At 39.5% G+C, this 144,179-nt stretch overlaps 7 protein-coding genes across 10 annotated transcripts; 2 read left to right on the forward strand and 5 right to left on the reverse strand.

The window, feature by feature from the left end:
• Nucleotides 1-14,986: 14,986 nt before the first annotated feature.
• On the reverse strand, nucleotides 14,987-42,612 carry LOC146308127 (uncharacterized). 2 transcript variants are annotated; one of them, XM_084746050.1, is made up of 13 exons: nucleotides 42,270-42,612; nucleotides 33,443-35,402; nucleotides 31,437-31,826; nucleotides 30,952-30,991; nucleotides 30,552-30,697; nucleotides 23,268-23,300; nucleotides 22,901-22,987; nucleotides 22,484-22,684; nucleotides 20,059-20,238; nucleotides 19,287-19,499; nucleotides 17,513-17,632; nucleotides 17,014-17,154; nucleotides 14,987-15,510 (listed from the first exon to the last, which is right to left on the reverse strand). In XM_084746050.1, the coding sequence occupies exons 2-13, from the start codon at nucleotides 35,324-35,326 to the stop codon at nucleotides 15,439-15,441; spliced, it is 3,507 nt and encodes a 1,168-aa protein (XP_084602176.1). In that variant the 5' UTR covers nucleotides 35,327-35,402; nucleotides 42,270-42,612; the 3' UTR covers nucleotides 14,987-15,438. The 2 variants fall into 2 exon arrangements, with proteins under 2 accessions (XP_084602176.1, XP_084602177.1); XM_084746051.1 differs by lacking the exon at nucleotides 42,270-42,612 and adding an exon at nucleotides 42,112-42,243.
• Nucleotides 42,613-50,925: 8,313 nt separating this feature from the next.
• LOC146308128 (MAM domain-containing protein 2-like) lies at nucleotides 50,926-69,589 on the forward strand. Its single transcript, XM_084746357.1, has 15 exons — nucleotides 50,926-50,971; nucleotides 51,099-51,209; nucleotides 54,756-55,045; nucleotides 58,017-58,101; nucleotides 58,303-58,437; nucleotides 59,947-60,224; nucleotides 61,148-61,241; nucleotides 61,527-61,673; nucleotides 63,472-63,591; nucleotides 63,706-63,851; nucleotides 65,739-65,835; nucleotides 66,866-67,024; nucleotides 67,159-67,412; nucleotides 68,954-69,038; nucleotides 69,150-69,589. The coding sequence occupies exons 1-15, from the start codon at nucleotides 50,941-50,943 to the stop codon at nucleotides 69,194-69,196; spliced, it is 2,079 nt and encodes a 692-aa protein (XP_084602483.1). The 5' UTR covers nucleotides 50,926-50,940; the 3' UTR covers nucleotides 69,197-69,589.
• Nucleotides 69,590-72,230: 2,641 nt separating this feature from the next.
• slc30a5 (solute carrier family 30 member 5) lies at nucleotides 72,231-82,663 on the reverse strand. The gene is made up of 16 exons (XM_084746134.1): nucleotides 82,111-82,663; nucleotides 80,751-80,873; nucleotides 80,545-80,611; nucleotides 80,139-80,224; nucleotides 79,895-79,982; nucleotides 79,246-79,333; nucleotides 79,051-79,127; nucleotides 78,757-78,927; nucleotides 78,215-78,503; nucleotides 77,645-77,853; nucleotides 77,246-77,403; nucleotides 77,009-77,138; nucleotides 75,445-75,700; nucleotides 75,126-75,352; nucleotides 72,631-72,759; nucleotides 72,231-72,513 (listed from the first exon to the last, which is right to left on the reverse strand). Exons 1-16 carry the CDS (start codon nucleotides 82,179-82,181, stop codon nucleotides 72,343-72,345), a joined length of 2,340 nt encoding a protein of 779 aa, XP_084602260.1. The 5' UTR covers nucleotides 82,182-82,663; the 3' UTR covers nucleotides 72,231-72,342.
• A 1,441-nt stretch (nucleotides 82,664-84,104) lies between these two features.
• Nucleotides 84,105-94,882, reverse strand: LOC146308130 (annexin A1-like). 2 transcript variants are annotated; one of them, XM_084745617.1, is made up of 12 exons: nucleotides 94,772-94,882; nucleotides 94,575-94,685; nucleotides 93,372-93,477; nucleotides 93,168-93,262; nucleotides 91,109-91,222; nucleotides 90,768-90,858; nucleotides 90,328-90,464; nucleotides 88,771-88,864; nucleotides 88,099-88,194; nucleotides 86,217-86,275; nucleotides 84,811-84,933; nucleotides 84,105-84,719 (listed from the first exon to the last, which is right to left on the reverse strand). In XM_084745617.1, exons 2-12 carry the CDS (start codon nucleotides 94,641-94,643, stop codon nucleotides 84,663-84,665), a joined length of 1,041 nt encoding a protein of 346 aa, XP_084601743.1. In that variant the 5' UTR covers nucleotides 94,644-94,685; nucleotides 94,772-94,882; the 3' UTR covers nucleotides 84,105-84,662. The 2 variants fall into 2 exon arrangements, with proteins under 2 accessions (XP_084601743.1, XP_084601744.1); XM_084745618.1 differs by having other exon boundaries at nucleotides 94,575-94,682; nucleotides 94,772-94,799.
• Nucleotides 94,883-95,172: 290 nt separating this feature from the next.
• On the reverse strand, nucleotides 95,173-111,598 carry tmc2a (transmembrane channel-like 2a). Of its 2 annotated transcripts, XM_084745616.1 has the most exons (20): nucleotides 111,074-111,598; nucleotides 109,486-109,524; nucleotides 108,928-109,378; nucleotides 107,094-107,252; nucleotides 106,668-106,758; nucleotides 106,262-106,343; nucleotides 106,076-106,182; nucleotides 105,652-105,750; nucleotides 104,197-104,339; nucleotides 103,881-104,028; nucleotides 103,529-103,717; nucleotides 102,560-102,739; nucleotides 101,954-102,112; nucleotides 101,664-101,792; nucleotides 101,325-101,392; nucleotides 100,077-100,316; nucleotides 99,854-99,979; nucleotides 99,534-99,612; nucleotides 97,861-97,978; nucleotides 95,173-97,600 (listed from the first exon to the last, which is right to left on the reverse strand). In XM_084745616.1, the coding sequence occupies exons 1-20, from the start codon at nucleotides 111,375-111,377 to the stop codon at nucleotides 97,386-97,388; spliced, it is 3,126 nt and encodes a 1,041-aa protein (XP_084601742.1). In that variant the 5' UTR covers nucleotides 111,378-111,598; the 3' UTR covers nucleotides 95,173-97,385. The 2 variants fall into 2 exon arrangements, with proteins under 2 accessions (XP_084601742.1, XP_084601741.1); XM_084745615.1 differs by lacking the exons at nucleotides 95,173-97,600; nucleotides 97,861-97,978; nucleotides 99,534-99,612; nucleotides 101,325-101,392.
• Nucleotides 111,599-120,101: 8,503 nt separating this feature from the next.
• LOC146308132 (AN1-type zinc finger protein 5-like) lies at nucleotides 120,102-129,353 on the reverse strand. Its single transcript, XM_084745708.1, has 6 exons — nucleotides 129,123-129,353; nucleotides 125,203-125,387; nucleotides 124,941-125,091; nucleotides 123,770-123,873; nucleotides 122,766-122,894; nucleotides 120,102-121,651 (listed from the first exon to the last, which is right to left on the reverse strand). The coding sequence occupies exons 2-6, from the start codon at nucleotides 125,357-125,359 to the stop codon at nucleotides 121,503-121,505; spliced, it is 690 nt and encodes a 229-aa protein (XP_084601834.1). The 5' UTR covers nucleotides 125,360-125,387; nucleotides 129,123-129,353; the 3' UTR covers nucleotides 120,102-121,502.
• A 1,508-nt stretch (nucleotides 129,354-130,861) lies between these two features.
• Nucleotides 130,862-135,667, forward strand: ccnb1 (cyclin B1). The gene is made up of 9 exons (XM_084745660.1): nucleotides 130,862-131,017; nucleotides 131,281-131,409; nucleotides 132,392-132,505; nucleotides 132,604-132,792; nucleotides 132,877-133,035; nucleotides 133,164-133,400; nucleotides 133,490-133,630; nucleotides 134,113-134,223; nucleotides 134,401-135,667. Exons 1-9 carry the CDS (start codon nucleotides 130,997-130,999, stop codon nucleotides 134,503-134,505), a joined length of 1,206 nt encoding a protein of 401 aa, XP_084601786.1. The 5' UTR covers nucleotides 130,862-130,996; the 3' UTR covers nucleotides 134,506-135,667.
• The last annotated feature ends 8,512 nt before the right edge of the window (nucleotides 135,668-144,179 follow it).

A 144,179-nucleotide genomic window follows, 5' to 3' on the forward strand; every position in this document is an offset into this window, starting at 1 on the left:
AAACATAGGAAATATGGAATTATATGGAATTGTATAGAAAGCAAAAAATGTGAAAAGAAAGCACAATATTTTATATTTTAAAATTGTAAAAAGCAAAAAACACAGTCTTATGAATTTGCAATCAAATATGTAATTATGAAATCTTTGATTGCAAATACACAAGACTGTGTCCGAGAGTTGTTTTACTTCTTATCAACCTACAACTGTGCGAAAGTTTCTTTGCTCTATGGCATTTTAGATTTTTCAAAGGAGCCTCCTTTCACTGTGTGTGCTTTGCACACTGTTGGTATAATTTGAACCATTTATTTTAAACATCACGAAAAAACACGGAATGAGGAGTGTGTCCAAACTTTTGACTGGTGCTGTAGACAAATGGAAACGTTGCCATACAAATTAAGCAAGTGCATAAGATGAGGAAGAAAGTAGAAAAGAGGTGAAAAATCTTTATCCAGGTGGCTCAAAGAGTCTTTGAGTCGTAAGTAAATTCCTTCAAAACATGGACAAGTGTTGTTAGACGTTCCTTTTCCAAAGGTCAGCATGTGTATATATATGTTTAAGAAAAGCAGACACTTGTCTCTGTTACTGGAATGTAAAGGCACAAACTGAAGCCAACTGACTCTGCGCTGCAACCAAACTATAGATATGATACTGTAGACTGTTCAGTATCAAGTCTGTTCGGTTTTTACGTCCTATTAGAAAGCAGTTTTGTACTTTTGTGCGCCACCAGTGTCCTATCCATCCACACTCTTAACTAGCTTATTTCTAGTATTTTCATACGAGAAAAGTGTAAAAATCAGTGTCAGCAGCTGCTCCGATGTCAATTAGGTGTTTGTCTTCCTTTTCTTATCACCCTCCAGCCAAGTCATCTCTGACTTATCATACAACTCTACGTTCCCGATTGAACAATTGTATATAAACTACACTGTGGAATATGTGTGCATTCTGGGAAGCAGCATATTTACAAGTGCCTTTTAGCTCTGATGTTAGTTCGGAGAAAGGACAGACAGGACGAGGTTGTTAAACTGACCAAACATCCTGACACCGAGTGGTGAAACCTTTAACACCCACTGTCTTACTGAAATTGACTGAGGGTTAAAAAAGACAAAGGATTTTCCAAAACACTTCTGTCAGCACTAACAACATGCAAGTTGTAGATTTAATCAACAGGACAAAAACATATCCTCACCAAAGAAAAGTCATGATTATGAAATATGATGATAATATCTGTAGCTCAGACATGTGAGTCAAAACATTACAACGTATCATCGTAAAAATAATGCATCCTTGAATGAATGCTATGAATTAAGGAGGTTGTGCAGGTGCCTGTGAAGCATTCCTGTATTTACGTCAGCTGGAACAGTCTCAGCAGATAAATGATGTCACAGATTTCACTGTTAAAAATATCATGAACTGGATACCCTGGTGATAGTGTGAACAATAATATGGTTTAAGTTGGATTTAATGGGAGCAGCACAGTATAAAACTAAACTTTGACAGTTTGTATGTTTGTCTTTATCAGCTGTTTGCAACCAGAGACAATCACATTGTTACTACATATACTGTATGTTTTTATATGAACTCTGTCCAGTCTTCTTCGTACACGGGAGCGTCTGGAATGTGGTGATGACAATCATGTTGGTTGATCAGTTTCTTTTAAATGTCTGTTAGTTTGTGATTTCTTTTTTTTTTAGTTTGTGATCTCCTTAGTGTTACAGAAAAAGACTCAAATTCAATAAATAAATCTCTTTTTTTACATCTTCCTTTACATTGTCTTATTGTAAGTTTCATGTTTCACTTTATGGAGTCTACTCTACTCTATGGAGGAATTAAAGGCTGTGCTGTGAAACTAACTTGTCATCAGAGCACATCTACACATCACAACCACTCAGTGGTTTTGAGGCCAAACTGAAGCTCTCTTGGAGAGAACTGCACAAGACTGACCCTGTTTCATGGCACCTGTCTTGACACTTACAATGATGGAAATTATAAGAGCAAAAAATCTTTCCTGGTCAAACCTGTGGATGTCTGCAGTCCTGCATCTCCTTTGGAGAAAGGTCTGACTGGACACGTTGTCATTCTGCTGCGTCCAAATAAATGCTGCAGCTTGTTTGTATTCCTGTAAATTGGTCACAATCATCTTTGACATCACAAAGCCAAGAATGTAGCAACGGTTCCTCTGCAAGATGGCATCAGGCGGAACTGGATTTGACAATCACTTCACATGAAATGTTTACACAGAGAAGATCGGAAATCATAAAAATAATAAAAAGACTATGGGCCCTATCTTATGCTGATCAAAAGCACAAGTGGCAAGCAATGGATTTAATTTATTCAAGGCGTGTCCAAATCCACCTTTGCTGTCCTGGGGCGGGAGTGATATTTTGCCCTGCCCCACCCTTTGCGCCACCAGCGCAAAGCAGGATACACCTATCAGATGTGCCCAGGTGCCTTCATTAATTCACAGGTGAGTTTAGGCCAAACTTGCAATAAAGAAAGTCAGCTCACATCACCTTTGAGAGGCAGGTGCGCCAGCAGCGCAAGCAGAGGCAGCATGACGGTGGATTTACCAGGAGGAAACAAAGAGAAAAGATTTTTAAAGTGAGGAGACAGATCTCCTGTTTCGAGGAGTGATAACGCGATATATGGAGACAGCAGGACGTCTCCAAAACAGCTATATGTGTAAATCATTTATTTTACATTAACGCCTACAAAAAACAATACAATAAATGAACCGCAAATGTCATGCAGATATGTAACTGCTTATATTTTAACCTGAAGCACGTTGAAAGTATGTTATATTTTATAATTAATTATTATCATCATGATCATTATTAACTCTGCTGGCTGAGGAGCAGGGGAGAGAGATGGTGCAGTAGAGAGGGGAGGCGAACAGATCCAGTCCAGCTGCAAAGCTTCCTGCTTCCGCTGGCCCACCTGAGCCAGGTGGAGGAGCAGATATGTGGCTGTTCGTGCTCCTCCTTCTTCTCCTCTCCCACCTAATCATCATCTCCTCCTCCCCTCCTCGCTCCTCTGACCTGCTACGAAATAATCAGAGAGAGTTTCTAAATTTTGATGTGTGCAAAATTTCGCACAGATATATCCAACCAGCTGTGATAGAAGCACACATAACTTTTTCTCTCAGGTTGGGCCGGACTCGTGCGGTCAAATATAATGTCTGTATATTTTATATGTTATAGATCATAATTCTTTAAACATTGTTTTTCTGGATCATAACAAACACGCAGACATAAACACTACAGCTGCTCCACCTGTCATACTGACTCATCTGATAAAGACTATCAGACAGCTGTGATCCCATTTGCAGGTCTGCTGAGATTTATTGGGCTTTATAATAATAATAATAGTACTCTTGTACTTATTAGTGAGATTAACTTCAAAGACACACGCGCATGCACGTCTTTTAAACATAAATGAAAGGTGTTTGATGATTGTGGGGTGTGCGCACACACACATACCTGCATGCAATTAACTACAATATTTACACTTTATTGCTGGTGGATATGTTTAAAGGACACCTCACTAATCAACACTCCTGTGTAGAATAAAGACTCATGTAAATTAAGGTGTTTGGTGATTGTGGAGCCATTGCGGCGCCTGCGCAAGTGATTTTGCTATCTTACGCCAGCGCAAGTGCCATTTTTGCCATGTGGGTAAGATAGCAAACACACTTGCGCTGGGGCTGTGCCGCTGTGGGTGGGAGGTCTAAGCATGAAGGCAAAACGAAGGCGTGGCCAGGCGCGTTTGCTATCTTGTGCTAAGCACATTGGAGTAAAACGCGCTTGCGCTTTAGACCAGCCAAAACCTGGTCGAAGCGCAAAGTCTGTGGTCTTTCAGCACCTGGCGGGCTCAGCCGAAACACACACACGTCTTCACAATCACAAAACACAGTCATTTATGGTCATTCTCTTCCTCCCACGGGAGTGTGGATTAGTTAAGTGTTATTCAAACATATTTTTTTATCAGCAATAAAATGTTAATATTGAAATTAAAAGCATTCACGTGTCTCGCACTTGGCTGAGGTGCACACGTCTCCACAATCACACTACACTTTTCATAAATGCCGTGCGTGTATGTGTCTTTAAAGATAAACTCACTAATGAGGAAAAGAATTATAATTATAAAGCCTAATAAATCTAAACAGACCTGCAAAGTGCACACATGACAGCTGGAGCAGCTGTAGTGTTTGTGTCTGCCTGTTTGTTATGATCCAGAAAAACAATGATTGAACAGTTATGATTAATTACATACAAAATATACAAGACACTATATTTGACCACAGGACTCCAGCCCACAGGAGAAAAAAGTTATGTGTGCTTCTAACAGAGCTGGTTGGATAGATCTGTGTGTAATTTTGCACACTGCAAACTTCAGAACAGAACAACTTGTTTCGCAGCGGGACGGAGGAGGGAGGATGGGAGGAGGAGATGAGGATTAGGTGGGAGAGGAGAAGAAGGGGGGAGCACAGACCTCCGCTTAACTGCTCCTCCACCTGGCTCAGGTGGGTCAGCGGAACCGGGAAGCTTCACGGCTGCACTGGATCTGTTCGCTTACCCTCTCTACTGCACCATCTCTCTCCCCGCTCCTCAGCCAATAAAATTAATAATAATGATTATGCTAGTAATTAATGATAAAATACAACACAATTTCAAGGTGCTTCGGTGTAAAACATAACCAGTTACATATCTGCATGACATTTGCAGTTCATATTTATTGTATTAGTTTTTGCAGGCGTTACTGTAAACTGTTTCAGCATGAAGCTGTTTTGGAGACGTCCTGCTGTCTCCATATATTGCGTGCTCTTGCACATTCTCTTCTCGAACCAGGAGATCTGTCTCCTTACTTTGTCAATCTTTTCTTTTTGTTCCTCCTGGTAAATCTGCCGTCATGCTGCCTCCGCTTGCGCTGCTGGGCACCTGCCTCTTAAAAGGTGATGAGAGCTGACTTTCTGATTGGTTTATTGCATGTTCGGCCTAAACTCGCCTGTGAATTAATGAGGGCACTTGGGCACATCTGATAGGTGTATCCTGCTTTGCGCTGGTGGCGCAAAGGGTGGGGCAGGGCAAAATATCACTCCCGCCCCTGGCACAAGACAGCAAAAGTGGATTTGGACACACCTTGAATAAATAAAATCCATTGCGCCTCGCGCTTTCCACTTACGCTTTCAATCAGCGTAAGACAGGGCCGTAAGGCACAAGCGCGTTTTACTCCAATGCGCTGAGCACAAGATAGCAAACGCGCACGGCCAAGCCTTCGTTTTGCCTTCATGCTTAGACCTCCTGCCCACAACAGCACAGACCCAGCACAAGTGCGTTTGCTATCTTACCCAAATGGCACTTGCGCTGGCGTAAGATAGCAAAATAACTTGCGCTGGCAGCGCAATGGCTTTAGGCCGGGCATAAAATAGGACCCTATGTGTCAAGACACCACCTTACAGTAACCGGAAGAAACTAAAGCTCTCTTGGAGAGAACTTCACAAGACTGACCCAGTTTCAAGGCAGCTGTCTGGACACTTACAATGAAAAAAATTGCAAAAAAAAAAAAAAGAAAAGAAAAATGAAACATCTCGTCTCGCCTGGTCACACCTGCATTCCTGCAAGTTGAGATGTTGGACATGTCATAAATCATGAAATTATAAATTATTTTGAATAAAACAATGATGAAATAAAATATCTCATCTCACCTGGTCACACCTGCAGATCTCCTGAGTCCTGTGCTATATCGAAAAAAATGCTGCGGGTCTGTTTCATAAATTGGTCACAATCATCTTGGACATCGCAAAGCCAAGAATGTGGCAACGGTTCCTCTGCAAAATAGCATCGGGAGGAACTGGTTTTGATGAAAAATTTGCACGTACGTAAATAAATCCTAGCATGAAAATGGCAAAATTCCTGCAAGTTGAGATGTTGACATGTCATAAATCATGAAATCATAAATTATTTTGAATAAAACAATGATGAAATAAAATATCTCATCTCACCTGGTCACACCTGCAGATGCTGCAGGTCTATTTCGTAAATTGGTCACGATCATCTTGGACATCGCAAAACCAAGAATGTAGCAACGGTTCCTCTGCAAAATAGCATCGGGAGGAACTGGTTTTGATGAAAAAATGTACATGTACGAAGAAAAATCCTGGCATGAAAATGGCAAAATTCCTGCAAATTGAAATGTTGACATGTCATAAATCATGAAATTATAAATTATTTTGAATAAAACAATGATGAAATAAAATATCTCATCTCACCTGGTCACACCTGCAGATCTCCTGAGTCCTGTGCTACATCGAAAAAAATGCTGCAGGTCTGTTTCATAAATTAGTCACGATCATCTTGGACATCGCAAAGCCAAGAATGTGGCAACGGTTCCTCTGCAAAATAGCATCGGGAGGAACTGGTTTTCATGAAAAATTTGCACGTACGTAAATAAATCCTAGCATGAAAATGGCAAAATTCCTGCAAGTTGAGATGTTGACATGTCATAAATCATGAAATCATAAATTATTTTGAATAAAACAATGATGAAATAAAATATCTCATCTCACCTGGTCACACCTGCAGATGCTGCAGGTCTATTTCGTAAATTGGTCACGATCATCTTGGACATCGCAAAGCCAAGAATGTAGCAACGGTTCCTCTGCAAAATAGCATCGGGAGGAACTGGTTTTGATGAAAAAATGTACATGTACGAAGAAAAATCCTGGCATGAAAATGGCAAAATTCCTGCAAATTGAAATGTTGACATGTCATAAATCATGAAATTATAAATTATTTTGAATAAAACAATGATGAAATAAAATATCTCATCTCACCTGGTCACACCTGCAGATCTCCTGAGTCCTGTGCTACATCGAAAAAAATGCTGCAGGTCTGTTTCATAAATTGGTCACAATCATCTTGGACATCGCAAAGCCAAGAATGTGGCAACGGTTCCTCTGCAAAATAGCATCGGGAGGAACTGGTTTTGATGAAAAATTTGCACGTACGTAAATAAATCCTAGCATGAAAATGGCAAAATTCCTGCAAGTTGAGATGTTGACATGTCATAAATCATGAAATCATAAATTATTTTGAATAAAACAGTGATGAAATAAAATATCTCATCTCACCTGGTCACACCTGCAGATGCTGCAGGTCTATTTCGTAAATTGGTCACGATCATCTTGGACATCGCAAAGCCAAGAATGTAGCAACGGTTCCTCTGCAAAATAGCATCGGAAGGAACTGGTTTTCATGAAAAATTTGCACGTACGTAAATAAATCCTAGCATGAAAATGGCAAAATTCCTGCAAGTTGAGATGTTGACATGTCATAAATCATGAAATCATAAATTATTTTGAATAAAACAGTGATGAAATAAAATATCTCATCTCACCTGGTCACACCTGCAGATGCTGCAGGTCTATTTCGTAAATTGGTCACGATCATCTTGGACATCGCAAAGCCAAGAATGTAGCAACGGTTCCTCTGCAAAATAGCATCGGGAGGAACTGGTTTTGATGAAAAAATGTACATGTACGAAGAAAAATCCTGGCATGAAAATGGCAAAATTCCTGCAAATTGAAATGTTGACATGTCATAAATCATGAAATTATAAATTATTTTGAATAAAACAATGATGAAATAAAATATCTCATCTCACCTGGTCACACCTGCAGATCTCCTGAGTCCTGTGCTACATCGAAAAAAATGCTGCAGGTCTGTTTCATAAATTGGTCACAATCATCTTGGACATCGCAAAGCCAAGAATGTGGCAACGGTTCCTCTGCAAAATAGCATCGGGAGGAACTGGTTTTGATGAAAAATTTGCACGTACGTAAATAAATCCTAGCATGAAAATGGCAAAATTCCTGCAAGTTGAGATGTTGACATGTCATAAATCATGAAATCATAAATTATTTTGAATAAAACAGTGATGAAATAAAATATCTCATCTCACCTGGTCACACCTGCAGATGCTGCAGGTCTATTTCGTAAATTGGTCACGATCATCTTGGACATCGCAAAGCCAAGAATGTAGCAACGGTTCCTCTGCAAAATAGCATCGGAAGGAACTGGTTTTGACGAAAAATTTGCACGTACAGAAATAAATCCTGGCATGAAAATGGCAAAATTCCTGCAAGTTGAGATGTTGACATGTCATAAATCATGAAACCATAAATTATTTTGAATAAAACAATGATGAAATAAAATATCTCATCTCACCTGGTCACACCTGCAGATGCTGCAGGTCTATTTCATAAATTGGTCACGATCATCTTGGACATCGCAAAGCCAAGAATGTAGCAACGGTTCCTCTGCAAAATAGCATCGGGAGGAACTGGTTTTGATGAAAAAATGTATATGTACGAAGAAAAATCCTGGCATGAAAATGGCAAAATTCCTGCAAATTGAAATGTTGACATGTCATAAATCATGAAATTATAAATTATTTTGAATAAAACAATGATGAAATAAAATATCTCATCTCACCTGGTCACACCTGCAGATCTCCTGAGTCCTGTGCTACATCGAAAAAAATGCTGCAGGTCTGTTTCATAAATTGGTCACGATCATCTTGGACATCGCAAAGCCAAGAATGTGGCAACGGTTCCTCTGCAAAATAGCATCGGGAGGAACTGGTTTTGATGAAAATTTGCATGTACAGAAATAAATCCTGGCATGAAAATGGCAAAATTGACATTTTTTTCGATGTAGCAGAAAAGATGAGATGAGAAATAAAATATCTCATCTCACCTGGTCTCACCTGCAGATTTCCTGAGTCCTGTGTCCGCCTTGGAGAAAGGCATGACTGCATACATAACAATTCTGCTACATCGAAAAAAACACTGATCACAATCATCTTGGACATTGCAAAGCCAAGAACATAGCAATGGTTCTAACTATTTTCAGAAGCTAAATCACTCAACAAAAAGTTAATCATGACAGTCATCAAACAACAATCAAAAGGCTGAAAGAGGCATCTTCTTACCCTCCACAGGAAGGATGGAACGTTACTCACGCGCCTGTACTCACGCTGCAGCTATCCCAAAGTTTAGAAAAATCCTCAGCAGCAAGAAAAAGTATTTCCAATCCATCCAGGTCCACTGTCTGACTACCAAGTGTTTAAATCACAACCTTCCCCGTGTGTGTTCTAAGTTCTACAGCGATGCATCACAGTCAATAGAACACACACATCAAAAGATCAAAGGCACACGGAATCCTGGACACACGCACGCACACACACACACACACACACACACACACACACACACACACACACACACACACACACACACATCAAAAGATCAAAAGCACATGGAATCCTGCACACACATGCACGCACACAGACACGCACACACACACAGACACGCACACACACAGACACACGCACACAGACACATGCACACACGCGCACACACACAGACACACACAATCAAATTGTACACAAATATAATATTGCACATATGCTACAATATAAACAATTTAAAATATAATATATTTTGGCCTATAGATTAAATTGGATTGTAAGAGGTGATACCAAAAGCATTTCCATAATGATGTGCAAGACTACAATTATTTAACTCTAATGATGCAGATACATCAAATGTCACCTTTAAGTACAGTGATTCGAATCAAAATAAAATATGTACAACTGAAATATTATTATTTGAATTTTTCCTTTTATCTTTTGGTAAAATCATGATTTTATCCATTGCAACACATGCTAATATATAGGAAGGAAGCTTGCACAAAAAACAAAAGGCCCTGTTTAGAGCCAGTGTGTGTCTGTTCGGGCTACAGTACAAACATGGCGGCCTCAGTGCAAAAGGATCTGCACCTTCTGATATAAACGGCTCAGTGCAAGTTAACTAAAACACAGCATTTCTTATTTTCAGGTCATTAAACATGAATGGAAACAGACTATTAAATTCCATTTCTGCCATATGCTGTCATTAATCTTACACACTGGACCTTTAACCTCTCACTTTCTATGAAACCAGTCTAACAAGCAAACTGCATGGAAGAAGTTTAGAAATATACACAGTATATTAATAATTAATATATACAATTGATTAAAATATTTAATCAAAATTATTTGGTATTTTATGGACCAAACAACTATCATTTCATTCAGCATTCTGATGTCAGTGTAATATCTTGTTGAAATGGCTGTATAAATATCAAATAAAAGTATCTCATATTGTCTGCATGCATTATTCAGTCTAATTTTCTAAGCCTGGGGCTGAAACGGTCCTGGACCTTGCCCATTAGCTTGTTGAGGCATGCATTGCTACATCCTGCAAAACTACACCCATCTGGGTGAAATACCAAGTTTTTAGGAAGTCCCTAGCATTCAAGGAGACTAGGTTTTTCACTGAGAGAAAATGGCTTTCTTTTTCTCATCATGATTTCAGTGTGAAGCAGCAGAATTGCTATATTTTTAAATTTCTTTTTCCACGTGTTGTCATGTATGAAAAGACCCCAGAGAGGTTGATCACTATAACTATGATCACAATAAGTGGTCACCACCGTATTATAAATAGAACAGTCTAGACCTGCTCTTTACAAAAATACCCTGAGAGAACTTCTGTTATGATTTGGTGCTATACAAATAAAATTGACTAGACTTCACTTGACTTCCACTAATGAGCAGTAAGTCCTCCAATCACCAATGGCTTCATGAGTTAAAGGTGCAGTACACAGCTGGCCAGACTAAACGTAAAAGACTATAACAGGATAACAGACATTCAAATTCAACTCTTGATGATATTGGCAAAGATAAATTATGAAGACATTTTGGGCATGGAGTAAATTTTAGATGAGGCTTACAGCATTCAATAAATAAATACTTAAAGCCTTACCAACAAGAATTTAAGACTAATTAATACTTTTAAGGCCTTAATTTTAAGGCATTTTAAGATTTTCTCAGGACCTGTAGCCACCCTGCTGAGGCTGAAAGTCCCTCAGCTCAGCTCTTACTGTACTTTCTCAGCCTGGGCTTCCAGTGACTTCAAGTTGTTGGTGACATTTTTCAACTCTTCCTCAAGGTCACCTGATTTACTGAGCAACGTAAGAAAGAAGACAAGCAAGAGAGGAAAAGGCAGTGATTTGAAAGGCAGGACAGCAGAAGAGATCAAACCTCAACACTGTTTGGAAAACTCCAACATGGTCTCACTCAGAGACAGAAGAGGAACATCAACCTGTTTGACACAGATCAAGTTCAGTAAAATGCCCGGCTGTTTTTAAAGGGGTTAAAGCAGTCATTAAACTAATCCAAATGGATGGCTGATTACAGCCAAAATTTAAATTCAAGTATAGGTCTGTTGTTACTCTTTATTTTTCTCATTGTCAACAAATCCCAGGAAAAGACCCAAATCAACAATATATCAATTTGTCTCTCAACACTTTGCGAGTTTCCTGCTCTGTCTGTGGCTCTGAGCCCCAAGCCCATTGGTTCCTCCTGATGACATAAATCTTAAAAAAAAAAAAAAAACACACAAAATGTTTTTTTGTTTTTTTTTTCATTTTTAAAAAAGCTAAGTAAGTTGACTTCTGTAGTTTTTAGCAAACATTACTCAAATAAGAGCATTTCTTGGGATCTATTTTCAGTGGCAAATGATTCCACATTTGGTGCTGTACTGAGTATTTGGAGCAGCCGGATGGTGTATGTGGGATTGAGTCACAATAAATTACAGTGTGTTGTACTTACTGATTTTGATGTACAGTCAACATTCTCCTAAAAAGACACACAATGACACAACTGAACATCAATCACATCAATGTCTGCTAGAGGTCATGTAACCTCAACATCCTCAATTTGATTCTGACTGGATTGTAGATTGAGTGATTGTTGATGATTGTAGTTTGATGCACATTTTTGTACATAATTCTTATAATTTCACATTCATTATTTCTATTCATTTTATATTTTCCATATATGGCAGTTTTGTATTTATATACCTGGCCTGGCCAAAAAAAGTCACCTGAATTTAACACAGCAAGTAGTTAAGATTCTTCCACTGGATAATTACTGCAGTGACTAATATGTTTCAGCTGGTAACAAGTTCTTTAACCCTGCATGTGAGTGAGTAACTTCTCATTTCTTAAACAACCATGTCAGAAGACATATCAAGCAAAGAAAACAACTAAGGAAACTGATGAAACTACTAAAACTGGGTTAAAAACTGTCCAACACATTATTAAAACCTGGAAGGATAGTGGTGAACCATCATCTTCAAGGAAGAAATGTGGTCGAAAAAAAAAAAAAAAACTTGAATGATCGTGACTGGAGATCTCATTTGGTGAAATCAAAACATAAAAAAATCAACAGCAGAACTCACGACTATGTTTAATAGTGAAAGTAAGAACATTTCCACACACACAATGTGAGGAGAACTCAGGAGATTGGGACTAAACAGTTGAGGAACCTTAAGAAAACCACTGGGTTTCTGGGGTTGCTTCAGTTGCTCAGGTTGAGGTTCAGCAACATTATGTGCACAAAAAATGAGATCAGCTCACTACCTGAATATACTGAACGAGCAGATTTTTCCATCAATGGATTTTTTCTTCCCTGATGGACATATTCAAAGATGACAATGTCAGGATTCATCAGGCTCAAATAGTGAAAGAGTGGTTTAGGGAGCATGAGACATCATCTTCACACATGGATTGTCCACCACAGAGTCCAGACCTTAACCTCACTGAGAATCTCTGGGATGTGTTGGAGAAGACTTTATGGTCCGACTCTCCCATCATCAATACAAGATCTTGGCAAAAATTATTGCAACGCTGGACAGAAATAAATGTTGTGACGTTGCATAAGCTTATCAAAATGAGTCAGACTTTTCTTTTTTTTTTTTTGGCCAGTCTGTGTGGACAGCAACCAGAAGCTACAATCTGTTACCATTTTACAAATTACATGTGAACACAAAATTGATGTAGTATAGTATATGTAGTATATGACTGAATAAGAAGTTATCAACTATACATTTACTTTTGTCTGCCATGTTTCTGTGTATATGACATCAACAGACAAGAATTCAGCAACTTGTGTAACAATATTTTCTCTGGCTTTCCAAGTTGTTGTTCCAACTTGAGGACAAATGTTCTGATTTGGGAAGTCATTTTTCTGATTATTCCAACACCAGATGAACATAGCATTACTCTGACTTCATCTACAGAATGCTCAGGATGGGGGTAAAAAAAAAAAAACTCTAGATTCAAGCATTCACATTTTCTTTGCCACCACAGATGCTTCTACAAAAGCTGACTGCTTAGATGCCACTAAACACCACACACTGGTCCTTTAAATAAAGAGCATGATAAAATTCATCATTCACAAATTATTTAGAATAATGTTTGTAAATGTGCCTCTGAGTGGCAAGTCAAATTGGCGACAACCTAAACAATGTTTTCCCATGAGGTTATCATCTGTCACTTTATATTTCATGTCCATCTCATCATTTCACCATAGCTGTCTTTTGAAAACTGTGCGTACACCTGATCTGAGGTCTGTGTGAGGTGTGCACAGTCTCACCGCACATTCTTCTTTTATCAATAGCAGTTCATGTGTGGGAAGAGGCGTGAGTATAGTATTTGTGCATACACAATATTTATACATCTGTCCCGGGTCTCTGTGTGATTAGTGCACTTGTTAAAGTAAATCAACCACATAAATAATTGATTAATCGCTTAGGTCATTTATAAAACAAAAGTGTGAGTGATTGATGTGTCTTCATGCACGTACCTTTAGTTCATCCTTTGTAGTTTGGTTCTTCTGTCCTTGTGCAGTATTAGACATCTAGCCTGTTTTGTGTCACTTATTTGCTTGTGTTCTCATTTTGCAGTGAGAACAATCACATCCCACAGTTCAAACCTACACACCTGTGTCTACTTAATACTTGATTGGTTGACTCCTGTGACCCATCACCAGCTTGTTACTGCCCCCTTGTGGCATACTGATACCCCAAAAAATATACACAGATCTTTAATTAAAGAAACCAGAACCTTGTGCTCATTAGTCATGCTGGTAGTGCCTACATGTACCAGGATGCATTGCATGCAAGCATTTGATCCCTACGCCCATCTAACTACATCTCACCATTCTAACCTTTAACTATCACTTTCTGTTGGTCAAAACTAAACATTAGGTGACAAAGATACTCCTCTAGTACAGCTCCTGGCTACTTAGAGGCAGAGACTAAAAATCCAAGCTGAAATATCTTTGATCTTTAATTATCTTTATTATTATTGATCTGTCTTTTATTACTTACTTGTTATTCCATTTCTTACTTACTGTTTTATATATACTGTTTTTTATATTGGAGTATTCCAGCCAAAGTTTTCTCATGATTGTACTTGGCAACACACATCTTGGATCTTGAAAACAGCCAGTAGGTCTGACTGAAAGCCAGCACTGGTGCAGAAAGAACAACAGATTTTGTAGCAGAAGAATTTCTCAGTCAATGCTGCACACTGACTGGAGATTTATGTGTAAACATGACAGCTGTTTCTGATCGGGTAATATCAGGCACTCATGTGGATGGACAGCACAGTATGATAAAAAAAAAAATCATATTGTGATTATCTTGACTGACTTGACTACAATTAGTGTAAATGATCATTTATTTCAGCATCTATTTTTTTACTGAAAAAACTATTAAAGGCATGATGATGTTGCATTTGTTGGGATCTGTACCAAATAAATAAATTTTAAGGTTCTGCAGCACTACAGTGCTTCATTATGCTATTTTCTCACACATTTTTCCTTTTTCAAAAACCCTAGTAGACAGTGAAATTCATAGAAAACATTCTGAAAAAAATTTAAATAGCTAATGTCTGGGTTTGAAATATTTCTTGTGTACCTCAGAGCAGTCATTTCTTGTCACTCTTCAACTGGAGCTTCATTCATTTTTTGAATTAACAACTGACTGCATTCAGTTCAGATCCTGCTGCAAAAAACAAACAAACCAGAATTGACTGTCCACTGTCTTTTCTTTAGAGTTTATTCAGCAGAATTGTACATGCATTCCCCTTTAACTTGACCGCTTCAGTTTAAAAGTTCCTCATTATCTGACTCGCCCTGACAACTTATAGGTCCAACATGATTCGAGTACATTCAGATATTACAGCTATTTAACCAAAGGTAATATTTACTCTGTTTGCCACCTAAATATGCACAATAAAATCCACGATTTCTCTTTGGTCAAACATAACACGTCACATTATGAACACTCGGCCTGGTGAGATAATCTGTCTCTGCTGTCATACTGGAGATGTACATGTTTACATGACAGAGTTCTGTACAGATTAAGGCAAGTCAAGTGATATCAAACATACAGAGAGGAGGAAGGTGTTGAAAACAACTCAAAAGACGGAGGGACGGGAGTAAAGGTAGACTGAGTGATGTGGTGAACAGAGAAGTGAGAGAAGTGCGTGTTCAGATGTAGACAGGTTGCTCCTGTGCTGTCAGCAGACGGTACATGGCTGCAGGCATCGTCTTCATGTGGATCTGGAGCAGAAAGAAACCAGGTGATGAGAATTAAAACGCAGAACAAACAACATGCTGATGATTGAGTTATTTTTAGAGTCTTTCCAGTAATGTAGATTAAAATGTAACATTTGTCCTGAGCATCGCACTAAAGGAAAGGCCATGGGGTCCTAAATATGAGAGGGCTCCTCCTCTGAGCTGTCCCTTAGATATTAAAACATGTTTTGTGTAACAGGAAGGGTGGTTCTACAGAGGAGATCAGCAGATCTGTGAAATAATCAAGATTCCTCCTCTGAGCGATGTGAATATCTAAGATGAATTAATGAATGAAAATATGGCTGTGAATTTTGAGGGTGAGGTCCTAAAACAACCTCAAACTGACTCTGAATCATAATAATCACCTTAAAATCACCGTAAGTACTGTGACTTTTCATAAAATACTGTATTTAAATAATGTCAGAGTTTCAAATAACACTAACAAATAGCACATAAAGACTAGTCACTATTAAGGACCTGGTAAAAACATAAAGAAGGGGTGTATACACTGAGTGTAGAGGTGGAAAAAACTGTACTCTAAAAACCTTTTTACAGAAATACTGTTTTCATGTCCAGTTGCTTCAACTTTGCTATTCTTTTGATCTCTACCAAGTTATCATTGACACTACACACTTCATACAATTTAAAAGCTTGGGAATTACGAGCTCTTTTAATGTGAAACATCTGCACAGGAAGTGCTGAGTTTCACTGATACAGCAGAACATTCAGACATACTTTCACAGAGACAAACTTTATGTAGGAAATTCGGTTCAATTCTTTATCTTGAGTTTCAGCGCCACCTAGGGGTAGAAATCATGATGTGTTATTAAAAAGAAGGGAGGTATATCCATGTCAGAGACCGTTTCCTAGGAGACTGAATGATGAACTTTTTCTTAACATTATGTTATAACTTTTTTCTGATTTGAATATTTTTGTAAATGTCAGTTATATGGGATGTTGTATTTAAGTATTAATTTCATATTTTTGTTCTCTGTAATATTCTAAAAAGTTTGAATGTTTTAAATATATGGAAGTGCTGCATAAATTTACTAATGAAGTGGTAATTATGCTTTTTATTTATATGATTATTCTTCCCAGATCTGTGACTATTTAATGACATTTGGAGGTAAATATACTGAATGTATGACGTTTAAAGTATGGATAATTAACATCTGATAACACAGTAAGATGAATTTAGGGGGTTTTCAGATGGCATTGATATTATTTTGTAGCTCTCTAATCTTTTTAATGCTATTGTCTGACTGAAGACACATTCTGACTAGTTCAAGATGATCATCAGTCAGACCTCTGCAGTCCTCTGATTGGCTGATTGAGACACTTCTATATGCTGCCAGTATACCTGATAAAGGTCCCACAGACCAAAACTCTAATAAAATAAAATATTTCATCAGTAAGCAGGACAGTGTGTGTGAGTTTTTCCTCGTTATTATCTTGTTTTCAAACAGAGATATTCAGAGTTCCTCCTACCTCTCCCATGGCGTTAGACAGAATCTGAACAATCTTCTCGTGAGGCGTTGCCACCACACTCTGGCTATTTATCTCGATGATGCGGTGGCCGACGCGGACGCCTCCTCTCTCAGCGATGCCTCCCCTCATCAGGCTGCAGATCTGCACGCACACGGTTAAAAACAGTTAGTTGAATACAGTACAAAGACAAGATATTTAGTTTTCAAACTGATAAACTTTACATGATGCTCCCTTTTTTGTTTACATTTTACACAGCATCACAACTTTGGTGGACTAAGGGTTATTATTTAAGCTACCAGTAACAATAACTCTTGAGACCAACGTACTCTGAGACCATGTACAAACTGTAAATGTGTCCTTGGACATCATCCTAAAAAATCCCTGCTCTATGTCAGTTGCTAAGAAACTGACACTGGCAGTGTTAACAAAATAAAAGCTCTCTCTTAATGATTCTCAGTCCAAACAGGACCACAATCCAGTGATCGGTCCTCATACTCACGATGCCGTTCTGGACGCTGAAGCCCAGCTGGTATCTGAGGTCCGGCCTGCGGATGAGCACCATGGTGACGGGAGGACACCTGACGATGTTCATCTTGATCCTGGACTGAGACTTGAGACCCTGAGAGAGGACAAGAGTGTGGTTAGCTACAGGAGACATACAGCACAAACACAAATGTCATCTATACAACACAGAAGATGTGCGATAAAAAAAATAAATAAATCAAAAGCTACTTTTTAAAGTTGTTTTTATATCATGAGTGCATCTGAGACGGTACATTTATCCATCCTCATTAGGGATCAGTGATACGGTACAACACTCTTTGTCACAATGATACCAATACCAGTGAGAGCTGCAATGATTCATCCGTTTGTCAATCAACAGAAAATCAGTTGCAATTTTGATAATCAATTGATCGTTTAAGTAATTTTTTGAGCAAAAGTGTCAAATATTTGCTGGTTCCAGTTTCTTAAATATAAGAATCTGCTGCTTTTGTTTGTCATTTATAAAAGTAAATGAAGAGTCTTTGGGTTTCAGACTGCTGGTTGGACAAAATACTCCTGAATTTTGTGATGAGCATTTTTCAGAAGTTTTTTGACATTTAATAGACTAATTGATTAATTAGTTCTTAGTTGTTAAATCGTGAAATAATGGACAGATTAATAGACAAATGAACGTTAACTGCAGTCTTTACTGATAATTTTTTAAATGGTTATGTATTTTGTCAAAATAATGACCAATTCTTAGGAAAAATGAGGTTGGAAAATCACATGACACATACGTGCAATTATGTAAGTAAATATGAGTACAATTAACTACAAATGTTTGTGCTAATGAGTGTAAAAAATATTCTACTTAACAGAAATACTGTGCTAAAAATTATACAATTGATAACAAAAGTAATTAATTAACTTCCTGATTTTGTTTAACCTCTTTTAAACTTTCGGTGTGTGTTGGTTTTACATATTTGGACACTCATGTTGTTACTGTGTGACACTTTCTTGTCACAAAAAGTGTGTCTTGCTGTATTTTTAACTGCAAGTGAGAAGAAGCACAACCTTAGATTTTCTTTTCCGCCACTTTCACAAGTTTGATGCAAAAATATTTGACTGTCTGCAGCTGCACTTTCCGTTCTAGAGCTGTAAGAATTAATCAATTTGTTGTCACGTATTAAATTAACTTCACTAACTAATCACTAACTATTTTGATAATGGATTGATTTTATGACTTTATGACAATAAACTGAATTTATTTAAATTGTGGAAAACACAAGATGTTTGAGGACGTATTCTTGGGCACCTGACATTTTATACACCAAACAACTAATTGATTAATTGAGAAATAATTAACAGATTAATCGATAATGAAAATAACGGTTTGTTGCAGCCTTTTTTGGTTCTCATGTCTCAGATTTCCACAGTCGTGTGACACGGGCCACCTAAATTAAAAGTTAGAAATGTTTATTGGCACAAACATAAAACAAAAGTACTGAAAAAGTGACACAGCCACCCACATTTTGTATTTATGTAATTATATTTTTATAGTTTTTTTAAGGAATAAAAATCGAATATGTAGCTTGAAAGAATCGATCCAGCCACCTCTAATCTTTAGAGGTTTTTTTTACTATATATTATACAGCTCATCTTCAAGTATAAAAAAATATATATAAATAAGACAAGTGAAAAGGGAGAGTAGCACTCTACTAAGATATAAGTCAGAAAATATTTATCACATAAAATGAGTAAGTAAAACAGAACTGAACTGAACTTCATACCTTGATGATGCTCTGGCAGGTGCTGAGCGGTAAACCCACCAGACTCGTCCCGTTTATGGTCATGATCTGGTCTCCAATGTTGAGTCGACCGGATTTCTCGGCCGGCCCGGCGTGCATCATGCTGGCGATGATGACGGTGGGGAGGATGGAGCCCCAGCCCGACTCCACGATCACCACACCCAGGATCTCTCCTTTCTGCTTCTCGATGTAAACCTGCAGGGAGACACAGATGGACAGGGTGAACTTTTAGTGTCGTCATCATGAAGTCATCATTTTTAACCATTTTTGAAAGCACCCCGGTCTCCTAGTGACCCACTTTCCACCCACGTTGAGATTCTCGCTGCCAACTGCACTGAGTCTGAAAGATGTGAGACGACAGCAGGCGTTCAGAGGAGGGACGAGGCTCTGAGGTCAGACCAGGTTGAGCGTCTCAAATTCACCTTCAGACTGAAGTTAGTAACTTTTGTTTTTTTAAACCACATGACATTTGTCAGTCCCTGTCACACAGCTGTGACTCCAAAACCAGCTGCTCATTTGAATCACTGGGGGGCAAATGGCACAGCCTCAATTATGTTCAAACATCAGTGATAACATGACTGGACCTGAACTGAAGGGCTGTGTTCTTCTTCAAAAGTTGCAAAAATCACAAACATCAAGGTCAATCTATATGTTAAGTGGAATATTCTATTAAATACAAACAGAAGTCTTTTATTTGTAAGTGAAAATGTCTCCAGACTCCTGTGCGTGTGCTGCCACCTGCTGGTTCACTCACGTCTCTGCAGTTCTCTGACTTGGAGAAGTGGATGAGGTCGTCGTTGTACATGTCCTGAGTGTTGAGCAGATCGCTGTACTCGCGCTGGCTCAGGTCCTCGGGGTCGATGCCGTTGGCCCTGAGAAACTCCTGGTAGGCGACGCTGAAGGACTGACCGATGGACTGAGCGATCAGCTGGGCCTGAGAGACAGAGACGGAGAGAGGAGGAGAGAGGAGGATGAGGACGAGGGCTCGGGAATGACGATAACGATTATGTGGGAGTTTTGTCTGCACAGACCTCATGTTTAAAAGGCTTGTTCACATCCCACTGAAAGACACACACACACGCACTGTACACTACAATATTTGTGAGGTCCCTTTCTGATATGATGTGTTGTTTACTCGTACTCCTACCTACAAAGCACCTTTCCTGATCAAAATCAGAATATATTTCTTTGTGGCAGATATTGGGGTATAAAAGATGAAAAAAAAAACAGCTCCAAAGCTGACATATTTATATTTACATTACATTAAGACATGTTGAAATCGATTTCTGACATTGTGACTATCTTACTTACTTTCCACTAACTCTAAGAAATATCCAGGTGATTCTCGACAGTCTAGATGAATAGTTCATTAGATACAACCTTTAAACAATGAGTTACTGGAAGGTGTGATTTCCTGATTTTGTTGAAGGCTCGCTGGGGTCTGTTTCAGAAACCAGGTTTAGCAAATTCTGAGCTTCATCTTGGACTCTGAGTTGACTAAGCCTGAGATGAGAAACTTGAGTTTTTGGTTTCAACCAGTTCATCAGAATTAGTGCAATTAAGTCTGTGTTTGTTCAGCACACGCATGGGGAATGAAAAAGGCCATTATCAATGGAGCTCTGATACTATGATTCACTATGGCAACAGGTAAATAAAGAGAAGAGCCTCCATTTTAATCCAGTGGAGTAAGAAATATGGAATGTGCCAGCGGACCGTGGCATTTATCTTAAAAAACAGGAGTGGACAAAGAAGTCAGTAAGTTAACACTATTCAGTGTAGTCCACTTGTTCATCATTTATCAAATTTGAATTTCCTTAACGGATGATAAAGTTGGAATCTGATCGTATGTTACATGACTTTTAAATGTATTCATCAGCTGTAATCTGACGAGGACAAAATGAAGGTGGCAGCAACCAAAGATTAAAATATGGATCAGATTCACAGCTACTGGAAGACGATCAGAGACAACATGAAAACTTTTTTCCAGAATCACCATAGACTTTGGTTTTCAGGTCTTGTACTTGTGTGAGGTACCACCACAAATTCTTGGCTTTCTGAAAAGTACACGTTTAAAATATTGCTGGTCGCCAGCAAAAAAGCCATTACGATAAAGTGGTTATGTCAGGATCCACTAACTTTAGAAGACTACTTTAATATGATGTATGTTGGAAAGGATGGTTTGAGTTTATCACCCCATGTAGAACAGAATTCACCTGATGGTGCATCAGCTGGAGTGTAACATCCTAGATTCTCTGCTGCACAGCTTTTTTTTTTGTCTTTTCTTTCTTTTTGTCTTTTTTGTTTGCTCTGTTTGCTTCTAAAAATGAGTCTGTAATGAAAAATATTTTGTACCTACTGACCTTCTACTTGAATAAAAAGAATTTCAAAAAAAGGAACTATGGACCAAACAGACAAGACAGTTTACTGATGGACCTCTGACTGTAAAGTCCAACCATGTAATAATGATTCTGCAGAATCAGTTCTGACTAAAACATTTTCTTGACATTTATTTTAGGCCTACATTTAAAAAATCAAAATCTAAATTTCAATGTGAAATGCTGTCAAACAAATTAAGAAAAATGCAGCCAATATTCTAAAACTCACTTTTAAACTATATCTGGTCCAGTTTTATGATCCTAAAGTGGTTTCATCTGCACCACAAACTTCCTCACTCGTAAGTATTTACATCATCTCCATCATGATATGCCAACTATGACAGGAATGTTCCATCAGTGCGATCAATCACTCTATGACAAGTAATTGTTCATTGATCAGTGCCTAATACAGATTAGCTTTATTTAAATATTGATGACTACAATAACATATGGCAAAAGCTTCAGTGCAGCCACCACAATAACTCACTCAGAGTTTCTCACCTCAGGCTTAACAAAGTCAGAGTTCACTAAACCTGCTTCCAGAAAAAGGTCTTAGGTTCCCCTTGTTCCAGTGTTTGTGCAAAACTAGTTCAAACCTGACCTGGATTAAATCCTTCTCATCTAACTCCCAGCAAGACAACAAACTTGATGCATTTCCCAGAAATATCAGTGTTGCTTTACATAAAGTCATATAATGTTAAGTCATTAAGTCACAAATTCTGATTTCCCGAATCAAACAGTATGGTTTATATGCTAATAGACCACGATAATACAACAATAACAGATTAATAATCAATAACTTACATCCTCGGACTCAAAGACGTGGCAGATCATCCTGTACAGCCGTCTGTCATCATGGGACATGGTGGTCTGCTCGGCTGTGTGGTCCAGGTTTTCCTGCGCACTCCGGGACCGCACCATCTTCCCCCGCGCCATCAGCACCACCATATTACCGATGTCAGCTATGTAGGAGATTGTCCTCAGCGGCAGGTCCATTAAAGACTCCTGGTGATCCAAACATGACATGAGGACCTTTTAATGTGCTACTGGGATGTTATACCTGCTTAACAGAGACATTTTACTGAGGTTTGGAGGGAAAATTTGTTGCCTGAGGATGTTTTTAAAGCTCTGAATGTCATCTCTCTTTCTACGATGACATAATCCCTGCAGTATTTACAATATTTTTTGATAACTTATGGATGAATATCATCATTTTTCTACCTGAGTGTCTGCATTGAGGACTTTGATCCTCTGGGTGGACATGAACAGGTCAACTTCAGCGGTGGATGGAGCCTCCCCGTCGGGGCTCTGCACAGCCAGAGAGAAACGACAAGAAAAGAAATGAACAGAAGAAGCAACAGGTTAATGAGCGGCAGCAAAGGACAGCAGAGTATCACAACTGTCAAGTCAAATCTAATGGCTACAAATAACACTGAGCACCAGGATGTAAGGGACAGTGTCTCAGATCTGCATGCGATGGACAAAAGAAAACAATCAAACTGGAGGTAACATTAGCATTTGAGGTCAAATTTCTGTACACATAAGTCATTTTATACATGAAACATACACAATCACAAAACAAACGTACCTTTTTCCTGTTCTTCGCCTGCTTCTGAGCAGCCTGCAGGGATCAGAAAACAGAGGAGAGACTCAGAAAGACACAAATCAAGACAACAGTGCTAGAAAAAAGCTTTTTCGGAGACAAAAACCCAATCGCTTCATTCACTGTAGACTGTCGTCCAAATGCCAAATTAAGGGACAAAAGGACCTTAGAAGTGTCTGTTGTGCATGTGTGTGTGTGTGTGTGTGTGTGTGTGTGTGTGTGTGTGTGGGAGGACAGTGATGTTAACTGTCTATCACATCTGACAACAGCAGTCTGCCAGAGGCCTCTGCAGTGAACATTTTCAAAAGTTTCCTCTTCATCAGTGTGACACAATCGACCCTGGAGAAAGACGAGCGGCCTCATGTGTTTGTGGCAGACGCCTCATCACAGCTCGGGGTTTGTGTTGCCAAATGCTGGCTTGTGCTACCGTCGGTCTGTGCCACTGTTCTATCTGTGTCGTCTGGAGGTTTAAAATTCAAACCTGTCTGCTCGGTAGAGACGTGATTAAAGTGGATTTAATCTGTGAAAACAAACGGATCAGAGCTTTTACCTGGATTTTATTTCAACAAAGGAGGCCCTGATTTGTTGCTCACTTTGTTGAAGCTGTATTTAGGGTTGAATGATTAGGCTTGTTCTACTGAAATCACATTTTGAAAGATGTCATTTTCAAGTTGCAATAGCCATACTTTCTGTTATTTTTTTATTTTGGTTGTTGGCCGCTGACAGGGATAGATGCTAATATTTTTAAGCGCTGGCTCCATGTGTCCCCGAGCTGAAGCTAAAATATTTTGAAAAATATATCTAATTGAGATTATTTTGACTGATGCTGCACTTGCGAATTGACTTGCAATATTTAGACATAATGATCATTTTTACATCATTATTCGTATTTTGATTAAAAACATGTTAAATTACTATTTTTTGCAGGAATCTACCAAATGAAGATGTATTTTTAAGTCTATAAAATCTGATGTGTAGGACAGGACATCGCTGCCTCACGTCATTCATTCATTTAAAAGTTTTTGGACACATTTTGCTTTTAACATATATTGCACCTCCTGCGACATGAACATTGTAGAAAGTCATATGGCCACAATACATTTTTGGTGGCCCAAATGTAAAAACAATACAGAAACTGCAATTTAACAAAACTTAACACAGCCTTCCTTAACTGTGACACTTCTGTTGTCCACTTTTCCCATGAATTATGCTGTGTCGTTGTTTCCCGGGGAAAAACAAGGTGGACTTCTTTGGTAGTTGAGGAAACAGCACATACAGCACTACAATACACCCTTAGATGTGTCATTTTCTGCCAGTGAAACTCCTGCTTCCATTCACAATACACAGTTTTCGCAGCCCTTTAGTTTCTTCATAGTCTGACTTTTGTGATGGTTGTCTGGTTCTTCTATAAGGATCATGTTAGCAGTTTGAAAAGACTAAATATTTGACTTAAATCAGAAGAGGCTGACAGACAGCAAAGTACAGGGGTGAAAATATTCTAAATATAGTTTAGTTTTTTTTAGGTGGCTAAAATAAGTTTGCTGCTGACCTTGCTTTGCTTCCTTCACCAGTACTCCTACTGCTTCTCCAAACTGGGGGCAACCGCCATCCACTATAGGTAATAGAGTGACTACGGATAAGGCCCGTGAGGGAAATTGTGATTTGTGATAGTGGGCTATATACTAATAAAATTTGAATTGACCTGACTTGGATAAGCACCTCATACAACTCCACATTTAATGACAGACAGAAGGCCTGAGGGAACAGTAGCTGGAATCTCCCAGTTAAACTGGAATTTAAATGTGTTTGCAGATTATCTTGTTTACTACTATGCGATTATTTTCCCATCAAATTGAGGCCTATATTCATGGTCTACAATTTAATCATACCAATTGCAATTGGACATTTTCCACAAGTCGTTCAACCCATCCAAGCCATCCAAGAGAAACAAACATCCAGTAAGGATGTGTTTAAATGAGGTTGTGGGTGCCAGCGTCACCCTTATGGCGAAAGCTTTAAAATTTCTTGAAAAATCAAAAGTCTCACATTTTTTTTATATCAGAAAACAGTTTTCATGTGTGGCATTATACCCCTAGAAACGTGAATTGGGGGTTATGAAACTGGCAGTGTCGCAAAGATTAATGCAGTACAACGATGACATTAAAGCTTTCAGATGACGGCTCTGTGTCAAAACACTTTCAAGTTCAGACTCAGTGCTGTTGAGTTAACTTTCACATTTAGTGACAAAATAACCAAATGCAGTTTTATGAGTCATCATAGTTTTTGACATTTTGACAAGACATCGTGCTGCAGCTCCTGTGACTGATGCATAAGTAGTTCTGTTTATTTCCCTCATGCTCCATCTATAAATCATCTCACTTCTATAAGTGGTGATAATTGGACCGTCATTAAAGAGAACACGTTGCGCTAACTAGCATGCTATTGTGGATTTTAAAATGTTATTGTTGTTGTTGTTGAGAGCCTGACAGATGCTCTATGAGCCCGCAGCGAACACGTCAGTGTTTCTCATTTCAGCCACGCTGCTCGCCGCCTCCTCGGGCAACATGTCACATCATCATCATGAGCTGCAGTGTGACTCCTGACCTGTGGTGGACGTCACCGGGTATCACTCTGTAGAGAGCTGTCATGTCACTTCCAGTGCTTCGTTCCAGTTTATATGTGGCAGACACCTCTTATAATAATCAGCGTCCGTCTTTCTATGCTGTCCTGGAACGCCTCGTCTGTGAGGCTGCTGAAGTCAGTGAGTCACTTCATAAAAGATATTTTTATACACAGACTTTTGTTTTTATATATTTCATTCTTTGTGTACTTTCCATTATACTGCTCTTTTCTGTCTGCATTTTATCAGTTTGTGAGCTTGGAATTATCAGCTTCCAACTGGACTATTTGGACATCCAAGATGGCAAAACTCTTACTTTTTCACTTTTGTACTTTTTATATACTTAATGGCCATTTACTATAACACAAAATATTTTTATAATATTCATTCTATACTGACAATTTCTTTATATAGACATTCTATGTATGTAAAGGTGCATCTATCAGTTTTTAATCCTTTAGAGGACCGGTGTGTAGGATTTAGTGGCATCTAGCAGTGAGCTTTCAGATTCCAAACATCTACTCTCACCCTCCCCTTCCATGCATGTATGAGATCTTATAGAGGCCACAAAACTCGCAAATAACAAAAATGGCCCTCTCTAGAGCCACTGTTTGGTTTGTCCATTCTGGACTACTGGAGAAACGTGGTGCAACATGATAGGACTCACACCCACTATAGATTTAAAGGGTAATGAAAACAAAATGATTGTTATTTCCAGGTGATTATGCAACCTGAATGAATAACACTCATTTGTTTGTGGTCTCATTTATGAATCTGAAAAATATTTTTGTTTATAAAGTCTTTATAATGATGTTGTTGTTATCATTACTATACAATGTTATTTAAGATCATATTGTATTGTCAAAAAAAAAAAAAAAAAACACACCACAAGAGCAAAGAAAAATTATAATGTAAAATGTAAATTCCCTACATGTTCTTTACGTATTGAAAATATTGGCCTGAGAATTAGATAAATTGTTATTCTCTTAAAATACAACAAAGTATGCACCTGAATCCAATCTATGAGATAGGTATTGACCCCATACTGACCTTATTAAACAGATAGGTATCAGTCAGATGTGTCTGATCCACATTAAACAGTTTTGTGTTCAGGTTGGTTCATTTGCTGAGGTGAGCAAACATTAATGCATAAATCCACTGCAGAGACTAAATCATCATTTCCTGAGTCAGATTATGATGATCAGTTTAAGTGTATGCTATATTTAGCATATTTTTCTGCCGAGAAACTGCTGTTATATAATCCAAATATTTCTCTCTGCCAGACTTTTACCAAACAGGGAAGTTGCTTGTCTACCACTGCCTCGATCTGTTAGTTTGTTTGTGTTATTGTGTGACTTACTGAAGTTAAATTCAACTTCATCGCAGTTAAACAATAACACTAACAAACTAACAGATCGAGGCAGCAGTAGACCAACAACTTTTGTGTTCTGCAAGGTAAAAATTACTATTTTTGCCAGAGGAGTCTGCAGCTATAAAAGCCAAAGATCGCTTTCTCCACCAGTTTCTTGACATCAATAAAAATATATAGCATACTCTTAAACTGAGATTGACTGTCCACATCAGTGCATTTCTTATGGTGCTTTCATGCTACCTAATTGGTACAGTTAAAATCCATTGCTGATTTAGTCTGGCTTGTTTGAGCTGGAGGTGTGCACCGAGTCTCCCTGAAAAGATGGAACTCTGTCCCTTCCAAACAGGCTGTGGTGCAGTTCGTTTGTGGTGTGAAAGCACATCAAACAGGATTTTAAGAGAGCAGATGTGAGTTTAGCATTATTTAAAAAGCTAAACTACAAATAAATCCATCTGCTGATTGTGAAATCTGTTCAGGAGGCAATCGTTAAATTGCAAGATGTAGCTTATATTTATGAAAATCATTTAGTATCAGGTATGCTCTTCAGCACAGGTATTTTCCCTGATTAACAGCTCAAAAGCTGTTAAAACTGCTGCACTTGTGTCCTACTGTGTGTGCTTTGTCTGATTAAAAAGTGCATGAGAGCGACACAACAGTAATAACACAGACGTAAAAAAAAACAAGACACAAGATGCCTCCATTTTGTTTCGTCTCCATCTATTAGTCATTCATAACATGCAGTGATTTGCTAAATAATTCTTAGAATTTCTTTGTGAGCTCTTAAATATTCACATCAGATGCATTAAAGTGCTGCAGACACTTCTGTTAGTCACTGGCATTTGATTTTCCCACGTGGGTCCTGATTTTCCCTTGGTCCGGACTAAATGAACTGAACTACAAGTATACAAAGTATACAAAGTATTCTTAGTTTCCTGCATTGGTGCTCCTGCTTCTATATGGACAAATACCTCATACAACCCCACTTCAAAAAATCCAAACTATCCCTTTTAAGACTAATATTACTCAGTCACACACACAGAAGCTTACAGATTTTAAATTTGGGAAAAAAAGAGCACTGGTATCAGATCAGTGCTTTGTGTGAGACACTACCTTTAGTCGGATCAGTGCCTCCCTACATGTGGGATTCCAGCTCACTTAGCCTGTCAGACAGTGAGCCTCCACTCTGTCTTTTCCATTCTAAAACAGTAAAATGACTTACAGTATGTAAACCCCTCATCATCATTCAGCCGCTAACCTTCCCCCTCCCTGTAGGTTTCTCAGACCTTCACGGAGGCGGTGTCCTGGAACTGTCAGTCCGCCGTCCAGAAAACAGAGTCGGGCTCAGCTCCCGTCCTCTTCACGCCTCAGACTTTCTTCGCTCATCTCTCTCAAATGGCAACGTCTAACTGCACATCTCTCACGCTCGCACAGTTCCATGTTTGAATGCCAGGGTGTCACTGTGAGCCATCTTTCCCACTGCACCACCTGTCCTCAACTGACCCCAACTACATTCACACAGGGAGGGTAAACCTGGATATTTCTTCTGATGTGAACAACTCACATGGAATCATTTGTGATACAAGCCACATTTTTATGTACTGCTACACTTTAACCGCTGTAATCGCTTTTTCCTTTGCGTGTTTGACTTCATGCACCGCGACTGGAGCAGAAAGCGGCGTCTTACAGTCTCTGGGGCCTCACAGCCTTGATCGAGAGTTTATATAACATGCAGTGGAGCTGCAGAGAAAAGCCTGTGTGACTGTGGATCAGGAGCAGTGATCTGTGGATGATGCATTGTGCACAAACCCGGGGACTGTTCGCCCGCTGGCTGTGTTGCCTGCTGAGGGTTTCTGACTTTAAAAGACCCAAATATGAAGTGAACCTCAGTTACATCACTGACGATGTGTCCAAGTGTGTTAGAAAATCTATTTCCAAACCGAGGAGCTGTGGACTTGATCTCTGAGCCGCATTATAACTATTATAAGCACTATTATCAAAAATTACTAAAAACAGGTTATTTTCTAATGAGTTAAGGTCTTAAAAATACACATGCTGTGGAAATTAGAGGCTGTGTTCAAAATCACTCTCTATTAACTATTTATTCACCCTCTTCCATTTTATTTGAGTGTCTGAATTCTGACAGTAAATTCCAGACTATAGTTCTCTCAAATATTCCCACAATGGAACTAAATAATTAATGTCTATGGCATGTATTCTGCTCTCTGCTAACAACCCCACAATGCAATGTTCTGCATTTTATGGAGGCAAAATATTACAATCAGGCGACAGTACACCTGACAGTGATGATGCAGAATGAGAATGACCTGTGTTGGGGTTAAGTATATAACACCTTACTAATCTCAGTAAAGCGGCTGCCCCCTAACAGTTGACTGAACAGTTATTCAGTGAGAGTCTTAGTCAACCACATTGTCATTTATCTGTTAGTTGCAGGAAAAAAAAGCTAAAAGTCCAGTATTGAATTGCTGCTCACTGTGCTGTAGCTGCTACAAGCTAGTAAGCTTTGTTAGTGGACTGGGACACAGCCTCCATGACAGACTGAGGCCAGTTTGATTGTGAGGAATACAGTATCAAGGTGATTTATAGCAGCTCCGAACAGGACTCTAACTACTGGGATGATGAAGACTCAGGCAGGGACAGTTGAGGAGTGAGTTTGTGGCCAATTCATTTCTAAGTACACATTATGCATTGTGTTGTTAAGACTACAAGTATTTGTTCTTGTGAAGTCAGATGTTTTTAATTCTTTGATTTGAACAAGACGTGTGCGATGTTATACTGTGTTGAAATGACCTAACTAAATGTTTCTTTGCTGGCTCTTCCAACACAATCAGAATCATTATGGCGGCATAAACCATCAGGTTCTGAACAGACACATTACAAACACGAATTTAGTACCATTCGCCATTTTGGAACTTAAAACTTAAAAAATAGACCTGAAGCACAAATAAACTCTTCAGGTAAAGGTTGCAACCATGAGACGCAAGCTTGCATGGAGCTGGTGTAAACACTGGTTGGACGAGATTGACTCGAACACCTTTTTACCAGACATGTTGCAATATAGGAGTTTTTATGGGGATACCACTATTAAACATTACCTTCTTTCATTTGATAATATCTAGTCATACTTTTGCAGTCATTTTGAAACTAACTTGCCCAACACTGATGATGACTGATGAATGAGTGAGTGATTTGGGATACAGCCACATATTGTTCTGTTCTTCCATAGAATTAAATCAAATAAGCTGTAGTTTGCTCTCACCCGGACTCTGCTCATGGCCTCCTGTGCCTGCTGCATACGGGCGCTCTTTGTGGGCGTCCTCTCTGACAGCAGGTGGGTGCAGCCCAGGTAGGTCGCTGCAAAGATGATGCCGTCGATAAGGTCTTCAGGGTCACATGGTCCTGGGACTGTATGAAACAAACACGCTAGTTAGGCACAGGTACATACACACATATACATGCTGGCACACAAAGGTGCTGCAAACAGTAAAAAGTGAAGATGAAGGTGAAGATCAGCATCTAGAATATCAGTTAATTTTTGAAACATGAAATGGACATATAATAAACTCAACAAACTGTAAAATGTTTTATGCTTGGGTATTCATCTTTATGTTGACAGATGATGGAGCTAAGAATATTTTTTTATATGCGAGTCCACTCACCGTCCACAAATGTTGGAAACTGAGGAAGAGATCTGCGAATCTGAGAAAGCACACAAAGAAGAAAAAAAAATCTACATCACCATCCTTATTATGATTTCTGTTCACATCCTGCAGGTCTCTTCGATCTCATTTAAATTCTGCAAGACTTTTACTGCTGTCAGCCATTTAGCTGCTGGCAGATAAACACCTTGCAAAAGATGCCTGCCTGCCTGTGCATGATTTATCATCCATGTTGCCATGGATTCAGTGAGTTACACAGTGGGCTGCAACTCAAGCCCAGATTTTTTTTTCTTTCTAGCTTGTATTTATTTACACTTTGGCAAACAGGCAGCATTAAAAGTATGGTAAATTTGCTATTAGAGGTTGTTGTTTGCAATGTACCCATGGATGTGCAGACAACTGTAATTGGATTACTATGATCCTAAAGAGTTTAAAAACGTGATAAATCTCAGGCAAGTTCTGGCTGTTTATTCATGAACTCTCACCTCCTGGACAGATGGCTGCTGTGGAGGCGACACCGGCTGAACTTGGGGTCGAGGCTGCTGAGCTGGAGGCTGCTGATGCTGTTGTTGATGTTGAACCTGTTGTTGATGCTGTTGTGGACGTTGGTGGTGCTGATTAGGCGGCATGTGTGCGTATGGTTGTGGCGGTTGCTTCGCGTATGTCTGCTGCGGCCTCGGAGTGTCCCTCTGCTGTGCATGATGGCCCTGTTGGTGGTGGTGGTGGTTGTGCTGGGGCGGCTGTTGGTGATAATGTTGAGGATGAAGCGCTCTGGCTGACTCAACTCTCAGCGGACTCACCGGCTCCCGAGCTGGAACTGAGGCGTAGCGGGAAGGAGACTCAGACACAGACTGTGAGGGGGAGTGAGGAGAAGACTGAGAGGACGAAACACAGAGAAAAGAGGAAAAAAAAGTATTAAAAAACTGCAGTGCATCTGCAGTAAATCAGCTGACACCTTATTCCCACAATACATGATTCAGGAATCTGGCATCAGTCCAAGTAACACAAAATGAAATGAGAGCCAGGGATGTAAATCTTTAGTTTGCTGGCTTCCTGAAAGCAATGAAATCTAATTTAATTATTGCAACACTGCAGACCCAACTCCTTGGGCAATGTCACATCACATCACCAGTACAGCATTAAAGGTACAGTTCAAAATTTAGGGAAAGACAGATACATCAAAAAGAAACTTTAAAATGTATCCCTAAAATTGTCACTTTTACACTTCTGCCATATTAAAACAAGATAAATACAGCTGTATGGCTGTTTGTATGTGTATTTTTTCCACTTGAGACAGAGGCAGGCTCCTGACTCCAGTCTTCATGCTAAGCTAGGCTAATCACGTCCTGACTCCTGCATTTTGCTTAACGCCAACTTATATTTATTGTCTGATCGCAGTCTTGAATTCTTGCCTCATGGACTGTCCAGCTGAAAAGTATAAGATAACTACAGCATTTTACATTTAACTACAGTATTTTTTGTTTGATTATTTAAACAATTTCCCAGTACTGGCTTTAAAGTGTTAAGTGTTATATCCTTATTTCCTTAACAGCACAATATTCTGTAGTTTCACAGTCTTAAATTACTTCAAAGAACTACAAAGTTGATCTGCAAAATTAGTGCCTTTTATTTCGCCAATTTACTGGTCTCCCTCTCAAGAGCTGCTGCTCAGGATTAGACACACACTGCACACACAGTGGCACAGCACTAGGGTTGTCCCCAACTACTTGAATCAGATTTGGCCATCCTATATGAATATTCGACAAGTTGTCCTTTTTTTACAGAACAGTGCATCACACTGAATTCCTGTACAAGCCTACATTAATATGTTTTACCACATAGACTCAGTATTCAGTGCCCTTTATTGTGATCTGTGATGTGCAAATATCAAATTTTCACACATTCAGAGAAATAAGAAAAAGTGAGTGTCCTGTAATTCACTTATAAACTCAACGGCTCCGCAGAGCTTCTCTCCTGACGCTGCAGCCGCTGTCCCGCTTCACGTATGCTGGGTGTTCCATTACACCATGAATTAAGGATTTTCCAGCATGTTGGGACAGTGGAAAGATGAACAAAAACATGTATGCTAAGATTTATTTAGGTTCTGTAAAGACTGAATGAAGCTGACGATGACGCAAAAGGAGTCTGGGCAGTTTGGCAAGAGCAATTAAACAGCGGTTTCTGGTCAAACAAAACGTATTATACTCATTAAAAATAAGGTTGTGGCTGACATTTATTCTTCAAAAAAAAACTGCAACTGATTGTATCTTCTAAAGAACTTGCCTCACTGCTCTGTTTCTAAATTTTGTGTTTACTGCTTAATGTAGAAAAGAGCAACATCAGGTACAGACTAATCAAAACCTTTGAGCTTGATATGTTTTTCATGTAATACATAAGAATCATTAGCAGGAGCGAATGACAGTACTGTGAGATATATTTCTCAGTAAAAAAAAAAACCATAAGCATTAATGTTGAGTGAAGTCATACTTACATTTCCAGCTGTAGTCTGCAGCGGGTATCCGTCCTCTGTGGGACTCACCTCCTGCCTCATCACCCAGATCGGCTCCATGGGTTTGTCAGGTGTGTAGGGGGAGCGCACCGTCTTAGTCTTCACCTCCTCAATTGCCTCCTTAATGTCTTTAATCGCCAGGCTGATGGCGTCTCCTGAGCCTCTTGTACCTTCCTCCCCATGGTCCTGGGCCTCGCCTGAGCTGCTCTGCCCCGACGAGGGGCTCTTGGCCTGGGTTTCTGCCTGTCTGGGTGCTTGCCTGCGGCTTTTGGGAACGCCGCTGTCCCCCTCACTGTCAGACTGTCCGTCGTAGTGGTGCAGCCGGCAGCCGATGGAGCGGTCCAGAGGGGAGTGATGTGAGCTGCGCTCTCTGCCCTGATTTGGGGCATAATGGGAGCCCTTGTTGGGGGACGATGGAGCCCCTTTTTGTACATTCTCCTGTCTATGGCTAGTAAAGGGCTCTTGGTGGGACTCCTGCTGGGCCTCGTGAGGCTCAGTCCTCCAACCAGGCTGCCTGCGTGGTTCTCTGTGCAGCTCGGGGTAGGAAGTCTTAAGCGGCTCAGGAAAAGAGTTCGGATGGGATTTAGGCTCCGAGTACGACTCGTAAACAGGCTTGGGGTATGATTTTTGGTGGGACTCTGAATAAAAGTCTGCATAGGTTTTTGGGTAAGACTCAGAGCAGGACAGCGAGCAGGATTCGGAGCAATCCTCATCTTCTTCTTCTTCCTCCTCTTCTTCTTCATCTTCTTCTTCCTCCTCAGGCAACAGGTCGTTGTCCGGCACAGGACTCAAACTGGTCTCCTCACTGAAGTGGTCCAGCTGGGGAAAAGGTGGCACGTCAGGGGATGAAGGAGGAGTAGGTGACTGGAGTGGCGGCGGGCTGTGAAGAGGTCCATCCATGCTGAGTGAGGCGGCGCTCTCCGTGTCTGAGCAGAGATCAGTGATTTCGCTTCCCTGAGCTGCGACGTCCTCCGCTACGTCCTCCATCGCTTCTTCCTGATCCTCCTCCACCCTCTCCGCACAGTCCTCCGCTTCGTCTTCGACTGCCTGCACCTCGTCATGGCTGCAGCTGGAGCGACCTGTGGTTGAGTGGTGGTCTATGTCATCCTCTGCCTGTTCTTGCTCTTCATCCTTCTCCTTAACTTCCTCTGGTTCCTCTTCACCCTCCACTTCTTTACACTCCTGCAGGTCCTCCTCCACCTCAGCAGGAGGAGTTTGTCGGTGGTGAAGTTGCATGTTAGGAGCAGGTGAGAGGTGGGTGGGGGTGACGACAGCAACAGGAGTCTGGTGAGGAGATCCCCTGTCATGTGATTGGTCTGTTACAGGATCACCTGATGGGTGTTGCTGCACCTGCATCTGCACCTCAGCTGGACCCTCCGCACCAGGTGAAGAGTCCTGCTTCTCTCCGATTGGCTGCCTTTGTCTGTGACCTCTGAGCCTGGGGTTAGGGTCGCCATGACGGCGGTAACGGGTGACAGCTGGACGGTGTTGCTGGACGGGACGAGGCTCAGCGTCTCGACTGTCTCCACCGTCCAATGCGGAGGGAGCTGCCACTGGGACCTGATCAGGACTCTGAGCCTGGCTCTGGCCCTGCCCTGACGGAGGCCGCCGGCGATGCCGAGGGGGTCCACGACCAGTGGGCGGGTGGTGATGGTGGTGGTGGTGGTGGGGAGGGTGATGATGATGATGGTGATGATGGTGATGGGAATTCGGTTCACCATCCTGGTTGAGCATCTGACATGGCCTCCAGGACCGACGTACAGGAGGGTCCCCAGGTGTGGTCCCGTTGGGCTGCCTGCTCCGAGGAGGTCCCTTGTGCTCCTCGCCTGCCTCCCCGGATGCCTCTCCTTGATACTTGTGGCTCATGGCTGGGGCGTGATCCGACTCCAATTTTCAGAACATGCTCATCTGGTCTCCAAGAAAACCCGACTCATAGTAAAGCCTGGGAGAGACAGGATATAAACACAAGATTATGGACAAAGCTGTAAGTTTACATGTAAAACGTAAAGATTCTCAGTTATCCAGGTCATGACATTCGTTAAGAGAACATGTTTCACTTCTCATTCAAGAGCTTCTTCAGTTCTAACTGACTAGTGGGGTCTTTAACACCTCTAAAAGTGAATACCCCTGATTTTTAAAAGAAAAACAGCCTATATAATCATACTATATTACTATCTTTTTAAGTAATATTATCGTCCATTGCAATTTTTCACTGTGGACAATGACCTTATGCCAATTTGGCAGACATCACCCAATCCTATTGTCCATCACTGTGTCTCTATGATTAACTGCCAACCTGTCTAGGGTGGCTCCAGCCACTCAGGCGACCCTCAAGGACATATAGCTAATGGATGAATGGATAGATCAGGGAGGAATTGGGATGCAGCCAGGAGGAGTCTATGACAGCAGGCTGCCACTGAAAATAGAACTAAACACTTCAACTCAAACCACCTGCAGGCTACCCATCAGTCCATTTAAAACCAGCCTCCCACTAGACTGAGACTACACAGACACACGAACAGGAAATATTACAGCGATGTTGAGTATCAGACTGGGGACTCCCTGTCTCTATATTGCTAATAGCAAAAACTAAATCCTCTGGGATTCATCTGGGTGTGCGGTGCACTTTAATCTGCACCACATTCATCCATCCTACCAGCAGCTGGCAGATGGCACAGGAAGGGAAGAGAGAAAAGGAGGAGGTGGAGGAGGCAGGGCAGGAGGACAAGGAGGGACATCTCTGGTATCAGATAAGACCTGACACAAAGAGATGAATGGGGCAGCAATCTGAATAATAAATGCCCTCTGTGAGAGAGAAGCCCTGTTTTGATATTTATTTAATATGACGAGGCTATCAGGGTATCCATCAGTTATTTCTTATCACAGGCTTCACTGTGTCTGAGGTCAATGAGCTGGGAAAGGACACCAAAGCATAATCCTACTAAATGTTTCAGGAACAATAAACTGGCTCCAGAAAAAGTCGACGAGGGAGATGAATATACAGTCTGATTTAAAGAAAGAAGAAGGTTAAAGCTTATTTATGAAGGCCTACATGAAAGCTTAAAAGCATTTCTCATTATTGCTGTTCCATATGTTTCATAAGTTATTTATCCGACCATAAAGGGATAGTTCTGATTCCTTGATGTGGGGTTGTATGAGGTACTTATCCATTGCCAGTGTATTAGCTACAGTAGATGGTGTTTGGCCCGCCACCAGTTTGGAGAAGCAGAGTGGAGTACCAGCATGGAAGCTGAGTAATTTTACTGTTTTCAATACTTAACCTTGGCATCAGCAAGTCTTTTCTGATAGGAAACTGCTGTTATCTAAGCTAAATATTGTTCTCTCTCAAACCAACCAGACTCATTTGGCAGAAACTTTAGTGTTTAACAGGGTCAGGTTTGATTCACCGAAGCTAACTAACCAATCAAGGCAGCAGTAGACCAGCAGCTCCTGTGTTCTGTGAGGAAAAAATTCTGTTTTTGTCAAAGGAGGCACGTTGCTTTGGAGACGGCAATATTTAGAGCATACAATGGTGGTTTCCTATCAGAAAAGGACGTCAAAATATAGTGTACATTTGTCATGTGAAATGACTCTCCACCCTCTGAGTTTTGTGCGGTACATTTGCATGACTATTTTATAACTTTTTGAACTATTTTTATAACTTTGAGTCATTTTTAAAGAAAAAATGTCAAAATTTTCTGATGCTTCTCAAATGTGAATTTCCAAGTTTCTCTATACCCCTAAGACACTTTTTGAGTTGCAGTCAAAACAAGATATTTGAAGAAATAATCTTGGGCTGTGGGAAACAGTGATCAACATATTTACAATTTTAGAACATTTTATAGACCAAACTACAAATAAATTAATTGAGAAAATAATCAATAATGAAAATGATCGTTATCCCTAGGATATGATGTAAGGGCTCTGCATAATATTGTTTCAGAAGTGGAGTGTCTGATCTTCACCAGCCACGTTAATAATATAGTTTCAAGGTGTTTTCCCAGTCTCTGCATGTGCTACAAGCATAAATTCACATTTGCAGCTAACCCTGCGTCATCATCACTCATTTTAAACGTCAATATGTCCGTTCTCAGACATTAACTGCTGTTCAACATATTATGAACTGTGATCAAATTTCATGTCAAAAAAAAAAAAAATTATAATCCAAAATCACAGAGATACCAGTTTGCACAGGACATGACCTCTGTGTTTGTTGCAATACGGTAGATAATTTGCAGTGGAATTTTGACTTTACAAATTAAACACATGGTAGATTTACACAGGATTAAGACCAAGAGGACCTCTGCAATTATTACAATTTGCTAGAGGTCTAAAGGTAATAATGGTCCCATGTGAATAGACCTATAAAATGATATTGATTTTTTTGGTGGGGTGGCTAAAATCTGTTTTGCTGCTGACCCTTTCCACAGCAGTACATTGGTCAGCTTCCATCCTGATACACGTCTGCTTTCTGCTTCTCCAAACTGGGGGTGTGCTGACTGCCATCTATACTGTAGGTAAAACACTAACTATGGGCTTGTCTCTCTCAGAGGGCATTTATTATTCAGATAGATGCTCTATTCATCTCTCTCTGTCAATGCCTCATACAACCCCTCTTCATAATGCTAATTATTTCTTTCCTTTCAGAAATTCCCTCATTTCTAAAGCTCACATAAGAATTTAAGAATGTATTTGTTTAGGGATATTACTTAAAAGATGTGGCACCTTAATTTGTGCTACTTGTTTTTTGTTGGATTTGTGTGTGTGCATGTGTGTTCTTTAAAGTAAGGAAATCTTGAGAGAACTACTAAGAAAGTTTGATTCCTGGTATAAGTATGCTGGCTCATTTTGAATCTTAATGGTTTCTTTTATCTTTATAGGTTCATTTACAATCTGTTTGATCCATTGCATTCATGTGAGTGGATTTCTTGTATCTAGGGCTTGTATCATATTCAATTAATCTGTCAATTTCTTTCTCAATTAATCGATTAGTTGTTTGGTCCAGAAAATAGAAAGAAACGTTGATTAGCGTTTCCAAAAGCCCAAGAGGATGTCCTCAAATATCTTGTTTTGCCCACAACTGAAAGATACAGTTTACTATCACAAAGATGTAATGAAACCAGCAAATATTCACATTGAAGAAGCTGAAAACAGAGAATTTTGACAGGCTGGCGAGGAACTGTTGCAGCTCTTCTTACTGATAAGCTCACTCCCAACTAACTAACTCCTCTTCAATCGACACATTTCATGTTGGATTAAGAGCCAGCAGAAGGTTTACTGACATGATTGTCATCTTGTATCTGCAGATATATAAATTCTAGTCTTAAAAATTGAACACGTCAACACACAGAAGACACAGAGGGCAAAGGTTAATGTTGATCCTGTAATCTGAGCAGAAACCACAACTGCCAGGGAGGGAACATGAAGGGACGCAGCAGGAGTGAGGGCGGACTCCCAGGGTGGCTAATGTCCCTCTCCGCCTGGCGTTTAGGACTGGATGGCAAGGGTTGGGTGACTCGGAGGGGAGGAGGCTGGGGTGGGGGGTGTTGGGGAGGAAAGGTTGCCCGAGTCACAGATGGCCCTGGCAGCCCGGCGGTGAAACGTACAGGCTCGCGGAGCTGTGAGCCGAGCACTGCACTTCCATCTGTCAGGCTGCAGTGAAAGCTGCGGGGTGGGGGATTTACTAGCCCATTAACTCGCTGATCTTATACTGACAGAGGAGCACACACTGACAACAACAACACGTGCGCTATACGTACTTGCAAGGACTTTCACTGATTACATCTATTCACTAATCTTTAACGTCCTCCACTATGCACCCAAAACCAGAGCTTAATGACAATGAAAGCAAATGTTACAATACTTTTGACTGAGTGAGGGAAGGAAGTAATGATTATTTTCATCATCAATGCAGCTGTCAAGAATTCTATTGATTAAGAGATGAATCATCTTTCAAATGTCCGGAAATTGTGAAATATGACGATCCAAATTTTTCAGGTCTCTGAGCAAAGTCAATAACCTGATGATATTTTGGGGTTGACTACAATATTGGTGATTCTTGAAGGTATTTACACAAATTACACACATGAAGAGTCATTCACTCTTCATTTCACTCACCCTCAACAATCAAATACACTCAGATTCATATTCATTAATCTGACCATTTTCTATTTAGTTTCAAACTGCAACTTTGTCCTAACTTAAAGCTAGACCTTCAATAAAAAGGTGAGACATTTTTAAAGAAAAAAATATTCAAATCTTAATATTACAGGTTTCTTTGATCCCCTATGGCAGTAAACAGAATATTAGGGCTGTAACTAATGATTATTTTCATCATTGATTAATTGACTAATTTCTTGATTTGTTGTTTGGTCTATAAAACACCAACTATTCACACGCAAGGAGTTGGAATCAGATAATTGCATTATTTCTTTTTAAAAAATTACTCAAACTGATAAATTGATAATCAAAATAGTTGACGATTAATTTAACAATCAAAGTTCGATTAATCGTTGCACCTCTACTTAATATATTTGGGTTGTGGACATCTGAGGGTGTCACCTTGGGTTCAGGAAAACAGTGGTTGTCATTTTTCCCAATTTTATGGACAAAACAACTAATAGATTAAACAAAAAAAAAGGTCAACAGATTAATTGATCATGACAATAATAGTTAAGTTGCAGCTCTACTGTAAGCAGCACCTGCAGTCCCAGTAAACGCAACAGCCAAATATCACACTGAATCTATTAAAAACAGATTTAATTTGACAAATACCCAGGAGCAGTTAAAATCGTCCTGGTGAATAATTTAGGTTAAAATGGATTTTGAAAGAGGGGTTTAAAAAAGATCATCACCATGATTGTTTCATCTTAAACAATAATTTCATGCTCAAAAATGTTTAAATGTTGAGGTCAACAGACTGAGACACTGGGTGGGGCAGTGATTAAGAAAAGGTATTATCAAAGGTACACCCATTAAATCAACAACCAAATGCTTTATCTAGCTGCAGATAGTGTGTCTGCCTGTATCTAGGATGGCACGTAACAATTCTCCAAATCCATGATTTGGTTACATTTTTCAACTTAAACTTCTTTTTTTTTTCTTTGCTCTCACAGCTATGCCATTGTTGAACTATCTGGTCTATCCAGATTAGTAAAAATCACTAGATCATTGATTAACTGTCATTTGCATTTTCAAATTCTTTCAAATCCAGTGTGATAGAATTGTTGACTCTACATGTGATATCAATTATTTAAACTGAAAGCTCTTTTCAATCATTTTTGATTTTATAATAATTTGTGACACCCTTATAATCTTGCCTCGTCCCACACTATTACAATTTTATTGACGCATTTAATCCCGAGTTTAAATTTTGCTCTTAACCCTGGCAGTGATACTGCACTTTATTTAAAAGACCAGTGTGTAGGATTAAGTGGCATCTACTGGTGAGCCTGCAGATCGCAAACACCTCTCTTCACTCCCCTCTTCCAGGTGTGCGGCCGCAAAATGCAAAAGGTCTCATCTAGAACAGTGTTTGGTTTGTCCATTCTGGGACATGGAGGTTCAGTATAGTGAACTCTGTAGATATAAACTGCTCACTTTAATGTTAGGAAACATGATTGATACTTCCAGGTGATTATAACTAAAGAAAACATAGTTCTGAGTATTATATTCCATTCCTGCCATATTCTGTCAATAGATCTCCCAAGATCCTACACACTGAACCTTTAATTTAGCCTTTACTTTGTCCTAAAAATCCTAAACAAGCACCGACACAATAAGTTGACTGGTCAATGAATCGATAAATAATTAAGCATAAAATTAGGCTAGACAATAAGTAGGTGATATCCCCTATCGGTTTAAGCATTTCAAGCAATAATGGCAAACATTACCTAGTCCTAGTTTCTAGATCATGAGGGTTTGCTGCTTTTCTTTGAATTATGTAACAAGGATTGAAGTAAACTGATCTGTGGGTTTAAGACTGTTGGTCAAACAAAACAAGCAATTTGAAGACATGACTGTGTGGGCTCTGGGAAACTGTGATTGGCTTTTTTTTTTTTTTTTTCATTTTTTGTAATTTAAAATAAATGATCAATCACGAAAATTACTAAAATCATTGGTTGCAACTGTCCTCACTTTGAAGGATTCTGCTCCTCCTTCTGTTCATGAGAGCATGATTCATCCTCTCTATCCCTCACACTCAAAACACACACACAACAGTGACACACACACACTCCCTCAGCGTGCATATCGTCCATGATGCGATGCATCAATGATCAATAGTCATATTACTTACATCGTGTTTACATGTAGATCACGCCACTGCTCCAGAGGGAGAAGATTAATCCAAGTGCCAAACTGGCAAGTGCTTTTATTTTGAAGGCTTACTTGCTTCTTAAATCCCCTCCCATGGCCTTGAACGATTTTATTATGTTAAAACACCAAAAGCCTCTTTAATTTGGGTGATCTTTATCAATTAGTGATCCATCCTACATTCTGCCTCTTTGAAATGTTCTTACAGGATACAGTTCATAAATGATCATGATGTTATTCTGGATATGATGCTCGTAATATACACAGTCTGTAACTGTACCGTAATGTCTAAAAATGTCTGATATCCATTAAAAAAAAGAAGTGCAGCAAACTGTCACCTGTCTAAAAACCTCCCTCTTCCTGTCCTGATGGTCCAGATTAAATCTCCGCAGGTGTCGTATCCGCCATCAGTGAAAACCACTTGAACACAGTCTTATTCCGCCTTCCTGCCCCGCACTAAACCCCCGGCTTCACGACGTGACTTGCACCCATTTACCTGGCTGTCAGAGGAGGAGAGGCCCGGGTCCGGCTGCTGCAGTACTCATCGCCGCTGCTCCCCGTGCCTGCTCGCCTGGCTCGGCTCTGCTCGGCTCGGCTTGGTCTGGTTCGGCTCGGCTGGTCCCTCCAGACAACTTGCTGGGATTAAAGCGGAGAGCTCAGCCCCTCCTCCTGCACCGTGACATCAGAGCGGATTAGCGATGCACAAAGCGCCTTTACAAACACTGCTGATGCTGCTGCTGCACACACAAACAGTCCCGTAGGGCCATGAGTGAGTGTTGTAGCTCGTCCCACCGCCTAACGTTGCTCCATCACCAGCAGCCCCGCAAAGTGCTGCTGTGTGAGTCTCTGCCCGCCTACCGCAACACTGACTGCTTTATTCCCACGGTCTGTCGGTGGTGTCGCTGTTATCTGCCCGAGGATCTGTCTGGTCTGATAAAGGTGCTACACAACACCTGTAAGAGCTGGACAAGTAGAAAAACTGGCCCTAGTTTAAACCCAATCATCGTTTTCACATGTCTGTTAGCTAAGAAAGAATTCACCTACTCACGGCAGCCATATTGGTATGAAACAACACAGGTGTTACCAATGATAATAATTAAGGTCCCTGTCCATTTAGTGCAGCAGTCTCTCCAGTGAGGCAGCATACACTATAGCAGCACCCTGACTGTTTGACCTGAACGAAACGGAACCTTAATTAATATTAGTGACGCTTGTGTTTAACATTATTTAACGTTACAATGGCTGCTGTGAAAAAGGTGCCTTTTTATCTGTCTGTTAGCCCATTAGCTAGTTCTGTTAACGGGTGGCCTGACTGAGCAGCTTTAATAGGGACATTGTATTCCCTTCTGCTTAATCCCCCCACAAGGTTCTCCTTAATTCTCTGCTTTCACATTGTAGTGTGACTTTCGAGCTGCACGTGTCAATGCTACGTTACCTGTACCTACAAACTTTCAACTTTATGTTATTTTTTACAATAAGTTCTAGCTTGGAACATATTGTTAATGGTATTTACTGTTTGTTCTGTATCTTGTCTTTCGGAGCATTTTGGTAATCACCTCAGTGTCTAACCGTTAGCAACGTTAGCTAGCTAGCTTCAATTCATGGAGGAAATATTCTTTGTACCCCATTTCTCCCAGCTGTCTGTCTGTCTGTTGGTGATTGTTGAAACATTGGAAAGACAAGCCAGGACATTTTTGGTGAGGGTTTGTTTGTTTGTTTGTTTGTTTGTTTGTTTTTTGAGATGACAATGCTAGTGAGCTTGCTAAAATTGCTAAACTGATTGACACTGAGGTAATTCTTAAAATGCTCAAAAACACTACAAAACTACTGGTAAATAATGTATAATGTACCAAGCTAATTATGAGAAGTCATGAAACTAAGGTAAAAATGAAAAATGTCAGAGATGAAGTTTGTAAATGAGGGTAACATAACTATATTGTTGACAGGAAATAAACAGACATGAAGCTCTTAAAATGGACACTTCACACTACACTGTGCACATAGAGACCAGATCCATGATTTATTGCATCCAGTAGTGACCTTGCAGATTGCAAACACCTTGTCCCACTCTTCCCTTCTGTGTAGGAACTTCTCGAGCCAGCATTTGGTTTGACCATTCTGGACTACTGGAGAAACATATGAGTGCAATATGGTGGACACTGTGGAGGAGGACCCGCATCCTCTGAAGATATAAAGAGCTCATTTTGAGGTAACAAAAATGCAATTCTTATTTTCATGTGATTATACACAAATGAAAACATACTTAAGAATATTATGTTCCACTGGGAACACCTGTGTTTGAAAAAAACATGAATAGTTTCAGGAATTATTTAGATAGAATGAGGTTACTATGCCCTTCTTTATTTTTAAATAATTTCTTTTCGTTGACATTTTATGTCATTTAATGTGGAGAACACTGGGTATGCCAATATGTTCACAGTTACGCTTGATGAAAGGACTGGGCCTATATTGTGAGCTCATACAGAAAAAATGCACTTTTGGACATTACCCCTGGTGCTGTTAATTACATCATTACTGTTGTTTTTCTTTTAGTGCAATGCATGATGGGATATAGTGCTTGAATAGTGACCACTGTACACTGCTTTTCATGGTATGTTGTGGGAGTTCACTATATAGGGTATAATAATTCTCACTATACATTCAGACAGCACTCCAAAATGGTAAACTTATCATGTAGTGGACTGAGTAGTGAGTAGTGACACTAGAATGTTGTTAATGTTATTAGTAACACATGATCTTTTCCATATATTACACATCAAAATGTAAAAAAGAAAAAACAGGCCTATGGATGTCTTGGTTCTGTCACCTTGTTTTGTAGGCTACACAAACACATGTGATACACATGTTCCTCTCCAGACGTGAAATTAAAGTGAATATAGATAAATGAGCGTGACAACCTTTGGCTGAACAAAAGAGTCGCAGCTTAGAAAAAGCTGGATATAGGAATCTGAGAAAATCTATAGCCTTCCATTTCCGTGAGCTGTCCAGATGTTTGCGATCTTGAATACTTCACGCTTCATGTTTGGGGTTACTTTAAAGACAGACAGACACACCCTGCCAAATATGCCAAACGTCAGTAATACCACATTCACACGTATGTTCTCCTTTCATTTCATGAGTGATCAATGTTTCTTTTCGTCACCCTTATGTGGTCATAGTTTCACCTTAAATTTCACACTGGAACACACCTCAATTCATAACAGAAAACATCGTGAGAAAAAGTTCATGTAGGAAACAGGAAAGTTCACATATTACAGCATGTGTATCATACTTATTTATGAACCTAATGGCAATTTTAGTTTGGTTCTGGGAAAATCATAGATGATCAGGGATTCAGATCATTTCTGATTTTGATGAGGTGCTCTTGAACTTATTAATGTCTTATCATAATCACAACATATGCTAATGAGGTAATTAATTATGGAAATTAATGCAGCAGTTACTGAATACTGATCCATTCACATGTCTGTCTTCATCTAACACACATCTTAATTTGTATTTTAAAGCAAACAGCTTCAATAAAATCAGATATTTCAAATTAAAATGCAAATGAATGCAGATTGCCCCTTTTTTTTTGTTTTGCCCTCTGCTCTTTTGTGTAAAAAATCACACAGCCTTTTAATTCCAGGCCTGTTGTTCTGTTTGTTAGGCTGACATGTATGATAGGAGATATAGTAACAGACCATGAGTGATATAGAGTGTCCAGGGTGGAGTGTGAAGCAGGGAGGTGGCGGTGTTCCCGTGGCTCCTGGCACAATATTCCGGTCACGTTTCGGTGTCACTTAAGGCCTGGTAGAGCAGCTCAACAGGGCACGCGTGTGTCTACACATTATTGAGCCCCCTGTAACATTTTCTCACCTAAGTCACATGCGCACTTCCGCCGGAGCAGCCGTTACCGTGACAACAATATATGACGAAGGATTGTGATGGTGGTGATGTGGAGTAGTAACCATGGCATCCAATCTGTTATTGCTATCTTTGCAGCCACACAGCTCTGATCCCACACAGGCAGCCCGCACGATTAAATCCAGCCTGTGAACCTCTGGGTGAATGTGGAGGTGTGTGTGACACATTTTTAAAGTCCCGAGCCAATCAAAAAGCTACAAAATGCAGAAATAGGTCATCATCAGTGTGCGTGTGAGGTAACATTATCACTCTGCTGCTGGCGTTAACTCATGTCACACAGCCTATATTCCGTGCTTCTGGTCCGATTCACTGCTGTTCTATTTCCAGAGAAGACATCAATACTTTGTGGCCCAGTCTGCATACATGGATGAAGGTATACTGTACGTGTTCTGTCCTTAGTTATACAGCACGCACTGAGCACAGACCGAACCCATTACTGGAATTAACGCACATTAATGTTTTATCACGGCCCATTACAGCTATCTCTTACCACACAGAAAAGCCATGGCTTCAAGTCAAACCTGCCTAGGGCCTGTGTTTGCAGACGCTTTTTAACAGGATGGTGTTAATACCTAAGTAAAACTTTATTGTTGTTATTTACCTTCATTTATCGAGGAAAGTTTCACTGAGGGTAGGGCTTTATTTTTTCCAGTAACACCCTGTCCACACTCACTCAGTTACATGCATTCACACTGCCCAGTACAGCCATTATTCTTATCTCATGGTCACTGAGTGTGTCACTTGTGGTCTCAGTTAGGGGTTAAAAGGCTTTGCTCATGGACACCTCAGTGGTGGTAATGAAAGAGGGGCAAGTGCTTCTCTTTAACTTTACCCCCTGATTTCTCCTGCTGGTCAAGAATATTAAACTGTCTGGTCACAAGCCTCCTTCTCTAACCTTTAGGACACTACCGACTTACCGACTAGTTTCTCAATCAGCTCGTATAATCATCAATTAATTATGAGCTAATCATCCATGTGAATTTGTAAAGGTTAATCGGCATTTATTGATAAATTCTTTTGTAAATCAATATTAAAATATTAGAGCTAATCGAAAACAAACCAAAAAAAAGTGTAGACATTCATGATCCCCTCAGGATGAATGACACTGATTTTGGCAATACTCTGACTTTTACTCTAACGTCTCAATGAGGTTAACGTTTTTGGCTTTTAATGAAACGTCTTGATAACTATCTGGTGGATTATTGTGAAATTTGGTACAGATGTTCATACCCTGACATTCCATCTTGTGCCACTTTCAGGTACCTACAATTAATTAAATTAATGCCACTTCTGTAAACCTAATCTGTATCTTGTGTTTTGTGCTAATTAGCTACTTTTAGCACACACTAAAGGAAGATGGTGAACATGGTAAACATTGTACTTAACATCAGCATGTTAACATTGTCATTGCTAGCATGTTAGCATGCTGACATTAGCACTTAGCTCAGAGCACAGCTCAACCTAAGTACAATAAGAAAATAAACAAACAATGGCGTCCGGAGAAGTGTTTATGATCCCGGCTGTCTTGTTCGCTTCTAACATCATTCCTCTTTGCTTCGCTGTTTTTACAGTCGTGCAGTGGAGAGCAATCTGTGCTCCTATTGGTCAACATCATGAAACAGATCATTAAGGAAGCTGTCATACATGAGAGGGCAAAAAAAAATCACAGGTTAAAACCATCAATTGGTGCATCTGATCTCTTGTCTCACAGTTTCATAGATATGTTACATATTTTTCATGTATATTCAAATAATGATCTATTATTTAATGTGGAGAACACTGGGTTGCCATAGCAAATTACTTATAAGTGATCATTAGCCTATGAACTGTTACTGATGCTTCCAGCAGATGGAGTAAAAGCACACTAGCTGAGACAGGTTTGTTCTGCAAAAACAGACTTCTATCCATGTTTCCCTTAACAGAGAAATCAAGCACATGTTTTCATTGCATATCTTACAATATGAGCTATTCTGTGTTGTTTGTTCAGAGTTGTTGGGGTGAGGCGGTGGTCTGGGACGATCCCAGTGGATGGGTGGATGACCACAGGGATATAACCTGCTGAACCCTCTGGCAGCAAATCACATACTGAAGAAAACACGTCATAACTGTATCATGATGCAAACACAATAACTTCTGCGTGCACCGCACATGACACATTCTGGCTCCCTTCAGTTATTTATTGAAGCTGTTGTCTACGCAAATGCAGACAACCAGGAAATCAAACAGATGAGGGATGTAAATAAAAAACAGTTGAAAACTAAAACTGTCTTGGAACAGAATAAAATGCAGAAATCCCTGGGCACAATTGGACGCTGGCAAAAAGATTATTTCCACTCTACTCACTGTTCACTGTTCATTTTATAGTGTTTCACTTGAAAATGATCCTTTTCTCTCAAAAATCAGCTGGGAATGATTCAGATCATCAGTATTTCCTGAAGAAAGGACACTTACGACTACACTCAGGCTTTCTGGAGATTATCAGGGGAGAATCAACCTCCCCACCTCATGAAACCTCATTAAAACACTGACATCCAAAGACAGAGGTTCAACCATGTACTGTACAACACAACAGCAGAGAGGGAGGAAAAAGTCAGAGGGAGAGAAAGACGGTCTGACAGATGGATCACAAATGTGGATGAGAGTTCTGCCTCATAAAAAATCACAGCAAAAGCCAGTCTCTCCTATACAGCACACATGCCACATTCTTTCCTTCTCTACCTCTTCAGTCCGGCCCCTTTAGCAATGACGCTGGAGCGAAGGTGTCCAGAACTCATCAAAAAGTCACATTTATAGCACTAGAGATGGACGTAATGAGGGAGTCAGTCCTGTCCCTAAATTTGAGTCACATTATTAAAAACTCATTAGTCTTTCAGGATCTTGTCTTTGTCGTGCCACATGGTTCCTTCAAATTTAAACGAAACAAGTGGAAACTGCTTGGAAATGTCTGCAGACTTTCGCTAGGTGCACATGTAGGATAAAAGCAGCATTGCCAAATGTGCTTATTCACAAATACAGAAATCCTGCAAGCTGTTCAAGCCTGAAGCCAGGGCAAATATTTTAGATGGCTGCAAAATGTTTTTACTCTCTGCAGGTTTGTAAAACACAGTTTAGATTATCTGTGTATTCGGGCCTCTCCTTAAACACTGACTCACCACCATATATCACTTCCAGATAGGATCGTCCATGTTTTCAATAAGTTCTAGTACCACATACACAAAATATTTCGATAACATACACTACACACATATGTGCTACCACACCAACGCCATATTTATTAACACGTTGCTATAGCAGTCTCCACTCTGTGGGAAAGGCTTTCCACAATATTTTGGAACCTAGCTGCAGGGATTTGTTCCCAGTTGGTGCTCCAGTTCCTTCTAAACGTGCTGGATGGGGTTGAGATCAGGGCTTTGTGCAGGCTGGCTGGGAGAACCACCAACTGACGGAGGTGGTTTTGTGCACGGGGGCATTGTCACACTGAAAGAGGAAAGGGCTGAAAGCAAACTATTGTCTAAAATGTTACTGTGCACTGTAGCAGTAAGATTTCTAAAATAAGGAAAAAGTACAGATATTTTGTCCAGATATTTTTTGCTATCCTGTTCCAGAGCACTTCAATGGTTAAGTTTAGGCACCTAAAACCTCTTGGTTACGGTTAAGAAAATATTGCGGTCCTTGTTAAAAGAAGCCATTAAGTGTTGGTAGGAGACCAGTTTGTGTAAGTATATCACATTTAGGGCTGGGTATCAGTACTTGATACTTCTAAGGCAGGGGTCAACATCTCTGCACCCAAAAGCTTGATTTTCTGTCTGGAGTCTCCTCCTAGAGTTTTCTTTTTTTGGATGAGGCTTATAGCTAACCAAGGGAGACTCAAGACTAACCACCAGCAGAATTTAGAGGAAAAGGTGCAAAGCCACTGAAGTAAGCTATGATGCATATTTTAGTTGCATTTTAGTTGCAATATCTGATTGCGATTATATTTGACTGATATAGCAAATTGTGATGTGATTTGCGATATTCGAGGGATCATGTGTAGAATTTAATGGCGATAAAGTGTTCTAGCTTCTGGGTTTACTTCCTGGTTATACAGCCCACTGAATATGCGGCCCCACTTTACACTGTGATGAAAGATTTTTAAATAGGTTTTTTCGGTGAAGTTTCTCACTCCATGGATTAAAAATTCTTATTAGAAATAGTCATAACTGACCTTGTTTGCAGTTCGAGGTGTCCCGTCAACAGTTTTATAGATGTTTCTTTAATAATTGTGGCCTATGGGGGAAAATGCTTTTTGGGCCAGTGGGACAGTTTTTTTTTGCCATACAGCGATTGGCCACTGGAAAATATTGGCATCCTAGTGCCTAGTTTTATTATAAGTCTATGATTTGGTCCCACAAGCAGGATAAAACTGGGTGGGGAGTCGAATGAACAGCATTGACCATAGTTAAAATTAAAATTTATTACTCTTCTAAAACATTTTATACTGACAGTAGCAGAGTTTCTATTACCTTGTTTTATATGCACTTCAAAATATCACATTACAAGGCAAAATTTGAAAAAAAAAATACTCAATTTTGCAAAGAAATTTTTGCGCTTGCTTGAGGTGTTTTTTGTTTTGTTTTTTTGTCTTCTTTTTTTTCTTTTGGGAATTTAATTGGAGATGGAAACACCTTTGACCAAACAAGTCCTGTGCTGTGAACACTGAGGCTGTCTGACTGAATAGCTGTTTAAAGTGCTGGAGCAAATGATCGTGCTGTTGTTTTACTCTGGAGGACACCTTCTTCACCCCTTAAATACTCTCCTTTCTTTCCATAACCACTGTCAAGTTTAACTTTATTCTCTACTTCTCACTTCTTTTCCCCCCACAGCCATCCTTTCTCTCCCTCTTTCCCCAATCCTCTCTTTCCCCCTCTTTGCCTTGATCCCTCTCTGGCTTCCCACCAGCTCATCATTCACCTTGTTTCTCCTCCTCTTCCCTCTCTCCCTCTCAAAACTCTCTCCTCCTACTCCTTGCCCTGTTCTCCAGACACACACACTTCCTGACGGAGAGTCTGCAGTGTGCTGCCAGTCTGTGAGCTGGAGAGACACTCAGACGACACACACAAGAGAAATCTTCAAACACAAACTTTGCTTTTTGCAACTTTTTGTATTTTTTTTTTTTTTACAACTGTGGATGTGAACATAAGACCTACTTTTGCTCTTCTTATTTCACCTGAGGGTTGACTTTACTTCACCAAAAAGCTGCGATGCTTCCACTCTACCTCTTGACTTTTGCTGGTGAGTATGTTCTTAACGGTCCTGCCAGTGTTGCTGCATGAGGGCATGTTTCTGTTGATGCCAGTTGCTATGATTCATACTTACCATTCCCCCTCTCGTCTCCCTTTTTCTCTCCATGTGCTCAAAGCCACCATCCAAGCCCACAACCAGCTGCTGCCAGGCTCCTGCAGCTTTGAGTCCAACACCTGCGGATACACGTCAGACGCAGACTTTACGAGCTGGACTCTGCACAAAGATGGTACTGGGACAGAGCATCTTCAGTCCTCTAATTTTTTTAAAACACTTTCAGTTTGGAGGCTTGTACTTAGTTTAGACTTTGTTGTGGCTCCTTTAGTAGTAGTTGCAGGTTTAGCTGGGATGTTTTGGTGCTGCCGCTGAAGCACTCTGGTGAAAAGAAATCCATCTGGTCTGCATTGATTCCAGCATCTACAAACATCTGGAGCGAGTGAAAGAACAGATTTAGGCATTCTCGCTGGGTTGGTACTGCAGCTGATAAAGATGAGTGCTGTATTCACCCTTTTCTAAGTTCTTTCAGCCTCTATTTCTGTAACATGATCAAAGCCAGCACATGAATGCAAATCAAGTCATTTGTAGCTACATGATTTAATAACTGTGATTACCTCGTGACACAACTCTTGCCAACAGCTGTATCTGTACAGAGATTTCATAATGAAAATGCATTTTTGGAGATCAAACTCCATGCACAAAATCTTGAGGGTCTGGCCGGAGACAGATGTCTCATGTTGCACTAGCAGCAGGATCCTGTCACGTTAATTGTGACATGAAGTCAGGCCTGCTTTCAAGAGGTGGAGGTCATGTTTATATTACAAAACACTCTCCCAGAGCTGTGACTTGATTTGAGCCACACAGAAACTATCCTTAAATTTAATGATTTTTTAAATAACACACCTAAATCTGGCGGGTCTGATTTGAATGAATGATGCACCATAATTAGTCCAAGTACTGGTCAGATTCCAGATGCCAGCACTGGCCCAATGCTAGACCGAGGGCTACTAAATGGACTTGTTTTTCTGCATAGATTGGCTCACATCCATATATCCAAATCCTAGGAGGCAGCCATCTTTGGGCAAGAGCACCTTTGGCTCTCTAGTGTGCTGATTTATCAATAAACTTAAACATCTCTAAACTAACACCAAAATCATAACTAGCTTTAACCTTCAACCTACTGGTGTAGTGGTAACTGTAAAGCTGTGTTAGTGCTGGAGAAATGTGCTCCACACATGATCATTCTGCCATAGAGAAAAAACGGTCTGGCTTGTTTGTGTTTCTTCAAAACAAGTCACCATCGTCATGCAGCAATGTTGCCCCTGCAAAATGATGTCAGGGTGAGCTTGTTTGGGTGGAACATTTGCTTGTGAGGAGGTGAGCCTTGGTATTAAAATGGCTAAATTTCCACAAAAGAAAACAGCTGCTAGCCTAGCAGGCTGTTTATGTTCTTATGTCCGGTTAGGGTTTGGTAACCTGACATGCCATCTGGGAAGCTGTCCTTAAAAGCTGTTTTGAAAATGGCATGCATTTTCAGAAAACACTTGGTAGGTGATTGGATGAAGCATCTGTCTATCACGCCTCATATGGGCTAACTTCAGCCAATCAGATCAGATCTTTGCTCTTCTTTCAATTAGTAAATACTTTCCAGCTTCAGATAACACAGTATCTACACTAACCTCTTCAGGAGCTGCCATTGTTTGCTTGAGATGAGTCGGTTCCATGGATGCTTCTTGTTGTCGTCACACCTAACACCACGCCCGTAGCTGACAGTAGTCACCTCCTAGGATGCTGATTGGCTGCACCACATATGGTGCAGACACAAATGCATAATTTGAAGCCTGGCAAGATGGATTCCTGTGTAATTGAGTGTTTTCGCTAATCCAGCCACTTCACAAGTTAAAGGGTTAGGGTAACTTGCCATTTTCAGCATGTAGCTTGCTAACTCAGAGGCTGTTTCCCATAGCGACTGGGATTTTTAAAGTGGTAACACACAGATAATGGAAGGGCAGGGAATGCCATCACTGAAAAAAAGGGTCGTGCACTGGAACTATTTCCTGTCAAACAACAGCTACAGTGACTCTCTAGAGATGTGCCATCAAAGTGAGGTTGAGGAGAGAAATTACAGGAATGCCACATTGAAGTGGCGGGCATAACTCTTCCTAAAAGCACAAAGTGATTGCTTACGTAAAGATTAAACAAACAAGATACAATCCATTAATTCTTGAGACTTGGAAGTGTTGATGTCTTTGGGTAGAGCCAGGCTAGCTGATTCCAGTCTCTACATTAAACTAGGCTAACAACATCCTGATGTTAGCTCTGTAATCCACAAACACCATTATACCAAGTGGCAAAGTGGTTACTAAAAGAAAAAGACCTATTTTAATTTATTGCCTGTTATTTCGATGAATATCTCTGTCATCTGCATCCATTTGATTAGTGAGTCAGACTTCCTCCAAGCATGCCAGTGCCCAGTAGCTGCTGTATCTGCAGCCAGGAAAAAGTCCTTATTGAGACTTTATTTCCCACCATGGTTCTTGCTCGTACTTCTCTGGAAATTGCTCTGCTGTTGCAGCCTGTCAGTCTTCCCTCTGGGATACATCAACCCCTTTCTCTTTTTCTGTTTCCATTCCTTGTTGCTTTTGCCGACAGCTTGCTAAAAAGGTCAGTGTAGTTGGCGCGTTAATGGCGTGCTCAGTTCTTGCTCATTTGCTCTCATCTGTCAGCCCTCCTCTCTTCCATTTCTGTGGTCTGTGGTCTGCACCAATCAGGATGTAAGAGAGGTGAAGTCATGTTAAATGTATAAAGCACTTTTTATGTACTTTCTTTTTTCTGAATCCAAAGAAGGAACTGACACTCATTAAATTAAGACAGCACGTCGGTTTGAGCGTGTGCCAAGGTTGTGATTAATTGATTAAGTATGAATTCAATGTGTAAAACATTTGCAAACAATTGCAGTTTATAGGGGAAAAAAGGAAGAAAAACATCTTGAATTGAAGGTGAAATGAGCTCATCCCAAGTGTGTGTGTGTGTGTGTGTGTGTGTGCGTGTGTGTGTGTGTGTGTTTGGATACATGTGTTTGTCAAGATATAGGTGCCCCGGGGCAGCAGGGCAATCCACACGGACAAATAATAAATGACAGACCAGTGAGGGGAGCTCAGAGGCCCCTGGAGCAGAAAAGAAGCTAAAAGTCACTGTTATGGTGGCAGCTGAGGTGGATTTCTTGTTGGACCAAGTCAGAGGGTCTTGATTTTCCAGTTATTAGCATGTTTCTTCCCTACTGTTCTACCCAGTAGGGTAAAGACGGATATTTCACAACAGAGCCTCATACCTTACCTCATCCAGAGTCCAGGGTAACAGAAGATCACTGCACAGATGTGAACCTTGCCTGTAAAGAATTAATGATCAACAGTCAAATCATTTGGTGTTTTTAGCAACACAGCTGGTGGGGCTCTTAGCAAATTTGTTTTTCAGTCCATGGTTTTCATACTGGGGCCCAGGGACCAACAGGGATCCCTGAGTGGGTTATAGGGGGATGGAATATTTTAACTTTTATCACTTTTTCAGCAACAATGGAAGAAATATGGTTGGCTGTTTTGATTGACAATTAACATCAGGTTTTGGACAGTGCCAACAAAATATTAGCCTACAATTCATCACATGACAATTCAGAAAGAACAAAATATTGTCCTTCAAATCACACAGGTTTTTTTTTTTTTTTGACGGCAATAATATTTACAATTTTTTCCCCTAAATCCCATGTACCTTTTTCTTTCAGGACGCTTTGTCGCAGTGGATGCAGTCACGACCGATGACCAGGATGGCGAGATAAGTGGAGATGCAGAGCCACAGAGCGAGATCACAGGGGTCCTGCTGAGCCCGGCTCTGGAGCAGGGCGAGTGGAGCTGTCTGAGGCTGGTCTACCAGATCATCGGGTCGGGAAGCCTGGAGGTCCTGCAGCGCACGGAGGGAAAGAGCTTCGACAGGCCGCTGTGGAGCAGCCAGACGCCCTCTGACAGCTGGGTCATCTCAAGCATGGACTTGGAGAACAACACTGAGCCCTACAGGGTAAAACTCTCTCAGTCTTGATATATCATAGGCAAATAAGGATGTAAACTCACTAAATTGTTGGAATCATTCAAAACACACCTAACAAACACAATGTAAAACAAATAAGCAGTTATGCACCACTATAACTTCAGTTTTGTACATGAATGAGGATTTTGACCACTATGTTGAAAATAAATGTTATTAAATGTTATTATAATAAAGTTAAAATGTTCTGAAATTACAGTAAGAAATTCAAGAAAAATCATAATTTTATGAGTAACAAAATTGTAAAGGAAGATGATCAACATCCAGGTGTTCTTAACTAACAATGCTGACCATGAGGTGTAAATAGGCATTGTGGCTATTTACACCCACATGGCAGAAGCAAACCATGATCCTTTTCTTAATCTGATAAAGAAGCTTTGTTTTCTAAACCTAACCAATCATGACTGAAAACTGACAATACAATTAAAAGAAAATAAAAACTGAAAATAAGTAAGTCTAAACATTAAAAGTGAACCATGACTTCTAGTTCATACCAAACTCAAATCTCAGAATTTCTAGAATAAAGACTTAAGCTAATATCATTTTCAAAAAATATATGCAAAATAATAAGAATACAGCCATAATTTCACAAGAAATGCTTCTAAATTTCAGTGATCTCCAAAGTAGAGACAATAATTTCTTTACCAGAAAACGTCTCCCAGAGGGAAACAAGTTCCAAAGAAAGTTCAACTGAAAAACAAATTCTCCTGTTGGCACATAAGCAACATAACTGTGGTGTTCTCTGCAGAAGAAAATAAAAAGTCGTCTTTTTTTTTTTTTAACTAATCTGCAATTTTGTCCAATCTCTGCAGCTTTTCCACAAATTTGACCAATTCCACCAATCATAGCCGTCCCCCATGCAAATGTCATACAGGTACATCTCAATGAACAAACTTCAACATTTTATAGGCCTATTTACTATTTTTTTGTTCTTTTATTTCACTACAAATACTGAAAATAACTCAAGGCTTGTCATTGTTATGGTCTATTATCAGTTCTCTATTTATTTAATGTTGAGCTCCAAAAAGATCTGGCTTCTTTGTGGAGCGTGCCCGCTTTATTTAGTAAAGCATATTTTGTATTTTTTGTAATCCTGAGGCTTTTTGGTAAAGTTACTTAGAACACTTGGAACAGAATGAAGTTTTATTCTTGCCCCGGTAAGTTGCCTTTGATCATTTGTGAATCATACAAAAAAATCAAAACCTTTTTTGCTATATTCTCTTGCTCCGTTGATTTCATTGCAAAAAATGCCTTAAAACTTTGCATCATGCATCGCAATTTTTTAGAAAAGCTGACGTGAAATCAGGGATTTTAGGCTGCAGCAATCCCCGCTAAAAAACTTGCCAAATCATAGAGGGGCTGACTAATTTACTGTTTATTCACTACTTTTTGAAAGTAATCAAAGATTACAAGTTCCGTGTCGCAGCAGTGAGTTCTTATAAGTGCTGATTTTCCCTCCCTCTTCAGTTAAAAACACAGGGGAGGTGCAGAAAACATTTCTCATCCTGCTGTTGAGAGGAAGAGACATATGTAGGTTGACATAACACATGCAGGCCCAAATTGAGGCCAGTACGAATTGTGTGGAGAGAAACAGAGCTGTATACACCCACACACATTATATAAACACTGTGCGAAAAGTACGGGACGTGTTTATGTTATATGTAGAGGCAGAGCTGACTCTGACAGGGTTATGACCTACGTGATTGTAAGTCGGGTCTGTGCCATGATGGGCCCCTCAGCACATAAACATCTGTCAATGCAGACCAAGGAGGAAAAATTAATATGTCAGAGGATTAAACACAACACCGACAGATAAAATGTTCTGCTATTTACTGTCAGCGAACACAAATCTGCCAATATATTCTCATGGCCATATCTTCCTACAAAAGTGACGATTCGATTTTCCAAAATTCTGACAGTTATGAAAACAGCCCGTTCTCACTCCCAACCTGTCAAATATAGCAGCTTGGTTGGGGCCCCTGTGCCTCAAACTACGACACTTTGGGTACCCCTCTAGCATCACTTCTGGAGGCGCCCCATTAGTCTTATATCTTACTGGGCCGTCAGTGTCAGGTAGCGTAGTGTAAAGAGTGAGAAAGTCCACGTATGGAGGAGGTGGCGTGGATGGATGGGTCAAACAAACACAGGACTTTTATCCAAGAAGCCGGGGTTTATGTTTCATGTGAAGGGCAAAGGTCAACGTTGACTCTTTTGTAAGATATTGCATAAGTTATTTAACTTACATGTGTTACATACATGAACTTAAATAAGCAACAGACGTATTCCTTAACCTACCCAAGCCTTTCTTTTTAAAATCTACCTGGACATTTTCTCAGGAGCTGGTGGAGACCAAACTAGATCTAACAGGAATGAATATTAGACGTACGTTCATCAGGTGGACACAAGCGTGTCTTGTGACATTGAAGCTATTTGCCAACACTGTCTTGTGTTTCTTTCCGTAATCTAAATTTTAGAGGAATTATAAATGTATGTGGGGAAAAGACAGTGGCACCAAAAATTACAGTATTTTAGAGCTCGCCTGAAATTTCTTGCTTTCTGGGGAGCTCGTGTCTTTCCTCCCTGAAACTTTCCCATATTTCCAACCCTGGTTTGCACAGTTTTTAACACAAAACATGCTCTTTTTAAGACCAAAATCATGACATTTATTCATCTAAATAAGCACAATTTACCCCCGCTGCCCACACACACTCGCATGTCCAAGCAGTGACCTCATGTTTTAACATTTTTCCTCTCTGTGTGTCTTTTCTTTCTCTGTAAGTAATTTTAAAGCAAACCTGCTGCTCACCAGAGTTTTGGGAGTAAATTAGATTCCCATGCAATCATGCGTGCACTCTCTCTGACCCTCCGTGCATTCACTCACCTGCTATGATGTCATGCCTGTGTCACTCCATATGTGTGTTTCTGAACATGTGTTGCTGATTAGGTTGTCATCGAAGGTAAACCTGGACAGAGCGCTGGGAGCAGCGTGGCCATCTTTGAGATCCACATAAACCCCGGATACTGCCTGGGTCAGTTATTTCACACATACATCACTCACACTTCTTTCTTCAAACACAAAGAAGAAAAATAAGTCACATACGCACATTTGGACTCACACACGGACACACATGAACACAGTTAACGCTTTATCAAGTTAAAAGCCTTTTGCGCCCACACCCATAATCTGTTCTGGTCTGTTGGCTGATGGTTTTTAATTTTTCTGTGTCCAGAGTGTGATTTCGAGGACTCTCATCTGTGTGGATACAGTAACCAGTGGAACGCCAACGTGAACTGGTATGTGGGGGGAGGAGTCCAGCTCCTTCACAACAACATACCGAATGACCACACGTACAACAACAAGACAGGTGAGTGTTATTCATACAAAGGTTTGTTTATCCTGCAGATTTTCATTTTGGACAATAAGAGCAAGTTAATTTTTTTTTATCATTCTGTAGCTTCCCAGTGGTGTTACTGTGTATTCAAATCTATACAATCAAATTTTGGTCGAAGGTTGTATGTTTTAGCATCAAACTGCATTTTTTCTTAAGCCTGTTTAAAATTGTTTTTGAACGTGCTGATCATGTTTCTACTGATAAACCCCCTAGGTTTAGGGAGGGGATGTCACCACTTTTTTTCTAACAGCTAAGTGAGAGTTTCTGTTTGGAAAAGCTGGAAAAGAACAAAAATAGAGTCACCCTTTAAGAAAAACTCTTTATTTCTTCATTTTTCTACAACCAGGGATTCATTTTGCATAGTTCTAGCCATAATTTCTATTAGTTATGTTAACATTTACTCTACAACTTAAAAGATAAGCCTGGTGTAACTATATTTTTTGTATTTTTTGTATAAATACCATGATATATACCACAATACATTAGTTTATCTCTCAATGCTTCTCTACCTTCTGACTAAGCCAAATCCTACTTACTACAGATGTATATCTGTGAAAAACACATCACAAATATATGGTATCATTTGTAAAATATAGGCTCCTTAATTTCCTAAAACAGCTGTGGGTTTTAGCAAACATCACTCCTATTTGCTGGGGACTATTTTCAGTGGTGGATTAATACACATTTGATACTCTAATGTGGTGGTTTTCAAACTCTTTATTCCATAGGGACACCAAAGAGCAAGCTAGAATCTCAAGGCACACCTGTATTCATATCTGTGCAAAATAGCCTCAATAACCAACCTAACCAACAAAGGAAATGAGTACCAGCCAATCAGATGCAGAGTTCCTAGAGTGCAGGTGGGAAACAAATAAGTTGTCAATCAATCAGGGACTTTGATGTGTCACACTCTAATAATTCCCACAACTCTGAGAATGGCCAAAACTTGTGCTTACTTTGATGGAAACTTTTATAAGGTTTCTTCTGTAGGGTATAGGTTTTCTGTGTGTACAATGCACTGGTACAGTAAATTAAAAATTAATTCGCAACATTCGTATGTTGTAATAATAATGTATGATTGTCACAAAATCCCAGTGCACACCTGGGTTTGCCTCACGACACACCAGTGTGTTTGGGAAACCCTGCTCTGAGTATTTACAGCAGCAGGATGGTGTATGTATGATTTTAGTTTTTTAGACTGAGATTACCAAGCCACCAAACTGTAGTAGTTGTTAGGATGTCAGACCTCATTTAATAGAGACATCTCAACATTGAAAATTCTAAGCTTCCCCTGAGAGAACAATTTCTAGCTTCCCCTGTTTCAGCTTAAACAGCATTTCACTGAATATAATAAACATGCAATTAGGACCTGCTTCAGACTGAATGTAGTTATTTAAATGTTGTTGAAACACTGCTTATAACCTTTAACCAAATTGCATCAGGGTCATTGAGGCTGCATGTCACAACCCGACTCCTTCTCAGGTCACTTGATGTACGTGGACTCCGTCTACGCCAAGACTTTTAAAGAAGTGGCCAAGTTGGTGTCTCCCATGACGACGGTGCCAATGTCTGGCTGCCTGACTTTTCAGTACCAGCGAAGCGAGGAGAGAGGGAATCTGTTCTCTGTGTACACCAGGGACCAACTGGGTCAGTACCAGGAGCTGTGGAGGGCGGGGCCGGAGAACCAGAGTGACTGGAGCAGGACGCTTGGGGAGTGGATGCCTGTGCAGGTGGACCTGAAGGCACCGTACTCTGTACAGGTCAGTATGGACCAGCGTTCGTGTCAGCTTTTATGTGCAGAGCATTTTAAAGCTGTATGCAATGACAGATGTTACAGCAAGACAAAGCAACATCTGTGTGCTTAGCTAAAAGCAGTTCCACCCTGTTCTGTTCTGACTCGACGTTCTACCACTTGACTTCTTCCTAAAGATATAAGGGCCCTTCTGGGTTTATATTCTCCCAGGAGATCAGAAATGTATTTTGGCCCAAGATTGCTGAGTGATTTATGAACTAGTAGCTCCACTTTATTAAGTAAGTGGAAGCCAGGGTAAAGATGTAAGAACAGTAGTAATGTGTTCAGTTCTCTTGGTTCTTAAAGCTTGCAGCAGCGTTTTGAATGAGCAGAAGTCATCTAACAGTCTTTTTGGAAAGACAAGGGAATAAATAAAAATACAAGAATAAAAAATTATTATTATTATTGTTGATGAAATAACCGATAAACAAAACACATCAGACATCAAATAAATGTATGTAGTAAAATGTATTTACCCAAGAAATATAAATAATAAAGTCAAAACTAGAAAGAAGGTTTCACAAAAGTGGAAATTCCACTGTGAGACTTGTTTTTGACCTTGTGGGCAGTAAGGTAGATCTGCTGGATGACCTGTGAAGGGGTTTTAGTGGGCAGGTTTGTGAGACTTGAAAGGTTCTTTGTTTTCTTCCATCTCTCTGAAAGATGCTCTTTGCTCTTCATCTTGTTTTAAAAATGTGCAGGAGCTTTTTCGGCCTCTGAATCTACCAAGTTCGGCTTGTGCAAAACGATAGAAGAACTGTCAGTGCTTGTGCCTCAAAATTTTACCGACGTTGTGCATACATTTTTATGTCTCTGTGATGGTACACATCTGTGTGCGCACAATAGAATGCATAAGACGGGCTGTCTCGTTTTGTCTGTCTGCCTCTCCAGGTGGTCTTTGAAGTGGCCTTTAACAGTCCAAGAGGCGGACGCGTTGCAGTTGATGACATTTCCTTTTCTCCAGAATTCTGCAGCACAGACACTGGTGAGCTGCCGCCACAGTCACTTGCTGTTAAAACTTAACAGGCTCATGTACTGTCCTCCTTACAACAGACATATTTACTGCATGATATAATGTTTTCTGGGTGACCATCCTCAACATCCAAAAGGACTGATGGATTTAGAAGCCCATAAAAGCTGCAATAACCCTGAGATCTTTGACAGATCAAAAAACTTGTCCTGAGGGTGGAACCAAAGTTTGCACCATGGTGTCAGCCCTAAAACCAGAGACACACAAGTGCCATGCTGATTCGGTATGTTTGTCCCACAGAGCCGCCATTTGACCCCTCCATTGCCAACTGTGACTTTGAGTCAGGTTATTGCCGCTATACCCAGGACCAGCTCACGGGGTCATCGTGGAGGAGAGTATCTGTGAAGCCCAACATATTTAGGAACGGAGATCACACCACAGGGGCAGGTGAGCAACTGGAAATGGATTTCAGTTCATTTTAAACCTGCATTAAATGGGAACTTCATGAGTTTTACACATCAAAGTCTGTTTACAGGTCTTGTGGAGTTGGACTGCATAATGTGAGAAAAGTTGTTTAGAGGCTTTTGTGGCTCTGGAGGGAACTGTAAAGATTAGATAAGATATCCCCTTATTAGAGGTCTGATAAACTGACTCCAGTGATGTCGCTTGAGAACGCATCGGTTGGAGTGGAGAACTACAAGTTTGGAAAGGAAACAAAATCTGGATGTGTGGAGTTAGAGATAAGTGATCTTACCAGACCTCTGAAGCACAGTTCTCAACTCTACTTAACACTCAAAGCTACATTAGCTGTTACTAGCATAACTGACCAAAATCTGTAAGTAAGTGAATCAAGTTGAGTTGCACTGTAGGTAGTGCAGATATCAGGAAGAATTATGTGTGGAATAAAAAAGATATCGTTGTGTCTACTGTCTCTGTTGTAGTCCATCATGAGACAGATAATTTCACAGGAGTACAACGCTAAATTGGTAGACTACTTTTTCAGTCAATCTTTGTTGTCAGTGTATTACCAAATCCGCTTTTTCACCTTTTTACCTTGATGTCAGACAGCTTTTACTGGCAGTTAGCCGCTATTATATAAGCCAAATATCGCTGTCCCTCACTCAACTAAACGTCTTTGGTAAAAACAGCAATTTTACCTCACAGAATATGATAGTTGCTGGTCTTCTGCTGCCTTGATTTGTTAGGCTGTTTGTGTTATAGAGTGACTTTAGTGAATCCAAACTGACATTTTAAACCACAGAAACTACAAAATAATACAAACAAACTAACATAATAAAGCAGCGGTAGACCAGCTACTCCAAATTCTGAGAGGTAAAATTACTGATTTTTCCAGTGGAGTCTGGTTGGTTTGCATTATTTGGCTTATTTCACAGCAGTTTCCTGTTGGAAAAGTCTGATGACAAAGTAAAGCAGTAAAAATATTCAAAATATAGTGTACAACTAAACTGATATTTTTTACGTAGATAAAACACACGTTGCTGCTGACCCTGTCCACTGCAGTGCATTGCTTATCTTCCTACACCTGTATTCCTGCTGCTTCTCCAAACTGAGGGCACCACATCTACTACGGGTAATACAGTGACTTTGGATACGTGCCCCACCTCACCTCAAAAAATCTGAGCTATTTCTTTAACACTGAATCAAATGATAGAGGGGACGGTTATAGAGCCATGATCATGGTAAATTATTTGATGATTCTGCAGTTCATAAAGCTTTTTTGCCTCTTTTATCTTTTTTTTTTTTGGTTGTATGGCACTTTATACTCAGCAAATATGTTCTAAAAACACACTAAACATCACCTGCCTAGCATCAAACATCAGATGGACAAAGATAGGGTAGCTAGCTGGTGAACATATTAAAGCATTTTGCAGTTAAAGAGGACAATATTTACCCAAGGAGGTCGTGGATATCAAACAGAGCTGAAAATTGGACTTAAATCTATCAGGTGGTTACACAACTCCAACTGGATGATAATGTTGCTCCGTGTCTGCTGGATATGTACATTTTTTGCTAACATGTTAGCCATTACAGCTGTAAGCCAGCGATTTGGCTGTGGCCGTCTATCTGTTGGCTAGCTTTTTCTGAGTCCTCATGGAAAAAACCTGTTGAAAACTTTTGACATATGATCCATGCCAGGTGTGAGTAGTGATGGGAACATCCATGGCATGTAGATTCAGAGGAAAAGAGAATTCGCAAGAAAATAAAGGCTGTCTTCTCCTTCCAGGGTCTTTCCTGTTGGCTCACTCCCGGCTGGGCCCTCGCTCAGGCTACGTTACCCACCTGGTCAGTCCAACTCTAGCCGGGAACATGAAGTACTGCCTGAGATTCTACTTCTCTCTGAGGGGTGAGCATCACCCAGAGGCTCTCCGTCTGTGTCTTGGTGTTTGTGCCTAAGTGCGAATTGTGCTGTGATTTATTTTACTGACTCACCAACCAGAAATAACTCTGGCAACTGCAGGTTTCAACCAGACGGACCGAGCTCTCACTGTGTATCTGCAGCAGCAGCAGAGCGGCAGCCAGGAGAAGATCTGGACTCAGGGAGAGAAATCCAGAGGAATCTGGATCGCGACAGACGTCACCTTCCAGACAACACAGCCTGCCAAGGTCAGAGGAGAGGAAGCATCAGTCTGAAACATCACATCAGTGTGAATAATAGTGGAGAAGCAGAAGACATGTGAAAGTTATCAGTATCAGAAATACTGTACTGATCCCTGGGGGGAAGTTGGGATAAATATACAAAAAGGAAAGAAGGAAGATGGAAGAATAGAGGAAGGGGGCCAAAGAATTATTGAATTATGGAGGGAAGGAAGGAAGGAGTAAAGGAATAAATAAACACACAAATTAATAAAAGAAATAAATGAAGAGAGGAACAAAGGGAGAAAACATATAAATAGTCACATGAATGCATATGTTTATTAATAAAAAGAAAGGAAGAGTAGGAGAAATAAAGAACTACCTGAAGAAAAGACAGACGGAAGAAAAGGACAAACAAAAACATGATAAAGCAGCTCTGTGAGGCTGTACTTATATTTAGCTAAATGCTAACATTGTATATATTAGCATGTTTGCAGTTTAGCACGCGCTAGTATGCTAACATTATCTAATTAGCACTAAAAACTAGCATTAAAACCTGAATAGCTATGCTAACATAAGTTAGTTAAATAGATATTTGGTAACACTTTATTTGAAGGGATGTGCATTAGAGGCTGGCCTTTTTTCAGGAAGTTCACGGGACACAGGAATTCCCATGGGATGGGAGTCGGTTTCACTATTAGTCATGGTACTAGCGCTTTAATCATGTCTGAAAACTTGAGCCTGTCGAGGCCCGATCCTAACAAAACTTGCCTGATCCTCATTAGCATATTTCAGCCTGAACCCAAATGCAGCCCAACATTTTTCTTAATGAGCAATGAGTAGGAGTTTTTAGTGACCGGGACAATACATGCAGGGAATTTGAATTTGCAACGACTAAACTGGGGAGAATCGGGCACAGATCTCAAGCTCTACCTTTGATGGGACAGAAAAAAGTCAATGTGAGCAGGAATCACAATAACAATATCTGTTTTTTTAATATAAAACGTGTATTGACAACTGTGGATTGACAGGAACAGGAATTAACATTAGCTAAACAGACCAGTCAATGGCCACACAGACCAGCTGTCAACTTATTATATAGCAATTATAGCAACTATATCGGAATACATTTTTTTAAGTAACTCTCCCAATCCTGGCATTAAGTCATGGTTATGACTGTGTAATATCAGTCCTTTGTACAACACGTCAAATAAAATGTTACCAAATATTTCATTCAGCACCGAAGTGGTGAACCAACCGACCAGCACTGCAGCTACACCAGTGGCCTGGCTAATAAAAAGGAAGTGAGCTACTTCAGAAGAAACTTAAGCTAATTTAGGAACCATTTGGGGAACAAACAAGCAAATAAAAACTTAAACAAAGGCATGAATCAGTGGAAAAAAATGATGGAAGGAAGCAGAAAATGAAACAAATGCAGGATGGAAACTGATTAGCTGAACAGATGAAATAACTAATAAAGAGATTAATCAGTAGTAATTTGATAAAAAGCTTCACTTTCTGTTCTGATCTTCTTTTCTTCACTCATCAGCTGCTGTTAGAGGACACAGTGTCATCCTCGTGTTCTGTGTGATGAGAATTCATTTATGTGGATGCCAGGAGGTCCAGAAGCCTTCCCCACGCGAGGCCTTTGTTCCTCGCTTCACATATTGAACCTCTTTAATAAAAAAAACACTTAGCATCTGACTGATGATTTTGTTTGTTCCTCGCCAGGGATTTCCAAATCTCACACAAACAAAAGTAAAAACTGAGCAACAACCACAACAGAGTGTTTGTGGTTTTGGTTCTTTTCAGGGCTGATCTGTGAATGATTAATGTTCGTAAGAAAGAACCAAGTCCTCTGGGACGGTGAAGCGGACGACTATGCCTCTGCTCACACTTCTCGTCTTTGCTGCCCAGGTGGTTTTCGTCAGCACCTGCAAGAGCTTCTGGGACTGCGGCTCTGTGGCTTTGGACGACATCAGCATGAGCCTCGGAGACTGTGAGCTGACAGCAGGTAAAAACTTAAGTGTTGCCAACAACCGGGGCAATTGCTGCTCCAATAACCATCTTCTAAATTTGTTGTTTTTATAAAACAAACTGTTTGAAACAATTAATTTTAAAATGCATAAAATAATGATGATGGCCATGATTTGTAGAGAATAAGTAAATCCAATCTGGGAATCAAGGCTGGATTGTTAAATGGACACCTGGGTCCCATGACTGCCAAAACTTCGAAGTAAATCCTACTGCATGTGGCGGGGTCAACTGGGGCCCAAAAGTAAAGGGGACCATGGTATAAAGGAAGATCTACAACAAAGCATTCAAGGGCCAGTCCAAACCTCTTTGTGGTGAACAAATGAACTTATTCAAACTTGTGTGAAATCAGCCCAGCCTGATGTTTCCAGCCAGTCTGGGTATTCAAACAACCAACCAACCGTTTCCAGGTTACAGTGTTTATTTGTACGTTTATGAGCAAAGAGGATTCTGTCTTGGTCATGGAACAGCAGACCAGCTCATTACCCTGGCAGGGTAGCTGGGATGGTCATGGAAGTTTGACCATCCAGTTTATATGTGTTTTGTGGACTTGGAGAAGGCTTATGACCATGTCTCCTGGGTAATAATGTTGAGGGTACTATGGGAGTATGGGGTATTGGGGACGATGCTGCAAGCCATCTGGTTACTGTGTAACCAAAGTGAGAGCTGTGTCTGTATTCTCAGCGAAGTCAAACATGTTCTCAGTGGGTGCTGGCCTCCACCAGGTCTGTCCATTGTCTCTGATGGTTTTTGTGATATTCATAAGCAGGATCTCAAGGCACAAGGGGTGAAGAGACTATCCGGTTTGAGAGGCGGCCTTTGTTTTTTACAGATGATGGATTTTTTTGGCTTTTTGTGTGTGTCATATGGCCAGGGAACGCCTCTGGATCCCCCAGGAGCAGCTGAAAAGCACTGATGGGGCCACCGCAACCCGACCCCGGATAAGCTGATTAAAATGGATGGATGTCACAATAAAGTCTTACCTAATGTAATTGACTCTCCTGTTGCAGGTTCCATGTTGTCGCCTCTACCAGGACACTGTGACTTTGAGGCCGGTTTGTGCGGTTACACGCAGGACAAGAAGAGTGATGATGCTGACTGGGAGTGGAGGAGAGGACCCACCCCGACCTCGTACACCGGGCCAAGAGGAGACCACACCACGGGGCTCGGTGAGGATCTCCCATTTCACCTCTGCTCCACAAAAACCCTGCTTACATGTTTTAAAAACACACAGTACATAGGCAAGCTCATTAAGTCAGTTTCACAGCTGTGATGAGACAAACCTGGTGATTTTGATTGACAGGATACTACCTGTACATGGAGGCGTCGCCCCTGCGGCCTGGTCAGAGCGTCCGGCTGCTGTCCCGCCCTCTGAGGGGCTCCAGGGGGCCTCAGTGTCTGCGCTTCTACTACCACATGTACGGCTCAGGCACGGGCCAGCTCAGCATTCACCTCAACAAGGATGGAGAGGATGTGTTGCTGTGGCAACGGAGCGGCGAGCAGAGCATTGCCTGGCTGAGGGCCACAGTGGAGTACCAGTCTGACAGCCAGCACCAGGCAAGGGTGCAACAAAATGTCTTCTAATGTTTTAGATTTACAGCCTGTTCACAGAAAGACAATCATGACAGCTGGGTTTTTTAAACAATAACTTGTGTAGGGCTGCTAATTATTTTCAGTATAAATTACTCTATTATTGTGTTTGGTCTACAAAATGTCAGAAAATTGTGAAAAGTTTCTGTCAACAGTCCAAAAAAAAAAAAACCTCAAAGATATTCGATTCACATTTACATCAACCAAAGTAATAAAGCAGCAAAAATCTTCACATTTAAGAAGCTGGAAACAGAGAGTGTTCAATATTCTTGTCTGATTAATGACATTATTGATTGATTATCAAAATTTGTTTTATCTATCAAATATCTAATTCTATTCCATAATCTCAAAGAAAAATCCTAAAACCAAAATACGTAAAAATATGTACTTTAAGTACATTTACTCAAGTACCACACTTAAGTGCAGTTTTGAGGTACTTGTGCTACCTTATGCTGCCACTCCACTACATTTTGAAGGGAAATATTGTACTTTATAATCCACTACATTTATCTGAAGGATCAAGACATTAAATCATATGATAATATTATAAAATATAAAACATTTTAAAGATGTAAGCAGTAGTTGGGCCCACTTGTCACATTTTAGGTCTAAAGAGATTACAGAAAAATCAAAAATATAATATAATTTTATGTTGTTTTTTCCTCTTTCCTCTCGACTTAACTGGCTAACTGTATGAAAAGTAAGTAGCACCACTTCAAGTAGCTACAACAGTAAAATCACAGATATAAAATACTATATCTATGAGTAAAATGCTGCTTACACATGCATCAGTATTAACAATTTAATAATGTCACAAAGTAATCATCATAATAGTCACTGGGGCTTTTTTTCTGCAGAACAAGTTCTTTTGTTTCAGTACTTTAAAGGGAAAATTCTGCACTTGTCATGTGGATGTTCAGTCAGTGTCGATGATAAATGTTGTCACTTCAACCCATAACTTCTTTAGTGTGTGCTATATCTCTGACTTCACCTGCTTGCAGAGCCATTCCAGTAGTGCCTACATGTACCAGGATGCATTGCACACAAGCATCTAATAGCCACGCCCATGTTGCTGTGTATTACCACCCCAGCATGAAGCTGTTACCTTGTTGGCCAAAACATAACAGCCAGCATTGCCATCATTTCCCGAGACTAGAAACACAACCTGAAATAGTCTGTAGCTCTTAACACAAACGACATCACTGTGACATCACTGAATGTAGGAAGAAGATCAGATTTTGTAGCAGGAGAAGTCAGCTTTACTGACTGGACATCCACAAAAAAAGTGCTGAATTTTTCCTTTAAGCATTTTTTGCTGATAACACTTATATACTTTTATTTAAGTAGGAATTTAAAAGCAGGGCTTTAATGTGCGATGGCATATTTCTTAAATTGTTTTTATAGGTAGATTTACTTACATAAAGGATCTGAGTACTTCTTCCGCCGCTGCCTGTCACTCACAGTGAAAAGATGATCAAGAAGATGTTTTCTTTGTGTCACTGTTCCAGATTGTGTTTGAAGCAACCAGGGGTTCATCAGTAAGGAGTGACATCGCCATTGATGACATTATCTTGGAAGGTGGACCTTGTCCAGGTAAACAGTCTGTTCAGGATATAAATACGTTCAGCAAAAGATTAAATATCCAAGAGAAAAGAAAAAAAACTGCACAGGCAACATGGTGATTTCTCTGTGATTCCCCTGCAGAATCGGAGATCATGGCCACAGTCGGAACGTCCAATGAGATCGAGTAGAGGGCGAGCAGAGAGCAGCTGTGTAGGATGCATGAACCCTGTTATTATTTTTTTTGCACATTACTGACTCCTACATGTCACTCTGAACTTGTCGGGGTGTTGGTTAAAGAGGGAACAATTTCACATAGTTCTGTTTTCATGGAGCAACACATATCAGTTGTATCATAGTTGGCACCTCTCTCTGCACAGTAGCAACAGAGAGTGTTTAACTGTGTTCTTCTTCACATTTATATGCATTAGATTAATGCTCATTGCTCAAATAAAGCAGGAAGGTTATTCAACATTATTTTCTTTCTTCTTTTCTGAGCTGCATGCAGCACTTGATGTTACTGTCACTTAGTGGGAAAAAAGCTTAGCATGATCTGCCAATAAATGCCATTTAGAAAGGATAAACTGATGTAATCTTTTTTGGTATTATTACTGAAACTCAACACAAATATGAAAACATTCCAATAACATTCCAAATAACTATAATGATAATAATAATTATTAGAACAAATAAAGGAAAATAAGATGGTTGTAACTCACCACAGTAGGATCCAGTTATTGTCTCCAGGTATTTTTAGGCCTACTGAGTGGGAAGTGAGAACTACAATTCTCATGTGTTACAGTTGTGCCTGAGAAAGTAAAGATAAATTATTCTGAGTGCAGGCAGACACAGAATGGAAAAGATAAATGTCTGAAAGACTACTCAGTGAAGAAAACCTTGACCTGTGACAATGCTGCCTTTTGGTGGCCAATATTAATATTTCAAAGGTTTATTTTTCTTTAAAGTATTACAATATATATAGTTTTATAGACTGTACAGGACATTTGTAGCAGTAAGAGTAAAAGAAAGTGCACAGAATAGTCCTTTTACATCCCGACAGGAAGTGAAGGGGGGAAAGACAAGACAAATCAGATGCACCTGTGAGCTGGAACATAGAAAGAATACTTACAAAGGCAGCATGTGGACGACAGGCAGACAAAAGGTGGAGAAAACTGGAAGTTGAATCCAATTCCCAAACACCGGGTTGGGGCCCACAGGTGGGTCACAGTTGATTTTATTTGGATCCCAAAATAAATAAAAGACTGTGGAAGAAAATCTTAGATTCCTCTCTGCAGTATTCCTTTTGTTAAGCATTTAAAATGTGTATACTGTTTTACTGATATGCAGAAAAAACAAGAGCCTGTTAATTCTGCATAAATGCACTTATTTTATCTAATTTATGAAGGAGGCCTAAAAATGTCCTATGTTGTTTGCCTGATCAGAGGAAATAAAAACAATGAGATGACGTGTTAACTCAAACTAAAATAACGTATTTCTCATTTCCAAAGTTTTAACATGTGTATATACTTTCAATAAAGCATCAGTATACTATAGGGTGATGCAGAAATGGCAGTAAAAATCAGCAACATTAATTTATGCACAAATGATCTCTTCCCAGAACTTACTGATATTATTATTATATTATTATTGTTATCATTACTATTGTGACTTAGGTTGTGACAGGTTGTCCTTTTTAAAAAGTGGGACGGCAGGAAAACTGTTTGGGAAACACGGCTCTAGGGTATCCCTCCTGTTGACAAAACATGGTAAAGTACATCATGATTATAGACTGGAGTGTTTATTAAAAGACATTTAATTTTCTTATCAGGACTCTTAATTTGAGAATATTTTCTGTTGATTTTAATGTGCAGTTTGTGAGTGGGAGTCTTTTGTATTTGACTATTTGTTCTAAACAATTGATTAGATTATTTTGGTTTGAATAACAACTTAACTAGTGAAACAACTGATTTTTTCTTGCGAGGGTAACCAAATTGTTTATGTCAATAATTTTGAAGTAGCAGGTTAAAGTCTTGTGTATAAACCGACACTACATATTTTACAGATGTAAAATAAACTTATCAGTGCTCCCTGGTGGATAAACTATGTAATGGAGTCACTGTTTCTAAATTAGCTCAAACATATCTTTGGCATTTCTTGTTACTTTTTGAGCAACTTATACAAGGTTACAGTCTGGTGTGGAGGTTAACACAGAAAATTACACCAAGTCTGAGTTTAAAAAAGGACCATAATCCACCAGAATAAAACAAATGCGGGATTTCTGACAAAATAAATGATTTTAAGACACTGAATGAAAAGTATGATGAGAATCCAACTGTCTTCTGCCTCAACTCAACTTACAGAATAAACCAACTCTGCTTATAATAAAACTGTAGTTAAAAACAACACTGTTAATCATGACAGTTGTAGCAGCTAATAATGTAATAACTACTGTTAATGTAATAACTGCCAACAGCATAACAATTTTTCTGCTCTTAATATAATAAAAGATAATTATGTAATAACTGGCCACTTATGTAATACAATTTCTGAACCAATAACAATCACTTTTTGTGTATAATAAGTTCTTGCAATATTAGCAGGTTTTGAGCAGCTACTTGAAAGAGGTAACTGAAGTGTCATGAAAATGTGACACTTTATAGCTCATACACAAAACTAAAAGCATGAGTAATGTATCTTATGTTGTCGACTCCAATAATTACATTTTTAAATGATTTTTTTAGCCCAGGTAATAATAAAAACAGAAAATTATTAAGCATTTAATTACACATTCAGACCAGTTCTTTGAAATAATTTGAGTGAAAGTGAACTTTTATCTCTAAGTATGTTGCTCAAAGCAATTTTTTTTTTTTTATGTCAAGGATGCCTCTGAATAGATGCACATTAGACCATGGACCCCCAGTTTGAGAGATTTTCTTTGATTAAGTTTAGTTTTAGGTTTGAAAATAATCAAGTCCTCAGAGTTAATGATCCAACTTTGATTGTGAGAAATTACAGTCAATCAAAAAGCCACACCTAATTTCTTTCTTCATTGTTTCAACTTCCAAAAAAGTTCAAATATTCCATTACTGCTTTTGCTGGGGACTCCTGTTGGTTGCTGAAGCCCAGTACAGTCAGTTAATACTGAATGTTTAGAGCAGGAAAAATTTACTTACTTGTACTTACTCTGCACACAAACCCAGAAACAAAAGGCGGCTGACACTAAGATAAAACCAATATATTCAGATATTTATTTGAACCACATACATACATATACTGTACATTTCAATGAAAAAGAGACTCGAGTCTGTAAAGTTTCATTTGGTCCCACAGGTGGTCGCTACATGATGCACGTCCCGTCTTTCAGGTATTTCATGGTCTCCATCTGCTGCGTCATTGCCAGAACTTCCTGAAAGCCTGTGCTCAGTCCAGACATGTGCTGGAAGTACGCCTCCTTCTCCACCTGCACCGACAGATTATTCACCCCGGCATCTTTCAAGATGGCCGTCACCTACGAATAAGAGTCACAGACCAATCAGACCTGTCAATAACACTTGTGTAAAACGTCATGGCAATTCTAAGGACCTTGAATATCTACAGCAACTCAGAAATAAATCAGTGAACGTACCTGCTGTATGATCCTCTGCTCCACCACGTCTGACATGATCTGGAGGTGGATGGTCCCTGCGATCATGTTGGCCGAATGCCGCCAGAAATGAGGATCTCTGTACGACAAAACTCCTTCAATCTTCTCAATCTGAAATAACACAAAGAAAAATTAACATCAGGAAAACATTTGTAAAATATCTGGTGATGGGGGCGACGAACATTTTTACTGTTGCCAAGGCAAATGGTAATGCTATTGATGCTTTTATTTCCCCTGTGATGGTGGAGCCAGCTCATCATTTTCCCCCTTTTATTTACCAATTAGCGCTTGCACAGACAGACAATACACACATTCTAACACTAAACAATACCAAAACATTAAAGGACACAAATGGGTAGCAGGTGACAGTGAAGAAGGAACAAACAAGACGAGAGAAAGACAAAACAAAAAAGAGAGAAAGAAAACAAAAGAGCTTCAAAGAAGAAAGCGGAGATGTGTTTGGGTTTGGATGTGTTTCAGACTTTTGCAGGATGTGTTTGGTTTAGTATTACTAATTCCTTCTGTTCATACAAACATGTTTTTCCCCTTTTCCTTCTCTGTCTTTCCCTTCTTCTCTTTACTGTCCCCAGCAACATTTACGTTTACATTTATTTGTGTAGTGTTGTGGTTTTATGGGACAGTGTCAGACTGACAAAAATCATCTTTAAATCTGCTGTATCAAGTTTTACTGTTTAACGCGCAGTTGTCCTGTTAGAAATAAACAGAAGGCGTTGAGGGCACTTTAAGTCGAGTCGGAATTTTCTGACAGTATTCTGCTCTTGCCTTAGTTGAAAAAACAGTGTGGTATTTGATGCTTAAATATATATATTATTTATATTCTCCATAGCTCTCCATTGTAACAGCCTGTTCATCCTGGCTTAAGTGGGCGGCTCGCGTGCAGAAAAAGAGTCATGACACGCCAAACGCCCCTGTTTATGTGAGCGCACAGAGTCTGAAGAAAAAAGCCTGGGTTAAAAGAGCAAGTTGACAAGCATCGTCGTGATACCTGTTATCTCTGACTGGGGCTTTAGGTTTTGACGTGCCTGCTCATGCAAAGAAAGCGCAGCTGTGTTGAGCTTCCTTCATAGTACAGCTCTCAGACGTATGCGACAAATCAAGGTAAAAGTCTGCACACTTTATAATGCTTCCATGAACATATTAATTTACTACCATGTAAGGTTTTGGGGGGTGATGAAGGGTTTGTGCCCGAAACATCACATGCATATTTACGCATGTTCATGGAGGTATTATCTAATGTGTGAACACCTCATTTCAGGTTCCAGCAAAAGAGCCCCAGACTCCCCAGAAAAATCACAGTGTTTTGAGTTGTTGAGTAAGAGGAAACTGTGAAACGGTATCTCAATAAATTTTCAATTATTCGGCACCTCTTGTAAATTTGAAAAGTTAGTTATTTCTTTCCACGTACAAAAATACTGTATCAGTTTGTTCCCATGTGTTGCAGTGCTGGCGTGTAGACTGCTCTGTGACTAAATCAATTATATGCCTTGTTAACAGCAGATCAGCTGCACAGATGAGGGGAGCACACATCGTCCCACACACAGAATTTCTTTGGCCTCTGTTATGTCATGTTTCTTAATCACAAGATTTTTTAGAATCAAGGTCTAGATCATCACAATGTTCATCGTGACAGGTGATCATGGGAAACATGCCAGATTTTCTTTGTTGAAGTAAGTGCAGAAGTCAAGAATCTGTTTATATACTGAACTACTTCAAAAAAGAAACTTCACTGTGGTTTTCTTCATGTTAGCAGCCAGCTAGGCGAGCTAACTGGCTAATCTTGCTATTTAAAAACATCAATGTGATTATCGCCATAATCAAAAATACTAACAACACTAATACACAATATATACAAAGAAAATGGTAAAATAAGTATTTTAATAATTGGGGATGAAAAAGGTGACCATAGATGAATACTGCAGATTTGACAATGGGCGACAAGTGAAGGCCGGTCTGTAAAGCAGACACACGTCACACACACGCTACTTTTTCACTTGCAAAGTTTTACGGCACTAACTTACATTACGTACAGTAATAAACACAGTTGTGGTCAACTAATGTAGGATGATTTTTGACTTATTTTCACTTTACAATGTCTCAACTGCACCATCTCTGCTCTGCTGTTCAATCACTTCACTTGGTGTGTGATTGTGTTTGTGTGTGTATGTGAGAAAGCAGAGTGAGGCTGCAGCATGATAATAAATTACACCAAAACATATGATTTTGACAGTTGTTTATGATGTTATGGTATTTATATAATACTATGAAAGGACAAGAAGAAAATCCCATGAGTACCCTGAAGTTAAAGTGCCTACAGATTTCAAATGTTGAAAGAGAAAATTATAAAATTTACACTGAACCCCAGACCACATCATTTGTCTCAGAGGAATGTTCTTGAGTGATCACAAAACAGTGAAACTCTCTCATTTTATCTCACATAGTTAAGTGCGACTCCTCACCTTTTCCAGCGCGCTGTTCAGGTCTTTCTCATTTTCTGGGGGAGTTCGTAGAAGAAGAACCTCGCAGGCGTCTTTCAGCAGAGGGATGACGCTGAGGAAAATGAGCGTGGCAATGAAAAGCGAGCAAATAGGGTCGGCAATCAACCAGCCGAACTGACGGATGAGGATGGTGGAGATGATCACGCCGACGCTGCCCAAAGTGTCAGCCAGGACATGGAGAAAAACCCCTGGAGGAAAAAAAAAAAACATGAGGATTTTATGTGGCTACAAGCTCCTTACCACAAAGTTTTTTACACAGTACATCAAAGAAAACACAAACCTCTCATGTTTGCATTCATGCCTCCGCCCCCTGACCCATGGGAATGTCCGTGTCCGCCGTGGCCGTGTCCACTGTGTCCGTGCCCGTGTCCGCCATGAGAGTGGCCGTGACCTCCGTGGCTGTGCTCGCTGTGGGAGTGGCCGTGGTGCGAGTGACCGTGGTCATGTGACGAGCAGCTCTTACCGCCGTGGGAGTGAGCATGACTGAAAGCACAGATACCCACCAGGTTGACCAGTAATCCTCCGACAGATACGGGCTGCAGGAGACAAAAAGAGCACACAGTTCTGACTCATGTCTAGTAACTTTAAATAGTAGTAAATTTTAAATATTATGGGTGTCCTGAATCAGTCTATAAACTCCACAGCTGGTCATGACATGCTTTGATTGATCACAGTCTTCGAATCTTTTACCACATGCTGATCAACTGTCACTGTAAAAAGGCGATACCCATAACACCAAGCATCTACTATGACAGCAGTGTGGAACCTGTACTGGACATCATCACTCCAGACAGCAGCTATACAATGTCTGCACTGCCAGTGTTTTGCCAGGTTTAAAGAACAAAAAAGTCATTTCAACAAAATTTGTATATCAAGGAAAACTTTTTTTTGCATATTAAATCTTTACATGAAAGCGAGAGTAAGGAGGCAGACAAAAATTGGGGGGAGAGAGAGAGGGCGGTACTACATGCAACAAAGGTCACCAGCTACAATCAAGCCGGCAATGGTTTCAACCATGTGGCATCATACGCTGTAACCACAGTTATGGAGTCACTCCAAGGCAAAACTTTGAAGTAAAAATGTAATTTAAATGTGTAAAATGAAATGCATTTTATATTCTGCTATACCTTTTTATCATAATATTTGAGTTTAGCTTTTCCTGAAAATGTTTGCTGGTCATTGCAACCTGTTTGACATGATTACCGTGAATGTATAAGAGTGTGGTATGTTTCACTTGTTATCTTTTCATTTGATATTACATGTTTTGACACATACAGATAGTACCCAGTGTTTTGCATGCTTTCCTTTTTGTGGCAGTTTGTTTGGACTGTTGTGTCTGCAGTGTTCTGTCTTTCACACCCTCTGTTTATAGCACAGGATTTCTGTTTAACATTTGTAGTCCCCAAGGCCAAGTCAAGATAAGTCTGATGACATTACTAATTTCTTAAGACAGAACAAAGCACCTCCAACATTATACAACAAAGCACCTCCAACATTATACAACTGTTCTGAGATGTGTCAGTACACACGAAACAATCTCAAGTTTTGTTTACCTTACTATTACATATTCTAAGGACAAACTATTTTTTTCTCAAATAAAGGCTTCTACATTGAAAGAAATACTTAATAATAAAATTAAATAATACTTTAAGTGTGCAACGTGCAGCTGTTTTGTGTCAGAAAATATACTGTAAATATCTGAGGAGGACGCTGTATTAGTATATACTTAATATTAAATGACAGAGGCAGAAACAAGATCAGGACAAACCAAATAAATCTAAACTACATCAACAGGTTTGACATTCAGTCAAAAGCCTTCAGATCAAGTGGTTTAGTTTACTCACAGTCAGCATGTCTGTGTTTATATTAGGAGGATCCAACACACGGGTGACCGACTCCACAAAGACAAAGAAAGCGATGACCATGAGGAACAGGCCGTTGATGAATCCAGAAAGTATCTCAACACGACCATACCTGCGACAAACATCAATTTTTAAACACCGAGCTGAATTTTCAATGCTTTAAATTATTCCTACATGTCCTACGCTAAACCTTTTCACACATTCTTGAAGGGCTTTTACCCGTATGAGAAGATCCTGGTAGCTTTCCAGCGGGTCATGAGGGCAGCAAACAAGCCGAGGACTAAAGCCGAGCAGTCAAACAGCATGTGGAAGCCGTCAGAGATCAATCCCAGACTGTTGGTCCAAACACCATAGAATAGCTCCACGAAGGTGAAAGCCTGAAATATACAGAGCAACAAACCTTCCATTAACTCACAATAACAACAAGTATTTAAAGTCGAACCAAACTTGACACACTAATCTCAAGTCTGAGTCATAAATATTTCCACATCTCAAAGCTGCCCCTATGCGCTCTTATTTTGGAAAACATTTTGAACATTTGAATCTATAAATTTCCCTGCAAAAACTACTGTATTTGCACTGCTGGCAATTTTAAAGGATTTCAGACACTGTACATACCAGGTTGAGACAGAGGAAGTAGAAGATCTGTCTGGAGTCATACTCCTCCAGGATCTGTTTCAGGGAATCCTTGATGAACCGCGGGAGGGACTGCGACGTGTGCTGCAGGGCGTCACCCATGAAGTTGTACAGAGGGGTCCCTTCAGGCGAGTAACCCACCAAGGTCCCCTTCTGACCTTTCTTTGATGGAGATGACAGAATACTGGAGGCTGCAGAGAGACAGTGAGATGAGGAGGAGAGGAAGTGAGGAGACATTAGGTGGATGTGTGAAATATTGACATTGACGTTTAGAGTGTGTATCTTCATATCTGGTAAGTCTTAGCCTTTTGCACAGCCAACCCCTAACTTGAGCTTTAGTTGTTGCTATTGTTCTGTATCTCATTTTTTTTTTTGTTTTACTGCTAAATTTAAAATGCTACAAAGGTAAAAAATAAAGAAATAAAAAGTAGATTAATAGAGAAATAAATAACTATTCCTTTAAATGATGACGACTATGTGACAATTATATTTTTTTAGCTCAGTTCCATCATTACAAAACTTGTCTTGCTGGCTCCCACAACTATTACTTACACATGATGAAGAAGATGGCGCTGACTAGCACTCCTCCAGACAGCACGTGCTCCGTGCTGACCTGCTGGGGCGGTTTGCTCATGGAGCGCAGCTGGTCGGTCAGCGGGTGAGTCCAGAAGTTGGCCAGCAGCAGGGCGCTGAGGAAGAGGGAGATGGTACCGTATCGGGCGCACCTCGGCGTCTCCATCTTTGCGTTGCAGATGGCCTCGACGTAAAACTCCAGGATCATTACGGAGAAGATGATCATCCCGAATGGCAGGATAAGAGACGACCATGATTCAACTTTACTCTGGAGTTGAGATGGAGGGGAAAAAACAGTCAGTGAAGTCAAAGAAATGAGTCTTAAGCCTTACTTAACATGTTATGGTGGGTACAAAATATGTTCCCCTGGTTAATTTGAATTCTTTAAAGAATAAAAACAGCTCTTAACACGACTGTGGTTTTCCAGGTAACATTTCAAGCTTTGTGATGCCACCCAGTTCTTCAAAAGGACTACATGCATGCTGAGATTTCTCATTTTGTCACATGGTCTGCACACTTACGTCTGTGGTCGCTGAGAGCACTATGACCCAGGGCAGCAGCACCATAGCAGAAACCAGGTTGTCAAGGGCATAGAGGCGTTTTGCACCACCGATTTCCACTGACAGTTTCCTGGAGGCTGTGTGGAAGCCCACCTTCAGGCACAGGGAGGCCACCAGCAGCACAACACCACCCTGACAAGAAGAACAGGAAGACAGAGGGAGGAAATTCATTTAGAAAGCAAAACCAATACTAAACTATGCTTATGTGGGCGGCACTAAACATATAATTTAATGTGTGGCACAGGCTTTGCTTACTTTGTGATCTGCAACCCCTAAAAATGCAATGGCGGTGTAGAGGAAATGAGTGAGCGCACTGTCATGATGTCCCTCAGCTGGTTAGGAGACAAGTTAAGGCAAACAAACAGAGAAATGTGATAATGCACAAGTAGACCAGGTTATTAACAGTGGAAGCAGCAGTAACTGCTGCCGTTCTTTAGAAGCAAAGGATACGGTGCTCCGCCATCTTGGCCATGAGATCATCGTTGTCAAAGAGGAGGAGGCAGATCACAGCGATGATAAATAAAGCGGCGCCTCTGGTCTGTACAAAGTCACAACAACAACATCACACATCAACATAAGTGCACATCTCATGCTTATTACATACCACAGTGATATTTTGATTTGACTGATCTACAATAGGTGGGTGTATGAGCTGACACTACAAAACATCAAGCGAGTAATGTAGTGTTAAACCTGCAATGCTGAACTCTTGTGTGCCTCTACTGGCAGTGAGAGTAATTACACAAACACTGGCAACGTGTGCTTTCTGTTTTCCATCATAGCCTACTCCCCACTTTAGCTCTGGCAAACCAACTTTTGCTATTTGAAGTAAAATGCATCATGGCCAGTAGGACAGTAGAGGACTGTCACCACAACACCAGATTTAAAAACTCAGCTGCTACTGCAACAAAAGCGATTTACCTGGCAGTGACAGGCTAGATCAGCATTGTATGAACTCGTTTGGCAAGGGCTTGAATGTAACAGATGTTTGTTTACACAGAAAGGTCCTGCACTGCAGGTTTAAATATAATATGGGACATTTATTTTCATGAATACAAATTTCTGTTCTCTAATTTCAGGTGGATTTGTGGCCTTCTACCTTCGACGGCCCCCCTCCAGAGCTTGTGAACAGGACACCGAGGAGAGCTATGACCACCACATCACTGTGCTCAAACAGCAACAATGTCCTGTAAAAGACACAAGTCAGATTTCAATCAGAGCCTGAACATATAAGCACACACACACAGAGATACGCACAAATATGCTCACTTGCACACTTCTATAAAGTTTTTGCCTTTAACAGCAATGAAAAACACACATTAATGCTTACGGTGACATTTTACCTTAGAGGTCCACAGAGAGTGAGACCGAAGAAGCCCAGGAGGGAGATGACACAGCTGAAAACAGCATGCTTTAATAACTTTATCCACTACAAAGAAAACAGAGTTTAAAAGAGTACAGATTAATCATCATGCCAAATCGACACCTTGGCTTTATTGGGCATTGCTGCAAAGTCATAAAAAAAGTTACTTTACTTCCCTAAAGCTCAAACTTATACTTTCTCAAAAACACTACAGAAAACAGAACAACATTCACAGGTGGGAAAAATATTTGACAAACGTTTACAGAATGCATCCCCCTTGCTCACCAATGAAGCATAAATAGTAGCTGAAGTTTTTTCTTTCATTTTTCTGTACTGACAGAAGATCTGGAACATGCACAAGCTGAAAAGGAGGAATTCCAACAAACCTGTCTTTTTGAGATGACCTTTCCGGAGGAGAAAGGCTTTTGGAAGAAAAGCAGAATAACAGCACTCCTGATAAAAGAGAAGGATGTCGTCACCGTCAAAAAAATCCCCAAAATACAAAGTAATAATAACATACAACACCAAGCACAGGTTCAGTATAATGGATTAAATGAAACGAAAGCATGTAACAAGCTAAAGGAGCACTTACCCTAATTTTAGTATAAAGATGAACTGGACGATGTGGACAACTTTTAGGATATCGTAAGATTCAAAGATCCCAAGAGCCTTGAGGACCTTTGTGATAACCAGTAAAACTAAGTATCTAGTTAACCTGCAGAGGAAAAGGACAAAGAGAATATATTAATACAGGAGGTCAGTGATACAGAAAAAACAACCATCCTGTCCAAAGGTTATGCACACTCATTGAGCTTGTGCACATTTTTTGCACCAGTACACTAAATATATGCTGAAACAGTCAGCCAGAAAATCAATTAACAATTTTAATACTGTATTGACCATACAAGTTATTTATCAAGCCAAAGTGTTCTTCAATGTGAGGATTTGCTTTTCTCTGTGTTATATTATTGCAAATATAATATGTTTGGAGATCAGACACAACAAGCACCATATGGGAATAGCCGTGGGCACTGGGAAATATTTTGGACATTTATATATTAAACAGCTAATCAATGGATAGTATATCTTATGCTGAGACTCATTATTAGATGAAGCTCTACTTTAGGTTCTGAGATGGAATAAGTATTCAGTATGAATACAAATATCACACTGTGAAAATAACCCACTACAAGAAAGTGTCCTGAATTCAAAACCTTATTAGAGTGAAAGTATGTAAATATGAATAGCAAACTCTACTTAAAGTATGAAAAGTAAAAGTAGACATTGACATGCAGGAAAATGGTGACTGTCAGTGTTTTACTATCATATATTATGCTTTTGGATTAATATTACTGCCGTATTGATTTTTAAGTTTCATTTTGCTGCTCAAGACATTCATCATTATATACTGTTGGGTAATTTAATCTATAGCAATGCATCATATTCTATAAGATCATCATAGTTTGCAACATCAGTGTCCTGTGAGGATTACACATCTCAATGCATCTTCCAGGTGATCCAAGAGGGATTTTAAAATAATAGGAGAATGTTCTTAACCCCTTCAGTTTACCACAAACCTCCAACATCAACACACCTGGAGAGAAATTACTGAACAGTAAGCACATTAAAAACTGTAATCTGAAAAGTAACTAAAACTGTCAGACAAATAGGACTGAAAGTACACTTTTTTGCTGACTTGTAGTGGAGTATAAGGATAAAGATGTACCAAATAAAAACACTCAAGTAAAGTACAAGTCTAACAAATTTTTAGTACAGTACTTAAGTTAATGTACTTTGGTACACACCACCACTGTTCAGGTTCAGTTGGTGTTCTGATACATGCAGACTGCATCTACAGTAATCTGACTTGATGGCAAGAACATACAAGCAATAACTCACACCAACTGAGTTTAATGTAAGCTAAAAAAAAAAAACAAGATACACATACATACCTAGAATCAGGCACTTCAACCATACCCAGTTTCCCCCCTGAGAGGACGTTGCTGCTGTATTTCTCTTCCATTTTCAAGCTCCCAAACTCGACCAGTGGCTGTATTTATGTCCCCAATACCCTTAACATTACTGTTACCTGAATAATAAAAATCTTAAACCCATTTACCAGTGAACAATATGACCAGGCTTCCTCTGGCTCATATTTATTCCTCCGTTCAAACCGAACTAAATATATTTAAACAAACTGTAGACAGGCATAAACCCACAGTCAGCTGGCAGTCCTCTTAGCCTGTTAGCTAGGTAACGTTAGCTAGCTAGCCATCCGGCATGCCAGTTTGATTTTATGTAAAGTTTCTAACGGCGGCACGTCCTCTGTGTACAGTGTACGTCGAACAACACATGTGGTCGCTTAGTTACAGCAAGATAATTAACTATTTTAGGCTGGGCTGACCACAAAAACAGCTATAGAGTCCGGAATGAAAGGATATAACAACCAAGCTGGATAAAAAGCCACGGCACTTCCGGACACGGTAAACATTCCACGTCACGTGAGTGTATTCGTCAGCACTGCACCTGCGCAGTTGCGTGTTTTTTCCTCGCTTATGGTGGTGACAGTGGGTAGAGTTTTTTATTTTAATGTAAATTTAAAATAACTCATTGGACAAAATGTTACCTTATTAATTTAGCTGTTTTTACTTGCTGGCAAATTTCATGTTCACAAAATGAAATGGACCTATTTAAAACCACAGTTTACCTTATTTTAACATGACAATAATTGATATTACAATTCAGTACTCAAATTAAAAATTAAAAAAAGACTAAGGCCCTAACTATACATATAACATTGTTTCCAAGCGGATTATCATGGAAGAATGTTGCTATTATATACTGTTATCTTAGGAATGACAAAATTAACACTAAATTCAAATTATGATATAGCCCTAAGATTTAAAATTTAAAATGTCAAAATACTGACTGGCTATCTAATTTAGATTTTCATAATTTTGTCTTAAGTCAAAAATTCAACCCCCAGACCTTTTTCACAGCAACCATTTGAAGCACAGGTGTTACCACTGATACTAATTAGGGTCCCATTCCATTCAGGTCAAACAAAATGCTTTATGCATTTTGGTGCGCTGACTCTGCCTACCTTTTTTCCCAACTTTGTCCAGTGCCCATCATGTGAATGGAAGCATTCCTGAAATAATCCTTCAGTATTTTATGTATTTATTTCTATCACTACAGGCATTTTGTACATTTTGGTGGAACCCTGATCTGGCAGCTCCATCAAACACACCGTGCTCATCCTCGACATCACAAACCGTACAGGATGCACTGAAGTTGCTGCAGTAACGCAAGGCAGGGCAAAGCAAAGTTATTTGTATAGCACATTTCAACAACAAACCATTCAAAGTACTTCACAGAAAACATAAAAAGCTTCAAGGCAAATGTAAAAGGAACACAAGGCCATATAAAAAAAAAGACATTTCAACACAATTAAAAAAGTTAAATAGAAAAAACAGCACAATTAAATATATTCTTCAAAAGCCTCAGATCTGGTTTAATGAAAGGCAGAGGCAAACCCAAAAGTCTTCAACCTTGATTTAAAAGAACTGAGGCTTACAGCAAACCTGCAGTGTTCTGGGAGTTTGTTCCAGACATGTAGAGCATAAAAACTGAGTGATGCTTCTCCGTGTTTAGTTAAGGTAGTGGGCCAATCATACGTCACATTAAACTTATTAAAAAGGCCAGACTTTGACAATAGTTCATTGTCAGACCAATGGGATATGTTGTTGCATTTACTTCAAATTAAATAAAATTTTCTGATGTCCTGCTTGTGTTGCTCCTCCTCCACCCTCCTCCTCCTCCATACCATCTCCTTTACGTCTTTTTCAAACATCTTCGAATATGTTATAATAAGTCATTTAACGTTTTGTAAATTACTGCTAAGAAAACACATGAAAGCAAAAAGAGAAACACCAAACAACAGAAAGAAGTTGTGTAAGTTTTTATTTCTCATATAGTCTCACATGAGGTTTTTAAATGGCTTTTTTTTCCAGTATTTGCAACTGGTGATGCAACCTTAGCACTCTGATATTATGTAGGCCTATGTGGAATTGGACAAAAAGATTTTAATAAAGACAAAGCAGGGAAACAGGACCACACTTACATGAACTTTATTAAAAACACATGTCACCGGATAGGCATTTTGGTGAGAGATTAGCTTTAAAGCTTTCAGAGAAAATAACATACTCCTCCTCCTTTCCTTCTTCTTCTTCATCCTTAGTGTATTTTAGTTAAGTTTAATATCATCACACTAAACATTTTACTCCCAAAAGGAAAATAATTGTTACTGACAACATGAACAAGCTGTTACCACTAGCAATTTGCATTTGTGAGAAATTGGGTATTATATTTTTATGTTATTGTTGGTGGGATAACATCAACTCCATAAGACACGATGGTCATAATAATTTTGTAAAATGAGATTTCTGTGGCATCCAGTGAACAAAGTTGCCCCCATTTAAAATAAATTGATTACAAGAGAATTTCAGTGAGCTCCACAGAGTCCTAGCAGGACGTCCCGATAATGTCCCTCTGTGTCTTCCTGTGAAACAGAGGCAAACATGTGGTCAGCACACTCTGACATGTCATTTGTTTCTGTACTCACTGAGTGAAAATTAAGTATGTTATTTTACCAGTATGTCGGCCTGCAGGCTGGTGTCATACATGGCCCTGTATTCCTCCACGATCTTCTTCAGGTCGACCTCAGAGCGGCTCACCAGCACCCTGATCAGTGTGTCCTCACATGTGCCGTGGCCCTGTGAGAACAGAGCAGAGGCTCAATCGCTGAACAGGTAGAGAGCAGTGGTAGGTGTGCTTGAAAAATGCATGCTGTGTGTATAGTTGGTTGGGTAACCAATCACAACAGCTAAAGGGACAGTTCACCCCAAAATCAAAGATACATATTTTCCCTCTGGTCTGTAGTGCTATTTTGTACATTTTTTTGGTATGAGTTTTGAAGATATTGACTGTAGGGATGTCTGTGTTCTCGCCAATATAATGGAACTAAACTAAACTAAACTTGTGGTGCTCAAAGTGCCAAAAAATACAAATCCCAACAGCAATGTCTCTCTCCAAAAACCAAGACCCGGTTACTCAAGATAATCCACAAAACTTGTCAAGAGCAGAAAAATGTAGGAACTTATTTCTTTCTAGAAAAAAAAGAAAGTAGTAATCCCAGTACATTCTACTGCAGAAAGAAAGTAGTTCCTATATGAAACTGCACTCACACTGTGCATACTCTGCAACTCACACAAAAAGAATCAAGATGGATAAAGAGCACTACAGGTCAGGGGGAAAACGTGTATATTCAATTTTAGGGCAGACTGCTCCTTTAACACCTGTGTTATAAACAGTGACTTGTCAAACTAGTCTTACACAGGTCAAATACATGAATGTAACATATATTCGAGATGAGGTAAATATGGTGTTTCTGTCACAGACTAGTTTATTTATCAAGCTTTTTCTTCCTAGGATGACAAAGCAAACACATGGCCCAGCCTACTCTGCTTCTGATTGGCTTACACTGATGTTCTGCAAAAAATGACATTCAGAACTGCAAAATGATGCGCATCAGAGGGAAGACTGAAAATTAAAGGTACAGTTCATCCCAAAATCAAAAATACATATTTTCCCCTGGCCTGTAGTGATATTTATCCATATAATTTTTTTTGGTGGGAGTTGCAGAGTTTCAGAGATATCAGCTGTCCAGTATAATGGAACTAAATGGCACTCAACCTGTATATAATACATAATAATACAATAATACATTTGAAAAAGCCAAAAAAAGTGTCTCTTTCTAAAAATTATGACCCGGTTACTCAAGATAATCCACAGACCTTGTTGAGAGCAGTTTCATGTAGGAACTACTTTCTTTCTAGTTGTAATTACCAGATTAACTTGAACTATACTTTTAAGGTTTAAGTTTTTCTACATTCTTCTACAAGTTTTATCAAGATAAGTAATCCAAACAGTTTTTGTAGGTAAAGATTATGTACACACATATATACTCTGACATGTGATGAGGGAGATGCATACACACCTTCATAGCCAGATGGAGCTTCTCAGCAAAGAAAGCTGGTGTGTTCCAGGCACATTTCACTAAACAAGAGAGAGACATAAAACATGATCGCTGAAAATATGGACAGTCCAGATGCTGCTGTGTCTAACAGCTCACAATGTTTCATTGTTTATCTCTGTGTTATACAAGGATAGAATGTGATTTATTTACCATTTAACAGAAGGTTGTAAGATTAGATTTTGTTGTAGTTCTCTCCTTGATTGACTGATTGATTGATTGATTGATTGATTGATTGGAACTGACTGCAGACATAAACAGGTCATCTTTTGAAGTTTTATGTTCAGGATAAATTAATCCATCAAGTTGCTACTTGATCTTATGGTGTGTGAAGTCATGTTGGCCTTGTGACTAGAATGTGCAGATCGAATCATTGGGTCTGTCCAGCGTTTGAATCTGTTGTTTCATGCTCTTCTCTTCACATGTGCTTGTTCAGCTGGATATTATTATTTTTATTTTTATTTTTTGCACTCACTTTTTTATTCTTTATGGAAGCCCTCCTTCATTCCAGCGTTTTCTGCCTGGATGCCACATGTTGCATGACTGATACATGTAAACAAACTAAACTTTGTGTTCATTTATGTTCAGGAGACTTTAAGTCTTTTGTTACACCCTCCTGTCCAACTGGCAGTAGATCTTAAGCATGACAATGTCGGTCAGTTGATCCATCCATCCATCTGAAAATAAAAATGCGAATGTCTTGGCATTCCCATGACCTTTTATCTGATTTCACCCTCAGGACAAACGTTTTATTTTTGGCGCATAACTAAATCTCCAGGAAATTGTTCATTCTGTCGGATACATGAACAAAGAGGAACAGCCTGTACTCTTGTTAACAGCTTCTCCGTATAAACATCAGTATTAGATATCCATCAGTAATTGTGCCACAAGTTTGGGAAAGAAACATCCTCAGTTATAAAGAGATTAACTCTAAAAAGCTCATCAGTTAATCTGCTTCATCAGGATTGTGTGAGTGTGGTTTGAATGCACGATCATTGTATATATTATATATATATATCTTATGTGCTGCTAAATCCTGATTGTTGCACAGGGATGTATGACTTCCCTGTAGGACATACTGCGAAACGTTCACTAAAAGTCCTGTAAAGGTGATGAATGTCCCAAACCTCTACAGAACATTGGAAACGTTCCTAAAACGTCCTCTTTTGGTTATGAATCTGCTGCAGTTCAAAGTTCCATATATGACTTCAGGGAGACATTCCATTTTGGTTATTTTATGGTCACATTGCAAAGAGGACAGTTTAGGACATAAACAGGTTGCCTGTTTCCATCTTGAATGTTTCCTTAAAGTCCACCAAATAATGCCCTCCTACCCCACTGTCTGAGAACGTTTTGGGAATGTTACAAGGCCACATACTTTACACCTGCGCCGGCATCCTCGGGATGATCTAGGAACGTACTGAGATGGTTCCCCAAAATGTTTGCAAAATGTCCTGAATGTTCCCTGAATGTCCACAAAATAACGTACCCCCTGCCCTTAAAAGACACAAAACACTGTGATCGTTCAGGAACGCTCTGGTAATGTTACAAGGCAGCATATTTTAGACCAGCGTGGGCGTTCTTGGAAAGTAAGAGTTTCTGGCTTCTGGACATCACCCTTTTCCAACTGAGCCCCACCACTTCAAACCAGTGAGAAAAGCACAAACAAAAACTTAAATACATAAAAATCTTGCATGAAATAACCAAATCTCTTCTAACTTTGGCAGAACATTTTGTGTTCATGTAGGACCCACAGTGCTCACAGTGAGAAGCCAATTGAGAAAATGGTTTTCAGGGTCTTAAAAATTCATTCTGCATGTGCTACAAATAACAAAATCCTCCTTACCAATGTCAGTGAGGCAGTCTTCAATGTCTCCCCTCAGCTCCATGTCCAGGGCTTTAGGTAATGTCATGTCACTGACGCACGCATATTGCTGGAATGCTGGAATGCAGTTAAACAGACAAACAGCAGATTTATGGGTAAATGGGCTCCCTGTCAGATAGAAAGCAGGTGTCTCTCTAAAAAGTCATCGTAGTCAAGGAATGAGATCATTGCATAGTGATGAATGACAAAAAATTCTGCAGTTAGAAGGCTGTTAGTGAACAAAACAGCTCTAAAAAGAAAATATGAGCATCAACTTGTCATGTAAAGTATGTAGCACAAAAAGATGTAAATGGAGCATTGCTGTGTTTAGTATGCATGCTTGAATAAAACTTCACTTGATACATAAATCTAAAGAAATCTTAAAATAATGTACTTACTCAATAAGCATTTTTCATTTTCCTTAAATAAAACAAACCCTGGACATCTAAAAAAGACTGTATGAGAAATCAGGCCAACTTTACTCTTGTTCCTCCACTGCTGGGTGTGTTCCACCTGTTACCTGGAGGAGTGTGGTTCCACCTGTTTATCCAGGTGTGTATGTGTTCACTTTGAAATGAATGTGGGTTTTGGTTCTTTCGGCCTCTGATGAGTCAAACCTAACAGCTGAAACATTCACACGCTTCAGGGACTTACTCTTTGAGAGCTGCGGCCCGCTGCGCTTGGTCAGGATCTCGATGAAAGCATCGACATTCACCCCGGAGGTATTCTCACCTGCCTCAAACAGAGTCTGCAAGGTACAAAAAAGTTACACACCATTACACACTGTTCTCCTAACACATTCACATTAAAGTTAAAAAGTAAAGTAAAGTATTGTGTGTGTATTAACTCCTGATGTATCTCATTCTTCTGTCCCATAATGCTCCAGCCACACTTCTGCACTGGCTGACATGTTCTTTTACTTCCATGAAAACACACACTAGAGTTTATTTTGACTTTCTATGTTACCATTTACCCTTACTTGTTATGTAATGTGCTAGGCTCATCTATGTTGAAAAGAAACCCAAATTCTCTAAGAGAAACATCCAAGTTAGATCAATAGCTAGCTAGTTTGCTAGAGGATGCTAACACTGGCAATCAGATAGAACTAGCTAGCTAACAATTGATATAGATTAGTTTAGAGTCCTGAAACGGGTTGGATACTTGCAGGAACATGATGGGTGACCCACAAAAACATTGTGCGGGTATGGGTAAAATTAAAATAACTGCAGGTGGGCAGCAGGTGAGAACAATAATATAATACATACAAGGCACAATACAATCAGAATATAATTACCTGGCAGTGAAAAGCCCACAACAAAATCCACATTCTGCCAAACAGTGGGACGTCACTGTTTGATTTGACAGCGATGTTGGGTAGTTGCTGGATACAATTTATGACATAAAAGCAAAAATAGCCAGTGGAGGATACCAAATTGTGGACAATACATTGTCAAAGGTCAAGTCAGACATTTGTGAGGATATTGGTGCACCTTAAGACTATGAGAATAATGTTGTCAGCGGCTTTGCTGCTTGTAAAAAGTTTCAAAAACTAGCAGCTTTTGATAACACCAAACTAGCCACGTCGACGTTATGGAAACACATCAACAAGTGCAGGAGCACAGGAGCCATGCCAGTTGAGAACACAAGTGACTGTGTGTGTTTAATCATCTGTGCAAGTCAGTTAACGGGATGTATATTAGCGGTTGTGGGCGGGTGGGGATTTGACTCAGAGGTAAATTGCCAGTAACAAGTCGGTCGTGGTACTCAGATTTGCAGGTGTGGGTGGGTTTGCAAGACTGGACCTATGCAGGACTCTGGATTAGCTTGCTAGTTAGCCATTGTTAAAATGTGACTTTATACATGTCATTTTTATGGGTCCCCCAGCAACATCTTTTGACCATCACCTATTCTGATGTTGTAATTACTGATCAGAGTACCAAATGTGGATTGATCCACCACTGAAAATAGTCCCCACCAAATGCACTATTTATTCTTGCTAAAAGCTACAGTGCCCAGCTGTTTTAGGAAATCACAGAGCCTTTTGTTAAAATGAAACTACCAACTTCTCGCCCAAGTTTAAAGTTTTTGTTTTTTTCAGGAACCAATGAAGGCAAGTAGGGACGTCACAATTATTGGGTTTAGTTTTTTTCATCGGATTTGTCTACAGCAAGAAAAATATGATCCTTCAAAAGTTGATTGTCCTGAATTTACCTCTGCGTCCCTTCGGGCCAGATCCATGTCGACTTCACTGCTCTCAGATTTGTTAGCTTTCAACATGGCCAGAAGGGCTTTGGTGAAGTCACCGCTGGTTTCATCCTTAATAACCTCCTCCAGCTCTTCCTCGTACTCTGAGGGACAAAGAGGCTTTCAGCACAGACTTTGCAATAATTTACCAGAACAAAGAGTGACTGCAGGGGTTATAGCTGTTGTTTAGAGGCTTACAGTCCTCATGACTGGGTGATTACAGTGCTGAACTGTCTGGGAATTCAGTTGTTGTTCTACTGCTGCATGTACTGGAGACACTAAAAGAGTGAAGGCCTGTAGCTGTAAATACTGAAGATGTTAAATAAAATGTGAAAACCTTTCAGGGACTCAGAGCGCAGCATGTACAAGAGCAAGTAACAGAGTGACTGCGCTGAATCAGGCCCAACCTTCTTTGAAAACCCTCTTGATGTCTTCAATCTGTTGGTTTGATCTTGTTGCCAGAACCTCCACCAGGACTTCTTCAGTTGTCCCCAGACCCTGCCAGAATAGAGCGAATACTTGGAGTGACAAAATCTATAACAGTAATTTTAGTCCATGACATATTTATTTCGTCTCATGCTCGACTGATGTAGAAATAGAGACCCAGCAGAAAAAAATCTAGGTATGCAAGAACACTCAAGAATCCTGTGCATGAAAAATTACAAATATTAGGAATTATTAGAAAACTTGGACAAACCAATGAAATGAACAGTAACATGGAAATTTGGAAATAGAGACAGACTTTTACCTTTGTGGCCTTTCTGAGCAGGTAGGCATCATAGTGAGTAGGTGACATGAGCAGAGCCAGAGACACGTCCTCCAAATCTGACCTGAGAGCCGACTTCAGATCTTTATCCAGCCTCTGCAAAACACAGGAAACAGCCACATAAAAGGCATAACAGGGTAATACTGTTTATCACAATCATGACATTTCAAAACAGACAAAGGCAGCCCTGCATTGTGTATGTGTGTGTGCATGTGTGTGTATTCTGATGATGGGAAGATTATAACATCTGCCACAGAGCCTTTTTGGATACTCCTGCTAAGCCCAAGATGCAGCGACGGTGCTGCTGCAAAATACTGTCAAGGGGGAACTTGTTTTGGTGGGACATTTGCTCTTCGCGAGATGAGCTCTGGCACTGAAAAGACTACATCACTGCAAAAGAAAAGGTAACAGCTGTTAGCCTGTTTATATTCATGACATTAGCATCCCAGGCACTAATTTGCCATTTTCACCGTGTAGGTTGCAGCTATGAGGTTGTTCCTGTGGACTTTGAAAACTTAGATAGTGGATCCTGCGACAGTGCTTGAAACAAGCAACCAATGGCAGACTTAAACCTGCAGTATGCATTCTAGCTTTGTACATATTGCTAATAGTACTTACCATTCATTTTTGCATAATGTCTTAAATAACTGTTAGAAACGTCAGAAATGTTAGGTTGGAAAAAATGAAGGAATTTAATAACTGTGTGGGCAAAGAGTGTGAAAAGTAAAAGTTATGATCAATGGAAATGTATATGGATATTTATGATTATTTATTATTATTATTATTAATAATAATTATTTGTCCTTTTAATAAGTGAACTAATTTCAGTTTAAATGCATGTGCAATGCAATGACTGATGTCCTTATTGTGGGTCTTATCCTGAGTATATGGGTAAATGTGCCATTTATTTGATGTACTTACTTATTTATTGTTGGTTATTTCACTTTATTCCACATCAATATGTGAATGGAAAGCAATATGACAATTGGACCACTGGACCACAAGAAGGAAGCAGCAAATATGTGGCGAGGTACAGTATGTGTTCTTTACCTTTGTGATAAAACCTGTTATTTTTAAACTGTAGGTGAGTCAGGAAGTCAGAAAACTGACTCACTGCTGTCAGTTATACAGCAATAGCTAGAAGCCAGTTTGCTAACTAGCCACTGTCACACCGGTCATACCAGACACAGCAAGGTATTGAGTAAGGTTGTGTATTTATTATTTATTAGTGCATCTATCAATTTGTAACAGAAAGATTTTTGATTTCATCTTTCAAAAGTTGCAAGATGTAATTTCTGCTGTTGTGCCATCACTCTTTGTGAAGTAGCATGGGATTATGGGAGCTGTGGTCCTCATTTAAACTATCTGACATGACTCAGGCAGAAATCATGTCCACAGGGAGAAATAAAGTAAATAAGTTCATGTTATTTTTAGTCACATTTGCTGACTTCATTTATAACTCGCTGAAGTATCCAGTATTTTCCTGTGAGTTATAGCAACAGCTGACCAAATGAAATGCACCATCGCCTTGAATAAATGATGGATTTCTTTGCATTTGAACATGGATGGAAACATTTGGGATGATGTACAGAGCTTGACAAAATATATGGCATGTCTGGTCGTTTTTAAACATTTTAATGTGAAAATTTAACATATGGCCTATGTTTTAAGGGGAAATGAACAAAATAATTTAGTGAAGAATAAAAAATGGACTTTCATATAAAACAGGTAAACAACCTATACAACATAATATGATATAAGGAAATAAAAATTGTAATTGCAGCTTTAATTCTAATGCATTACACCTGGACTGAATGACTGGTTGCCACATTTGACTTAATTTGTGTTGCAAATCTGTAGATACTCAAAACACTTTACATAATGAAGTCAAAGGGAGGTTTGTTGCACATATCATGTTTCAATATTTAGAGATGTTACAAACTTTAACTTCTGGCTTTTTGTCTTATGTTCAGTTTGATGATTTATATTTATTTGGCCATACGTCACTTCATCTTCATGAGAAATTAATCCCTGTACTCACCTCCCCACTGGACGCTTCGTAAACTACTTTGATCTTCTGTCTCTGCTCGTTGCTTCTCCTCACCAGGACTGAAATGATCACGTCCTCATCCACTCCTGTGAGGGACAAGCTGTATTTTACCTTACTTTCTTCAAAGCATTGGAGAACCAAACAACCATGCTAGCATAAGGTCAGTTTTAAGATAAGATCAGTGAGCACACGCACCTTTACTTTCAATGGCAGCCTGAAGAACTGAAGCATCACTGCTGGCGTTGAAGTTTGGGTACGGGGCGACCGTTCCATAATACTTAGGTTTGGGCTTACCCTTCACCTGCAACGACAGTCAGAAATACAGATGTTTTGTTCATTCTGGCAGCTGCAAACCAGCCAGAACTTGAAAAAAAATCATCTTCTTCTTGAAGATGATTTGTGATTGATTCCAGTATGATCACAGGACAGAGTGACAAAAGAGATGGAGGACAGAATAATAAGATGACAACAAGCAGAGCAGGGTTGACAGAGCTACAGACAGTGGTCAGTACAGTAAGTAATTTGCACCTTGGAAAATCTCCTGAAACCGATAGTTCATCAGACATTTTGAAGTAGGGTTGTATGAGGTACTTATCCACTTCTAAGTAATATGTTGCTGTGGACAGGGTCAGCAATAAAATATATTTTAGCCACCTAAAACAAGGCCTTCCTAAAAACATCAATATCAGTTTAAGTGTATGCTATATTTAGAATATTTTCACGGCTTTACCGTGCCATTAAACAGCCTTTTCCAACAGGAAACTGTGGTTATAGAATAAGCCAGATATCGCTCTCTTCAAACCAACCAAACTCCTTTGGCAAAATCAGTAATTTTACCACACAAAAAAGGGAGTTGCTGGTCTACTGCTGCCTCAATCGGTTAGTTTGTTTGTGTTATTGTGTGATGTCAGCGTTTTAACGGGTTAGTTCAGATTCACCAAAGCCACACAATAACAACAACAAACTAACCGACTGAGGCATCATTAGACCTGCAACTCCTGTGTTCTCTCAGGAAAAATTATTGATTTTGCCAAAAGAGTCTGGTGGCTCCTATAATAGCGTTTTCCCATCAGAAAAGACTATCTGACTGCAACATAAAGATGTGAAATTATTCCAGATATACTGTACACTTAAACTAATATAGATTTTTTTTAAATTCCTAAAATACAGTGTGCTGTTGATCCTGTCCACAGCAGTACATTGCTTAGCTTCATAACAGTTCTCCTGCTGCTTCTCCAAACTGGGGACGTGCTGACATCAGTACCTCATACAACACCACTTCAAATAAATCCAAATTCTTAGCGGTCTTTGTCAGTAGCCAATCTGAAGTAACATTACAGTATGTGTTAATTAAAACTTTACTTAGTTCTCCTCATGACTTCTTGATCTGATACTCACTTTGATAGTGTCATCATCTGGGTCTCTGTCGTGGATGACATTTTTGAAGAATTTCCTAAAGAAGGACATGTTTGCTCGGCTGGTGGTGAGCTAAAACCAGAAACTAAACTGCTGTGGAGAAAGAGAGAAAAATGAAAAAGAATGTAAGATGATCTCTTCTTCATATTTAAACATTCAAAAAAACTCCAAAACCTCACCTGTGCTGCTGGCCTTCACACCCCAGTTTGTGGATGTCAGGTATTAAGTCACAGTATTTAACTCACTCTGCTGCGTCTCCACCCACCTCTGTGCAGACGATTTGTCGGGCTGGGTTTTTTTTTCACCTGCAGAGGATCAGCCAATCGTCTGCCACCTCTCAAAGACGACATTCCTGCAAGGTGACAGTCAGACGGGTCAGGTTGGGCGACTCTTCTGTACAGACATATACTGTTAATTTATAATGCTTCACCCTTTAATCAAACAACTTACCATTCACACAGACATGCAGGGAACTCCAAGTTTTAGATGACTGTGGTTCATATTTTAAAGGAGCTGGTGAAGTAAACACTCCGGTGACCTGAGAGAGTGCATTGTTGTTTTTTGCACAATAACATGACAGAACCGGACGTTCCACATTTTTCTCTGGAGCTCCTGCTGCTGAAACTCAACTGATTTTAAACATCAGTGTCTGCTTACAGGTGTTGGGAAGTACTGCTGGGAAAAAAGTTGTGTCTAACCTTTAGTGGCTCCAGAGGGAGCTGCACAAAGGCTTATAAATATCCTCAGGCGATGTCACAAGTGGATTCAGTGTCAGTTTAGGCTGAAGACTTCTAATGAAAAAAAAAATGCAATAGCTGCCTTGCATTGTGGGTAATGTAGGCGTTGGTTTTAACGAGAAAGGAGAATGTGTGGAATGAAAAAGACAGTATCTATCTTGTTTGTTTCAATTGCAATGCTAAATTGGAGGTGTATTCTTTTAAAGTGACAAAAACAACAACAAACAGCAGGAATGTAAGGAACTGTTGGGGAAATAATCACTGAGTTCTATTTTCTTTTGACTATTTTTTTCCCTTTCAGAGTTTGTCCCTTCCCTGTGTGGTTTCAAGGAAATAACTAATCTAAACTTAACTAAATTCAACAAAAACTTAAAGTGGCTTCAAGGTGCTTTGTTAATTTTGGAGCCCCCTGTGAGCAAAAGCGGTAGTTTTTCCATTGTGATAACCACGAAATATAGCACCAAAATAAATTAGTCTGAGTAAAAATCTGCCTGACTGATGCACTTCCTACTGTAACTTTGCCGGTGAAAATGTAAATGTGATCGGCTCTTCTGGTCTGCATGCCATAAATTGTTTTATCTGATTTCAAGGAGAATCTGATCCCAGTGGTAGACATTAAGAGTAACCCCACAGAAACAGCTGGTTTTCTTACTGATGGTCTCGTTTGCTCATGTAGATAAGTCATTCACAAACACTGGGTCGGGACCCAGAGATGGGTCTCAGGAGATTTTATTTGGGTCCCCAAATAAATAAAAAGATTATGGAAGAAATTTATTAGAATTTTAATTATGTTCTTAAAATTCAAAATGTTTTCTATCATTTTCTTGATAAGAGGAAATAAAACCAATGAGATGTCCTGTTAACGCAGCCTTAATGCATTTATTTCTCATTCATAAAGTATTTAAGTATATGTCTGCAATAACATGCATCAAGCCAATCAATCTGTCCATTATATTCACAACTGATTGATCAGTTGTTGGTGAAAAATGGTGAAAAATACTGACCTTGCAATAATTTTCCCCCTAATTGATTAGTCGTTTGGTCCATAAGATGTCAGAAAATGTTGATCAGTGTTTGTTGTTTTGTCCACAACTCAAAGATATTCAGTTTACTGCCAGAGAGGAGTAAAAACAAACTAAATATTCAGATTTAAGAATCTGAAATCATAGAATCTTAACTTTTTTGGTCTTTCAAAATGACTCAAACTTATTAATTAATTATGAAAATAGTTGGCATTTAATTTAATAATTCATTCATCTTTGCAGCTCCTGTCGAGATAATATAAGGTGATGCGGAAATGGAAGTCAAAACAGTGAGGAACATTAATTTATGCACAAATTAAGTCCTTGATGATGACTTATTAATGTCTATTGTGGATCGTGTCATGATGGTTTGTCATTCTCTGAAAGTGGGTCCCCAGTAGAAAAGTTTGGTAAACACTGACGTAGATCATATAGAGGCATCAGTATTAATTCAGACTGTTTCATAACCAGTTAAATATTCCTTGTACTACCTTTAACTAAATTAAAGTAGGATAAAATACAATAAAAATATATGGACTGAGTGGCTCCAAATATGTTATTAAAAGATTTTTATGCAAAGTCATAATCATACCATGAATTAAGAAGTCAGTGTAAATGTGAGAGAAAACTAAAAAGCCTGGGACACAAATATCTCAGTTATTAAGAATCAAAAATAATTTATATACGTACGAGATGAATGAAAACATACAGTACCTGTCCACCTTCAGACCCAAATAAGCAAGAACACAATCTTTCTTCATGAATCATAAGTTACTCAGGACAAAATTGAGGTTTTGACTGCACTGTGTTGTGAAACAGTGCTGTAGGTTACAGTTTGTACAGCTGTAATTTTCAGAAATTACATCTGCTAAACTCTGAACTGTTGTTGATGTCAGTAAGGAAACATGAAGGTAACTGAAATGCCACAATCGTAACACCTTGTTTTATGTCTCCAGCTGTGAAATGAACAGACTGTCTGAGGGTTGAACACATCCTGCAGGAATGTGTTTATTTTTTGGTTTTTTTTCACACTGTTATCTTGGAGGAGGCCCTCTCCCACGGCCTCGGCCCGGTCCTCCACCCGGACCCGGCCCTCCTCCGGGTCCTCTTGGCCCGGGCGGCCGGCTCACTGGCCCTCGAGCATTGGGGTTGGGCGACGCCAGAGCCACGTCCTTCTGCAGGTTAACGCCTTTACCGGCTGACCCGGGCTTCGTCTTGGTTGGCTTTGCTTCTGGCTCCGGTGGCTTTTCTGTTCAGACAGAGAAGAATCAGCCAAGTCTCCAGATTTATAATCACAATTCACAACTTTGATATTTTCAGTGAATGCATGGCATCAGAGCTGTTTTACACATATTAATGTATGATATCCAGAGGGGATGCAATTGTTATATCATGGTACAGGGGAAAACCTTGGAATACACTGATTTAATACTTCTTTACAATTTAAAAAATATAAGATTTCACTTCATGTGTCTACACACAGCAACCAGCCATCAGGAGTTTACTGACCAGGCTCTGGAGGAGCAGGAGGGATGAGGGATTTGTTTGGCAGCAGGTCCTCCAGGTCTTTCATGACCTGATTGGTGCTGTCCGTGTTGTTCCTCCGGTTCTTTTCCTCATCCCGAGCCTGGACAGACAGAGAGAGAGAGAGAGAAAGGAGGTAGACAAGATGAAGGGGGAAAAAATCTCATAAAAACACAAACAGCAAACTCAACAATGTGTTGGTTCATCTCTCAATACTTTTTGTCTCCTCAGTCAATGGCTCTCACCCCCAAGCGCTATTGTCCCCACTGAAGACGTAACAGGTCACAAATACTGGGCCTCATTCACCAACACCTTTGTTAAGTTTTTTTCTTAAATTTATTCTTAAGAAAGGTCCTAAGAAAAGTCTAAATCTGAATCATGAAGGTGTTCTTAAACTGCAGTATTGTTCGTATCTATGTTCTTATAATGATGAATGTGAATGGGAGAAAAATCAAGAATTCTCAAAAAAAATCTAAAGACAGTGGAGCCCTGTCAGTGCTTTTATCCCATCAGCCATCTCAGAATCAAGAAGGTATTTTTTTTTTTCAGAATTAATCCAATGGTACACTTTATCTTAAAACTGTAGCTGCAAGGCCAAAGGCAGACGATTATTTTAGTGAATACGTGCTTTCTTCTTCAACATGTCCATGTGTTTACAAAGAGTTACCAAAGAGCTTAGATGGAATTTAAATTTTAAACATTTGCTTTTGCAGAATTGACCGATCATTGCACAATTTAAAAAACCAAAAGGGTCACAACAATTGTTCTTTTTTTAAATAATTTATGTACAGGCGAACTCCCTGGTCCCATTCAACCATCCCACCTCTGATCTCAGATGCTGTGCTTAAGATATGCACTGAAACATGTTTAATTGTTTGGTGATGTGCTTCTTTCTTGACATCATTTGCAAGCTATAAATAATCACACTATAAAGTAAAAGAAATTATTTCTTTTAAAACACCATAATGCTTTTTTTAAAATATTGAAAGTTACTGAAAATATTCTAAATGATACTTTGTGTAATCAATGGTTTTGCACAAACAAACAAATATGTCTGTAAGTGTTTTTGTGTTTTTGTTCTTACCTAAGAACAAATCCCACATAAGTAAATATTGATGAATGCCAAAGTCTTGAGTGGGATTTAAGAAGAAATTTCTTCTTAAGAACACTTGGTGAATGAGACCCATTGAGTTTAAAAAGAGTCAGTCATTTCCTAAAACAGCTGGGCACTGGAGTTTAAGTAAACAGGACTAAATAGCAAATTTGTTGGGGACTATTTTACGTTGTGGATTAATACACATTTGGTATTCTATGAGTACCGACAGCAGGAGGGTGAGTATGTGTTTTTAATAGTTTTTGGACAACAATGAAGCAATGAGGCGGAATGAGATATATCAGACTTAAAATATACAGCCAACACTTAATAGTTGGGTTAGTTAGTTTTCTGTTTCGGACTTTGCATGTTTTTTTGTGTGATTTTTATCTGTGGGTAAATGTTAAACATGGTAGCCATTCTAGCGTGTAGCTCAACTGTGAGCCACACCAAGTATTTTGGCTAAATTATTCTGTCATTTCAGCAGTCTGTATTTCTGTGGCTGCACCTCGGTGCTGAACAGACTGCATCATGTATATTACTTTTACATCCATTCATCACTTACCATCTGCATCTTCTTCTTCAGCTCCATGTTGGAGTTTTTGTAGGCCTCAGACACTGAGTTCAGATAGTAGATCGCCAGTCTGCAGAGGAGAACGACGGGGTTTGTCATTTTTTGGTAGATGCAAAGGCAACATGGGAAGTTTTGCAGCCTTTTAAGACACTCCCTACTACATCATCAACAGCAATTCCCCTGTATGATCACATTCAATAATTCAATTCAATAATAATTTAAATGAGATCAAATTTAGGTTCAAAGCCTTCAGTGTGTGTGTGTGTGTGTGCGTGTGTGCATGATATCTGCTGTGTCTCCTCTTCACTCACACCATGAGCAGTACAGCTGGTATGATGAGTCCTGGATTGGCTGCGTAGCTGAAGAGCGTCCCCATGAAGGCTGGCAGGTCCAGGTCAATGGTCTCCATGATCACATCAAACATCTTCGTCTTCCCACTGCAAACATCAATACGCTCAATGTGTGTGTAAGAGTATGTGTGTGCACATTTCTGACTCAATAATTTGTTATGTCTGAGTTTTTATGTGTTGTTACCTGAAGGGCCCGCAGTCAAACGAGGGCGGCAGCGTCATGATGGTGTAGACGACCGGTAACAGACTGAGGAAGAGGATGAGGAGCAGCAGACCCATGTAGAAGTTGTTGGACTTGGAGGCCTTGAAGACTCTCTCGTGGGGGACGTTGGTGGCCATCACAGCCCAGCACTGATAGTACATGGAGCTGAGGAGGCGGAGCACGTTGATGCCGACCAGCCCAGGAGCATAAAACGCACCCATCCTGAAACACACCAGAGCATGACGTGTAATGTGATCAACTGAGGATTCAATTTGAAAGATTTTCTTTCACTCACTCTTAGAAAATGTTGGTCAAATTAGTGACAAAATTATCACACAAGAATTTTGGGAAAAAAGTAAAAAGAAGAAAGAACAGAGAAATGAAAGGATAAAATATAATAACTGTAAAATATCATCACTTAATATCACCATATTTTAACTTTTTTTCATATAATTGCTATTATTCACCCTTTATGTCTGTCTGTGGGTTTTACAAATATTTAATTGTTGAAAAGTACTAAAAAGGGTGTCTAACACCCTGTTTTCTTTTAATTTCTTGAAAAGAAACAGTATTGGATAGTTTCTGCCTCAATATTCAACAATTATATGCGCAATTAACACTAACAATTAAATGCACAACCTTGTTTTGTAGGGTGGCATGATAAGTTAAAAATATTTCATAATATCTGCTGTAACTGCACAAAGGCAAAGGCGTAGAGCTATACGTATGACATTTTAACAAGGTATATGAACTTACTTATCAGAAAACATATCAGACACAATTTATTACTTCCTTCAGAGCATTTTATATTGTTTAAAATATGACTAGAGGTGAACTTTCAATGCAACAAAAATGACATGATGAATTCCAATAATGACAACTCTCATTCTCATGACATAAGAGTATGATACAATGTAATGCAACTTGTATGAAATAATCATGATGAAAAATGATCATAACAACTGTGTATTGTAACAGAATAATGTGATGCAAATAGCATAGCATTGCATGATGTAACATAATATGATGTAACCTATTAGAGCATGTAACATATAGCTGGTGATGATCATTCAAAGTGCTGTTTATAATGCACACATCCTTCACTCCACTGCAACCTGACACCCAAACACTGGCAGTATCACTGATACTGATATTGTCTACACACTCAGTGATACTGGATATGCATGCAATGACACAACTCATGCATGTAAAGCATAAAAATAGTCGTACCAGATCATCCCTTGATTGAAGACCAACCCAAGCACATTACCACTGATGTCAAACTCTCCATATGACGGCTAAAAGTGAACAGAGACAAAAATTATTTGCTATTTGATAAAGCTTTATTAGCTTTATTAAAGCTCAATTTCCTACAATGACAAGTCAGATGTCTGCTGTGAGAAGGCCTGTAGGTGAGTGTGAAAGACAACAGCACACACAGAAATGGAGGAGCTACTCAGACAGAAAGAAGTTCACTACTTACTGAGCTACTGACTGTTCTCCAGACACATCCCAAGTAAAGCATTTAAATTACATTTGAACCACAACATGTTCAGCTGGCAGACTTACAAATCCAGCCTCCAGGTCCCAGCACCAGCAGTAGTTGAGGAAGCGAACGATGACGGCTCGGGCAAAGTCACCAATCAGGATGGTCAGGTAGGACACCTGGATGTCCGACACCGTCAGCTTCACAAACTCCTGAAACAACACAGATTCGGGGAAAGTGAAAAGGGGACATAAAGTTTTGTTACCCAGCAGTACATCACTCATGTTACCTGCCTTTCGTGACTGTAAAATTGAGACTTAATTTTACACCAAAAGAAAATCACTGAATTTTAATCAGTGTGTATTTTCATTACTATGCCGACGGCGGTCTCCCAGCAGGGTCCTCTGATGACATCAGCAGGGTTCATGGGGGGTGGGGTGGCCTCGGTGTCGTTGACCAGACGTGAGTAGTTGGCGTAGTACTCCTTCATGGCCCAGATGGAGGCATTCTTGATGGACTCCTCCTCTTCCAGCTGCAAGTTACAAAGAAGTGAATCAGTCACAAGTTTCTCTTCAGCATACAGAAAACACCAAAAGTAGAAATTAAGTCCCACCCCCTTTATGCTTTGTGCTCCAATGACAGTTAAGCAAGCTTGGAACCCCAGTCAACTACAATGTTATGTACTATTCTTATCTATTTTGAAAAGAAAACCACATTTCGAAGAGTTGGAAGGGCTGTAGGTTAAAAGATGTTCCTGGGGGGGCTGTTAAAGTGACCTAACCTTAAGCGCCACCATAACTTTACCCTTACCTTAATCAAAATCTTCACCCTAAAATTTCATGATTTACACTACATGGGATTGCATTTTGTTCCCAGAAGGTGGGCAAATCCCCACAATGTGAGTGTGTAAACGCAATTATGTCCCCACAACATGAGTAACACATGTCCACACACACTCCCACAAACACTGCTGCCATACCTTGGTGTTGACCTCGTCAAACAGGGCGAAAAGAAAGGTGTAGAGGTTTCCCAGGAAGAGGGCGAAGATGCGCCCGAGCTGCCACTTGAGGGCGATTCGAGGATGGTAGTTCTCCAGCTCAGCGATGGTCTCAAACAGAGGAGGACACACCAGACCCAGCAGAGACATGATGATCTCCAACTGTTCAAAACAGCCAAGATCACCAGTAACATCTTCAATTAAAATAACCATTTCAATATGAACAAACCAGACAACACAATTTCAGGTCTATTTTTGTCTTTATATGTGTGTTTTCATATAATTTCTTAATTTCTTACTGTGTCAGATTTTTCTGCTGATCTTTATTCACTTAAATTTGGAACCTGTTGATGTTCTTTAAAGGCACAGTGTGTAAGATTTACAGTGATCTACTGGCAGCGTATGGCAGAATTGGAATATAACATTTTTATATTTTCATTAGTGCATAATCATCTAAAAATAACAATTGCTGTCTTTTCATTATCTTAGAATGAATCATATCTACAGAGTTGCACTGCCATGTTTCTACAGAAGCCCAGTGTGGACAAATCAAACTTTAGCTCTAGATGGGGATTTTCACATTTTGTTTGAAAGTGTTTGCAATCTGCAAGCTCACCAGAGATTTTTCATTTAAATTTGGAAACCGATAATGTTCTTTTAAAGTTCTGTTAGTAGTATTTAGCATCCTGTGGTGCACACTTAGTACTTGTATTACCTGTACTTGTATGTATTGTTTGTAGGCATTTACAATTTAGATTTGTTGTCAACCTTTACAATTTACAGGTGACCACGTTGCATGTGGTCATAGTATGATTATAGTAGCTGGCTTGTTTTGTTGAAAAGGTGAGTCCTTTCATATTTACCTTTGTTTAGTGTCCTTTAAACCTGTTTGCAGGACTGGTGATAGCAGCACCAGCAGTATTTCATTAAGAACCAGGTGAGCATCATTACCTCGTTCTTCTCGTACCAGCTGAGGTCGTCCCTGGTGGCGAATTCCTGAGACCTCTTCACCACGAAGTAGATGAGGTATCCGCTGCCGCCGAGGCTGCACAAGATCAGTACGTTAGCCAGGACTCTGAGGAACCTCCGCAGGTGGATGTTCTCATCCTTCTGGTTCTCCTGCTCGTCCACGATGGACTCCTGGTTTTGTCAAAACAGTAACAGAAAGGAGAACTTGATGATCGGGTCACTGGGTGCATCAGCACATAGTGCAGCAGTGAAATCTGCCAGCAGAACTAGAGTTGTACTAAGAAATACAGTACATATGTGTATGTGTTTCTTGTAAAACTGTTGCCATAGTTACCTTGAAGCTGGTGGTGATGGAGGCATACTTGTTGTCAGCTGTCTCTGCGTTGCCGATGAGGTAATCCCAGCTGGTGAACATCTTCCAGGCAAATGTGAACTCTCCTTCCTCTCCATCTCCACCACCGACGTCAGCGTTCTTAGCCATGCTGAAAAAACAAAACAGCCTTCTTTATGGGCTTGTAGGCAAAAAAAACCCCCTGTACAATCAATCGTGATATTTGCATCTCTAACCATTGTTTTATCTTGATGTCTTTAAGTTCCATTATCCCTGTCTTGTTTTATTTTGTTACATTTTTTAACTGCTGCAGACTCACGTGCGGATCACGACCATCAGGCTGTAGCCGAAGGTGCCGATCCCGACCATGAGGTAGGACAGAGGCAGCCTGAACTTGAGCAAGCCGATGGTTCTCTGGTTGTTGTAATACCCATAGAACAGGACTGAATATTTACAGTAGCCCTAAGAAAAGAAGAGGTGCCATTATTATTTAATTTATTCCTTTCATCACCCATCTTCCTTTAGTATTTGTGCAACATAGTTTGCTGCTAGATCTCACAGAAGGTTTGAGTTGAATAAAGGTCAAAAAAAAAGAAAAAATGTTTGTTTCTTTTATTCCATACGTGACAGTACCTTATGTCTCACTTGCACTTGCAAAGCTGCAGTATTGGCACTATTACATCTTTATCATTTTGGTTGAGATAACTCATTTTTACCACTGCAGTTATCTCATTAATCCCCAGCAAAACTCAAATCTCTGCAAGAATTAGTAACAACAACATTAGCAACAAACCTGCCACCAGGTCAACGTTAGCTACTCTTAGCATGAACTATGAACTTATAAACACTGAATTAAACTACTTTTGGGCTGTGAGTGAAGCAAGAACACAGGGACAGCTTCATCTGTGTAACTAATGTCTGCTTCAAATCCATAAATCTTAACCATCACTCCCATTACAGGTAAACTGCACCATATTATGTAGCTCCTGATCTGATTTAAAGGAAACAATACAATATGTATATTTCATATGTAGTTACCCTTAATTAAAGTAATGCCAATTAACTCAATAAATGTGAGAGAAAATAAATTAATCTACAAATAAATCTTCATGAAAATAAATCCCATCTAACAACATTATATAGAAGGGCTTTTTAAAAAAAAAAAAAAAAATGTCTGTGAGTGCCCTATTGTATTATTTTCTTTTAAACTGTCTGAATACAAATGATCTAGCACGTAAGTAGCCATTCACAGCAACTCTGTACAAATAGTTGCTGAAATTGACAAGGCAAACAGCTAGAGAGAAGACGCAAAACTCAGATTTGTCTTACAGTATTTTCTTAAACAAAAGGTTTGCAAACACTTCAGAATTAAACATTCATTCAGATTTTCTCAGATTTAATCCTTTTTATGTGACTTTGTTGATGGTCTTAAATTATTATAGTATGTAAAGCACACTCTTTTCACACTTTTTCCAAATCACAAAGCTGATGTGATCTGTTTTCCTCCTGATTATTTTTTAATCTGTGCACCACAACAGCCAGGGGGAGTTTTTTTTATTTATTTATTTTAATTTGCTTTGATTTCTCTTGTTGGTTACAAAAGTACACTTCATGAGACCTGAAAATATTATTATATAAGTCGTGTGAACTGATTTTCTTTATTCTTTGACTCTTTGCAGTGTCATTTAAAAAAATGTATGCATTCAAATCACTGAGAGCTGGACATATTTATATACATGACACAATAAAAATCATTATCATATATGAGACTCACATTGAAGTCCATGAGGACGGAGTAGTCCTGAGCGGTGTCCTGCTCTGCTCTGGGAACAGTCTTCCTGGGTATAGATCCATAGGGAAGCCCCATCAGAACCTGGAAAATTAAAATAAATGAAGTAACATTTTATTTAATGAAGCTTTCCTCTTGCTAAAGCTCTGGAACAAACCTGCCCATGAAAATAAAGCTGGAAGAGTCTCCTATGAACTCTTCTTATAAACCTGATTTTACTTGATTTACCTGTTTTCTGGATTTTTGCTCATTTTTATTTTGACTTGCAATAATTTTTTATGCTACAAAAATAATAATAAATAGTTCAGTCTCTTTTAACTCTGTGTTTAATGCTTTGCTTTTGAAAAGGTCAGTATGACTAGATTATATGACAGATTTTTAATTCAGAAACAGGGCTACATCATTTCACCTCAGGGATGACCACCAGTCCAAAAGTGAAACCAAACAGGACCAGGTTCATGCCGTACATCCAGCGCAGGAAGATAAAGTAAGACGCCACAGATGACCCAAAGTGACCTGAGGACATTGGGATTTTTAGATTCAGCATCTGTCCACTAGGAGTCGCTGTTCAGCTGATAAACACAACAAAACTTACTTTCCACCTCTTTGATCTTCCTCTCCCAGGGAATACAGGCTGTTCTGAAATTCTCAAAATCCCTCTGGAACTTGATCCATTTCTGGGATTTAAAAAAATGAAAAAGATTGAAAATTATAGAAGGAAAACACTTCAGATAACATTACACTGACTCACATTATTTTCCAGGTGACTTACTCTAACCTAAACCTAAACCCAAACCCAACTTAACCCAGACCTCGACCCAAGTCTTCACCCTAAAATTTAATGATTTCATTATGGGGACAGACGGTCCCCACAAGGAAGGTAAGTCCCCACAACATGACAGCGTAAACAAATATCTCCACACAAGGAGTAGTACACCCTCCCATACACATGCACACACAAGCAAAAAGCAAAGATAGAAAGTTTAAATTTTGTGCCTAACCTTTGTCATCATCACTTTGTAGGCGTACCACTTCCTGCCCTTTCCTTTGCCCAAAGCTCCTTCAAACTTATCCACAAATTGTTGAGCCTCCCTGTGAAGGAACAAGGTCACATGTGTTAAAAATATCCATTAAAATGAGCAGAGTTTATGCTTTTCCACAGTGATTTATGTAAATCTATTCACAATAAGATGATGATAAAACAGCCTGATGAAGACAAATGTTAACTCTGGGTGAAGTTTTCAGATGAACCGAAATATTTTACAACTGCATGTTTTCTATGCAAGTACATACTTATAGTTTCTGGTGAAAATTAAGGTAAATTAAAATTAAAAGCAGAAGTGTTGTGTTGATTTCCGCTTTAAATATATGTGTCTGTGACTCTGGGTTGAGGAGAAAAACTTGTATGGACTGGTGTAAGAGATTACTTCAGGTGCGTGAGCCTCCGCTTCATCCTCCACGGCTTGTTCCTGATGTTAGCGATCAGTTTCTTCTTCTCTTCCACCTCCTCCATCAGCCGGGCCATCTCTCCCTCTGACATGGACTCCTCCTCCTCATCATCGGAGTTCGAGTTAGAATCAGAGGAGCTGGAAGAGGAAAGACAGATGGGGATGGGAGGGAGTGAGATGGTCAAAGGGCTAACATGTACCCCAGAGAATGAATACTAATGGTTTTGGTAGCCCTCCCTTTAAGACCTGTCCATTAAGACAAAGTTCCCACTTTTCTTGTTTGACAGAGGATGAACCCTTTGCATTTTGAACAGTCCATCACCTTTCCTGTAGCACCACCGTCAGTACAAAATGTCAGTTTTGCAAACCAGATACCTCATGATCTAAAATGTAGATTGTCATGAAATTTGCTAAACACATTCATCCAGTCCAGAGGACAAAGCAGAAGTCAGTCAGAAGTCATTGTTTTGTAAGTCACAAGTATGTCTCAAGTCTTTGCTCTTAAGACACACACAAAGACAGACAGATAGAGCCTTGGTTTACCATTGTTTGTGCAACTTCAAATGCCAAACAAAGTTAGAAGTTGTTGCGTCTCTATCTGTAATAGTAAGCATGGAGGAGATCATGCAATTGCTTGTGCATGTGCATGCATGTGTGAGCAGCAGAACCGCAGCTTGTCCACAACTAATCTTGCACACTATTGGACCCATCAATCAATTTTTTTGGTGCACATTCATGACTGTTTGCTGAAGAACTGTGATCTGTGATTTTTGAAGAACCTTGCAAGTTTTTTTGCCTCTGCACTTGCAACAGACATGAGCAGAGGCATTATACTCTTGGGTCATCCTATTCTTATGAACGCAATATCTCAAGAACACCCAGAGGGAACGTCTTCAAATTTGGTATAAATGAGCACTTGGACTTAAGTCAGAGATCAAGGTCACTGTGACCTCATGTCCATCCCATTCTTATGAATGAGATTCCTCAGTAACACTTGGAGGAAATGTCTTCAAACTTGGTATAAACGTCCATGTGGACTCAAGGATGAACTGCTGAGATTTTGGTGGTCAAAAGTCAAAGATCAGTGTGATCCTCAAGAAGTGATTAATAATGTTTAGTAGGATACTAGCAGTGCTGGAGAGTAGCTTCTTACATGTAAGTGGTTACATGTAAGTAGTTACAAAAATGTAATTGTAATCTGTTACAGTTAAAAAAAAGTAATTATACCAAAGTTACTGATCAGATTGTTGGTGTTTATAAAGAGGTTACATCCAATATTGTTTTCAGTTGCCCAGCAGAGATCTGAAGTCTACTGAGTGACCTCTGGTATAATTTTTTCCAACTGGAGATCAGAAACTAACGTTAGTTCTTCATGTTTTTCTCCAGCAACTTTACTGGATGCTGTCAGATTGGCTCAAACAAAGTGAAGAATTAAGTGTTGACTTACTGGGAATGAATAGTGTTAACAAAGAAATGAAGGGAAATGAAATGATTCATGGCACACTTTTTAAACAACATAGTTATCAATCTTTGAGCTTGGGGGAAGGTATCACATATTTTCAAGTCAAAGCCTCAAGTCCAAGTAAAGTAACGAATCATTGATTTGCAAGTCATTTTGGATTTAGTCAGATCAAGTTTTGTGACTCAAGTCTGTCTTGAGGACAAGTCATATGACTTGAGTCAAACCTTCTGATGTTCAGTATTGATTTTTCATCATGACTCAGCAACAGATCACAGGACAGTTTTTGGATCTTGATTGAAAGAGCAATGTCAGAATATAGACTTAAGGGTGGTTTTACTTTCTCTGACCAACCTGTCACCCTTCTTCTTCTTCTTCTTCTTGTCCTTGTCATCGTCCTTGTCTTTTCCTTTGTCCTTTCCTTTAGCATCCCCTTTCTTACCCTTACTGTCCTCTTCATCCTTCCCTCCTTTCTTTCCTCCTCCCTTCTTCCCCTTCTTTCCTTTCCCGTTGTCGCTGTCCTCCTCATCGCTGTCCTCGGTTTTGCCTCCTTTCTTCTTATTGGCTGCTCCTCCTCGCTTCCTCTTGGGAGCTTCGTCCTCACTCTCATCCTCATCGTCATCGCCACCCCCACGTTTCTTGGCGGGCTTCTTCTTGTTCGCCCCCCTGCGTCTAGCGGGAGCTTCATCCTCCTCCTCATCCTCATCTTCGTCCTCACTGGCGGGTTTTTTCCCCCGGCCTCTTCCTTTCGCACCTCCTCTTCCACCTGCCTGCCTCCTGTTTGCTCTCCTCTGGGTGGCACCATCTACATTAAAACCAAATAAATCACACAAAATATTGCATTATTAGATAAGACTCTAGAGTATAATTCTGTTTGAATCAGTTCCATGATATGTTGTTTTATCCACTCACCATCACTTTCACTCAAATCTGCGTCTATGTCTATTCCAACTGAGGAAGAACACAAAAAACAACACAATCAAATGTCAACCAGATCAGCAAAGCATGAGCATTTATCAGTTAGCAAATTCAGAGCGATAAAAAACATCAGTGTGATCATTATCAGTCTGAAAACTATCAATATACAGCCAAGTGAAGTCAGCTGTTGTTTTGCAGAAAGTAGCATTGATAGATATTCATTTTCTTTCATTATTTATGGCCCTGGTGTTTGGTTCACTTTTTAAATTGCCTCTGTCAAGTGGACAAGTAGGAAAGTCTAAGTTAAGTCCCAAATCCTTAAATTGGAGTTTCAGGTCCTAAACAAGTCATAATGCCCTCTTCACCAAATGTAATGTCATTTTAACAACAGAGCCTGCACTTTTTCATGCTGCAACACATTTTTTGTCGATCTCACAGTTTTTCTGTGTCTCTGTTATGAAATTTTCCATTTGGATCTCAGCAACATAACATTAGTTCTTCATGGTTCCCTCCTGCAACTTGATTTGTTTACTGTCAGATTAGTTGAAATAAAATGGATCTGGAGAATAAAGAGTCGCCTTTCTGATAACAAATAGTGTTAATGTTAGTTGATTTAGTTGATTCATTAAACATTTTTTAAATAATATACTCTTTATTCTTCGGGCCAAAGGAGAAGGCATCAAGTATCCCAAGTCCAAGTCGAGTTGCCATTTCTGTTTTGATTTTATCAAGTTCAGTCTTAAGTCATAAGATTTGTGACCCGAGTCCCCACCTCTTGAATTAGTGGCATCTGGCAGCAAGTTTGCAGATTGCATACACTTGATCTCAACCTCCCCTTCCTAGCATGTAGGTATGCTATGGTGGCTGTAAATCTCACAAAAAATGCAAAGGCTAAACTGATTTGACCGTTTTAGGCTACTGTGGAAACATAATGGTGCAACATGGCGACCTCCGTAGAAGAGGACCCGCACCCTTTGTAGAAATAAATGGCTCATTCTAAGGATTCTTCTATTCAGGTGATTATACACAAATGAAAAAATACTTACATTACATTACATTTCTGCCATATTCTGGGATAATACTAAATAATCTGCTTTGCAAATGTTTTGAGGCCTCACAGAGTCACTAGCACGGCTGACCAGCCTTAACCTGGGTTAAGTAAGTATTGGCTTTCCAGTCGATACAGACACCCTTCAGAAGTAGCTGGAACTTGAATTTAGTATCATCTCCTGTGTAGAGCCCAAATTTAGTTCCAGGAATTCAGCCCAGTGGAAACAAAAACAGAACCAGTGACGATGGCTACACACTATGTTACACTTTATTAAGTTCCTGCTTGTGGAAAAGAGCCAAGAGTCACATGGTTTGAATTCTCACCTCTGGCATAGTATAATGTTTGTAAGAAGTCAGTGGTCATAGAAATAAAATGTTTTATTAAAAACAAAGTAAAGTACATCACAAATTATTCTAGAAGTTTTGAAAGAGGGAAACATATTTCTCTTCCTGCATCACACATCGGTCTGACCTGCACAGCTTATACCATTATAAACAATGAAAGAAACTGATTATTTTATCTTCAACTCACCTTCAGCCACTGAATCCACATCCCGTTTTCTCGGCATGATGAAAAACAAAAGCCGTCTGTCTGTCTCTGTGTCCTCTGCAGCGTTCGCCCAGTCTCCCCCCCGGCAGGTTGACTCTCCTCTACCTAGGCTTCCCGCCAGCACCCAACTCAGGTATCTGACAGTGCCGTCACTATGACGACTGCTGCATGTGACCCAGTCACCGAAAGGTGCTCTTGGATAGGCGCAGAAAATTCTGGAAACCAAAGGTGATCCAGTGTGGCTTATCAAGCCAAGAGGATGTGTTATTTCCTGGGAGCTGGACATTTATATTTTATTATTACTGCACAGATGTGGTGACATACAGCTGTGGGTCACATCAGTGGCTTGAATCAGGCCCACACTGGTTCTTAGATGTGAAAGCATTCAATGTGGCTCTATTTAGCTGGGCTTGAATATTGTGTCCTGTTTCATTTTTCCTAATAGCCAAAGGACCATAACATCTAAAGAGAGAGACACTCTCACTCCTCTTGTTATTGGAGACCACACACACAGGCAGGCATAAGAAGACCAGACGCTCTAAAGATTTAATGAAGGTTTGGGTTTCTCAATGCTAGGGTCATTAGGCAGACAGTAAATACCCTGAGATGACTTTGCAGCTGCAGTATCTTTTTGTTTTCTTGTTTTAAACAGTAATAACAGCAGGTCTGGAGTCAGCCAAGACCGACAGCAGCTACCTGTGTGTGCAGAGCTGGAAACCGTACAGATAAAAACACATTAGAGCCTCATTAAATAATACAGCAGAGCTCATTTTTCACATCCAAAATGATTCCATTACACGGTTGTCAGTTCAGTCATGGATCACACCTTTGTAGGTGGTGAACAGGTGAGTGTGCTGGAGTCTGCTGTAGTCCTGCCCACCTGGTCAGAGAATATGGACAAAAGTGGTCCCAAAGTGTTGCTAGAGATGATTGTGTTTTTGATAGTATGATTATTTTAAACTATTATCATGGACATTATACACATGTTTAAGTAAATGTGCAGGCATGTATGTCTTTAGCTGCCATTATGCCTCAGAAGTTCTTGTCCAATGGTTGAACAGCGTCATGGTCCAATGGTTCACAAGCAGTAGTTAGTGGGTGGAGGGTATTGTGTTCTGTGTTTCTTTGTACTTCCTTTTTTTTAAAAAAAAACTGCAACAGATTTTTTGGCTACTTTGAGGCAAAAATAATTATCTAGGAATAACTCCAGCCTCAATGGGGTAACCAACAGAGAAGACCATAAAACAATGAATCACGTATGAAATATAACTAGGGATGTGCCGATCCAATACTCTGTATCTCTCTATAGAGTATTGGATCCGTCTACTCTATAGCAACGTACGGCTCCAGAGCTACATGCAGCTCTTTAGCCCCTCTCCAATGGCTCCCTGTGACGGTTATTTATTTTATTTTTTTTTTTCATTTTCATTTAGCATTGTTGTTGGTCTATGAAAAAGTTAAGACAACTCAAAATTTCAAGGCAACGTACTGCAACAGACTTGTGAGCTTTGAGCCCAACTTACACTTATGTTCTGAGAAACTTTCACCAACTACCGATATTCTGTTGAGATAATTTAGTTTTCTTCTTTAGATAAACTTAAATCTTTAAGTTTTAGAACACTCCCAAAATGTATGTAAATTTAAATGTATTTCTATAGAGTAAATTTATTCAAGTGAAAGTAAATGTTAAAATTTTTAATTATTAAATAATTATTTTTATTTTCAATCAATATATTTCATTTCAGACACCAAAATAATGAAAAATCAGGTTCACCAAATTGTGAAATACACGTTTTTGTTTTTTAACTCAAAGATTCAAATTTAACTAAAGAGGAATAGTAAATTATCTCAACTAATGATTTAAAAAAAAAGTTTTAATATTTTGTCAACTAAAATGTGTCTTAACCCATGCCTATGGCTCTGTGCCTTTTCTTCTATATTTTGAAGGTTGGCTAGTCTTCTTGAGTCTCCATAAGCTACCTATGGATGCCAAAGTCTTCAGGGAAAAGAATGTAATAGTTGTTGCTCCAGACTGCTTTTTTTTTTCTTTTTTCTTTTTTTTTTTTGGGGGGGGGGGGGGGCTCTTGTAAAGGTTGGAGACCCTTGATCTAAACTATCATGTAAATTCTTAATAAAACAAGATGAGCATCATGTGTCACCCGAACAGTAGCTAGAACATGACTGAGACCTGTCAGTAGCGCTGTCACAATGTCAGCTGTGAGGGGTTAATTTAAAATCAAGGAAGGAAGCAAAAACAGTCAAGTACAATTTATGCCTTTATGAGCTTTATTCAAATTTCATGTTCAATACTTTAATGGCGCTAAAAGTTCTGTGTGTGAAAAAACACTATTGTATAACTGAGTCACGGTGTGGGCTGTGCATTTCATGTTTGTTTCAGTGTGAGAATGATGCTTTTAGATGGCTAGATTAAGCGAAGTGCATACAAACAAATGTATTATTAATGGCTTAGTTATTCAAGAGAGGGAAAATGATGGTATTGGATTGGTCTTGGATTTGGCAGATCCTCAAATTTGCAGGATCAGACTTTGAAAGGCATCTTTGAAAGGTATAATATGTAACATTTCTGTATTAAAAATGACTAAAAACAAATAGATCTTGTTACAGATTTTGCTGAGTCATGTACTTACATTATCCCAAACATTTTCAACTGTGTTCAAACCCACAGGAAGTCTTCCAGAGAAACGCCAGATGATGTGTCAGACAGTGAGGAAGGAAGTTGGCAAACATGAGTAAATGTGATGTGAGTAAAACTTGAACACATTACCTTATTTATGAACATGATATCATTCTGCATCACATTCAATACATTTTCATTTGTAATTTTGGTTGGTTAACAATGAAGATAACAACTCCCATGGTCCCACACTTCTTCACAACCTTAAAGTCTGTCTTTTGTTATTGGTTTGATGTCCACCTAAGCAGCAAAAATTACATGCATGCATTTAAGTTGATGTGCAGACTTTAGTTGTTGTTTTACTCAGAACCCAAAGATATTCAGTTTATTGTCAGAGAGGAGCAAAGAATTCAGGAAATACTCACATTTAAGAAGCTAAAATCAGTGAATTCTGGCTTTTAAAAAAAAAAAAAAAATACTCAAACCGATTGATAGATTATCAGAATTAATGCAATAATCAATTAATAATTGATTAATTGTTGCAGCTCTAGCAGTCAGTTGCATATTTACACATTTGTGTCTCGCTCGATGCCAACTACAGGAAAGTTCAAAAACCAGCCGAACTATCTTGCAGGAATTAACTTATTTTTTTTCTTCGAATCTGGACACATCTGTGGTCTTGACACGAATTTCCGAACACCTGCGTGTCTAAAACAGCATCACATGTTTCTAAATCAATATTTCATGTATGATCACCATGAAAGATGCATGAGCAATTAAAAGTTAATGGATCAGGTCTCTCAAATGCTGTAATATTACTGCACAACGGTGACAGGTCAATGAAGTGTGTGTGTGTGGGTGTGTGTGTGTGTGTATGTGTGGCACGAGGACTAAAAAACTTAAATGGTACTTTTAATCACAACTCTAAATGTTAATATTAGAATATAAGTCTATTAAAACTGTTTACATTTATGATTGTATTAATCACAATATCCAAACTGTGCTGACTGTGTGATGTTTCAGAGTTGATTTGAAATGACTCCTTTTAAATGTAAAATGTGATCTTTAGTGTTTAGCTTTTGGTTTTGTCTCCACGAGTTTCAGTTTCACACCATCTGCACAATATGATGAAGAACACATTCATGTTGGGTTGTTGTTCTAATGTTACGTTGTGTAATATAGGATTGTATATGTCTGTTATGCCACCTAGTGGCTATTTACTAAAAGAAACATTATATAGTTTAGGTTATTCTAACCTAAACTAGTGAAACATAACTGTGTATTGTGCATTTTTGTGAGAATATGTTTAATATATTCTTTATATTTCACTATGTTTTTCACAGTCACAGATAAAACACAACAGAAGATGTGAAAAGGTTCCAAATATGAACGATAATGAAAGTTAAAAATGGTATTAAGTAAGGGCCAATAATATTGTGAGTCTGTAAAATTATGCTCAGAAATAACGTGTGGTTGTTTGTAAACCTCTGAAAAAAAATCTCCCCATGAGAACATAACTTTGTGAATGTGTAAAAAAGATTAGCAGCTGTACAAAGCTGCCTTCATTTGTAAAAGCAGGGCGTAAATTCATACACTTCGATGTGTGTGTGGGTTTGTGTACACAGTGTCAAACACAATGTGGTACAGTAAAGTTTAGGACTGGGTATCAGTACCTTTTAAGGCGCGATTAAAAATAACCCAGAACCAGGGATTATCAAAACCTCTCCAGTAAAACAATACCTGAATTCAATCCTTTTGGTATCCAGATCTAGAGAAAAATTACTGTTTGTATGGTTTCTTTATAAAGCAGAACTTTCAAAAAAAAAAAAAAAAGGTATCAAATGTACTCCACTGATATTGGTGTCACTTTAAAGGTAGAGGGATGGGTACTGCTACTGTTTTAAACAATAAAATTACAGAGTGGATAATTTTATACACAGTTGTCTACTTTGCATCTAATGTTCACAAAAGCAGTTTTATTTCTTTCTTTGAGTAATTTTACTGTTGCTCATTTGTGCACGAATGACTGTTAGAATACAATTATCTGAGCCAATAATTAAAGCCTTTAACGGCCTTGTTTTGACTTCCTGGGAACAAATTTTCCATCCTTATACAAAATGTGCTGCTCAGTTTTACTTTTGTCTTCAGTCGTCTTATGATAAGCTAACTTAAAAGGACAGTTCACTCCAAAATTAAAAATTCTAATTGTTCATCTTACCCGTAGTGCTGTTTATCCATCTAGTTAGTTTTGGTGTGAGCTGCAGAGTTTTGGAGACATCGTCATCATTGTCTCTTTACTAGAAATCATGACCTGGTTACTCAAAATAATTCTCACACACCACATTGTGCGCAATTTCATGTTGGAACTACTTTCTTTCTACTGAAGTACACCCATCAACTCACAACATATAAGGAAGTGTGCATCTACTCATGATCGAGAGGCTCGTGCTCATGACAGCGCAGGATGTATACACACGTCATCGTCCTCAGCTGAGCTGTAATAATAACACCACTGAGCCATCTATTGTGTTGATACAGTTGGCGAGCGTAGTTCTGTAGAGAGAAAATAGTTCCTACGTGAAACTGATCACAACTAGATCTGTGGATTATTTTGAGCGACTGAGTCATGATTTCTGAAAAGAGGCACTGCTCTTACATTTATTTTTTGGTGATTTTGAGCACCACAAGCCGAGTGCCATTTAGTCCCATTATATTCAAGAGAAGGCAGACATCTCTATGGCTGATATCTCCAAAACTCTGCAGCTCACACCAAAAATCACCAAAATCTAGATGAATAAGTAGCACCACAGATAAGAGGAAAAATATGTATTGTTTTGCTTTGGGGTGGAATGTTCCTTTAAAGCATTCATAAGCATGCTGTGGAGCTGCATGCACTGTGAAATAGAAGTTCATCTCACACACAGCCTGTGTGCAGTCATGCTTGTTATGCACAGAGGTGGAAAGCTTTATTTTTGTAAAATGTCACACTGGCACTTTTAAAGAATTTCCATTTTGGGAGACTACAGTTTATATTTGTGTGCAGCATGGAAAATAAAATATTAAGATATATACTTAAAGCACATATGGTGGAGAAACTTAACATGTGGATCAGCTACATTAAAATAATCAACAGCCAATATATCACTCCAGTTTTATATTGATGGTGAATATTATTTTACTTTGAAGAACCTCAGGAGGATTAGCAACCAAACTGCTACAGCAGAAGATACTGTGGATCCAGTCAAGTAAATAAATACATAAGTAACAGTTGTTTCGCTTTATATAATTCATTACTAGGGATTGATTCTGGCTTGATAAGCGTGTTCTATTTAAAATATGTAATAACCTACTGCTGGGGCTGCACAGTTAATCAAAATTTGATTGAAATCGCAATATGGCTTTCTGCTATTTTCAAATCACAGGAGGTGAAATATTTGTTAAAGGCAAAATGTGTCTTTTAAACTTTTAAATGAATGAATCAGTGAGGCAGAGATGTCCTGTCCTACAACTCAGACTCCACACAGAAGAAAATGTCTTCATTTGGTACATGCCTGCAAAAAACTACCAACAGCAGTAGTTTGTTGATGCTGCCATGCTGACTTTTCACTAAAATTAAACTTTTTAAATCCTTCTTTTTATTATTTTATTTATTTAATGTAATAATTGTGAACTTTTTTCAGCCTCTTAAGGGGAGGCATACCAGAAATATATTGGGAACCACTGACCTACTGTACTGACAATGAGTTTTATGAGTGAAGATAATTATCAAAGTGGGCACAACAAGAGAAAACTACTGTAACAGTAAAGTGAGAGCAATATTAGGTCATCATAAAATTTTGAAGTAAATAAATAAAGAAGTAAATGTCTTTTGTATGTACAAAGTGAAAAGACAAAAGTTGTGAGTGGTCAGTGTTTACTTCTGCTGAAACACAAGATTATTTGGGGAACTATTTCTACTAATCCTCAGGAGGGAGGGGGAGTCTGACCAGCTGAGTAACCTAAGTGTTTATGACACCATGTGCTGCTCGTGCTGATGAATGGGTACAACCCACACGTGTGCGTATGAAAACGTACGCGAGCCCTCACGGCGAGGCAGGGCAGCGGGTGTCATAACGTGACCCGAGGCCACAAACTCACTGCAGCAGATCCGGTTTCCCCCCGCAGAGAGACGACAGCCGCGCAGTCACATGGACACAGAGGAGAGCTGTGGCAGATAAACTGACAGACTCCAGCCTGGAACTGTCAGCTGGATGTTGCACTCAACATCTGAACCATCAGCAGGAAAAACTGCAGTTGGATCCCACTTTTGACATTTTAAAAGAAATCAAGAAAAATAGACATTTTCACAATTGACCAGATGTGGGTTTTTTTCTTGCCAAATGGTGGTTAAACTAAAAATCTGTCATCCTCTCTGTATGCTGTTCAGTTTACTCTGGCTACATGATGTCAAATTTACACAGGTACACAGGTTTGTGATCAGTGGTGGAAAACATTATGTTACTAATTATTGTTAAGATGAAGATTTTACACAGTGGATAATATAACAAGCCTTTAAAACAGATAAAATAAAAAGATTAAAAACCAACGGTTTCCAACCTTTTTGGCTTCTGACATCGTACAAAAAGCTTTTTAGTCATGGTCAAATTTCAGATGTGTTGAGTTGTTAATGGCTTCACCAAACACTGATTTTTCCATCTATAATTCTCACATGGTTTCATTTTAATAAATGTGCAAATGATCCAATGATCCACAAAAAAAAATAATAATTGGAGAAAAAGTCCCCAAACTTAAAACAGATGTGTATCATAACTTTAGTTTTTCTTCTCTCCTCTGCCATTAATCATTCAGTAACTTCACAACTCCTCTGGTGTCCCTGCACATAAAAAAAGTATATAAAAGTTGTTCAAACTAGCTCCACCTATGATCATATATAAGATTATATCAGTCAGAGGCCAAACCAGTACTTTTATTTTAATACTGTCACTATTTTTTTTCACTATTTTTATGTTTCACACAGGAATATTTTTACTTTTCTGTACTGGTACTTTTACTTATCTTTAAAATGAAATATGAAGTGTTTGGGGAGCTGATCTGCACTTTTAGTGTGCAGATTTTCTCTTCTTTCAACACATTCAATAAAACCATAACTGCCAGATGAGCAGTGAAAGCGTCACATGAAGGCTGGTTGTTCAGTGAGAAAACACTGAAAAAAAATATTTAACTTTATATAAAGTAGATTCATATAGAAGAGGTATGAAGTTGAGGATTAAACCAAGCTTTCAGTTTCATTACAGAGTTACAGAGTTTACAAGTGGAGCAAACTGGACTTTTGTCAGGAATCTCAGCATCTGGTTTGATAATAAAGTTTTTAACAACACATGACAAAGCTTGTGCAATGATGTTCTTATCATCTTAAAAAGCTGAGATAGATCATATTCTTGAAATATTTCTAAGGACACAGAGACCATTTGACATACCAGCATCTTATCACATCTAGATTACTACAGCAGTCTTTTTACTTGCCTGAACCAAAAACAAATTGATCGTCTAGACTGTACAGCATTGAGCTGCCAGACTTTTAAACACAACTAAGAAACATTGTCAACAATCCTCTTTTAGCCTCTTTACACTGGCTCCCAGTGTGTTTTAAAATAGATGTTACTGATTCCTTTTAAGAATCTTTGTGGCCTCTCTTCCTGCTATACTTCTCACCTTCTTAGTATAGTACACAACAGTACGAAGCATTAGCAATCAGGGTCCCCGAGGCTCTGGACCAACCTACCAGAGTAAATCAAGTCGGCTGAGTCCTTTAAGCTCCTTCTTAAAACATACTTCTATCAGAGAGCCTTTCCTGATTTTATTGGACCTTTAATTTTCTTTTAACTGTCTTATATTTCCTAAAAATGTTCTGCAACGCTCCAATTTCCAGGTCCTATAGTTTCATGGTAAATGGGTGGTAAATACCTAGTAACATATTTGAAATTTCTTAGAAATTACCCACGAATATCATGGTTAATTATGTGATAATTAGCACATGCTATTTTCATGTAGTGGGTGGCAATTACTAAGGAGTAATTTTCAATAAATATGGGGACACTGTCTAACACATTTCAGTTATAAATACCTGCTAATTATCACACATTTACCATGAAATTTGGGGTAAATTTGCAGGTAAATTCAGAGAAATTTCAAATATGTTGTTTTTGTAATTACCACCTATTTACCATGAAATTTTGGGACCAGGAACTTGAAGTGATACCAACTGTTTCCCTATTCTTGCCTTTCACACTATATTACATGTTCTTACCTGAAAATGTAAAACTGCTCTTACAGATTATCACTGCATTGTAAAATGAAGGGCCAAGAATTCTTGACTTAATATTTGTGAACATAATTTATTTACATCATACAATTCATTCTGTATTATTGGAGGATTACGCGCACTGCAGTATATAAATAAAGATGTTTGTACAAACTTGCATAACTAAAGGGTAAAAAACAAAAACTGATTATTAAGCAGCCAGACTGAAAAATCAACAAAACTGAAAATTATTAATAACCTACAACCACAGGTCTCACTAAGTCACCGCGGCACACAACCACTTAGCCTCACACGATACTCACACACCAGCCGTCCACATCTACTCCCACAAACACACACACACTTGTGTTTGGTAACACAGTATGCAGCAGTCCAACACTCCCAACGCTGTGAATTTGTCAGCTCACATTAAAAATCGAGGAAAACATTCAATAGTGAAGTAAAAGATGAAAATATTAGTGGAGCTAAACCCTTCCAAAGGCAAAAAAATTAATACAAGTTTAGGCTACTTGTCATACAACACACGGCATACACACCAGTTTTCTGGAAATCAAAAACAAAGGAAACATAATGTGACTTCAGTGGATGTTTTAAAGACCTAAAAAGCAGGAAGTCCATGTGCCTGCCGTCCAGATCCCGGGCACAGAGTGGGTCACAGCATTCAGCCCGAGATCAACAGGAGAGGAAAAGAAGTAAACTGTCAAAACTACGTTACGTTTCTAGTGCCGCACACACAGCAAGAGGGAAGGGATATGAGCCAGCGAGAAGGGGCTCGCAACAAAGTCTCTTCTTCAAAGTCTCTTTTGCAGCACGTCTGAGCAGCTGTGTGTCAACGGGCGGCCAGAGTGGACGAGATTCCAGCGGCACAGAGAAGCGTTTCGGCTCGATAAAAACTTACCAGGACGCAAAGTCTGACAAGTAAGGAGGGTTAAAGTCTGACCAAAACAAACAAAAAAAAAAAAGGAAAAAAATGACGACATCCATTTTGCTACTCAAGCCAGCAGAGAGCAAGCATGGCTGAGATGGCGCCATCAGCCAACAGCAGTAACAGTCTGGGAGTCCAAACGGGCCCGAGTGTCCGAGCTCTTTCCAGGCATAGTTCAAGCGATCTCAGGGGGATCATGAAAAAGACTGGGCAGCCATCAACAGCATTTTCTAAAAGGGCAATAACTTTTTTTTTTCTTCAGTCACTGATATGGACCCACCCCCCATCTTCACATACACGTTGTTTTTGTTCAATACATCCCTCCAAACATGTTAAACTCACACGCTAATGAGAATGAAAGCTGAAAATATACGTGAACTTTCATGCACCGGGGGAAAAAACGTCCTGAATGTATAACAAACAAGGGGAGGGGGGACAAAAACAGGTCCTTCAGGAGGAAGGCTGGGCTCAAGTCCATTTTTTTAAAGCCGATTGCTCCCAGTATTCAAAGTCAAACTGAGAGTCCTCTTCATATTCTCTGGATCTTGTCAGCGACCACCACGGGGTTCTCTTTGCGAATCTTGTCAGCAGCTTCGGCTTTGTAGTCGTACGGACAGTTATGCTTATCAGAGTAACGGTGGAGTCCGCAGAACAGATTCCCACAGCGGCAGTCAAAACCTGAAATACCACAGTAGAGGACAGGCTGAGTCAAATCAATAACAAGTGCTCTCAACTGCAAAACAGCCCTGACTGTAGACATTCTGGCACGCTGCGGCGACATGATGTTGACCTTAACAACTCACCACTAAGGATGATGTGATCCGTGAACTACTTGTCAAATCGGTGAGTTAAGAAACTTTTTCTGGAAAAGGAATTTTTTGGGGGGGGATCTACGAGAATTAGAGCCCAACCCAGACTGGATGTTTGGGGCAGATTACTGGTATTAGAGAGTAAATAAGTACTGATGTTGATACATCTGCCTATATTCTTTATTCACACATGTAAAATCCAAAATGACATCAGGATATTGAAACAACAAACTTTCACTGGTGATTTTTAATAAGCATAAAAGACTATAGATGAAAAAACACAAATAAAACAACTTGCATTTATACAAATTATCAAGTGTACATAAAATGCCACCTATAAAACTAAAAAAACAATCTGCATCATGCTCTGTAAAAAAAATATTGTACAACATATAAACCGACACGGATTTAGACCAATATAGCTGTGTATAGTGTCTGATATATCAATCAGACTCTAAAGATAATATAACACAATGGATCACTACTCTCTGTAAGATAGTTTATTACTTATAAAATTACAATTTTGGAGTAATGGCACTTACATAGTAAATTTCACTGATGCAATTTTCAGAGTTTTTTATGCAAGAACTTGGGTCTAGAAATACTTTTTAAAGGCTCAAAAAATCAGTTTCTAGGAGAACAGTTAAACCTCTCCTTCTGTCTATCTCCTTTTTAGCTCTTTGCTGCCTCAAGAAAAATGCTGCAGAGGATTGTGATGGATAGTGTTGTTTTTTCCCTCAGCAATTGCAAAAAAATTATCAACTACTTGCATTCTGCTGTGGGCTGTGAGACAAAATGGCAGACAAGCAAAAGCTTGCCTTGCGATGACTCTGGTTTGGCCAGATTGTATCAACATTCTCATACCAGAAGCATGGCTGCTACCCAGAGCAATCTTACTGAGAACCTAACACTCCACCTTGTATAGAATTCAATCACTATATTTAAGCTTTGAAAGTTAGAGCTTTATCTGTGTCAGTTCTTACCTGTAAGGCCAACCTTTTTGCGGCACATGAAGCAGCGATTCTTCTTGGGTTTGGGGGGCTCTGGGGCTTTGAACTCCTCACTGCCAGCAGTGGAGGGATGTGAGGCTGAGAATGTGGGCTGACTCAACACTAGGGACACAAAAAAACACTTCACTCAGTAAAGCTGCTCTCATACTAATGCAAGCAGAGGACAAACCATTTAATACTGATGACCTACATAAGCAAACACACAAGATCAGCGAGAAGATTTGCTATTTCTATATAGTGATTCTTAATGCCTGTAAAATTCCCCTGGACATCAGATGAAACTATTTACTGCAAGCCGATCAGAAGAGCCCATTATTATTTTATTTTTGGTGTTAAACCCTGTGTTTGTGGCTGAAACTGGGGAAGGATTGGCACTCTTCCTCCTAGACAAGTATGTATCAAGTCTGTTTTATTTGTGAAATATGTTGCAAGTAGATCACGGATGTTACTGTAATATAACTGGTTTATAACGTAACATTTTCTGTTGGCCTGCTTCCAAGCTATACTGCTGTTGGCTTATTAATATTAAGGCATATCACAGGGGCCACCAGAATCAACAGAATCTGCTTTAGGCCAGAGATATACTTCCTTTTTAACCCCATGCTTGTGTAGTGTTAATTTCTGAGGATGCACACAGCCATCTCTGAAAACGGGGAACACACACGAGGCAGTCATTACACATACGCAAAAGTGTAGTTCAAAGCAAGAATATTTCTGCCAATATGTCAGAACACGGTATGTCATGTTGGTGTACCTACCATCTAAATCCAATACAGCCATAAATCAGTTCTGCTCGTTGATTTACACCTTGGTCAAATACAGATCAGAGGAAGCTAAACATTATAGTGTATAAGCTTCACAGTGGCATTTCTGGCAGGACTGTTGTATTGACCTGCTGGTATACTTCTGTGTTAGTGTAACTGTTTAATGTATGGACAGCCTCTGTTATACATAAAAAGTCCATACATGGCACCCACCTGGCTCTGTAAGTTCTACTTTGCTCCCTGATGCTCCTTTCTCCTCACAGGAAAGACTCATCTCAGTCATCTGTTGTGTTACAGAAATGGCTGTTGAAAGCCCACTGCAAAGAATAAGAAGGACATTTTTATAATAAAACCATACAATATTATAAAATAAAGCAAAGCTTAATATTTAATATCAAATTTTTGAAAAGGATTTCAGGAGAGTAAATCAGTTACATAACCATATTTTCCATATATCCAACATCTTATCTGTTGAAGAGACACATAAGATACTAATAAGAATGTATTTTCTTGTTTCAGGTTTATTTGTGGCGTTGTGTTTATTAGAAGGGCCCACATGAATGACCAAACATTGAGGCATTCGTGACTTTGTAAGCAGGCTTTGGAGCGTTTCTTTGACATTGTTTTATGATACAGTTACTAATTACAAGTTAAAAAATTTAACCAGTCGTCTAATCCAAGTATCACAATATTTAAGTAAGGTAATCTGATTACTGTCAGTTGCCTTTAGATCAATTCAATACCAAATATGGTGAAACTGTTTAGCCTAATATGGTTTATGGACATTGTTAAATTTATTAATTGCCTGTCTAGCCATTTCCTTTGTTGTGCACAAATGCACATTTGGATTATATAGTGGTACCCGTGTGCTTTTAAGTTAAGTAACATTATGCAGAACTGATGAAATTATGTTCCCCTTTTCTGATTTTAAAACAAAATATTGTTGAAATTTCAATGGAAGCCGTGATAATGAATTGACTGCAAAATGGGCTAGTCTCAGTGAGACCAGAGAGGCGTTGTGAGACTCCTGAACTGTTGTAATGTGTACACAATGTGCATGTTAGTATATCATTCTTTATTTCTTCCTTATTTCTTCCATTTGTATCCCAATGGTAATCCCCAGTTCCTATTAAATCCTATTAAACTTCCTTTTCTTCTGGCTGTAATGGAATACAGTTTGCTTTTTTGGTATCCAGATTTCATATTCCTGTTAATGTATGTTTTTACTCCCCAAGCCTGTTTGTAAGTGGACAAGGACTGGAAACACTATACTCACAACTCAACTTAAACGCAATAGTACTTGGAAGTGGAGTATAAATTGTGTATTCAACTTCCCATTTCTTTGTTTGAAGGCACTAAAATAAACTGTGGTGGATTCCCTCACCTGAGAGACTCGGAGGCAGCAGCCTCAGCAGAGGCAGCGGCGGCCTCAGCTGCCACCTCTGCAGCAGCAACTGCGGCGGCTGCGGCATTATTCAAAGTGGCCTCTAACCTCTGGATGGCCGAAGCCTCAGCTGTGGGGCCGCTGCTGCTGCCTGAGGGAGGAAAGTTTCACCACATGTTACGGTCGGACACAGAGGCCAGGGGTTTTGTCCCACGTGCACATGAGAACAAAAGAAATCTGCGACAGACGCAGCAGGTCTTACCGACAGGACTCAATGTACTGACTCCACCATTGTTCTGTCTTGACAGGTGCTCCTTGTGGCACACAGAGCACATGCCATTAGTCCTAGGGTTGCCATAGAAACCACAGCCAGTGGGACAGAGCATAGGAACTGGGCTCTGATTGGTCTCCTGGGCCATAGTGATGTCTACCACCTGGTGAGCTGACCTGGAGACACAAACAAAAGACACATGCCAGAGTGATGAGTGTTTGCACAGGTACAACTGACATACAAGGAAACACGTCTGACCTGATTAATTATACATAGACAAATGATAAACAGACCTACAGAATTAATGAGCATTAATAAGTTGAGTCACCCTGTACAACCACCCCAACAATTACTACAAAATAACTTTATTGTCAATGAAGTCCTGTAATTTTTTCCCTAGTTTTCAATGGCTCATTGACACAGCAACCTCTTGGCATGTTGTCATCTGTTAGCCTTCAACTCACTGCTCCATCAGACGGCGCACATAAACAAATACCGACAGATCACACGTGTGTAACCACACGCATGGAGTGGCAAGCGAGGGTCGCGCAGAGTCGTCTTCATTTTGTGCGAAAGGCAAAAGCAATTAGGCTGTCCAATTTATTGTGATTTTTCTTCATCTACAAAGCAGGCTGTTCAGTCAGAGAATTATTTATTATTAAAGTAGATTACTATTTCAAGCACTTTACCCAAAATCCAAGAACTTTTTAAACATTAAAAACATTCAAATTGAGGTGTTTTGAAAGATTCCCAGCACCTGTATGAACCCAGAGTCTATTAAATCACACTTAACTCCATTCAATACCCTCATACCTAGAGGTGTCACAATTTCAACAATAAACTGAAAATCAATGAAAATGAGCTTTCAGCATCAACAATCTTGGAATCAAAGACAGAATGGCGATTCTCCCAGTATTTTTCCTCTCCACCCATTTAGTGGTGCCCGAAGAAACAAAAGAAAAAGAAAGAGTCAAAACAAGAGAGCATAGCTTACTGGTCATTGTATAGTAGTTGCTACCATATAGACAATCTTTTTAAAGAAGAATGTAAGATTACATTTGTCAGTGCCTAAAAACAATGATCTGTTGATCTTTACAAATCAGGGCATGGCAGTCTAAAATGGTGAAGCCATCAGTGCTTTAAAATGAACAAGTGAATTGCATCGTGACCTTAAAACACGTAAAGCGTAAAAAGTCAAAGAGTTGTAACACCACTAATAAATGACATTAAGTTCCCATTATCAGTGCTGACAGTTATTGTGCATTCACAACTATCAGCCATTAACACACACTCACATTTGACTTGGGCTACTTTAGCTACTGAGCTACTTAATACATTATATTCTACCACATGCAAGGTCAAACAACACTGTACAAGAGCAGTGAGTCACCACTGACAAAAGCCTTTCCTCAATCAGTTATTCCTTCAATAGTCAAAGAAAAAAAAACACAATAGCTTCCATCTAACCTGTATCACTATAGGTACAACACATTAACTGAATAATGAGATAATCATGTGATTTAAGCATTGACATGTGAGAAAAGGCATCTATGTATCGACCTTCTCAACCTCTTGGTTCAGAGATGTTTTAGATTTGCAGATGAAGACTGTGAAATGGGGTTTACAGTCCTATAAAAGCTAGGAGGCGGACCCTGAGTTGACATGATTTTTTAACACAGATTTTCGACCATTTAATTTGGGCAGTCATCTTTTTCAGTTGCTGGTGTAAGACAAAATTCAACATTTGAGAACTTTAGCCTTTTAGTTAAATCAGGTTTTCCTTCATATCTATTTTGCCTGTATGGAGAAGCATCTAAAATTCATGTTTAACTAATACCGACAAAATAACTTCCTCAAAGTTCAAACACAGTGTACAAATCCCCTCATCTCTGCCAAAGTTACTCAAGTAAACATGAACTTGCGTAAGCCTTATAATAACATTAAAGGAAGTTGTGAGGATATCACGAGTAGGAGGGCTGTTATGAATCATTCGTAAAACACTGGGGAACCACAAACATCACCAAGTTCAGGTTCCGGTGAATTGCATCAGAGGCTTCCTCCTCTCCCCATCACTACACTGCAAGCTGCAGCTTCACGTGTGTGTGCCTGCAGACTGCAGTACTCCATGCAGCTCACAGGCTCACATGGACCTGTGTATGGTGGCTTTCCTCTGTCACACGGGAGCAATGTGACACTGATCTCAAAGGCACGCGCACGCACACAGGGTACCTCAGTACAGTAAGGCTGCGAACGCATCTATTTATAGACAACCTCAAGATTCCTGGTGTCATGCCAGGATTTGTATCCTCGACAGAGTAGGTTTCCCCATCAAAGATACCATCAACTTTCCAGTCCAAGAGAGGAAACACATTATGAAGACAGGGGGCTGCCAAATCCAGCACAGTTTTGTTGGAATGGGCAGGGGAACAGATTCTGACATAGGTACAAATTTTAGCACAACACCTGCAGATCACACAGAAAGCAGGGCTGCATGATATGGTACAAAAAAAACTCATATCATGATTATTTGGACTGAAACTGCAATTACAATACGTGATACTATTAGTGGGAATGATGTTGTGACATTTGCTAGGGTCTGTACCAAATAAACATGTTTTCTTTCATCTGAAGAATGAGATTTTTAGGCCAGGAAATCTCTGCAGCACTAAAGTACTTCATTACAATGTTGTTTTCTCACACATTTTCATTTTGTTAAAAATTGTGATTTGGTTCTTGTTCGGCGATTTGGATACTGCGCTTGGTCACACTGCGATTTCGATCATATTGCAATTAAATGTGCAGCACTAACAGAGAGTGGAGCACGTTTATCAGCAAGACAAAAGACAAAATCATTCACTGACCCCAACATGTAGTCTAGTGGTACTTGGAACATGCTAGCATCAAACTCGCAACCCCGCTAGCATCTCAAGTCCTAATGTGTAGTCATATGTTTTCAGTGGAGGTGGTTTAAGCAATCAATGTAGTTAATCTCAACTACAGTCACTGGTTGTTTCCTGACAAACACCGGGCCACGGCAGTGTCAATTCTACAAATCCACTGAGTCATGCTAGCAAGCTAATGGCTGCTGCTAACGTCTTACTTTGAAAAACTATGCTACATGACACCGGGCAGCGTAGACACATTCAACCATGAGTATAGTTTTAAAAGCTTTTAGTTAAAAGACACGAAACTAAGCATTATATTCAATAAATTCATTTTATGCTAGTGATAGTTAGCCACAACAACAGTGTGACCAGATTCTCGTGATCTCATTAATGCTAATGTTAGCATGCTAGACCTTAGCTAAAGCAGAAAACTGTTAGCATTTGCTTTGTCTGCTCTTTGTTTTTGTTGATGGCACAGATGAGCAAAGTATCTTGGCACTAACTTATAACAAAGTCGTTTTGAGAGTATTAGCATGTAAAATATGTGAGTGATGAGTTCAGCTGGCACAAATAACAATAAAACCTCGATATAATTTTAGCCAACAAGATACATCACTACATGAAGATAGTGGTGGAGTTGCTAGCAGATTAACTTTAGCCAAGTTAAATACAGATTGACTTTATTTTTAGTTACTAGACAAGTCGATGGTAATAAACTCCAACACATTCAAGTTAACTTAAGAATTTGTAGTTAACTGCTATACAATACGGAACTTGTGTTTAATTTACAACAACCTCACAGTTGGAGAAGAAAAGTTTTCAGGGACACGTGCTAATGTTAACCAAACGGAACTATTCTGAAATCCTCGCCTTCGAAGTGAAAATAAATTTACATAGATGTCAAGGCTAACTGTTAATCGCTTTCAGCTAAAGACTTTAAAACTGTGTACGTTGCTGTTTCACTCTTCACAAAGTTCACAAACACTTAGGCTTTCTAGCTGGCTGTGGTTTAACTAGTTCACTTACCTTCTCTGCCTGAGAAACGTTGTTTTCTCGAGAGACTTTTTAAACTGACGGAATAACTTTGTTTTTCTCGGAGCTAAATAACTAGGGCCGTCTAGGTGCGTCGTTGTTTGTGCCTTTCTTTTCAGTCTTCTCACGCCAGCCTCCACTCCGCCTGGGAGTACCTTCAGCTAGTTTCGTTGACGTCCTCTCTGTCGCTGATTTGGGGTGGCATCTGTTTTGCTTTACGTGGTGCGTGTGCGTGCCCCCTTTTTCCGGTGGACGTCACGGAAATTGTGACCCTCTGATTGGAGGGCAGGTAGTGTTGCTGGAGAAGAGACACAAAATATTTCAGGCCATTACAAAACATTAAACCGGCCTCTTTCGACAAGTAGACAGTCAGTCGCTCCGACCTTTTTTGTTGCCTAGCTGAAAATCAATGTTCATGTAATCAAGATGGCCCAGCGCAGACGTGCTGTCTGAGAAAACAAGATATGTTGCCTTCAACTGCTCCTCGTAGACTTGACTTTCCTCCAGGGAGTTTGGTATTTCTGTGTCAAACCTTGTTCTTTGTCTGGTTAGCTGTATCTTCCCATGGACAATACAGTGAAATTAACAGTCATCAGAGTATAGGATCATCATATTTGGATGGAACAGAAACAGAACAGAACAGGTCTAAACAGGGCCCAAGAGCTTGTTTCATGTGACTCTGTTGATACCAAGTTTGATATTTATTTTTTATTAACTTTTTGGCTCACTCCCCCTATTTTATCTTTATGAGGACAAATATAACAATAGCATGGATCAATTATGCCACATACTACAGCATTTACAGGCTAGGATAGTTTGTAATGCCCATCCTTTGATGAGACGTAATACAAATACACAAAAGATCAGCAAGAAAATAAATACAAAACAGCAAAAAAACAAAACAAAAAAACCCAGCAACAATACAATAAAACTCAATGTCAAGGACTGGAATGTATGGCTACATGACTGATCCTTTAAAAGCTGTGCTCAGCTGAGTTTAAAAGATCAAATTCATGAACCATTTTGAGTTCTGTATGAACAAAATGAACAAAGAACATATGAACAGAAAACACAGCCATACTCAAAACGTTTATTATAATTAGTTTTACTATTTGAAGATATATTTGACAGTAGAATAGCTCTGTTTTGAGGAAAACTGGAGGTGACCTTGTAGTCAGGAAGGAGTGTGATTCCAGTTCCTCCAGGCCACACACAGGACGAAGTTCATAAAAAGCTGAAAGACACTATAAATTCTGTAAGGCAGTACTCCACACAACTGTTATTTGTTCTTTTTAGTTATTCTTTGAAATTGCAAAACTGCTGAGGCCTAATGCCTGTGTGTATGAACTTGTGTTTGGAGTGGGCAGAAGGATAAATAATTCAAAAAGTACAGCCTTGGCAAGACAGATAAACACTAAGTCCTTGCTAAGCCAAAATGCATGTAATCTGGGGGTTGATCAAACAGCACTTGTAAACACAGTAAACTCCGTTTTTTACATTAATTAACTACAGTTTTTTCTTCTGTTTTTTGAGCATGTGCACGTGTTCATTAACTTATTCGTTCATGTTAACTGAATTTACAGATTTAAAAAAAATTACGCTTCAGAAAGTGTAATAAATACTAAGCAAGACGTAACAGGAAAAGGAAGTGAGCAAAAAAAATTTTTTGACCATGTGACCACTGGTTGTCTGGGGAACGCATTTGAAACAGCTGCGCTCGACCAATCACATGCTTGGAGAATTCAGGGCGCAGCGAATCAGCTTGCGGAGAGCGAGGATTTAAACCAAGAAGCTGAACCTACAAATTACACGGTACCGTTCTCCATTAGGATTTCCCGTCTCATTGTTGAAGCAACACACGGTTCGACATGGCTCTTCGAGTGACTAGAGTAAGTGCTCTAAGCTTATACATTTCTTATTTTGCACCGTATATTTGCAAAAGTCTTTACAAGAAATCCTCGTTATTGAATTTTTATAGTTTTAAATACCTGCAAGGTTTAATGCGGTCGTGCGTTCTGCTCTCCTGCGGTCTCGTTCTGTAATAGGAACGCGACTAAAGAGTCTGAAACCAATTTAAACTAATAACATGCTATATAACAAGCTTTTTTTGAAAAAAAAAAAATATTTCGACATCTTTCTCTTTATTTTACAGAACCGCTTGGCTTCTACCAGGACTGACCTCGGGGGAAAGGCCTGCTCTGTGAACGGGCCCTCACTGAAGCCTCGAGCGGCGCTTGGCGAGATTGGAAACATCGCAGTTAACAAAGAACCACAGAAAAAGGTAAAAATGTGACTTAATTATAAAATCTGGCGAGTCTACTATGATCTTCGATGCGTAATTGAAGTAATCCATGTTATAGGAGTGTCATCTAGTAATTGCTACAAGGCAAACACGCCTAACTAGCCATGCTTTCAAAATTCTTTATAGGATTTGTGAGATGATGCACTGGCTTGATGGGGTCCCATTGACCTGTATGATAGGATTGTCTCAGAAATAAAATGATATATGCAAAATGATTAGCAGCTGGACTCGGTGAAGCCCATAATGTAGCAAAGGGTGTGGGTTATTTACAGTGCACCAGTGCTAGTAAATTGCCTCTTAATGCCAACCTGCACTGAGTAAGAAGGGTGAATCTACTGCTAATTTTTTTTTTTTAAAGGTTAAGAATGGCAGAAAATGTTAATTACATGTTCAAAGTTGACTTCTTAAATTGCTCATTTTGTCTCACCACCAACTTAAAGGCTTAGTCCCCCAAAAGCAAAGTCAGTCATCCACTCGTGTGTGTGTACACATACACCCAGTTCAAATGGTGTGTGCATGAATGTGGTGCCAAGATGAGGAGCTATAGCAAAGATTTAGGCTAAAACGTGGTGTTAATGACATCTCTCAATTTAATTTGGCATGTTGGATCTCTAGGAGACTCGGATTACACCAGATGAGCAGTATGCATGCATTTTATGGTTATTTTGTTTGTTTCACATTTGAAACCCTGTCATTGACTTCAGTGGTTTAGCAGATCTTGCAATGGTGTTTTCCTGTGAAACATCAGTGTTTTTGTGGATTAAAACTACAGCAATCTTCCTCTGGTATGAGGGTGAATAGGCAATGAGTACATGTTTAGGTGGACTATTCTTTAATCAGGTGACAGTAATCACAGTTACTAAAATGAAATGTTAATTTTACTTGGTGAAATTGATGCCAAACCAAAATTAGTTTTTCACTTCACCAGACCCGAATTAACCAATCTGTTTTTCACTTTTAGAATGTCAAGACAGAGGCCACAAAGAAGGCAAAAGTCACCACCAAAGTTGAAAAGGCAGTTGTTGAACCACCCAAACCAAAGGCTGTTCCTGTTAAACCCCAACCTGAGGTGGAGGTGAGTCATCTGCCAGTGGCTACCTGGCCATTAAAGCCCATGACTGCTGGCTTTGGCATTCCTGTATATGTAAATTTGTGGAATTTCTACCACTGCAGGTTATGCCTGAACCAGCATCCCCCACCCCTATGGAGACTTCAGGCTGTGAGCCTGCTGACCTCTGTCAGGCATTTTCAGACGTCATCCTTCACACTGCTATCAGGGATGTGGATGCAGATGACTATGACAATCCCATGCTCTGCAGTGAATATGTGAAGGACATCTACAAGTATCTGCGACAGCTTGAGGCAAGCAAAAGTTTAAACTTTCCTTGACTACATATGCCTGTAATCGTAGTCTTAGGTTTAACCCAGTTTCCTGTTTATCTTCAGGTTGAGCAGAATGTCAGACCTGCTTACCTACAGGGTCAGGAGGTGACTGGTAACATGCGGGCCATTCTCATTGACTGGCTTGTGCAAGTGAGCCTTAAATTCCGTCTGCTGCAGGAGACCATGTACATGACTGTGGGAATCATTGACCGCTTTCTTCAGGTGGGTGACTATCAAGCTTGAGCCATCTGTTATATCTGCATGGAACAAATGACTGGAATATTCCAGCCTTCTGCCAACATGCTACGTGCCGCTCAGTTTCTAATATTGTGTGGTTGCACCTCCATCAGGACCACCCAGTCCCCAAGAAGCAGCTGCAGCTGGTCGGTGTGACTGCTATGTTCCTTGCTTCCAAATATGAGGAGATGTATCCCCCTGAGATCTCAGACTTTGCCTACGTGACAGACAGGGCCTACACCACCGCCCAAATCAGAGACATGGAGATGACAATCCTGCGGGTGCTTAAGTTTCAACTAGGTCGCCCTCTTCCCCTGCAGTTCCTCAGAAGGGCCTCAAAGATCTACGAGGTTTGTAGTAGCATTTTAATCCAACAGAAACTAGCTATGGTGCCTGCTTTGAAAGCTATATTTAGCTATTCCTTACTTGTCTCCCCCAGGTGACTGCTGAGCAACACACCCTGGCAAAATACCTCCTGGAGCTCACCATGGTGGACTATGAGATGGTTCACTTCCCACCTTCCTTGGTGGCAAGTGCTGCTTTGGCCTTCACCCTCAAGATCTTGGATGCTGGTGAATGGGTGAGTTTGACTAGTCACAACTGGCTTCATTAAAATCATGCTCTACATGAAATCTCCTCCAGACTATTGTAGCCCAACTGATTTCAGAATTTGAGGCTGCAAAGAATACAAATGTTTAACAAGCAAAATGGTCCAGTTTGCATCCTAAACATTAATATAACTTAAGTTAGCCCTTGAAAAACATAACTTTACAGTATACAAATTAGGGTGTGTCATAATCTTGTAACTACAACTGAAACATGGTCAAAACACTTAGCATTTCTGTACTGCAATTTATTAGTCATAGCATACACAAGTCTACTGGTTACAAGTTAAAATAGCCTGGTCTTAAAGTTGCTCATCTTACAGTTGCATTCTTGTTGCAAAGAATGGCTGGGCCTATTGATGATTGAGCTAGAAACATTTTGGGCTGTTTTCCAGATTGGGGAAAATGCCCTGAGATGCATGGTCTTTGACTAAAGTTCTGAAATGTCTGTCCTTAGGATGTGACACTGCAGCACTACATGGACTACACAGCACAGAGTTTGATTCCTGTAATGGCACACATTGCCAAGAATGTCGTGAAAGTGAACGAGGGGCTGACCAAACACATGGTGAGTGTTGTGAAACTGCATAACAATTCTGACATTTCTAACTGTCAGGCAAAGCCTTATCACCTGGTGCATTAGCTTAAATGGAGCAACTGTAATGCACTTAACTGAAGAGCCTTCATCTTAACAAAGCCAGTAAAATGTCAGGGATTCTAACACTGATCTTTCTGTTTTTTATAGGCCATTAAAGGAAAGTACTCTACATCAAAACAGATGAGGATTGCCACCATCTCGCAGCTCAAGTCTTCATTGGTGAAGGATCTTGCAAAGCAAGTCACCCAGTGAGATGACAAAGTTTTAGCACCATGTGCTGATTTGTATTATAACTTAAACTTTTTAACGTGACTGAGGGATCAGCACACCAAGGACCATGTCAGTGGTTTGCATGTTTAATGAAGTTGTGATTACTTTTCCTGTCAACTTTCAAAGCATGCCACGAGTTTTGATTTCCTATGGTCCCAGCTTTCATTTTTGAAAGCTGGCCCCTCCCCTAAACTTCACAGGCCACAAAATGGCAGTGTTGTCTTGAAAACTTGACCTGCTTTTCAGTGACTTGACTGTCGCCTTATATGTATTTACTTGGTGAGATTTCAGTCCCCTACCAGTGACTACTGTAATGCAACAGTAGCCGCTCACAATTTTCACAATGTCTGCTTACAACATGGACCATTAATGCACTGTTAGCTGACTGGAATCTTGAGTATCCTTGAACACTATCTGAATATCCACCACACCAGTGTAATGTGACCAAGTTTCAAGTCTCTGCAATTCTTTTATATTTTTATTTTCTGTAACTGCTATCTTGACTCCTGTGGCATGTTTTTAAAGTTGTCAGCATTGTAAAGGGTTCAATGGACAACCATTGCCCCACCCTTTTTTAAATGGGATTGTTATCTTAATGTGATGTGTACAGCAATACTTTTCAATGGTTTTTACATTGTTAAATGTCTTTTAAAGCTTCTATTAAATGAGTCTGACCAGAAATTTCCTTCCCTGTCATTCACTTTGATAACCACTAGAGGTTGCTCTAAGCTTACAGATGCATGCCTCTGAGCTTCCAGTTCTGTGTCTGCTTAAGCAGAGAGGTTATGGGTCTGAATTTGTAATTCGGCTTGGTAAATGTTGACCACCACTTTAGTACTTGTCAGTTCCCCCCCAGGTCAGTATGTTACAACACCCTTATTTGTGCTATCTGGGTCAAGGCTATGCTGGGGAAAGGTAATCTCTTCCGCAATAGTGGGTTATGCACCCGTTTGGAACCCAAAAATCATGCCACCTCCTCAGGCCAAATGTTATCTTGGACCAGAAGTTTTGACTTGGTGTTCTGCACTATGACTGTTAAAGGTCAAGACTGAATTGCTTTTCTTACTGCATCTAAACATTGCACCTCTAACCCTGCTTTTTGTACACTTTAATATGTGTTCAAATTAAACTTCACTCCCCAAAATGGTCAGAACTTTTTTTTTTTTTTTTTTTTTTTTTTTATAACTGGTTCCTTGCCTCAGAGGTAGTTATTGAGAGCTAGGCATTGGTTTATTAAATGTCCCTGTGGTCAGCAGGTTCTTGAGAAATGTCTGTCCACCAGAGTGCACCAAAACTTATTTTTCTGCAAAATGCCCCATTGAATGCACTTTACTTAATTATGTGCTTATTAAAACTTGCCCTGCCAATACATCAAACAATGAAATCAGCCTCCAGTACAGTGTTGGCTGTGTGAACCATCCATTATCACTATCTCTGTAATAGAACAAGTCTACCGGCCTTTTTCAGATATTTCAGTTGTATGTACTGCAGCTGCCCTTAAAGTACACACTGCATGCAGTGTATGTGTTTGGGACACATTACTGAACACTGACCCTCTTAATCATACATCCATCAAATTTTGTAGTAAGAAATGAAACCTGGCTAATGAGCTGTCATTTCCCTGGTCTCTTGGCAGCTCAGAGAATGTGACCTCTTCTCTTGCACAGATGATTGTGGGTCACAGTAGCCAGAAAAGCATGCTGGCTTGTATACTGCAAAACGCCACTGAATGAAGTATGACATCTGGTATTTTTGGCATTTTGTATTTGACACAGTATGTATTGGGACCAGGGTGGGAAATTAGCACCAACCAAAGGCTGGTAAAGTATAAAATTAGCTGGTAGATTTCAACACAAAATAATACTAAGTGGCTGATGAAACTGAGAATTTATCTGCCAGTGGCTGGTAGATGTTCACACTTTAAAAAGCTAATTTTCCACCCAGATTGGGACATACTTAATCTTTTTCTTGCATACTGGACACTACCTTTGTCTTGTCATTAGACCCTGATTCCAAAAAAGTTGTGATGCTGTGTAAAAAAAAAGTATATTTGCAAATCCTTTTTGACCTCTGCAATTGAGCAGTTTTACTGTTTTTTGTTTATATACACTCATTCATTTGATGTCTACAACACAGGAGGAACAAAAGACTGGGAAAGTTGTGTAATTCTTAATTGACAGGTAAATGGGTTAATTGGTAATAGGTGATAGTATTATAGTTGGATATGAAAGGGGCATTGTCAAACAGCTCAGTCCTTCACAAGCAACGATGGGGTGAGGTTTACCACTTTGTAAAAACTGCTTGGGCACACAGTCCAACAATTTAATAACATTTCTTAATGCACAGTTTCCAGGAAGGGTTAGGGATTTCACCATCCACAATCCATAATATCGTTAAAAGTTTCAGCGAATCCAAAGAAAGGGTAAAAACCAACATTTGTGACATTCTAACCCCCAGGAGGCATTGCATTAAAAAACATCATGATTGTTCAAAGAATATTACTACATGGGCTCTGAAAAACCTCTGAAAACCACTGTTTGTAAATGCAGTCCATTGCTGCATCTACAATTGAATTGACTTTATGCCCTGTCAGTGCCCATGGCATAATTGGTAATTTGATGAGTACTGCAGTCCTATTGGAGCCATAGACTATGTTAAATATGTTGTAATCCTGTTTGATATACGATCTATTTTTGAAACACGTTGTTTCTCCCCAGACACGGTAGAGACAGGCAGGCCGCAGGAGCTCTGCAGGAGCACAGGATGCTTGCAACATCATAAATTGACAATAACAAGTGCCGACAAGTCCTCCGCTGTAAGCTGACCCACTGTTTATAACTCAGTTTTCTGTCAATATAAAGTCAAGCCTGTTATCCTGAAAACGAAAGCCCACTGCTCCAAAAAACACTCCAGACGATGAGTTATGTGACTGCCTGTGTCGCTGCCTGCCAGACTCCATTCACATTTTGTTCATTTTAACAGTTATGAAGATCATCAATTATTTCTTATAAACATTCACAGATCCTTATTGGTCTTGTGAAAATTTAGCATTAATATGAATTCTGATTAATGTGAAACAAATATACAAAACAGTTATTCTGGTCCAGAATGAACATTTCAAAGGGGGACACCACGGCTACAGCACTGATGTCAAGTGAGGTGAGTCTTTCTCTTTATATACTTATAACATGTTTTCTTGGTGTCTGATGACACTTTGTGGTTGTTTTATGATGTATCACAGTAAATATATTACAGACTTCTACTTTAAATGTGTTCTCAGTTTAATTTCCAGACAATTTACTGCATCAGGAAATGTGTGTTATCCTCAGCCAACCCCTTCTGTTGAGTGTTGTGATGCTCTTCAACGTCATAATCTTAAAATACTTGTAAGACATGTAGATTTCATGTAAGCTACAGATGCAGAGGCCCCTCACAACTCCAATTACATCACATCAAGCCACGAGTATTTAAAGCTAATGGACAGAGCAGAGTGGGAGCTATTATCACTTTAACCCATTCACAGCTGAGACCCTGGGGGAACCAAGCGCCCCCCTTATCAATCCTCCCATACCCAGGGGGATTCCAGGAGAGCTTTGTACAAGACCACCTGCCATCTGCATGACGTGAGTCACTGTGTGCACCAGCGGGATCATAAGGCCATCGCTCCTAAAGGCCTGCCAGATGACAGCTTGAATACATCTGTTGCTGTATAGGCCGAGACCAGAAATCATCTGCCGCTGAAAGGGGAAAAACATTATTTGGCACTCTGGGAGTTTGGGTTTATTGTAGTTCGTGCACAGAGTTCATACAGTGAAATATGAGGAGTAAGTTCCACATAAAAAATCAGTGGTGCTTTCACTGTCTTGTGAGGTAGAGACACAGCCAAACCAGGCTTTGATAGTTTACTTACATAATAGAAAATTGTTCACACAGCACTGTTTTAAGATACATCTGTTACCTGACATAATGACATATAAGCAGTAACGCTGACACCTTAAGAGCACATCCCGTTTATCCATCCAGCCTCGCGCCTTCTGTTGTTTTCCACAGAGACACATGATAATTAGTCTCAGTTATCCTGCAAAGCCGGGCTTTTAAACCCACAGATCATACTGAGAATTCATACTTGGAGGCTGAGGTCATGACTGGGCAGCCATATCGGTTTACAAGACAGATTCCTCCTGTGCGGGGCTCCAAACCATACACTTGCAGCTGCCTGGAACACTTTTTGGCCTTTCTGACAGAGATTCAGCTGCGTGACATTTATTATGATGGAAAATTGAACATAGTGGCTGCGCAGTTTAAGACAGCTCAGCAACTGAACACTGAAACACCACGTTCGCTAGTAACCTTAAAACGCTTAAAGGGTCATTTAATCTAAATGACTAAAAAACATATTTCACCACTCAGTACTCGTGGTATCGAGCCATACAAATAGTTTTGGTTTTATGTGTGGGGTTAAAGAAAGGCCTCTGAGATTTCTGCTTTTACCCCAAGACGATACTTTGCGGTGCTCAAAACATTAACAAATTACACCATAAAATCTTTGCAGAAACACGTCTTTCACTCTCAGGAAACTGACAATTAATTATAAACCATGGTTGAAAATAGAAAATACACACAATTGTTCCTGCACGTCACAGTTTACATGTCTGCTTCAGAAAACACTTTTTCTCTGTGATGAGAATGACAGACCAAGTGATCAGTGCTGATCATATTTGCCAACCTTGAGACCTCAAAAATAGGGAAGATTTCTAAACCAAAAACATGAGTTTCAGAGATTTTGTTTCCTGCATCTTGGTGACTTTTAAAGAATGAAAACAAGCAAAAACTACACTGCAACGGAAGTTTTCTGTTAAATACTTTTAATTTTACTTTTAATTCATAAGAAAGGATACAGAATAAGTTGCACCCCTGGCGTGAACTTGTGTAAATCTCTGGCTTAAACTAATCCTGCAGTTTTCCCTCATGCATTTATTTTTTTGCCCTGCCCATAAAAGACAGGCATTCCTTCAAAACCTTCCTTAAGAACCAGGAATTCTAGTTAGTCTAGCATGGTGCAGCTGTATTATTGTTCATCTGGAAACGGCAGACCTTTAGAGTGGTAGCAGTTATACACGCTGTACAGTGCCAGGTTTGGATGTGATAATGAAAGTTTAAAAAAAAAAAGTGGGAAAATTTGTCATAAACTGGGATAAATTGGAACAATTGTGATCCTGGGAGGAAATAGGGAAAGGGCAATGAAAAACAGGAGTCCTGTGGGAATATCAAGAGGCCTGGCAAGTACAGAACTGATAGAGTCCACTTGACCCACTCCAGTGTTAGATATATAAACATATACACAGACCAAAGACTCGCTGCAATACAAGAGGACCCCACTTGACCCAAAACTGACTGAATATTACCCAGAAAAGCTCGGGTCTTGCATTAGGTCTTGGATTCTAGTGACTGTTTCAACCTGTGACGATCTCCACACTGTGTAATAAATCACACACTACACTTACGTAATCAAAAATATCTTTCAGTTACTAAGTTGCTCAGTTATTTGTTTCTCCCTCAGGATGACTTGTAGTAACTTTGATCGTGTTACATTTTATCTAGCACAATCAGTTTGTCCAATAGGCCTGCTTTTGGTTTATGACTAAATACCTGGAAAACTTAACAAATGTCAGCATGCTAACACACTAAACTAAAAGGATGAGCATGTAAAGGTTTAAACCTGCTTAAAGGAGCAATCTGTCAGGTCATCTTCCAGGTCACAATAGCTGTTTTATATGCCTGTTTTATGTTAATTAGTGCTCTGATTAATGCAGAGTATTCTTCAAATGAGTAAGAGTCTGTTTATGAGTCGTAAAAAATCATTAATAATCTTTTAGAAGGAATTAAATGTTAATAATTGTTAATTTGAGCAAAATTTGAATGGAGTCTGGCAGGCAGTGAGACAGGCAGTGGGCTTTTGTTTTCAGGGTAGCAGCCTTAACTTTACACTGACAATCAACTGACAGTTATAATTGGCTAATCAACTTACACTGATTGCCAAATTACAGTGTTGTGTGCATCTTACACTCCTGCAGTGTTCCTGATGCCTGCGAAAAAACAAGGATTTCCACCTATTTAATAAACAGTCCTACAGCTCCAACTCTGTTTGGACCGCAACACTCACTTTTGCATGCATGATTCCTACATATTGCTCCTTTAACATTAACATTCTAGGACTGCCATTGTGCGTATGTTAGCATGCTAATGGTCACATTTAGCTCAGGGATTCCCAAAGTGGGTACGCGCAACTCTTGACATGCACCAGCTGTCTCTAGGGGGTGCACAAGAAAAAGCCTACGAGGCTACGAATGTGTAATTTTCTTCAAACTTAACTTGGCAGATCATGTATAACTTTATTGCAGTTTAAGTTATTTTGTTGCAATGTCTTTAATAGCATTTGAGTCCACCACCTTCGTCACAGCGATGGCTATAAATAGACTATGTTGCTTTTTTGAAGTTGTGGGGATTTAGGTGTGCGCATCAGCCTGGTTAGTATGAAATAGCTTAAAAAGTTTGGGAGTCTTTTTGCCTTATTACATCTTTTTCATCTTGTTACATCATTTTTTATTTTGTTACATCCTCTTCATCTTGTTGGGTCTTTTTCATCTTGTTACATCTGCCATTCATGATATGCACTGATGGATACACCAAAGAATCATCTTTTCTATGTGTTATTGTTCCATACATTTAGGTTTAAATCAGTCTTGATGTTGGGAAGGTGATGCACAATGATGCAAAATAGAAATGATCAATAATTCCTCTCAAAGGCATTAAAACTAAAGTAACAAACATTTTCTGACAATGTAAACAGTAGAAAGTACAGACATTTGTATTAAAATGTAGGGTGTAAAGGTAAAAAGTTGTCAGAAAATAAATATTAAAGTAAAGTACAGATATCTGACAATTCTCCTTAAGTACAGTAACAAAGTATATGTTACTTTTCCCCTTTGCACTTAACACAAATTCAGTGACAACAATTTGAGAACATTTATGCATTCATGCACATTTCAGTATCCTTCAAGCCCAAATGCTTCTGTCCTTTTCCATGTTTATTTAAGCTCTCCCATTAAATGAATTTGCGAGTCAGCACTGAGGTCCAGAAAGAATGCAAAGCTTGGCTTCAGACCTCTCACTATTTCAGCAACACAGATCTCACCCACAAGCGGATCGTCCAAGACCAGAGTCAAAAGTTTGGAACGCCTTCCCAGTCTAAACATCGTCCAAGATGGCCAGAGATTTAACAAGTGCACCCTTCAAAATGAGTCAATGCCCATTCTCACCTCCCGTCCACCAAGTCTGCGTGTCTCAATTCAATATGACAAAGTCAAACAAACAGCCGGCCCGTGGCAGCACTGTTAGGGTTTCTGTGGGGTGCTAATAGGTTGGCAGCTGGCAAGCAGAATGAGGCCTCTGGGCTCGAGAGTGGAGTGAAGCACAAATAAACACAGGGGCATTCATTTTCACAATTTATAGATTTTCAAATAAAAATCATGTGCTTCCTGAACTTTACTGACCTTGGATGCTCAATGTCACATGAAGGAAAGAAAGGCTCCCATTGTGGCCCAAACAGTGGGGTGTTTGAGCCAGGTGTGAACGGGATTTTCTCCAGACCGCCTTAACCTCTCCGTGTACGCTTTGTACGGCGAACAGGAAGTCATCTCCTCCTCACGATCAAGGTTTCGCTTTCCTGTTTGTTTAATCGTCACAGACGGTGTGTTTTCTTTCCAGAGACATGGCATTGTGAGAGCACTTTGGAAGGAGAGCAGAGGGCTTTTACATTTTCATGCTGATGCCAAAGAACGACTGAACACAGATCCAGAGGTGGGAGTAAGTCACACATGTGCAAGTCACTAGCAAGTCTCAAGTCTTAACCTTCAAGTCTCGAGTAAGTCCCACGTAACTGTGGTGAGAATCATCCAAGTCAAGTTGAGATCTTGCTTTAAGTCAAACAAGTCAAGTCATTCCTGAAATATTGTTGACAACAGTAACAGGCAGATAGCAAATGCCACCTGAACTAGACAGCTAACAGCAGGCTTCTAACCACAATCTACATCCACTGAGTCAGACTATCAACAACATCATCCTTTTCCAAATTTTATTATTTTTGGACCAGCCTCCTCAGTGATAGCTGCCTTGTGCATTAGTCTCTGCTGGACTGAAACCTCCTAGTAGGTCTAGGTTCCTAGAAATCATCATGTTTCAAAAACAAAACTTCTCACCATCTAGAAAAATGCTGTCTCAAGTCTAAATCAAGTCTCAATAATACTGAGTCAAGTCTTCTATCAATGACAGATTCGAGGCATCAACTTTGCAAGACCAGTCTGACTCCAGTCAAGTCACGTGACTCAAGTTCCCCACCTCTGCAAAGATCAGAGTCAGTTGTAGATTTAATAAATAAAGCATCTCAAAACTGTGTACATAGATTTAGATTCTGCAAGTAATGTGTTTGTGTGCCTATCATCTATGTCCTCCGTAAATCAAGTGACAAAAAATATCACCGCCATGAGACATTTTTCTGAGCACTTGAGCATCTTCTTGTGCATGTTCGTGTAAATATTCAGTTTTAAAGTTCTTGACCTTGTAAACAGCAGTTGACAAAATCTCATCCGAAGGACCATTTATTAGCTGTCCTGGTGCTTTCTGGATTGTTACATGGTCTTCATCAGCAAGTATTTTTTCTAGGGTCTTCTTGTCCATATTGTTCTTTCTTGACCTTACAAACAACAGTTGACAAAACTTTAGTAGCTGTTCTGGAGCTTTCTACAATATCATATGGTCTTCATCAGCATGAGTAATTTTTCTTAGCACTTTTGTGTCTTCTTGTCTTCTTGCTGGCTTAAATTTTGAACCTCAAAGTTCAGTCTTGGCCTTGAAAATAGCAGTTGACAAGATAATCTCACCTTGAAGGTCCATTAGGAGCTGTTCTGGAGCTTTCTATCATATCAGCAGATTTAAGCCAACGTGGTTGAGCAGTCCTCAAAGCACTCAAAAGAACATTGAAACTATTGCATCTATATTATAAGGCTGTTTCAGGACAAGTGAACCATCTCCATTCACTGATGAAGATCATGTGATATGATCAACAGCTCTAGAACAGCTACTAAGTGGAGAAAGCAATGAAAAGAAGACCAGAGTTGTAAAAAAGAAAAATATCCTTGTCAAAATGTGGATCAAGCCTCAAATATCCATATTTATTTTAGTTTAAAAGAAAACTTAATGACAGGATTTCTCCATGTAACTTTCAACACAGGAAAAAAGTCCTCTAACAACCATTTATTTACTGTGCGTATCACAAACAGCAGCCTGGATACACAAACACAGAAATTAAGTCAAGTTATACAGAAAAAAGCCACTGTAGAAATCCAGAATTTTATTACATGCATGCTTTGGCAGATGCTGTTGTTTTGGGGAGACAAAAAGAAGTTATTATCTTGTTTCAGCTCTCAGAGGTTATTTTTGGCCCCCAAGCAGCTCCACTGGACCAGTTTAGAGTACAGTGTGGTTGCAGCGACGCGAGGACTGTTGGTTATTCACTTCCCCAAGAGAGATTTTTCCACTGGCCTCCACTACACAAGTTCTGGGGATTAATAGGTTTGGTCCAATGATTTTTAGGTGCC

Source organism: Lutjanus erythropterus, chromosome 20 (assembly GCF_056507025.1).
Source record: "Lutjanus erythropterus isolate fLutEry1 chromosome 20, fLutEry1.hap2, whole genome shotgun sequence".
In the NCBI taxonomy this organism is placed as follows: domain Eukaryota; kingdom Metazoa; phylum Chordata; class Actinopteri; order Lutjaniformes; family Lutjanidae; genus Lutjanus; species Lutjanus erythropterus.

Bases quoted from the DNA above. Each gene is read 5' to 3' on its own strand.
- LOC146308127 (XM_084746050.1), bottom strand. From the start codon at position 35,326: ATGAGCCACAAGTATCAAGGAGAGGCATCCGGGGAGGCAGGCGAGGAG. The intron at 22,988-23,267 runs GTACGTTTGTTT...CTGGCTGTGCAG, and splicing joins AGGCGAAGAACAGGAAAAAG to AGCCCCGACGGGGAGGCTCC. The intron at 20,239-22,483 runs GTAAGTTATTGA...TCTGTCTCTCAG, and splicing joins ACGTCTTTGAGTCCGAGGAT to GCCCAGCTGATCGCTCAGTC.
- LOC146308128 (XM_084746357.1), top strand. From the start codon at position 50,941: ATGCTTCCACTCTACCTCTTGACTTTTGCTG. The intron at 50,972-51,098 runs GTGAGTATGTTC...ATGTGCTCAAAG, and splicing joins CTACCTCTTGACTTTTGCTG to CCACCATCCAAGCCCACAAC. The intron at 63,592-63,705 runs GTGAGCATCACC...TGGCAACTGCAG, and splicing joins ATTCTACTTCTCTCTGAGGG to GTTTCAACCAGACGGACCGA.
- slc30a5 (XM_084746134.1), bottom strand. From the start codon at position 82,181: ATGGAAGAGAAATACAGCAGCAACGTCCTCTCAGGGGGGAAACTGGGT. The intron at 80,612-80,750 runs GTAAGTGCTCCT...CTCTTTTATCAG, and splicing joins ATCTTTATACTAAAATTAGG to GAGTGCTGTTATTCTGCTTT. The intron at 77,139-77,245 runs GTAAAAGCCCTT...TGTTTGTCGCAG, and splicing joins ACCAGGATCTTCTCATACGG to GTATGGTCGTGTTGAGATAC.
- LOC146308130 (XM_084745617.1), bottom strand. From the start codon at position 94,643: ATGTCCTTCTTTAGGAAATTCTTCAAAAATGTCATCCACGACAGAGAC. The intron at 90,859-91,108 runs GTAAAAGTCTGT...CTATTCTGGCAG, and splicing joins TGCTCAGAAAGGCCACAAAG to GGTCTGGGGACAACTGAAGA. The intron at 84,720-84,810 runs GTAAAATAACAT...TCTGTTTCACAG, and splicing joins GCCTGCAGGCCGACATACTG to GAAGACACAGAGGGACATTA.
- tmc2a (XM_084745616.1), bottom strand. From the start codon at position 111,377: ATGTCCAGCTCCCAGGAAATAACACATCCTCTTGGCTTGATAAGCCAC. The intron at 109,525-111,073 runs GTGAGTTGAAGA...GTTCTTCCTCAG, and splicing joins TGTGGATTCAGTGGCTGAAG to TTGGAATAGACATAGACGCA. The intron at 97,601-97,860 runs GTCAGTAAACTC...CTGTCTGAACAG, and splicing joins TCCTGCTCCTCCAGAGCCTG to AAAAGCCACCGGAGCCAGAA.
- LOC146308132 (XM_084745708.1), bottom strand. From the start codon at position 125,359: ATGGCCCAGGAGACCAATCAGAGCCCAGTTCCTATGCTCTGTCCCACT. The intron at 125,092-125,202 runs GTAAGACCTGCT...TTCCTCCCTCAG, and splicing joins CAGTACATTGAGTCCTGTCG to GCAGCAGCAGCGGCCCCACA. The intron at 123,874-124,940 runs GTGAGGGAATCC...TATTCTTTGCAG, and splicing joins GCTGCCTCCGAGTCTCTCAG to TGGGCTTTCAACAGCCATTT.
- ccnb1 (XM_084745660.1), top strand. From the start codon at position 130,997: ATGGCTCTTCGAGTGACTAGA. The intron at 132,793-132,876 runs GCAAGCAAAAGT...GTTTATCTTCAG, and splicing joins AGTATCTGCGACAGCTTGAG to GTTGAGCAGAATGTCAGACC. The intron at 133,036-133,163 runs GTGGGTGACTAT...CACCTCCATCAG, and splicing joins TCATTGACCGCTTTCTTCAG to GACCACCCAGTCCCCAAGAA.